At 44.9% G+C, this 141,567-nt stretch overlaps 5 protein-coding genes and 1 non-coding gene across 6 annotated transcripts; 2 read left to right on the top strand and 4 right to left on the bottom strand.

The window, feature by feature from the left end:
* Positions 1-25,889: 25,889 nt before the first annotated feature.
* On the top strand, positions 25,890-92,698 carry USP24 (ubiquitin specific peptidase 24). Its single transcript, XM_050900582.1, has 68 exons — positions 25,890-26,195; positions 39,263-39,428; positions 40,413-40,480; positions 42,485-42,628; positions 43,134-43,256; positions 44,150-44,185; positions 44,774-44,839; positions 46,283-46,348; positions 47,165-47,239; positions 48,027-48,185; positions 49,503-49,617; positions 50,151-50,254; positions 51,446-51,553; positions 52,051-52,146; positions 52,247-52,441; positions 52,644-52,658; positions 54,261-54,368; positions 55,041-55,190; positions 55,962-56,093; positions 56,621-56,732; positions 56,984-57,060; positions 57,959-58,099; positions 58,248-58,301; positions 58,497-58,612; positions 59,279-59,345; positions 59,515-59,625; positions 60,032-60,130; positions 60,208-60,378; positions 61,015-61,100; positions 61,249-61,342; positions 61,602-61,757; positions 64,156-64,253; positions 65,031-65,126; positions 65,282-65,510; positions 66,464-66,623; positions 66,928-67,083; positions 67,658-67,728; positions 68,494-68,654; positions 69,523-69,584; positions 69,940-70,131; positions 70,436-70,553; positions 71,889-72,033; positions 72,488-72,607; positions 72,862-72,987; positions 73,204-73,302; positions 73,514-73,596; positions 73,826-73,967; positions 74,381-74,500; positions 74,878-75,098; positions 75,540-75,664; positions 76,297-76,438; positions 76,792-76,942; positions 78,272-78,367; positions 79,018-79,121; positions 79,542-79,655; positions 80,426-80,522; positions 81,936-82,052; positions 82,732-82,824; positions 83,169-83,271; positions 84,119-84,240; positions 84,758-84,871; positions 85,144-85,209; positions 85,487-85,553; positions 87,659-87,737; positions 88,333-88,408; positions 89,524-89,610; positions 89,948-90,058; positions 90,223-92,698. The coding sequence occupies exons 1-68, from the start codon at positions 25,890-25,892 to the stop codon at positions 90,283-90,285; spliced, it is 7,842 nt and encodes a 2,613-aa protein (XP_050756539.1). The 3' UTR covers positions 90,286-92,698.
* Positions 92,699-95,534: 2,836 nt separating this feature from the next.
* Positions 95,535-99,636, bottom strand: PCSK9 (proprotein convertase subtilisin/kexin type 9). Its single transcript, XM_050901145.1, has 11 exons — positions 99,598-99,636; positions 99,329-99,452; positions 99,014-99,147; positions 98,243-98,384; positions 97,943-98,139; positions 97,606-97,789; positions 97,123-97,293; positions 96,709-96,857; positions 96,430-96,595; positions 95,990-96,171; positions 95,535-95,702 (listed from the first exon to the last, which is right to left on the bottom strand). The coding sequence occupies exons 1-11, from the start codon at positions 99,619-99,621 to the stop codon at positions 95,535-95,537; spliced, it is 1,641 nt and encodes a 546-aa protein (XP_050757102.1). The 5' UTR covers positions 99,622-99,636.
* A 2,236-nt stretch (positions 99,637-101,872) lies between these two features.
* Positions 101,873-101,943, bottom strand: TRNAG-CCC (transfer RNA glycine (anticodon CCC)). The gene has a single exon. It is a non-coding gene; the product is annotated as a tRNA-Gly (tRNA).
* A 2,291-nt stretch (positions 101,944-104,234) lies between these two features.
* Positions 104,235-107,365, bottom strand: BSND (barttin CLCNK type accessory subunit beta). Its single transcript, XM_050900505.1, has 4 exons — positions 107,189-107,365; positions 105,994-106,073; positions 105,327-105,569; positions 104,235-104,520 (listed from the first exon to the last, which is right to left on the bottom strand). The coding sequence occupies exons 1-4, from the start codon at positions 107,363-107,365 to the stop codon at positions 104,235-104,237; spliced, it is 786 nt and encodes a 261-aa protein (XP_050756462.1).
* Positions 107,366-108,938: 1,573 nt separating this feature from the next.
* Positions 108,939-113,212, bottom strand: TMEM61 (transmembrane protein 61). Its single transcript, XM_050901068.1, is given in 4 exon segments — positions 108,939-109,108; positions 109,111-109,280; positions 111,585-111,995; positions 113,100-113,212. Coding segments are annotated over 4 exon segments (807 nt in total). The 3' UTR covers positions 108,939-108,995.
* A 16,336-nt stretch (positions 113,213-129,548) lies between these two features.
* Positions 129,549-140,210, top strand: DHCR24 (24-dehydrocholesterol reductase). Its single transcript, XM_050900821.1, has 9 exons — positions 129,549-129,779; positions 131,092-131,247; positions 131,685-131,790; positions 132,064-132,182; positions 132,273-132,536; positions 133,330-133,473; positions 134,424-134,621; positions 135,374-135,552; positions 137,900-140,210. The coding sequence occupies exons 1-9, from the start codon at positions 129,549-129,551 to the stop codon at positions 138,051-138,053; spliced, it is 1,551 nt and encodes a 516-aa protein (XP_050756778.1). The 3' UTR covers positions 138,054-140,210.
* The last annotated feature ends 1,357 nt before the right edge of the window (positions 140,211-141,567 follow it).

Genomic DNA, 141,567 nt, shown 5'->3' with positions numbered 1-141,567 from the left:
AGGGGTGCAGAGTAGAGAACACCAGGCAAAAGTACTTCCATATGTATTCCCCAAATTCTCTGCCTGAAGGACTTGAGCAAGCCGGGATTTATACTGTGTTCCACTGACCCCGAAAAAACAACTTGAAACAGATTTAAAGAAGATGCACTGGAGCTCATTGCAATTGAAACGCTGGATACTTATTTGACAGCCTCCAGGAATCCTTCCAGGTCCACCCCTTCCTGTGAATCTGCTAAAGCTCCAGAAGATTATCAGAGTTAAGCTAATGTGCAGGATGCTGGGTTTGAGGAGACGGGTTGCCCCTGGTAAGAGTCATAAAAATTATCATCTCTTGTAACCAGTGCTCCAACTCAAAGACTGAGTCCTTGATCCCATTTAAGTCATAATCCTCTTATAGGAGCCAGAAAGCTGGACCACACCACTCCTGTATGATCCTGCTGGCTTCGATGGAATGCTGCATGACCAGAAGAGTATCCTGGCTTTTACTACTGGGGAAAGGTTTAACATATTTTTAGAAACAGTTAATTAACCCCATTCATCACATAAAAGGGGCAACTGTAAAGTGCACTTGGACACTTCCAGTCAGGACTTTTTCATTCTCTGTATGGCTTTGGGCAAGTCTTCTGACTTTACCACAACATAACATAAGACTAACAAAGGTGCTGAGAAAGACTTGAAAATTTTATTTTAGGGAATATAGTTCTCTTTTAATTAGACTTCTCCGTTTTAATTAGATTTCTCTGTTTCCCTGGAGACATCTTATAGAATGTCAAATGGCCAGTATTTGCTATGCACTACCTGCCTTTCTGTGGCAATGGATCTCCTTCTGCCAGTCCCGTGCATTTTCATTCATTCATCCAGCCTTCTGCTGTGCTAGGTGGAGTTCTCACTACGTTAGTGATGCTGTATAGAATTGAACAACACGTCTGCATAAATGATGAAGCTACACAATTCAGTGCCCTGACACTTTTACTCTATGTTATGATTTTGATCTGAGAAGCACCTTCAGCTTTGCCTCAACGACAAGAGACCGGTTTCTCTCCCACCGTCTAACTCGGTCAGTTAGTACTCTGAATGCATGCAGTGTAATCACAGGCCCCAGGGTGATGAGTTTATTGAGATCATTCTTCAGTATCCAGCTAGATCTTCAGAGAACTGTCTGCATTTTGATAAGACCACTGGGAGGAAGGATTTGCAATTGTATCACATACCATCACTCAGCTTGCTATGGTTAATTCTACAAGGACCATCATTAAAATGTCCAGTGAGCTGGCCTTCCATGGGATGCTCCTCACTGGGCTGGGCAGGGAGGATCTTGAAGAAATGAGACATGATATAAAGAGTTCCCCTTTTCCAAAGCTCAGATCTAGACGGCTTCTCATAATTTTCCATGCCAATTTGCATCTGGAACTTCATTTGCTTGTGGAATGGAGCAAGGCTATTACAGAAAGAGAGCTCTGTCTCCAGAAATAGTTTCTGGCTCAGGAGGATGACTGACCTTTGTTCTGAACAGGAATATGAACTCTGTTGCCTTGGGACACCTTTGAATCCTTGTCTCCTATGCTTTAGCCATTACTAGCCCTATGATTCCAGGACATGAATATAGGTTTATCCTAACAGCACTAATAACTTTCCTGGCTTGCCAAGCTTATTACAGAGTAATGCTTCTTTAATTCTTTACTTCCCAATCAAAAGGTCCAGACAGTGGATATGGGAATTGTAGCAGTGATTCTTAGACCTAATATATGTCCAGTACTAATTTTGCTAGAGTCTTCCTGAAATATGTATAGAAAATATATTGACCACTTAGGACCTTTTAGGAGCAGGGAAGCCCAGAATATCGTATCATTGAGCCATGGCCTGAGATCAGCCCTGCAACTTGATCATCAGTCTGAAATCTGGCAAATGCTGCGCACTTGCATGGAGATTACAGAATCTCTTAACTGCAAAGACTAAACCTGCCACATCTCCAGCTCACCTTGGTGCAGAACAGATGCAAACCAGGCAAAGCATGACAACCACATTTCTGTCAAATGAGTGAAAATACATGATATGGTGCTTATTCTGGCTATACAATTTATGCTTGGGCCAGAAGGACAAATAAGCTTTGAGCAGGGGACTGGGCAAGAATGCTCTTACAGTTCTGTGGTCCTCGGTCTGGCCATAAAGTGCTGTGGACACATGACGACTTATTAGACCTGAAATCTGCCAGGATGAAGTTACTTCTCCAGAAAAAGAAAAAAAAAAAAGCAAAAGAAATGCTGAAATGTTGACCCAGCTTAGAAAAGAGTGTAATTTGGGACCTGTTGAGCACTTCACTTTGTTTGGCTGTGACAGCACTGATCTGGTACCAGGTGCTCCAAACTGTAGCCTTACAAAGAAGATTTCTGGGGAATTCTTAATTCTAGCACATATCAATGTAGCGGTCAAATGTAGCAAAAATGTAAAATACATTTTGGTCCAGCTCCCAGAAACAAAAAAATCTCTACAGCTCCTCTGCAAAATGATGCTTGCAACCCTTACATACTGCTCCCAAGCCCAGAGAACTGCCTGTTTGCTGGGGACACCTGCATCACTTTCACTATTGTCTGCCAGCAAGAAGGCCCGACCTGCATCTGAACTCATTCCAGGGATATTTCAATAAATCTGCAGTTTCCCAGTAAGCCCAAAAATCCTTGGCTAGGACATCTCTGTCCTGTGCAAGCTAAACCAACTCTCCCATTTTTAATTTGGCATGGCTGGTCTTCCCTCAGTCTCTTAATTAAATGCAAGAGGAAAAAATAGAAGGTCTGACAAGACCCACCGAGTGGCCTCTATTTCTATGTGCTCATGTGGCTCCATTCTTGGAGGCTGACCCAGGGCAGAGCTCTGCTCTTCTACATGTATTTTCCAATGGAAGCATTTTTTTTTCCTTCTGTAGATTTATTCAGACTCCAAACTTCAAATTCATCAAAACTGTCACGGACCATTTGCAGGATGAGAAGACATTGTGGGTCCAATCAGCGTGGGTGTCACAAACAATTATCCGCTGCAGAATGATCCCAATTAGTAAACACCCTGCTAACAGGCCACCTCCCCAAGGATGCTGATTGCCTGTGACAGTGTTTTTTTCAGGATGTCTGCTGGAAACTACAACTCAAGCCTTTGTGGGCTGGCTTCTGGCAAATTCCTTGTTAACCCTACAAAAGAATCTACACATGAATAATTAAAAATAGATTGGAGTAGAAATTTAAAGTACATTTAGCTTTGTCACCCAAACCCTTTATAACAAGACCTACTTCTTATCTGGAATAAAATGGAAATTCTATTCCCTGTCTTGGCTTGTACAAGGCACTCTGTGTTTTGATGCTTTGCTCTAGGCTTTTGGAACTAAATAAAGATTTCAATATAAACACTCCTTTCCACTTTCTGCTTTCTTCTCTCCTTTTCTGTTGGTGCAAAACTCTTTAAGAGTTGCCTGAAGGATCAAGCTCAGTGAGTGTTTGAAACCTAGCTGCTGACTCCTTGCTTAAGGCATGCTGCCTTTTCTGCTGTATGCCGCTATCTAAAAGAACAGCCTTTAACAATCCCAGAGCTCTTTTTATGGAATGAAATCACAAAGACGGGAGCAAACAAAGATATAAAACTAAGTATTTTTTTAAAAAGTAACCTTTTGACCACCCAGTTCTCTCCTGAAATGGACTGGGGAGTGATCAGTCACTCCTCTTCACCCTGATCTACTATCAAATCAAAAGATAGCAAGCCCAAATCTGGTGTAACCCAGGAATAACGCCACTACAAGTAGTGGAGCTGCAGAGAGACTGAAGAGAGGAAGAACAGAACTTTGCTTTCCACCATGTGAACTCAGACCCTGCAGTTCACATAAGATGGGCCAGAGGACAACTAGCTGTAGCTAAAATTCAATACATGGTAGGTAATGCCATGAGTACAGAAGTTTGAAGCTGCAGTATAAGATCATGCTATGAACTACCAATTGCTTGGATCAGAAGATTTCAGCTGAATGGCTTTCACACTGAAAGCATTTCATATTAGCATTACTGCCTATAATGCAATGGTTATAGTCTGACCAGCTTTGTACATCCTTTGACTAGCCATCATTTTAAATGCTCTAATGGCTAAGTCACGGTTTCACACTGCTACCAGCAGATGCTTCAAAAGACTAAACTGCCAAATGCCGCATAAAGCAATATAAAAAGCCATACCTCAAGAAAAATGTACTGAAGAGTAACAGTAAGTTGCAATTTCCTCACTGGTGGCTATTGAGAAGGGCCCAGGCAGCATTTGACACAAACTGTGGAAATCAGATGAGGAAATCCTTCCTCCTCCAGTCCCAGAAGCAGCAAGCCAAGCGCAGTGATGCAGGATTGTTTCAGGTTTAGCCCTTCCATTCTCACAATGCTAACTGTGTTTTACAGTGTTGCGGATGATGCAGATGGAAACTCACCCGGAGCAGGGAGAACGATAAACAAAGCATTCCTATTCTCCAGCCAGGTGGTCAGAGCTTTATTGGATGCAAGTTGGATGGAGAAATACACTGTTGAGGCACACAGGTTCCTTCTTGAACTGGCCACCGTACGTAAATGACCTGCATGCATGCATCTCTCCAAGGATAGGAGCTCAGTATGGACTACGCATTAATGGTAAAGTCATCATAACTGGACTCCTTGGATCGTGAGTGGGCAGCTTTCTGAAAGAAAATCTCATATTGAGCCACAATTGGTTGGGCTAGACAATATTCACATCTACTACAGGGCAGAGTAATTCTTTCTTCTGTGGGACTGTTGGGTAAAATCTCATGACGTGCCTGTAGTGAAATCTTAGCCATAGTCCACAGAGTCCAATTATACAGAGGTAGGAAGACTGATTTGGTCATCAAGGCTGCCTCCCAGCCAGCAGTCTTGCTCCCAAGGAATGGGCTTTAGTGCCATACTCCATTTCCTTTCAAGTGTGCCAAGTCGTCCCATACCGCTCAGTAATACTCCCACACCTCTGTGATTTTGGCAGGCTCCTGTACAGCCCCTCTCCTTCTCCTCTGGCCTGGGGTAAGCAGACTCTCTTCTTTAATATGTGGGGGAAAGTAGATTCATTTAACTCATCCCTCTTACTTTCAGCTCTGATTTCAATCCAGTTGATTGGTAATTTCTTGGCAGTAAGTTCTACCCCAACTGTATCTTCAGCAGGGATAAACTGCCAAATCTTTATAGATGTCCATGGAGCTATGCTGCTTACCCCAGTTTACAGCCTGGCCCAATAACCTGACTTCAGTTACCTTGTTGTTAGTCTATCATCACACGCACCCAAGTATGCAAGCCCAAACTACACACTGCTCACTTTGCTGTCTTTCACATTAAAGCTTTCAGGGTTCCTCCTTCCTACAGAATTTTGCTTTCAGATGTTTCTCTCAGATAGAAAAACTTCTTTTCCTCCTCTAACGTTCCATCGCTTTCATTATTTTTATCCCAGCAAAATTACCAAACCTCCTGATTTCTGCCATGCTTCATGTACAAGGTACTCAGTAATGTTTGCAAAACATCGCACCTAACACTGTCATTAAAATGCTCTTTACTGCTTTGCTAATGCACAGGAGGAGCCCTCAGTAAAACAGATGAATCAAAAACTTTCATCAGTCACATTGGTCGAAAATCTGCATGATCAGAGCCACGTATAATTTGTCATTTCTACTAATCCACATGACTGAGTTCCTATCCAAGACAAGCCAAACAAATTTGGAGGGAGGGCAAGATCTTGTAAGACCCTGTATCAAATCCTCTACTAGGCTCCAACTGCAATATATCTAATACAATCCCTTTGTCCAATAATTTGCCTTTGCATGATTGAGGATGAAATTGCATAATTATTCCCTCCCTGCCTCTCCCCCAAGCACAATACCCTGTGGTTTGGAGCAATTTAAGACTTAGTTCAAGAATTTGTCTCACTTTTCTCCCATCCTGGTGGTCCACACTAAATCCCAACTCTTTCTCCTTTGCTTTCTTATTCCTTCCTTCCTGATCCACTATGGCCCCAGCATCCAGAGCTTCACCATTCTTTTTCTTCACCTTCAGACTGCAAAGTCATTGGGACAAAATGTGAGAGAAGATCTCCAATATGACCAACACAGTTTACACAAATCTTAACGGTGGTGCTATTGCTTTCCTATTCACCTCCCTCTTTCCAAAGGAGGTTAAGAAAGACTCCGAATTCCCGTCTCGGTTGAAGAGACTGTTCAGCCCTCTGTAAAACTGCAAGGGGTATGGACACTTGCGAATTTGGGAGAAAAAGCAGGCTGGCTTTCTCCCAGGGGAAGGACTTTGCACATCAAGCTGAAGACAGAGAATCTGGCCCTGCTTTAAAGAGGAGGGACATAGTTCTACTTCTAGCAGGGACACTGTGTGAGTAACTCCCTCTGAAGTCAAAGGATTTTGCCCTCAGATATCCAAGGGCAGAAACCAGGAGCCAGATTCAGACTTTGTGCCAGCTGATGGAACAAGCGCCTTCCAGCTGTAAAAAAATAGCTCGGAACACTGGGATAAAGCTGGAGCCACTGGAAGTGTCCTTGAAGCCACAAACAACAGATTTATGACCCAAAATTCGAACAGGAATTATCATTGCAACCACTGCTGATGCCAGGAGACATTCATTCCCTGCCTATCCACCCTGTTTGGCTCACAGATCCCAGTGGTCCTCCTCAGGACAGCCACACAATCTATGTGAAAGCACTTGGCTTCTACGGATGCCATGAATTTTCTGCGTTCCCTACTACGCACATTCGCCAAGTAAGTCTTGATTTAGCTACAGTAATCTCTGCTGCCTGTTCCCACAGAGAGAAATGTTTATTTTATAGGCTTTGATCTCAAATGGATGGTAATAAACGGCCTGCCTCTGCATCAGAACAAGGTCGCTGACCCAATCTGCTGCCCAGCAAACGTGTATAAATTCAGCCAACCCCAGAACTGCAGTACGAGCCAAGCCTGCCCCAGTCACCCTGGGCTGCCAAGCTGGCTGCCTTGTGTTGGTGTATTGCAGGCAGAGAAAGCCTGGCCTGTAAATGTGACTTGAGGGATGATGGGACATCAGGGAATTGCACCCTTGGAAGGGCAGCAGGCCCTAATTGCTTTCACCGCTGCAGATCCAATATAAGCTACACAACCAAAAGGGAGAGACTTCACAGCTTGGCCAGCAGGAGCTTCCTGAGCTATGAAGGAGCAACAGCACTTTGGCCTAAGAGGGAGGTAGCCCATACACATAGCTGCAGCGGCTCGAGGCACCTCTCCTTCACAGGGAAGGTGCACTGACTAGCTGACGCATGGTGGATCAGCTTGAGAAACGGGAAAGTTCTGGCAGAGCCTGCTTTCTGGCCACGATGCTTCCAGGCCAGAGGACTCAGATGAATGTTTGAGTTGGGCTTGAAGTGTTTTACCGCAAATGGCCACTTTGACACCACCACACACATGTATACTGTCAGGTTTTACAGTAGGGCTCATGGCACTTCCAGAGCCGACAGTTTCGCAAAGCCTCACATCGAGTTAGCCAGCAATTCAGCATGTGGTCACTGTGCGTTCTTCAGCCTCGGATCCCTGACCACACGATCCTGAGCCCATTGGGACTCTGGTGTGGGCCCACAGTCTCATTTCTGTCTACTAAGCCAGGACACAGGCAATGGAGTTTTCACCAGTTTTATGAGCCTACGCCAGGAGGGCAGACAACACCTCGCCCAGCATAAAGCCTGCCACTACCAAGGGAATCTGCCAGGATGATTTGAACCAGCAGAGAGAGCTTGTACTGGACCAGCATGCTCTCTTGTGTGGCTGCAGTGCTTTGGATCCAGTACTAACAGCCCTAAAGACAGTTTTATGGTATCATTGGGGTGAGGACTTTGCTTGAACTCCTTTGGTTTAAGCCTTGATTTAAGCTAATGCATAATTCATAATGGGATGATAACAGATGGCAACTTGTTAAGCCACAGGAACTCAATCAGTTCTGATCACATGACAACACCCTAAATAATTTAAATCATATCTTACTGCAAGAGCTGTTCTGCTGGGGCCCCGTGTTACAGAGAGACGCCAATGCCACACTGTGGGACTCATCTCACAAGGCAGTTGTTACCAAGTCCCCCTGTTTGCAAAGGGAGAAACTGAGGCACAAGAACGAGTGGCTTCCACGTGCTCGCTCCATGAAAGCAGATCGCTGGTGTCCTCCTGCTCCTCTGCACCAGATCCCAGCCATGAGGCCCTGGTCTCTCCTCTGTATGTTGTTCGTGTTTACAAAGATATTTGCAAGAGGTAAATTCAGACAAAAAGCATTACTTAAAAAAAGGAGTGTGGGGTGCCTGTCCTCCACAGCATGGTTGCTAACTCCAAGCAGACCCTTCAGAGAAGTTTATCACCAGACCAGACCTATTAGCAGGTATATGATCCAACCAGGATAAAGGGGTGATTCAATCCATAAGGAAATCCACTGAAATCAATGGATCTAAAAACTAGATTCAGATCCCAGCTTTCCACCGGCAAAAACCCACCCTTGCTCCTGGTTTACCCTGCTATACCAGAGAGGTTGCAGGGGCAGAGTGTATTCAGACCACTTCTGACTCCCAATTTTCATACTCTGCTCAGCAATGTAGTCAATCAAAGAGCCAGCGGGAAAAAAGAGACTTCATAGAAAAGGATTCAAAACTGGAGCAGTCCAAGCCATCATATCCTGAAATATTAAACCCAACTCTAGGACTCCTAATACTGGGTCAAAAAAGCCAGAGCTACGTGATGCAAAAATGATGATCCAAAAGAAATTCACAGATTTACCTTTTGCTGTTGGAGGCTCTACGTTAGATCAGGACTTTGCTGTCTCCCTGCAGCAAAAGTAAGAGGATAAAGCCATCTCATCTGCTCTGGATAATTCAACAAAAATGAAAGCACATCCACTCTTGCTACAGATCCAATTTGTTCTCTGGGTATGACATGGCAGTGAAATGTCAACCCCCATTCTCATGTCAGAATATCTCTTTCTTCTTCAATTACAGGAGGAAACTACCTTTCCAACACATGGCCTAAACCTCAGTGACATGAAGACCCTTCAGTGTCTCTACGAGAACCAGGAGGCCCTGCCAAACACCTCAGCCACTTCAGGAAGCAATGTGGGATGGAGGGGAGCAGGGAGTTTTCTCTTACAAGTTTCAGCACCTTCCTTTTCTTTCCATCAATTCCTAGGCTGCCACATGCACATGAAATCTGGGGCTCTCCAGGGAAGTTTCATTCCCAGTGAGTTGAAGCAGTCTTCTGAATGAGAATACTCTTTAGGAAAGAAATGTTCCAAGAATATTCCAACATGCTCTGGATTACAGAAATGCTTCTACCATCGCAGGGTACAAAGCACCACAAAGAATATAAAACTTTAATGAATTATTATTATCATCTCAGCATACTTATCTACCCCTTTGAGAAGACACACTGAGTTTGAGTCTTCTCTGGAATTGCAATCAATCATAACCAGCAGAGTTAGTCCCGGCTGAAGCACAGGTATTGGCTGCTAACCATAAGCATAATTAACACAGACTGCTGCCTCCCACCTCCTGACATAATACAAGGGAAGACTGCCTACACTACATTCATCCTTAAACATCACTGCCAGACCATTTTTACTCTCCACTTCTAAAATCACCATCTCCTTTTTTAAACACTTCAAATATAAAAGCGCTCATGAGCTGACCAGCTAAATTCTCCTACAGTAACTCTTGCGGGCACTTCATCTCCTGAACAGAAAGGAAACTGCCATCTAAAAATCCTTCCCCATCACAGAGGTGTTTGAAGCCCTGTTTGTTGGTCTAAGCACAATGCATGGAGTTCTTCAGCACACCAGTTCTCACCAAAGCAGAAGCGTGAACTTTCTCTCTGGTGCACTGTTAGCACTTGGCAAAGATGTCTGCAGAAATACCATTACACAAAACAAAGCCCTGTGGGTACAAGATGGACCAGATTCTCAGCTGGACTAAACTCTTTGAATTCAAGGCAGCTATGCCAAATGACATGAGCAGAGATACAGATCCGTGTTTCCTCTAAATCTGTGTGTTAGCAGTGAAAGACATAACAGTATGGTAACAACCCTGTCCTGATCTTCAGGCAAGGCTGCAAATCAGAACATACCTCATGCCATGGAGGATCCTAAAACAGAAGAGCTTTCCCTCCAAAATGGTAATCATCCCAAAGCTTCTCACAGGTGAAGCAGTTTTACATTCAGAACAAGGCCCTGCAAAATGTCTCTGTGTTGCCTGAGGCAGGGTCCATCACTTTGCTAAGTGACTCCAAAAGTCTCGAGAAGTTGCAGCCGGGGGCAGCCAGTACTGAATCAAGCCCCAGGGAAAACGCGAACCATGGGTTTAACCACAGAGAATCAGTCAAGAGTGATTTTGTCCATTTGAGTTTGGACCTAAGGAAGCCCTCTCTTTGTAAGAAGCAGAATCCATTTTTGCCACCATGAGTGAACAGTCCCCAGACAAGGCTCACAGTCTCTTCTCCATTCCCTCCTCCCCAAGGCTGCCTATATGACAGCCAGCACAGCCAAGCTGCTCGCCCTGGGGTGGGGTACCAAGAAGAACTTCTCACAGGCAGCGATGGACACTGCCTCTCTGCCTCACCTCAGCGCAGGCTCAGCGATCAGCCCTGAGAGGAGGCCCTTTTTACACACAAGTAATTCAGCTTGCCTTTCTCAGAAGGAAACCTGCAGGAACCCACATCACTCACATGCCCACCTGTTCAGGCTCCTTAAGGAATGCCTCTTTCCATCTGAAAAAGCAACCTGGCAACTTTTTTTTTTTTATTTCAAGCAAGTAATGACATGTCTGTCTTATTGCACAAACCATCAAGGCAGTAACTTCAAAAGCAATGAATCTTACACTTCACTCTTCTTACAGGGAATAGAATTATAGGACATTTTTTAACATGGGGAACTGGAGTGGTCTGAACCCAGACTGAACTTAATCTATCAAACAGGCCCAAACCCAAATCTCTACTCCGAGTGCTTCCAAACTTCAGGCCAGGTTGTGTCTGGCTTATGTCTCTTGGTCTCGAGCATGCCAAGTCCTGCAGCTCCATGCAGGTCCTTGACACGCTCCCAGCAAACTGGTGTATTGGCTACCTGCCTCTGGGGAGGAGAGACAGAACAAAACGCAAGATACTGCAACACTGTGACCTTGGGCGATAAAATTGCCCGAGGAAAACGAATAGCCGGGGTTGCAGGGAACAGCTCTAAAGAAACCAGCGGCAGAGCAAGGAGTGCCAAGGACAGCGAGCTTAGCAGAGGGTGGTGGAGGGAGGGAGGCTGAGGCTGGGAGTGCGGGATGATCAAGCTGAGACAACCCAGAGAGGGAAACGCGACCTGCCAGGCCGGGAGCGGGTCCATAGACTGTCCAACAGTGTCCCCTGGTGGCAGCAGCCACAGCCTGCCGCGGTGGCAGGGCTCCCGCCCGGTCACCCACGGCCAGCGTAAAATGCATGTCTCTTTATCTTCTAATTACATGAGTGACTAATGTAAGTGGATAAATAACAGTTGCTAAGTCATTTTGATCTTGCCTGTAGCTATAAGGTCAGGGTATGGTTTTGATCAAGCTGAAGCGTGAGAACTGCAAAACAAATTGGCTACATGAATGCACACGCTCCCGCTCTGGACTTCCCCGTGGCTACCTGCGGACTTGCCCAGGCTGGTCACCTACAGCCGGACCTGCGCAAGCTAATCACTCAGCAAGGAGGCTGCCACATGTACAACGTCTTTCGTGCAGCTGGCCCGCAGGAATCTGAGGCTGTCTTCAAAACATGGCTTGTTGCATTGGAAAAAAAAAAAAAAAAAAATCCTTTGGCTGTTTTTCCAGCTTTCCCTTTTCGTTTCCGTTTTAAAGAAAATTCTGGTTCAAAGGCCCGACTCAGAAAGGTGTAAATCACTATAAAAATACCAAGTGGAGATTTGGAGTGAACTCAGTTAGGCTTGGAGAGTGCCGTTCCCTCGAGCTAGCCCAGCCAGACAGTCCCAGCACAGAGCAGCTCACCACTAGCCGTGAGCTTGCAAGGCCACAGAAAGAAGTGAGGCTGGGCACTAAGGCAGGAACTTTCCACTTTTAGATGGCTGGTTTCTCACTGGCACGGGAGTAAGGAAGTCACCACACAGCCAGTAGACCACTGATTCACGTGAGCAGTCACCACATGGCGGACTCCCAAAGAAGATGTCACAAACCTCAGAAACCACAGAGGTGACACATAAACCCTCCTGAGAGGAGGCATGGAGAAGCAGAGTCAGGGAGGATCCAGCGAGATAGAAGTCATTTCTTTCCATGATGGCAAATCTGTGCTGAATTTTTTTCATGGAAAGGTTCCCCTTCCTGGCATCCCAACTCCTCCCACCATAATCTGACTTCTGGTGGTCCACAGGCCAAGACTGCCAGGTGTAGCCCATGGCTTGAGGAAACCCACGGGCTGCCAGATGAAAAGGCAAGCTCAAAATGTGGGCATGGGGCTTCTTTCCTGCTCACCAAACCCACATGCCAGACACGTCGTCACCCTAAGCAGTGCAGAGAAATCCCAGGGCTTTGGGGCTGTGGCTGACCCATGCTCCCCAGAATTACGGGGGCAGATGTCAGGCAAGCTCTGCTAGCCAGCATATGCTTTCCCACCTAACACTGTGTTTTAGCTGTCACAGGACAACAAGAGCTGGTCAGGTAACCAGCTCCATGTTAACCCAATGTATCGCTGCATCTACAGGCCCCTCCAGGATTCAGAAACCCAAATGAGGCACCTCAGCCCCGCCTCGTAAGCATTACGCATAAAAAATATATTTCTTGGAGTGGAAACCGGCAAAGGCAAGCAAGCAGAGACATCATTTGAATGCCCCTTCCTCTGAACACTGTGTGCCGTCAGGCTTCTTTACATCCGGAGCTCGGAATGCTCTTCAAGGGCAGGCACTCCCTGCTGTGGCATACTGTGGATCAGAAGTGATTTTTTCCTTTTAAAAGCATAAGAAAGAGTACCAGCCTGGCAGAGCACTGAGTGGGTGTCCTGTGCCCCAGGACAGCAGGTTCCTAAGACAGAGATGTCTCCTCAGGATCTTAGCAAAAGTGTGCTGAGAGCAGAGCCCAGAGCCTGCTGCTCCTGTCCGAGCGCATGAGGCTTTTTCACGTGGGTAACTCTGCCCCGCTCTACCCCTCTGCTTCCCAGTGAGAGTGCCCCAAGGCCTCCCTCAGCCTGCCCAAGCCTTCCCCAGCAGCTCGTGGTTTCAGGCAGTCTCTGGGAGGTGTGTATGATCTCCCCTACAATGCAGAAAACCCAGCTCTCCCACTCCCTGTGTAGGTGTTTAGATTTTGACTTTGCCTAGGGTTTGACTCATGATGTGGGCATAGCCCCCGGGGACTTCCTAGCTGTGGGGAGCCAGACAGTGACAGCGCAGAGCAGGCAGTACTGGGATGGTGTAGAAACAGAGCTACAGGCACACGCGGTGATTTGCAATCCACACAGGAGGTGCACAGTGAGGGGAGGTGACCCCTTGAGTAAGACAGGTAAGAGATGTGAGACATTTGGGATCACAGTATCTTTTTTTTTTTTTTTTTGAGAACTAGCTCTGTGGCTCCATGTGCATTTAGATGAAAGGGGAGATACCCATCAACTTGTGGAGCCCCAGGACACTCACTGTTCTGGGGCACTCTGACCCAAGCACTGCCTATTTCCATCTGCTGCTCCTTCAAGAGTACGCACAGTGAGTACATACACTTCCAAGTCACATTGGGTTTTCTGGATGACAACAATTATTTTGACAAAAGACAAAACAAAAGAACACAATCACTCTGAAAAACAGCTAACTTTTCCTAGCCCCCCCTGCCTTGCTGTAACATGAAATTTCAGCAATCCAAAAAGGAGATAGTGCAGATTAATGAGGTTCTCCAGGACGCAAAAAAGGTTGAGCACAATGTCAGACACTGCCAGTACAAAATAACCCACACAAGGGCAGGAACAAACACAACATGTAGCAGCAATGTGCCAATGTGAAACCATTACATCCCACTTGTTAAGATACCTGTATTGAGCAGTCCAGCGCTCAGCTTCACACTAAATCACTCAAGCAGCAGCCAGGGACAGGCTCTGAGCTAGCGTAACCCCAAAGGGCACTGCTGAGATCAAGTCAGAGATGTCTCTTTCAAGCACGTCTCTGTTCCCAGATTGCTCCCACGAACTCCATGACATCTGGAAGCGTAAATTCTCTGAAATGTTTATGTCATAATTATGATTTTCCAACATTACATAAAACTCTCATTTACAAGAAAAAACAGATGAAAGTCTTCCACCACGTGTTCAAGAATCAATCTAGCAGATTTCTGCAGTTTCTTACGTCGCTTTCCTGCATACAATGATAAAATCACTCGTAAGTTATTTTTCCCACAATTGATTTCATGCAGTGCTGAAGCTGCACACAAACCCTCCCGTGAGGTCCAGGAGGGGATGCTGGAATCACCTACAAAGTCGGTAACTCTGACTGAGTTTATAAATCATAGCACATACCCGATTCCCCCACAAGGCTCCAGCAATCATCCCTTGGCCACCCAGACACTCGGGAAGGGCAAGTTCCCCAACCCAGATCCAGAGCCCGCCTAGGACCAAGAGAGGGCAGTGTGTCCTGCAGATACAGCCAGCATGCCAGCAGCTCCCAGAGAAAGAAGCAAGAGTCTCATTTCCTCACTGCAACCACATCGCACTAGCCTTGTTTCTTAAGGCAATGAGGCTCTTGCTATCCATTTGGGGTGCATCTGTGTCTGTCTAATCCTACTTGAGTCCTTTGGTTAGCCCTAACCAAGCCAGACACTGAGGTGCAGGCCTCAAAGGTAGATCATTTCCCTCAGCGTCGTAAAAACTGGGAATCCGGCAGAAGAATCATGTTCCCACTGAGGACAGGCTGAGAAGCTTGCATGTTATTAATCATCAGCAAATCCACATGTGGAAAGGTAAAAGACAATCAGACACACTAGAAATCCAGCTATATTAATTTTGCTGTTCAAGAAACTGCATGCTTTAAAGAGTGAGGTAATTTGCACCTTACAGGAGAGGAATAATGAAAGCAAGTTGCCATATCTACTTTCGGAAGAATATTAGAAGTACAGAGACTAACTCCCGTGTGCCTGGGACTGGACTGCTCCAGGAAAAGAGCCATTTCGCCCTGCACACCAGGCTGAATCCGCTCCAGCCAGGAAGAGTAAAAGCAAGCGAACGCTGAGGCTGAATGCAGCCCAGGACAGAGCTGCGTGCATCTGCTGTGTAGAGGGAGGGGAAGACGGGAGAGGGGGCTGTGCAGCAGGAAAAGTGCCTCTCTTCACCCTGAAGATGGGAGATCATGCTGTAAAAGGCAGAGCTAATGGGGAAACAGTATGCTGCTTCTCCACTCCCACTCCCGCCTCCATAAATCCACCTCATCGTAAAGACAACGCTGAGGCTCAGAAGAAGTGGATTATTTTCAACTCTGCCACTAACCTCCTTTGCAGTCCTGGACAGATTCTCCCCTCCTGGTGGGGATTACTCGTAAATCAGAGCACAAGCTAGAGATGTAGGATCTCTCTGCACATTTATAAATAGCTCACCTACACATTTCACAGGAGGGCAAATGGCAGTAAGCAGCTTTAACAGCAGCCCCAGCAACGACAACGGCAGCAGCGAAAACACTACCACCTTTCTCCAATGTGTCCTTATTTCCAGCATCCATCACACTAATAGGGACAATTAAAACCTGGAAGAAGCCCCAGGACACTGACAATTAGTGATTGTAGGCCAGGCCTGAAACATAGTCAAGGATCAGTAGTTGGGAAACTGTGAAACAGGCTGGGCAAGTCATATGAACTGAGCACACGACTGGCACCTCTGCTCCCCGCCTCAGTCTCCCCACAAGCCTGGACCACATCTCACATGTTTTCCGCACCAGGCTGTGGCCCTTCTCCTGCCCACACACCAGGCACAGCTTTTAACTTGCCAAGCAGTTTTGCACAGATCAGTGTGGGAGAGAAGAGAGGTTTTAAGGCATAAATAAAACAAGCCCAACCTGGCCAGTGGAAGGAAAGTGATTCATCATTATTAAATCATGTTAGGATCAGCATACTGCGGTCAGGACTCCCAGTCTTAAGGATGTGTTGCAGATCTGGGCTGTGCCACTTGGCTGGACCCCATTAGGAGACAAACACCTAGGTAGCCACAGCCTTTACATGACCTAGTGCAGCAAACGTCCTCCACCCCGTAGCCCAGCCAAGGCCCCCCCTTGAGCGTACAGATGAAATGAGCTGGATTACTGATCGGTGGCACAACAGCAGGAACTGACTGCTCTGTAGGCTGTGAGACAGCATGGGTTTCTTACGCCGGAGTTTCTCCCCCAAATCCTACAAGTCAGGAAGGCTTTCCTAGGTCATCTGATAAGCACCACCTCCAGCAGAACTGGCTCAGATGCTGCTACTGGTCTTGCTTCCAACACTACTAGGAATTTAGCTGATTTTAAGCAAATAAGTTTTGAATTATTGTGTTATCTCTGCTTTTGCCCATTTGTCACTGTAAAAAAATGGTAAAGTACAGAAAGTGTTTTCATTCCTGCTGCGCACAGAGCACCTTTCTTTCCACTGAGGTCTCTAGCTTTGACAGAATCAACCTCAAATTAAACAAGATCCAGCCTGGGCAGCAGAGGGGGACTTTCTGCTGGAGGACAGGATTCATCACTGCTCAGTAACATTCGGATTTACAGACCAGTCAGAGCCCACAGCACCAGGTGCTGTACGGATGGAGTAAACAGCCCCTGCCCCATAGTTTTTTAAAAGCAGCAGCCAGACAAATGCAACAGGGAGAAGGAAGGGAAGAATTAACCACATCATTATACCTCCATGTAGTGTCTGATAGAAATTGCCATCTTGTAGTAAAGTGATTTCTACTATGATTATTTGAGGATTGAGGGGAACAAGAATTTATTTCATGCTTTAGAGAAAAAGTATGAACGTGCTTGTGAGAGCAGCGCACAGGCAGCAGATATTGCAGCATTCGTGGAGTGATGACGGCCTTGCACAACGTAATGCAGTATTAAAAACCAAGGGAAGTTCTTGCTGCAGTATGGTAACAGATCAAAGGCTGGGAGCACCCTAGGAGTGAAAGGAGTAGCCGATAAGAGGGTACAGTAACAGAGCTGATACATGGGTGTGACTCAGCCCCGAAGCACTTTGCTGGTGAAGATAGAGAGCCTTCAAATGAGTCACTGACAGATCAAATGCATTCTAAAAGGGACACACATAGCTGTGTGTGCCAGCAGGCAGATGAGGCAGGAGAAATCCGAGGCTTTAGGCTCTCACAGCCTTAAAGAACCTCTTGGTATTTCTGAAAACTTAAGCCTTGTGTTTGAACCAAAAGTAATCACATGCTTAAATGCAAAAATAATCACCTCCCCTGTAGTCCCACCTGCAGATCCCTATGCACAGCACCAAGGCCTTCCTCTGGCACACAACGGCTGCTGCCTCCCACCCAGAGCTGAGTTTCAGTTTCAGCTGCCCTTCAGTCTGCACTTGTCCTGGTTTCAGCTGGGACAGAGTTAACTTCTTAGTAGCTGATACAGTGCTGTGTTTTGGATTTAGTGTGAGAATTTTGTTGATAACACTCTGATGTTTTAGTTGTTGCTAAGTAGCGCTTATCTTAAGCCAAGGACTTTTCAGTTTCCCATGCTCTGCCAGCAAGCAGGTGTGCAAGAAGCTGGGAGGGAGCATGGCTGGGGCAGCTGACCCGAACTAGCCAAAGGGGTATTCCATACCACGGAACATCATGCCCAGTATATAAACAGGGGGGAGTTGGCCAGGAGGTGCAGATCGCTGCTCGGGCATCAGTCAGTGGGTGGTGAGCAACGGCATTGTGCATCACTTGTCTTTTCTTGGGTGTTTTTTTTTGTTGTTGTTGTTGTATCCCTTTTCATTACAATTATTATTATTATTAGTTAGTAGTGTATTTTATTTTTACTTCAGTTATTAAACTGTTCTTATCTCAACCCACGAGTTTTACTTTTTTTCCTTTCCTCCTCCCCACCCCACTGGGAGGGAGGAGGGGGAAGCGGCTGCGTGGTGCTTAGTTGCGGGCTGGGGTTAAACCACGACAGCACTTCATAACCTGCATGAAATGACAGAATCTGCCCAAATGAGAAATTGAGAAATCCTGTGCAAATACAACTGAAGCAATGGTAATGTTAAAGAAATTCAAAAAGGGAAAGAGGTTCTTCCATCACAGCCCCTCTGCCTAAATACCCCCAGATTTTTAGTCAGGATAGTGGTTTTCACCTCTCCCACCTCCAAACTCCTGCATGGGGCTGCTGGTGCCAAGCAGCTGCAGTGCTCTAGTACAAAACCTTGGCAGCAGGAACACGGATTTCAACATCACTGAGGGCAAACACAAGGTGGTGTTTTGATCAGGAGGTAGAGGTGCCTCTTAAGAGCAGGAGAGGAGTTGTGGACCAGTCTTTAATATAAACCAGTTTTTTGTGCTGATTTAAGCCCAGCACCACACAGCCCTGTGTTGCCGTGGAACAGAGTAAAATAAAAAATAAATGGCACCAGATCTGTAAAACGGTTTCCATTTGGTGATTATCTCCCTCAGCAGATTCCTTCCTACCTATTCTGTGTTTCACTAATTAGAGCTTAAAAAATCCTCCAGCTTCACAGACTTGTTTCTCAAGCTTCAATGCAGAATTTAGACAACGAGAAACTGAAGAAGCAGGTCTTGCTTTAAAGGTCAAAACCTAATTCAAAAGGAATCTGCACAGGGCAAAAAGCCAGCAAGGAGTTCCCTGTTGCTCTATCACATTGCACCACATTTCAGCCTACAACAGGGAAACGCCAACTGCTTTTGTTCCTGGATATCAGATACACACGCACTACAGAAAACAGCCTTCACCCTCAGAGTACTTCATGTTACTACAAGCGCTGTCGCCACACTGCACTGCCCTTAGCTAGACTGATGTAGTCTGTAAGTTGAGCACATCCCATCAGCGTCGGATTCACTGTACTGTTTCCTACCTGCCTAAACAGAGTCTCCATGCTGTTCCCCTCCACAGTCTCTTGCTTGTTTGCATTGAATTCATGCTCCTATTCACAACTCTACTGATGATAATAAGACTGCAGTCTGTAAATGTTGGATTGGTATCACAACAGCCATGACACTCAAACACAGAGTGTCGTACCACATCTCCCCTCCCTACAGCAGTGTGTTAACATCCGTGGCTCTGTATTGCAGGATCGGAGGGATCCCTGAGAAGGGATCAGCAAGCAAGGCTGGGACAATTTGAGGACAAAATAAAAGCACCCAAAGGCTGCCCTGTAAAACTGCATGGTGCCTCACAGACTTGTTCAGTGTAACAAGAACACCAGAAGTTTCCATTTCAGATCATTTTGCTTCTAAAATGTCACTGCACGAGTTTGTTCCTGCACAAACTGAGCTCTACAGTCTGCTATTACGTCAAGTTTCCTCAGCTAACTTGGCTGAAGGATAGAGTGAGCATTCAAGTGCCTGCCTCTGGGTGGGTCTCTCAGGGTGCTGCAGCAGCTTGACACTGAATATCCTGTTTGTATTGTTTCTCCCCTTCACCAGCAGCTCAGCTAGGGCCACTCCAGCATCAGAAATAATTCTGTCATTGCAGTTCATCCGATACTGAACTCACATGTCAACACGTCATTCATCTAAAATGACAGTAAAGAACTGTAACCAACATAGGGAGAGAAATGATCTTTAAAAGAAGTGATTTTACCTACAACCACACACATTAAAAATGGATTAGTCATAACTGCAGGTTTTTTCAGGGCTCTGTTCCAAATCTGATTCCATTCAATGGCTTCACTCTGCATTTCTCTATCTTAGTGCTTTCAGCTTGTTTTAAAGTTCAGCCTTAGCTTTCATTTTCCACAGCTTATGAAGCTTGTTTCAGGAAGAATGAACAACCTCCTTGCAATTGTTTCATTTTCCAGCCCAGAGCTGTGGAGATGTGTTGTGAGACCCATGAGATGGTCTGAGTTGAAGAGCTGAAAACAAACCCACACAGTGAAGCAGAGGGGGCAGATCTGCTCAGCCCCTGGAGTCAGCTGTTCTCTCCTTTCAGTCCTGTTTCCCTTAACATACTGTTCCACTCTTTTCACGCTCACGTCATGCTGCTTCCATTCAATGGAAACAGTATGAAACTTCATTTCTGTATTCAGGAGACCAGCGGGTACTCAGCTTCTGCTGCAGAAAAAAAGGTCATGGTTCAGCTCCCGTTCCCTTTGGACGCTAGAATAACGATGGGGACAGACTTGCTGGAGGAGATACATCAACACGACGAGATCTGTTCACCTTTCTTCTTTCCCTTTCAGCCCCACTACGGTTTGTAGCAGTTGTAAAAATTAATACATGTTGAGGAGCTAATGATACCCCTCCATCCCCGTGTAAGGCTTGTTAGATAGCCATCTTAAAAGCACCGTATTAGAGCTAAATATTGTAATTATGATTAGTAGTGTACATGAGTCCCAGCTTGAAACCAAGGTAAACTGCCTCTTTGCAAATCACTGCTGACAGCAGGCTTGCCTTGGCAGTCACCCCAGCACAAATCTCCTTTCTAGCTGGCCAAAAGCTGTGAAGGCAGCAAAAATTCCTAGCGTAGACAAAGTCTTAAAGTATATTGCATGAAGCTGTCAGCTGGTGCTCGTGAATAGACTCACACACTTCTTGTGTCTGCTAAAATCTTTGTTTTGTGTGAAGCTGCACAGCTACCTGAGGAGTCAAATGCATCTGTGCATCTACTTTGTTATCTGTCCATTGCAACTGTGCTTTTCAGGGGGTTTACATAGTTCTTCACTACACAAATGCTTTTAACCCCTCTGCTAAAGGCAACCAAACACCATTCATCAATATCTACCTATAAGAAATGTGGTTTTCAATAATTCAGGGGGATTTGCACTATCTGGTCCTCGAGGCACTTTCTTAAACCCCCCCTCTATTACGTTTAGCTATAAATAAAGCAGAAGCAGGAAACTGGAAGAGACTAGGTGGGACAAGGAATAAAAGGGAGGGAGGGAGGGAGGGAGGGAGGAAGGATAAAGTCATTCCAGAAAACCTAAATTAATTCTTTGCAATACTATACAAAAGCTGAGTTCTGCAATATCTCAGATAGATAGATACTCTTTCTTCAGGTAGTAAAAAGCTCCTTTGCCCCAACAGCCAGCTATACTAAAAAGCAAGAAGTGCCTTGCCCATCCAAACCATAAGATTAGGGAAACCTTTGTAAACATGTTCCTCTTGTCAGTGCTTGGTATGTTTAGGGGTACAGGGACAAGATATTTCTCACTAGCAAGTTACCTTCTCGTCTCTATTGGGTGATGAGATTTCCTGCAAGACAATACCATTTGTTTTGCTGCCTCTTCTGTTAATCTAATTCAAGCCTACCAAAAAGCCTGCAGCCTGTGGAGAGTCTTTCTGTTCACCTGGCAGATAGGACAGAAGCCTCTTATAATCCTGAGATCTGACTATATTAGGTGCCTAATCCCAAACCATTAACATCTGTGAGAAAAAGAGTGTTCTTCCCTTCCAAAGGAAGGAGCTGGGTTTCATACAGGCTCATACACACTCCTCATTCATGCAACAGCTGCAAAGGAATTTCTTCTAGCTACTGTAACTCCAGTTTTCATACAACTCCTTCTGTGCTTATGTACTCTGTAGTGGTGGAGCCCTGTAATTAAATTTTGTCCTCATTTCCCACATTTAGTCAATATTTATAAAAGATTTATGAACAGTAAGTTTTAGCTCATATTAAGCTTCTCTTGGTAAGATACTCCTATGGTACTTCTAACAAAATATGAGAAAGAAGCTCTTTTATCCCAAGTAAAACATACATGAAATGAAAGATTTGGTGGCAACATAATAAACTTTACATTCCCTTCTATCAAAGTCTCTAAGTATACATGTAACAATCGTGGCTGGGAAGGTACAACAAAGAGGGAAACCAAATCAGGGTGGCAAAGGATGTTTTCCAATTGCATTTGAGATTTTGGTTGGAATTCCCCAACAGCTGTAAACAACAAGGGAAACCTCCAAGTTCAACAAGCCAGAGTGTCACCTCTTAGTTTGGCTGCATGTGTATGTTCCACCAGAACAATACAGCCGTTTCTCTTTGAGGGAAAATGCTGCATTCGCTGTTTAAATAGTGAGAAAGCTGTAAACACAGGACTGGTTTTAAAACAGGCTGATGAAGAAAAGCATAAAAGCATTTTCAGTTAAAAAGACAAATTAACCGAACACTCCTACTGTAACATCTCTGCAGAAGTGATTGCAATTCTCCATCAAACTCTATTTTTAGGCTACCTGGCAACACCATTGTCAACCCAAAAAGCCAGGTTCGATGTCACAGTATGACCACTTACCAAAACAGTTGTTTCTGTTCCAAAATGTCTCTTTTCCATAACGTAGGGGTTCCTCATGTCCAGACATGCTTCAGGATACACATATGATGCATTCTGTAGAAAGTAACTACCTTCCATAAAGTAATGCGATCAAATAACTAGTAAACATGTGTCATATCAAACTGGCAACTACACAGGCACAAACTCCGAGTTATCTAAAGGCAGATCTTGAGGATATTTGCTCCCCCCTTCAATTTCTTGCTTTGCCTTGTCTCCTTGCACCTCCTGGTGCCCCGTAAGGAAAGACTCACTCACTGCTTTTCTTGTTCTCAGACAAGTTTGCCGTGCTTCTCCCTGCAACTTTTCTTGAAGTGACAATGCATGAAAAACATTTGCAAACTGGGACTTCCAGGCTGAATAACTTCGAGAAAAAGATGCACCCATTCCTTCACTAAGCTGCTGTGTACGATCTTGTCCTTTAAGCAGTCCCAAGAGAGATGCTGTCAGTGAAGTCTGTAAAAACTAATTTTAGGACCAGTACACCTCACTGTCAGTTATGTTGAGCTGCTGTGTCCAAGTGTTACCCTTACATATTGGTAAATTCAAATTCCCTTCAAACTTCCTTCAGGACAGCTGGGCTATGGAGCACAGGTAACTTAACAGTAAAGCATTCTCTTCTTTCTTAGTCACCTGGGATTACAATCAGTTCCTCCATTACTTTTGGTATGTTTTCATTAGCTAGCTCAGCGCAAATTTACAGGAGCAGTTCCTTGAAATAAACCTGAAAGCAATAATGACATCTAATAAAATATTACTTCCTCCTACAAACTCTTCTTCCATTAGTAGGGGAAAACAATGCCAACCAACTTCATCAGGCTGTGAGGATTAAACCGTTATTTGCAATACGCTTCAAAAATGAGAAACTGTAATTTAAATGTTGGTCACGTGAGTAAGCAGTGAATCAATATTCAGCATATTAATTGAATGCATTTGAAGTGCTGGAATTTTTCTGAAGCCTGCCAAGCTTGAGCCATAACAGATTCTTTTATAACTGGAGATCAGTGTGAATGAAAGACCTTCCTTAGATCCAGAAGCTGAAGTTCAGAGTCATATGCACATTACCTCCATTCCACTGAATGTCAGCCTACAGAAAAAAAAAAAAATCAGAGATGAATGAGCAAGATGAAGGAGGTGTGATTACCTTTTGGGTCAGTATATAAGGACTATGAGATCACTGGTGGCATACTGCAATCTAAAAATTAATCCGAAACTTTGCCACTCCAACAGACTGATCCATCAGTTTGTCTCTTTCTACAGACAAACTCAGGAGCAGAGACAGACACTGAGGTCTGAAAGTCCATGTAGGTTAGACACCTAAATATTGTTGGTGTTCCCTACACTTGAAAGTTTCCTTTACACTGAATGCAATTTGTATCTAAGACTTCAGACAGCTGTTTCTAGATTCCTAACCCCAGTGCTTTCAGTGATGTCAGCCACTGTTAACACAAAATAGCTTGCCAGAAAACACGAGCCTCCAAAGACAAATGTATATATGCAGATACCAGCACTGATCTTGACAAATCTTTTATCTGTTTCTTCCTTCCTCCTCTTCTCTGGACGTAGAAAAGACATCGTTAAAACGAGGTGATAAATTTTGCCTGGGAGATTGCCAGGAGATCCAGATCTACTGACTTTCGTGCAGTACCAGAGTTCACTAAGTGTGTTTAAGAAATACATACAACTTATTTTCTGCTTTGGGCACTAGCAATTGTCATGGTTTGACCCCAGCCAGCAACGAAGCACCACACAGCCGCTCATGCCTCACCCCTCCCAGTGGGATGGGGAGGAGGATCAGGAAAAAAAGTAAAACTCGTGGGTTGAGATAAGAACAGTTTAATAACTAAAGTAAAAATAAAATATTATTATAATAATAATATTATAATAATTGTAATGAAAAGGAATATAACAAAAAAAAGAGAAATAAAACCCAAGAAAAGACAAGTGATGCACAATGCCGTTGCTCACCACTCGCTGACTGATGCCTGAGCAGCAATCTGCCCCTCCCGGCCAACTCCCCCCTGTTTATATACTGGGCATGATGTTCCATGGTATGGAATACCCCTTCGGCTAGTTCGGGTCAGCTGTCCTGGCCATGCTCCCTCCCAGCTTCTTGTACACTTGCTTGCTGGCAGAGCATGGGAAACTGAAAAATCCTTGGCTTAAGATAAGCGCTGCTTAGCAACAACTAAAACATCAGTGTGTTATCAACATTGTTCTCACACTAAATCCAAAACCCAGCACTGTACCAGCTACTAAGAAGAAACTTAACTCTACCCCAGCTGAAACCAGGACACAATTTTTTTGAATTTTTTTGCTATCTGATTGCACTCTACTTCATTTGGTATGGATTTGCATCTCTGCTTGCTATATCATACGCTTAAAGAACACATTTCTACAGAGAAATAAGCTGGAACCTGCCAGCGACGGCAGCGCTCAGCCTGCGGTTACAGTAGCTGCTCAGTGTACTCCTGTGAACCACATCCTCACTCGGGGAGGCCCAAAACGCCGCCGCTCACCTCCTCCGTCCCAGGACTCGCTGTCCAGCTGCCACCCACAAGTGCAGGCAGGGCAGGAGCTTTCGGCAGGGGCCAGAACTTCGCTTCGCATTAAAACCGACCCTCATCACCTCAGAGAAGGCCACCTGCTCACCGCCTGCCCGACCCGCCCGCTCCCTGCCCACAGACGCCCACCGGGTGCGCCAGCCCCTGCCCGCTTTCCCGCCTTGCCCAGCCTCCCCTCGCCCCCCCACCCCCCCAGGGCCTGTCGTGTTTCGCTGTAAAAGCCCAGTCACCGCCCCGCAGGCCGTGCCCCTGCGGGACTTATTCACTAGTTAAGAACCGTAATTAAAGTAGGAACTACCGGCAGCGGGCAGAAGGCCGGCCGTGCAGCCTACGCCCGGCTCCCGCTAGGCGGGCTCCGCCGCACAGCACCGGCCCGGCCGCTGAGGCACAGCCAGGCCGCAGCGCGGCGCGGCCCGGCCCGACCCTCCGGCCGGGGTCCCGTTCCCCAGGCAACGCCGCTCCCCCTCACGTGACCCTCGCCGGCCACGCCCGCCCGCTCCCGTTGCTGTGGCGACGGCCTCTCCCTCGCATTCCTCCCTCCCCCCCCGCCCCGTCCCCTGCCAGTCCATTCATGCCCAGGCTGCACCTCCCTCCCCTCCCCGCTGCCTCCCCCCTCACGTGACGCGGGCTCGGCGTGCGCTCCCCAGCCGGGCTTCGGCGGCCGCTTCCGGGCTGAGGGCGGGGCGGAGGGGGCGCGTGTGTGAGGGCGCGAGCGAGGGCGCGCGCGGCGCGGCGGGGCGGGGGCGGCCGCCGCGGCGGCGGCTGAGGGGAGAGGCGCTCCCGTCAACATGGCGGCGCGCGGGGCGGGCAGCGCCTGAGCCCGGCGCCCCTCGGTTCGCGGCCCCCTCCTCTCCCCCGGCCCGGCCCGGCCCGGCGCGGCCATGGAGAGCGAGGAGGAGCAGCACATGACCACGCTGCTCTGCATGGGCTTCTCGGACGCGGCCGCCATCCGCAAGGCCCTGCGCCTGGCCAAGAACGACATCAACGAGGCTGTGGCGCTGCTCACCAACGAGCGGCCCGGCCTCCACTACGGCGGCTACGAGCCCATGGAGAGCGGGCAGGGCCCGCCGGGCGGGCACGGCTCCCCCGCCGGCGGGCAGGGCCCCCGCGGCGGCGACGGGGACGGCGGCGGCGGCGGAGGCGGCTTCGACCCGCCGCCCGCCTACCACGAAGTGGTGGAGACCGAGGTGAGCTGCGGCCTGCCCCGGGCGGGCTGCCCCCGGGCCGGCCTCCTGTCAGCGCCGGCTTCCCCGCGGGGCGAGTCGAAGCTCCCCGGGAGCCTCCCTGCTGCGGGGGTGCCGGCGGACAGGCGTCGCCCCGGGGAGTGGGTCCCGCGGGAGGGTGCCTCAGGGGAGCCCCCGCTCCCCGGTGTGTGTGGGGGGGTCGGCCCCGTCGCCCCACGGGCCGGGGCGGCGTGCCGGGGGCTTCTCTTCCGACCGCCCGACCGCCTCGCCGGCTTGCTGCCGTTCGGAGCCGGGGAGTGCGCGCCGTGGCTGTTCGTTGCGATCGCTGCAAGGTGAAGAGCACCCAGGCTTTTCCTTGGCATTCTAGGAATGTGTGGCTACCGTAGGATTTACCCACCCCCCCCACCCCCCCCTTCCTTTCTTGCATAATCCAAGTGACTAATGACTGTCTAATTTTTTTTAACTGTTTCTACAATGTGAAGGAAAGTGCAGTCTGGGTATTACTTCGCATACAGTTTTATTTGGGTAAGCTAAGCACAAATTCTGAATAGGAATGCAGTGAGTTCAGATATTTTCCAAACAAAGGCTTTAGCTCATAACTTAAATTATAGCTGTGTTCTAAAATGGACCTGAAGTAGAAGTGCTGGAGAATGCCAGCCTTTCCCAGTTCTCTCCTTCCTCCTTGTCTGCCTTTTTCTCTTCTCCCATCCTCTTCCAGAACTCTGAACTCCTCAGCCAGCAGATACACTCATGGTGCTTTCCCTGCTGCCTGGAACAGTCTTGTAGCACTTACCTGGAAAGCTGCCTCCTCCTCCAGGTCTTTTTTCCAAAACTCCCAGAGCGCTTGTATGAAAAGAGACAATTAGTAGTGCCCAGACTATGGAACCCATGGGGATGAGAACAGAAGAACAGCCCTGCTGTGCGGTACCAAAGGGCCACCTTGCGTAGTCTCTGTCTCAAGAAATGGTCAATAGCAGATGCCTAAGCACGTGAATAAAACCAGGGAAACTCACGTACCCTCCCAGGCTTCAGTGAACAGTGTCCTGAGGATTTCCTGTCCCAGAAGTGGTATCTTTTTGTGTACATGTGTGTCTGTATCTATAAATATATCTATATGAAGAATACACGCACATATCTTCTTGTACGTAGCTACGCTTGCACAGATCATCCATATCCATAGCCTTGGTATATTGAAGTCCAGTCTTGCAGAATAAAGATACGTGATCCTGTTCACTGAATTAACTGGGTTAAATCCTTAGCTCATATAAGCTGATGATGTATGCTTGTGGAGTAAGGTGATCTGTGGGACAGCATGTGTGCTGTGCAGAAGAGGAGTTGCTGTTTAACTTTACTGATTGAAGCAATGGGGAACTGGTTTCTAACCTTTGCTTTGAAGGGTTGGGAGTGAATGAGAGTTGTGCTTGTTTGCATTCAGATCTCTGTAGCCATCAAGAGAGTGGATTTTGCTATCGGATATAGTTATGGTTGGGACAATCTGGGTCGTCAGTGTGACGTTTCAAGAGAAGCTGTCAGTGTAAACTTCAGAGAAGCACTTTTTTCCCCTCCTGTTCCTATTACAAATGACACTTTGACAACTCTGACTGAGAGGACTTTTTCCCCCTATTATTTCAGCTTGTATGTCTGATCAAACTTACTTACACTTCACTTTCCTTTGCCACTCATGTTCTTGTCTGCTTTGACTTGTGTTCTTGTTAACCCACAGCAGGGAAACCAAAACATTTCAATATAGGCAAACGACTGCAAATCCACAAAGTAGGCATTTCAGAAGGATTGAAGTATCTTGCTACATGAAACTTTGTATAAATTCAGGCCTCAATTTAGTAGTTGGATTCATTTGCATATGAACATCTGTCAACTCCCGCACATGTATGCAAAACAGTATTTCTGTAATATAAGAGTTATACCTGCCAAAATCTTCAGACTTGGGATTGTTGCCTGTGCTTACTTGTCTAATATTGCAGTACAACCTAGCAGCTTTTGACATATATTTTATAAAAGGGGGGGAAAATACATACGAGCAGTTCTTGTTCTTTTTATTCTTCAAACGTAATCTAGAACAACATTTAATAAACTACAGCTATTATTTAGGTGGTTAATCGGTAAGTGGTTTTCCATTCAGCACAAGCTTATGGCATATGAAGCTGTACAGAAAGCCATTGCGCAAATAGCTATATTATTCATTGTAGTCATATACATTATGTTGAAACATATTATACCCCATGCTAGCTTGTGGTAATTCAGATGTTATTTCTGTTTTTCTTCCTCTCAGTATCATCTCTCTTTGCAGCAGCTCTTGGAGTGTGTATTCCTCCTTCTTATCATAATACCAGTTTTAACTTTTATTTAGTGGGGAGGTAGTGGTGTGTAAGATTTTTGATTTGATTTTTGGATTTTATATATCAGCAGTGTACATGAACATATAAATCAAAAGAGAACAATTATTAGAAATGTTCTCCTAAATAAAATTTTCCAGTCTAGTAATCTTCTTCATGAACAAAAGTTAGGATTAGATTTTTTTAATTTAAAAATAAGAAGAAAGCTTTAGTCATTCTCCAAGACGTGTGTGTAACAGATCTGTACTTTGTATTTACATTCTTTTTTTGGCTGAGTACAGTTTACCATGCGTATGAGTATAGATTTATGAATGATTAAACACTTTACATTTTCCCTAATCAGTAATGAATCCATTATGTTTGTATATGCTTATTTGTTTTCTATTACATAATGTTAGAATCTGTTCTGTTCAGTAAGCATGTTGATCAAAGAAAGGCCTGTCTGTTCGTTTTCTTTGAGAATAACACAGCAACCAGATACATATCATACTAGTAAAAACATGTCTTCTTCAGATAAGATAGTAAAACCAGTGTGAATCCTCTTTCAGTGGTCCAGACTGCTGGTCTTCAGGGGTGTCTGGAAGTGTTACAGAAGCCTGAATTTGGAATAACTGGCCCAGAAGCAAGACAGCTGCTATGAGCTGGCCTGACACGTGCTCTATGCTTTATATGTGAGACTTGAGATGAAGACATACATAAATTCATTTTTACGAGGGCTAAAGCTTCAGTTTCAGCAGGCTAATGTCTTCCAAAGAGCGTACAATTGATTCAGTTTTAAGTTAATAGCTGTGGTGTGCCTCTGGCGTTGATGCTGTTAGCATGACCATGCTTAACTCATTAAAAGAAAAAGGCCAGACAAACTTGGAAATACAAAGGGGGCTTCACATTTGTTTGTGCAGTCTTCCTGAAATATCAGGAAGTTCAGCTTTAGGTTTACAGTTGGTTTGAAGTTTTGCCCTGTGTAGTGCCAAACCACTTCGATAGGCTGAGATCACCTGCTTTTACAAGAGGTAACTTTGCCTGTTTGACATAACTTCTATGTTTATGTCTGTCGGCTGAAGTAAATCTGGGAAGTGCATTTTGGCAAGAATCTGGGATTTCTGTGTTTATTCCTTAGGCAACATCCAGATTTTTATGGTGTGATTCTTTGCTGAGTGGGGGGCGTGGAAGGATGGTGTAATCATCTTTTCATACGACTGACAGATAAGCTGTTTTATGAACTGCTGATAAATCCTTATAATTTAAGATAAGGTTGTAAATGAATGTGATGACAATGTCTGTCAGTGTGTCTGTGAATTGCCATGAGTGCCACAAGTGTTGACTTTCACGAGTTGGGGAGGAATGGGATGGAGAAGAGCAGGCCAAATGAACGTGGGGATTGTGACCAAAGAACCTAAAATTGCGATAAGGGGTAGGAACCCACTTACACTAAAAGTACTAACATATAACAACAGTTTGTGTAACCTGTACTAAAATAATCTTGATGTGCTTTTAAACAGCTTCTGAGAGTCATTACTATGACCTTTTGGGTAAATTGTGATGAACGGATTATATTACCTTCTAGCTATTCCTGTCTCCTTTAGCATGTGCTCTTTTGATTTTTTTTTTTTCAGTTGAACTGGATCAAAAGCTCATATACGCCAGATTTTGCTAGATAAGGTTTATAATAAAACTTGTCCAAGATTGCTTTTGAGGTACTGCTTGATTTCAAGAGAAGGGGGTTTTGTAAAGGAAACAGGCCAGCAACTGTAGTGAATAACAGTGCCAGGAACATTCTCACTAGTCATGCTGCAGAACTATTGTGTTCAAAACCCTGTCTCTCCTCATTATTAGAGCTCAGTACTGAAAGCAGTTCTGCCACAGAAGCACTGTGTCACGGTGGGTGTGTAACTTCTGTTTTAGCTTTGAGTGTGTAAAATGAGGATAATGGTGTGTGCTTTATTAGGAGTACCATGGACGTTAGGCTTGCCAAGTTCTTTGATCCTTGAATGGAAGGAGCTGTATTTATTTAAAGACCAAAAAGGTATTTAGCCTTCAAGCGAATGAGATGAATTTTACACTACCATTTTATAAATTTAAAGTCAGTCTTCTGTTTTGTAAGTAGTGTTGAGCTTTGCAAAAGTGAGTATTTCTGGCATTCTCATGTGGAAGTTTTACAGTGTGGCTTGTCTAGGAATTGGCCTTGTAAAACAATTAAGCAATCAAATAAAGCTCTGTGGTGGATTCTGGCATTGAGTCCTTGGCTGGATGCCATCAGAATGTCAAGTGGAATTAGTATTTTAGCACTCCTGGTTTTCGGCATCACTGTTTTCAAAAATTAGTCGCCCTGGTGTACAACCTCTATTTAGATTCTGGTTATGTTAATGCTTTCTTGGATTTTGAAAGAAAATACTCTGATTTCCATTCTTGATATAACACAGACTATTAGAGATGCTACATGAAGTTAGGGAAAATAGGGGTAATACTGAGAGGTGCAGTTGGTTAATTTTAAATGTAAGCTTCATTTCGAATAATTTGTAAAGTCATCATCCTGTAATGTGATAGAGTAATCTTCGGGTTGAGACTAGCACTTTATAATTACTGGTTCGTTAGTGAAGGTGATGCCTGTGGGGTCAGTGGAGGTAGGAGACAACTCTGTATAGCCAAATTCTCAGCTGGGCAGGAAGTGTCTTTGATATAATGTTCTCTGGAGGCATTTTCTGGTCATCTTCCCAGTTTACAGTGCTATTCTGTGGCAGCTGTTTAATAAGGAAGTGAAATACTGAGGAAGAATGAGAATAAAAACAAATTAGCCAGTGTTAGAAGTTAATTCCAGCAAATCATTTGGATTGCTTTTGGATTAAGGAACAGTAGCTCTTTGTGTGAGGAGGGCAAAGATGGAAAGGAAGTGCCTGTTTCTTTTGTAAGCTCTTATTTAAAAGAAAAAAAAAAACCTACATATTTGTGCTGCCGTAGAAATAGTCTTTGGTGTGTATGTTTCAGTTATGCTTCATGGGCTAAATTAAAAAAAGCCAATGTGCTCGATGTTTCTTGCCACTTGAGCTTCCTGCTCACTACTTTACAGCAGTTCTGACTTCTCTTGTTCTGATGCCTCTCGAGAGGCATTTAAAGATTTTTCATATTAATTAATCACAATTTTGTGATGATACGTTGTGGAACTTGAATTCGAACTCTGTCAGCTGCTTTGTCAGTTCTAGTTTGTCTCACTATACATCAGTATGCATCCATAGAACAGAAGTATAGATGAGTGTTTAGCAGTGTTATTGAATTAATTCTCCCTTCCAGAGCCTGACCTTTGGTCACTAAAATGTTATAATAAATACTTTATCTAGTGTTTCTGCAGCACTTCTCTATTAATGCCTGGTGTTTTGCCAAAGGCAAATAGAAGTGTTGACTTAAAATTAAGTACTGAAATGCTAAGCATTTGTGATTCATTGTTTTATTGTATTAAAGCACAATGTTTATCTGATACCACACAAAGTTATTTTGAGTTATTTGGAAATAAGCATGGGGTTTTGTGCTTATGAAAACTCGAGGGTTGGGAGGAATAATGGTATCGACTCAGAGTCTGGCTGTTTGCAGTTACACTAATGGAGTAAGTTTTTTAAATATATCCACAGACAATACTGAAAACACATGCAAGATAAGTGTGTTTTCTTTGGTTCCTTATGAATGGCATTCTTAACAGTGCTTTCCGTGACCTCTCGCTCGCCTACAACTAGTTATCAAACTTTAAAATACGTTGCCAAAAGTGGTTGTAATGAATGTCTGCCTCAGATTTCACTGAATACTATGGTAATAGTACTATAAAAGGGCAAAGATATTCCTTTTTATTTTTTTTTAAGTTCAATGGATCTTTTAATTCAAATATGATTTTCACAGAGACTCGATTATTTTGTTTTGCTGTAACGCTTAGTGCTGTGTTTATCTCTGAACAACTAGGCAAGTACATTGGGGAATATTGCTTAGTAACATCGCACCATCACCCTGGAAATCAGGGAGACCAGTACAAGCAGTGTTTTTAGAGAATCCTAGTTAATTTCTAGCTTTGCTGAATTTATTTTTGTTTTTATTTTTCAAATTAATATTGTGTTCTTATTCCCAGTCTTACACAGTTCTTGGTTGTGAGATGGGGGGGGGCGGGGCAGGAAGGGGGAGCCATGGGGTTTTTGTGGTTGATTTGTTATAATCCCTTACAACTACTAAGAAGGGTTTAGTCTAACCATGCATTCTTGATAGTGCACTTGTACTACTCTCAGTTAAGGTCAGTGTCCAAAACTTTCTGTGAGAACATTCACTAAATAAATCAGAATTTTCTTAGGACGTCTTTATGGTGAGGTGAGAGACCAAATCAGCTTCAGTTAGGTGGAGTCTGTAACATAGGATTTATTTTCCTTTAGTGATAGACTGGTATCATTCCTTTATATTAACATGATGAAATACTAATATTTTTTCATATGACAAGACTGCATTTGCTTGTGTAAAGTAGTGCATAGTAAAAATTTGAACTAAAGAACTTAATTTCTATGCAAAAAGAATAAAACAGAACTTCTATATATCTCCCCAACAAGCTTACTTTGTCTTAACGGAACGTAAATAACAAAAAGCATTCCCGTCTATTACTGGACTCAGAAATTTTGCATGCAGATATTTTCCTGTGGATGAAGATGCAAGGGCAAGATGCTATATCTGTTTAGGACTTAAAACAGTTAAAAACTGTTACTATAGTTTGCAAATAAATGTCTGTCAGTAAAACATTTAGGAAATCACAGTGGGTTTTCTTATTGCCAAATAAGAAACATAATGTGGAAATTCCATATATGACACCATTTTCTGAGGCTTACTAATATTGTCATATTCATAAAAGGATACCAAGCTTGCTCTTAGCAGTGTGGGTTGAATGAGTTTGATCTGATGGCAAGAACAGGCAACTGGGAAATACTCTTCAATTTTGTTCCCACATCTGCCACTTAACATGAGTTTAAAGAAGTTCTTTAAGCTTCTGGAGCACCAGTTTATAAAAAGCAAGTAGATTACAGGTATGAAAATGTAACAATTTTTTAAAACATTCAGTACCTCGTGCTTGGTATGTTCAACTGTAAGTGCAAGGTGGTAGCTTTGATTTATTTGAAAGCCTTTTAATTCTGAACCCTGTGATTCAGTTCTTGGTAACAGAGTATCCTCCTTTTAGGAGTTAATTGAAAGAAAAAAGAATTGACATCCAGGTGTGAAAGTAAAAGCTTCTTTAATCAGTAGTCTGGCAGATAGAGGGACTGTCGAGTCATGATTTTGCGATTCATAGCTTCTCCCACAAATTGATGGACATAATAGATCAGAGAGCAGAGAAATGCTCTGTTTTTATGGGTATTTGATGTATTTCTCTTACTTTGCATCCACCTGAGCATCTTGCAGTACTTTGCAAACACTAGTGAATGGTGCATCGGCATGCTGTGGCAGAGGGAAGTATCACTGGTGACACTTTACAGCTGGGGAGGCTGAAGCATTGAAAAATTGATTTCCTCGTTATTGCTTAGTATGTCTGTGATAAAAACTGAAAGGTGGACCTAGAATTTTTGGCTTCTAATTCTGGCTTTAAGCATTTTTTTTCATTACTGCTTTTCAGAGCAATAAAATTTCGTTCTGTTTCTAGGTACATAGTAACAAAATAGGGTTTCTTTTTTTTGTTAACAATACAGTGAAGCATCAAAAATATGTTTTCTTGGCTAGAAAATGGTGGTCATTTTGTGAAAATTGCTTATTAGAGAGGCATGAGGGTGAAGGGAACTGCTTGGTCTGCTGGTACCTTAGAAAGTCTGATCCTGTTGCTTGTTGAAAGAAACATGACTGGAGTTCTGTTTTGTAAGTTATACTAGATTCAAGAGCACATAATGTGACTTAGCTCTGGTGATAATAAATTCTGTTGGTAGCCTTCTATCAAAATCAAATTAACAAATTTAAATTATAATTTGATGGTAATTTCATTACTAGACTGCCAATTAGCATCAAAACACTTTCTTACACTCCTTGTTATTTTATGTAAAGTGACCGGTATGGTAAACATCAGTGGCTTTAGTTAAACAGTGTTTGACGAGTTAATTAGCCGAATGCTGCAGGAATATGTTTTGAAGCTTTGAACTGTGACCTTTTGGCAATTAAAGTTAATTGATATTTCACTTTTTGTGTGAGGGCTAATCTTTGTTCTGTGTTAGTCTTCCATGGAAGGTTTTATACTACAGACTTAAGCAATGCTTTATTGATCAGATATTTAACAATTTTTGTTTATTCAGCCTTGCAGACATTTCTGAGAGATGCCAAGTCCCCAGAGTGAGAATCTTGAATCAGTGCTTGAGACTGTTCTGTGAGGATGTTTCTCGTGGGAGCCTGTGTGTGTATGTTTGGACATAACTGCATTTTCACACCTTGAAAATAAGCCAAGAGAGTCAAGTAATGCTGTTAGAATAGGGCATCTTCAGGGCTTTTGTCTAATAAGAGATATATCAGAAGGCATGGAAAATGATGTTAAAGGTTTGCCAGCAAGAGTTTTTTGGTCTCAAGATTTCAGCTGCAGAATAGAGAATAGTCACAGGATGTGTGATGTGCACCATGATTTCCTATCTCACAAAACAGATGATTCTTACAGACTTTTAAACAGTTATCTTCGGATGACCTGTTGGCTGCCAGGAATACTTTCTGTGCTTTTTACTATTCTATTGGTGGAGAATATCTGTATAAATCCTTAACATGTAGGTGCCAGTCCACTATTAGACCTAATTCAACCAGAATTGCATAGTCCTGATTTAGGTCATCATCAACTAGCAGACACCATTCTTAAGTCATCTGTTTGAGGGGAGGGAGGGAGTTTCTATATATATATTTAAAAAAAAAAAAAGTATATAGTTCCCCCAAAAAAGAGACCCAGAACACCACTTTTTGGGAGGCTGACATGGCCTTGTGTACTATTGTCCTGGTTTCTGCTGGGATAGAGTTAATTTTCTTCCTAGCAGCTGGTACAGTGCTGTGTTTTGGATTTAGTGTGAGAATAATGTTGATAACACACTGATGTTTTTAGTTGTTGCTAAGTAGTGTTTATACTAAGTCAAGGACTTTTCAGCTTCTCATGCCCAGCCAGCAAGAAGGCTGGAGGGGCACAAGAAGCTGGGAGGGGACACAACCAGGACAGCTGACCCAAACGAGCTAAAGGAATATTCCATACCATATGACGTTATTCCCAGTATATAAACTGGGGGGAGTTGGTCGGGAGGGGCGGATCGCTGCTCGGGAACTGACTGGGCATCGGTCGGCAAGTGGTGAGCAATTGCATTGTGCATCACTTGTTTTGTATATTCTAACTCTTTTAGTATTATGATTGTCATTATTATCATTATTATTATTATTATTATTATCATTATTTTCCTTCCTTTCTGTCCTATTAAGCTGTCTTTATCTCAACCCACAAGGTGGGGGGGGGGTTTCCAATTCTCTCCCCCATCCCACTGGGTGGGGGGAGTGAGCGAGCGGCTGCATGGTGCTTAGTTGCCGGCTGGGGTTAAACCACAACAACTATTTACTTTCATGTATAGCATAGTCTTTCTTTAAATGCTTTTATTTCACCTGTGGACCCATGCCAGTAGAGTCTGTAGTGACAGTTCTTAGCTCCTCAGTTGCAAAGTGTTAATTGTGGCTACTTGTTCAGAGCCGTGTTGCATTTGTGAATGTCAACAGAGCAAGTAAGATCTTCAGCCTGTGTTGGTTGGTGAGCCAACATAAAATTCTGCAAGAGCTGAGCTGACATTGCACCTTGCTACAGCAGCTGCTAGCTGCTGTTGATAAATCCCTCACTTTAAAGAGCAGTACACAAATCAATTTAAAAGTTGGATGGTGAACAGTTTGGGGGTTTTCTTTTACAGAAGCACACTAATTATAAAAGAGCAGCAGTAAGTCTTTAAAGAGGCTGTTACTTATATTAGATATGTTGTAAGAAACAAGACTCAGTCTGCAGTAATATAAACTGAACATAGCAGCAATCTCCAAGAAATGCAGGGTATTAAATTTATTAAGGGTTTGAAGGGGAATTTGAGTTTTAAACTACCTGGGCATTTATTTGAGACTGTTGCAGGTTTCACAGTAGCTGTGAAGCTACTTGTATGTGGTATGTTCTAAAATTAATAAATAATTAACCTTGATACTTCCTGGGCAGGGTTTCAGTAGCAGAAAACTGACAAGCAAGAAGACTTCTTGTCTCTAATTAGTGGAATGTGCCAAAGATGTGCTCCTTCAGTGCAAATAGTTCGCATTGTTATTAGGTCAATATTCCCAGTACCGCACCCGTTGTTATTTCCTGTGTAAAAAACCCATCTTTTCACTACCATTGTTGGTAGACTCAATCCAGCGATAGGCCAGACATGTCCTTAGCGCAGTTTATGATAATGCCCTTATTTGTGGGAGCTGAATGTACAACGAAGAACATGTGTTATTTCACTCTTTCCTTATGAATTTCCATATTGCAGACACTGGCAATCACTTGTGTGGTAAGAGGTAAATAAAGAGCAACATTGCTTAAAATGCAGATGGGGAAGGAGAACAACAGGTGGAGTTTTTCAGCAACAGTTGAAGGTCTGTACTGCTATTAGACTGCACCTCTTAAACGATCCATTACTAACACTAGTTTTATTTAATGTGGACACTTTCCTCCAGGGAATGGGGCAACCGTAGCTCAGTTACTGTAAGTATTTGTTGAAATGTTGCTTTCCTTTGCTACAAGTCTAGGCTGAACTGAAATTGCTGAACACCTACCAGTTGGGTGTTTATATTATGCTTAGTCTACCTTTATTAGACTAATCATTGTATCCCGTACTGTTACTGTAAGGGCTTTCTTTATAACTGCACGTTTATTTTCTACAGGAAATGGTTTTGTGTTCTGGATGGGTGTCCTTTATAAAAGCTGTAAACTTAACTGTTGTTTGTTTAATCAATACAACAGGATATTTCCTAGAAAACTTTTGCTTTTAAATGCTTTCAGTGTCTTTTCATTTAGACCTTCGAACATCTCTTCTCCAAAACTTGAAGTATTGAAACAGGGCATGATTTGCTAGATGTGAATTACATTAGAATTCCATGCACAGTACTGGATCAGATGACTACAGTTTCAGAAGCTGATATTCAGGTCTGTTAAAGTACAACTTCCCATAATGACAAACTTAGTCCTAAATGTTTAGTAGCGGGTTGGGGAAAGGTGGCACCTTACCTCCCAAACTCTGACATGTTTTTTTTTTCTGAGCACTATTTTGTGTTCCATTCCTATAAATTTTACTGCTGCTGTCCAGAACCTGTTAGTAAGTCCAGCCACTGTGTGCTATTGTCACCTGCACCAGTGAACTTTAAAGGGTAAGCTCTATACAATTGCTGTTACCTTGGCTTAATATTTTTGAATCATTATGAAAGTGACTATGACACATTTACTTTTTAATAAACAGGCCTAATCCTGCAAATAGCAAGTGCAGTGAGAGAGCCAGAAGCATACTTCTCTGCATCCATTGATTTAATTCTTTGTATACCATGTCCTCCTGAGTTCAGTCTTTCTTTTGGTTTATTCCTTTCTATTTGTTCCGTTCACTTTCCTGACACTGTCTTTTTTTTTTACTCTTGAACATGTTTCCTGCTTGTCCTTCTTCCCTACATGTCCCTGGCTTCTCTCTCAGGGGGATCTTGTTACCATCACTGCACTTGTGTTTTCCTCTGGCTCTGACAGTTGCTCCTGGTTGCTGCCAGGTCTGATCCAGACATTGTGTCCTTCCTCCTGCTTGAGTTGTCTGCTCTTGTGAAGGCAGGGAAAGTTAGTCGATGTGAACTCTTTGACACATTGGGTAGCTAGCATCTATGTGAGGTTAAAAAATAAACAAAAGAAAATAAATGGATAACTTGTCTACTCTTTCATTTGGCGCTACTGAGGCAGTTACCTCATATGGCACTTAGCAAAGAACATGGGGCTAATTCTGTATTCTGCCTGTACACAGAAATAGCTGCTGTTTAGTGACACTAGCAAGGAAACCTGTAAAGCTTAGCTGCAGACATCTGCTTGCTTTTTCCCTGTTTGCCTTCCAGAACATTTTCCAGTAATTCATTTTGACTTCAAAAGGACAATTGTAGTTTCCTTGTTGGACAACTATGTTTGAGATCTAGATTTTTCTTTAGATAATTAGCTAGTAAAAAAAAAAAAACCACCAACCTGATGTACCGGGTTAGTGTCTTGTGTTTCTTAATGTGATGGGATGAGAGGGTGATGAAATTGGCCTCCCTTAGAATAAACTGTTCCATATTCTACAGCATTTGTTGAACAGAGGATTAATATGCAGATCTATGAAGATCAAGGTTTGTACTCTAGAGTCTCACAGGGACTGGAAGTACTTATCACTTGGTTCTACAATCTGATATGCTAAGGAACAAGATTTGCCACTTAAATAGGCAATTAGTTAGCAATTAGTTATGTAAACATAGTAATCATCACCTACAGGAAATACATAAAGGTATGTAATCCCTTCAATTCAAATTGAAATACTAAGTTCTACTTTGAAAAACACAAGCAGCCTCAGGGTTGTTGAGAATTTGACATGCTTGTTACAAGCACAGCCGCTTTTTCTGAAGCTACTAAATCCTTTAAAGTGTCTAGGAGAGAGAGAGATAAAAAGTGTTTCACTTGAACTTCCTTTTTATTCACAGAAAAATGATGAAAATGGGAATTGCTCTGGTGAAGGTATTGAGTTTCCAACAACGAACTTGTATGAACTGGAGAGCAGAGTTTTAACAGATCACTGGTCCATACCCTATAAGCGGGAGGAGTCTCTAGGCAAGTGCCTAATTGCATCCACCTACCTAGCAAGACTAGGTAAGTTCTCTTTCTACACATATGAAGATTATCTGTTCAAAGGATTTCATAGACAGTATGGTGGGCAGTTATGTCTTTTGTGTTAATCTTGCAGTTGTTTACTTAGCACCCTGCAGAATGATCACATCTCTGTGAAAGTGGTTAACAGTGAACTATTCTACCCAATGCTATAAAAAGAATGTCGGTCTCTTTTTTTTCTCTAAAGTAATTTGTTTACTTAAGCTTTTTTAAAAAGTGGGGCACATGTTTCTTTATGTTCTAATGATTGTAGGAATTACTGTTTTTTCAAAGCTGAATTACTGACTCTTTTTTTCATTGTGCTGGTTATTTTCCGTTCGTAAAAACAAGCTGTCATCTAAATCCATGCTGTACCACGCTTGTATAACTGGTTGTTTTTCCCTAGTGAAATGCTTATACTGCATTAGACCTGAATTTGACTTCTCTGTATTCAGTACTTTGGCTGGGGTTAAGAGTGTTATGGAGGCATCATGCCCAACAACTGGTATATAATGAGAGTGCAAGACAGTTTTTCCATCATGCCTGATGGCAGACTAAAGGGATGTTATAATCTGTTGGAAGAATGGAAGTTGTTCGGTGGTTCTGGTTTGCTTCTTTGTTTCTAACCTGTGTTAAAAGGCTGTACGTGAATTTGGTTTTGGGTGGAGGCTGTGAAGCATCAGCAGTGATCTGAAGTTAGTATGAATTGTAAACTTTGAAGGGAGAAATACTTATGGTGCTAATAATGCTTGAAGAAGTTGTAAAAGGTGGAACGTTGGGAAACTTCTTATTTCTAAAAAGCAAGTTCTCTTGACTCTCACTTTTTTGTGGCTGAAAAAGCATGCTAGTTATGAATGAACAGTAGCACATTTATTACTGCTGGATTTGGTTGATGTTCCCAAAAACTTGCAACGAGGTCCCTGATGTAATCTTAAAAAAATTTAAAAAAAAAAAATACTTTAAAAAAGCACTCTCCTTTTTGTAAAGGTCTTTCTGATTCTGATGAGAATTGCAAGCGCTTTATGGACAGATGCATGCCTGAAGCATTTAAAAAGGTAAGTAGGTACAGTAGACCAATTCAATGTTTCTTTGTGGTGTTCATGGCAGAAATAGTGTCTTGTCATCCAGGCTTCAGAAACTGTGGTAACTAGTGAGTGTGTTCTTAGATTAAAATCATACTCAGATTATTTTCCTAGATTAAAATCATACATAGACTTAAATTAAAATCATACAAAGTCCCAGTTCTGCAACTCTGGCCAATTCTGGCACGTACCTTGCTCTTTTTTTCTTTCCTTTCCTTTTTTTCCTTTCCTTTTTTTCCTTTCCTTTTTTTCCTTTCCTTTTTTTTCCTTTCCTTTTTTTCCTTTCCTTTTTTTTTTCCTTTTTTTTTTTTTCCTTTCCTTTTTTTTTTTCCTTTTTTTTTCCTTTCCTTTTTTTTTTTTTTTTTTTCCTTTCCTTTTTTTCCTTTCCTTTTTTTTCCTTTCCTTTTTTTCCTTTCCTTTTTTTTCCTTTCCTTTTTTTCCTTTCCTTTTTTTTCCTTTCCTTTTTTTCCTTTCCTTTTTTTTTTTTTTTTTTTTTTTTCCTTTCCTTTTTTTCCTTTCCTTTTTTTTTCCTTTCCTTTTTTTCCTTTCCTTTTTTTTCCTTTCCTTTTTTTTCCTTTCCTTTTTTTTTTCCTTTCCTTTTTTTTCCTTTCCTTTTTTTTCCTTTCCTTTTTTTCCTTTCCTTTTTTTCCTTTCCTTTTTTTTTTTTCCTTTCCTTTTTTTTTTTTTTCCTTTTTTTTCCTTTCCTTTTTTTCCTTTCCTTTCCGCGCTTCTTTTTTCCTTAAGTGAAGAGCTCTATAGTAATTAGTGGAGCCTAAAGACAGGTTTAAAGACCTTTGGATACAGCCATTAGTGGCAAGTTCAGAATCAGATTTTCTTTATTCTTTCTGCCCCTTCTTTGGAGGGTTGCTAAATTCTTACCTCTTTTCATGATCTGTTTAGAATTTGTCTTTCCCCTCAGTGCTTAATGCCTAATGTGCCTCTCTGGCTGTTCTTCTCTGGGTTGTAGTGAATTTTTTCTGCAAAGCTCCCCAAACCAATTTACTTCCCACTGTTCTATCCATTTTGGATACTGCCTAAATTTCTTGCCCAGTTTTTAGACCGTATGTATAAAAACATATATACACCTTTTAAAAAGTTACTCAGTCCTAATCTTAAAATACTGAGAATATAAGTATATTTCAGGAAGATAGAAATTTAAGGGAAAAATTCTTTTTCCATTTGGCTATTAGAGTAATAACCTTACATGTGATGCTTTTAAATCACTTGGGGTTTTTTGCATATTAAATAAACAGTATAGATTGCTCCTCCAGAAGGATAATCTGTAGAAATCCAAGTTCAGAATGTGCTGAATTACAATTTGCTGAAATATTTGCAAGAAACTCTATTAATGGTACAAAAAGTGATTGTATTTAAAGTATTAAGCTTTTTAACTGCTTATGTTCAGACACAGCTAGGAGAAATTAAATGAAGTTTGCAGATGGAAGCTTAATGTCCTTTATAAACAACCACATTAGATCGGATTTAAAGAACATGTTTTAGTAGGTGGGAGAGCAGCATTAAATACCTCTCCATGGTACATGTTCTTTTGTTTTCCAATAGAAACTGCTCAAAAAGTGTGAATTGGTAAATGGTTATTACAGCTGAATCAGTGCAGCTTTGTGGCACGCCTACTTGAAGATTTAATAGTTGTGTGTTCAATCTGCAAACAAATTAGTTTCATATTAGTTGTTCTTTGCAAAGGTTACGGTCTTTACCAGTGCGTGGAAATGGAAAACAGTTTGCTTTGACACATTTTGTTTTCTGTCATAAACTGTCATTTAAGGTGTTCTTGAATGAAATTACAAATCTAATTAACTCTTAAGCCATTAGTGCAGGAAGAACATCTGAAAAACACACCACACAGTGATTAGTACACTCTAAGGAAACATTTGCTCTGAAAACAGTCTCGGGGGTTGATAAATTTCTCCTGTTTTGTGATTGTGCTCAAACTTCAAAAAATTACTTCTTTTTTTTTAGCTGTTGACATCCAGTGCTGTTCACAAATGGGGAACTGAAATCCATGAAGGAATATACAACATGCTTATGCTGCTAGTGGACCTGGTTGCAGAAAGAGTAAAACAAGATCCTATTCCTGTGGGCCTGCTCGGTGTACTTACAATGGTATTTGACTCTCTGATGCAGTTTCTAGTATTTGGCATTTCATATTTATGCTGCTGATGCTTTTTCTAACTGTTTAAGTTGTAGTGTATTGTCTTACAATCTGCAGCCATTGCTTGCTGCAGATTTTTAACATCCAGTATGCAATTCATAAAGGGGTAAGCGCTGTTCAAAACTTCTGAAAACTAGCACTCTCAAAAAAAAAAAAATCACATCTGCTGTCACTTCACTGTTTATTTTTTAGAACTGGTACTTTGAGTTCATCTCCCCCTTTCACAGATATCTGGCTTACATGGGTATTGGATATTGTCTATACAGAATGGAAGCTTCAGAATGCTTTATACAGTGAGAACTGAGAGGCAGGAGCAGGGGTCTTCTGTTAAACTTTATTTTTTGCTAGATCTTTAACTGTTAACCAGGAGAATGCTCAGCTGAAAAAGTCAAATATTGTCAAGTTTTGAGACTGGCATAAGCCATGCTGTTCATTGCCATGGGCTTTTCTTTCAAGGCGTTTAACCCCGACAATGAATATCATTTCAAGAATCGAATGAAGGTATGCCAGAGAAACTGGGCAGAAGTCTTCGGGGAGGGGAATATGCATGCTGTCTCGCCCATATCCACTTTTCAGAAGGTGAGCGTGACCATGCCCTAAAACCTATTTTTAGGGTAGATGTGTTTGTTTCAGAAAAGATTGTTTGATTAGTAGGTATTTATAACACAAGAAAGCTTAAATGTGTCACCAAGAATTACAGCAAATAGATGTTCAGTATGTGTTGGTCTGTAGAAATGAATTTGTCCTCTCAAATCGTCCCAGTTCTCTGTTAGAGGCTGGATTTAGAAATTGGTGTACTTTCATGTCTAAAGTAGCCCAACAATCAGATGGGTAAATCTGTTATGGCTAAGGACTGACATCTCTTTGGCTGTTGAGTGTGAAATGACCAGGATAACTCAGTGTACAGTTCTAGGAGAGAATTCATGCTTTTCTGACAGCCAGGGACAGGATATCTTCAAGTCAGACACACTGGCAAGGAGACAGTTTTTGAGGTTTGCACGTCTTGTTGCAGTTATTCCAGATGGGTGGGTCTAAAAAAGCATCAGTGGGGTCTAAAAAAGCATCAGTGGAGTTGATCTCTCCTTCAGGAAACAAGTTTGTGGCCGTAGAAAGAAAATTCTACACCTGCTGCTTTGGGAAAGGTTCTTTAGTAATGTTCCGCACTGCTAATGTGCTATATAGTTGCTTGTGAGTCAGCAGCCACAGTGCGTATTGTTGCCACAGCACATGGTCAGTGATGTCAAGCGGAGTCCAAAAAAGGATGATGCTAATGAGAACCAACCAGAGCTCCAGCTACACGCTTAGTAAAGGAGCTGTTACAAACACAGTGCTGTTTTCTTTGAAATAATAGTGCATGCGTTTGAGGTGTGGGTTAATGGGCTGAATGTGTCTGTCCAAATCTCTGTTTCAGAAGACAAATGTTTAGCATTGATGTTGCAGCTACTAATTTGTTAATGTTTTAATTGTTCAAGGAACCTCATGGGTGGCTGGTGGATCTGGTAAACAGGGTAGGTAAATGTAAACCAAGCAGAATTGTTATTTGTCCCTTGAATTCATTGATCTTCAGAGATAATTTCTTCTCCCCCCCCCACTCGTTTTTCCACTCTTCACTTTTCTGACAACCACAAAAAAAATATTTTAAGATTTTAATCATGCCTACATATAGGGAAGGGGCCTTGCTAAATACATCTTGTTGAGTTGCTGCCTTCTCCCTTGAGCACCTTTACCCTGACATGATAGCTATGACTGGAGGAAGTTGAGACCTCAGCTTAGGCTTAGTGCTGTTTCCCAGTCAAACGTGCCAGGCCAGTCAGCTGTTGCTATATGTGGTCTAACTTTCTTCCCTATATTCATTTTTACCCAAGACAGAGTTTCTAGCTTGATATTTAAACTGGTACCAGGTATAATTGCGTTGCATTCCCCAGTGTGCCCCTGAATTCCCATGAAAACATAAAGCTTATGTTGAATGTGATGTTCCACGGTAAAGGATACTTGTTGGCATCCCAGGAACTGTCAATGGAGTATTTTCTATAGTAGCTTATTTAAAAGATAAAATACTGTAGTTCACTAACATAATACAGATTATTTTATTTCAGTTTGCAGAGTTGGGTGGATTTTCAGCAATTCAGTCCAAACTCAATTCAGAAGATATTGAACTTGGGGTAAGTTCATCTTCTGTCATGAGACTTCTGCCTTTCCATTACACACTTCATGTAGAACCAGTAGTGTCCCTTTTGGCAGTGCTCTTACCTTTGCTTTAGTACCAGAGCAACACTCCCACAGAGCCCTGGAGAAGTGCTGTCAGACTGGAGGTCAAATGAGGTTGTGCATAAGAAGAGCTTTTGAGACATCACAGAAAAGAGGAAGGGTTAGTGTACCTTTCTGGCTTCCAGTTAGACATCAATCAATCTAGTTTCAGTGTATATTCACCAGTATGTCCCTGGTTTTCTGTTTATTTCAGCTGTAGCTGCATTTAGCTACAAGTGAATTGACTTCTGTCATTTATTATAGAAATCATTGTTTAAGGAAAAAAAATCCTTAGGAAGACAGACACTGTCTAATCCTAAGCAACTTTTCAAGAGCTGTGTCTAAAAACTGACTGGTTCAAAAGTGCTAAACTATTTTTGGTGACAAAGCCCAACTTGTTTAGTTTTACCTTCCTAACAGATATTCAGGAGACTTCAGAATCTTTCAAGCTTTGAAGAACAAGGAGGCTAAGGGAAAACAATGTCATTTAGAATCTTGTCCCCCAGTATAAAATCAGTCTGCTTTCAGTGAAATGCCATTTGGAGAGAATTCAACTTCTTTTCTTGGGATGTTGATATTTGCTGCTTTATAAAGAGATAGGTTCATATGTGAGCATGACAGAAGAAGAAGAAAACTAGATTTAAATCCTGATCCTGCAATAGAAACTTTGACTTTGTTTAATGATTAATAACTGCTTGCTTAGGAAGGAAGTCTGGGTCAGTGTCACTTAATTTAGGCTTTTGATTGCAGTGGTGCACACTCAATTTCACAATTCTTGATCCAGTGTGAGAAGAAACCAATTTTGATATTATTTATTGGCAAACAAATGCCATTATACATTTAATTCCTCGATGATAGACATCACTTGAAAAGCATACATTGAAGAGATCTTGACGTGTATATGACACATTTACAAAAGCTTTCTCCCACTTAATGCTTTGGGAAAGAAATTTGCCGTATGGCTTTAACCTTAAGTCTTGCGTTCACACTTCCCATTGCTGTAGAGAGCAACCAAAATGTGATGTGTCCCTTTCCATCTGTTTACTTCTGTGACTGAAACGGGATCAGAGAAGACCGAAAAGAATGATGAGAGGACCAAGATTAGTGAAAACTGGGAAGGCATTTTTTATTTCAGGCACAAATACATAACACATACTGTATGCCATAGAGTAAATCTCTTTCCTGAACCATGTGTTGTTGTAAAGAACTTGCACACCAAAATCAATTTGTAGCAGATGACTGGAAATTATTGTATGAGATAATACTTATTCACCTTCATGTGCCTTTTAAGGTATAGATCACTAGCTCTGAAAAGATCTCTTACATGCGCACCTAAATCCTTGCTGTATTTCTTTCAGGCAATCTCTGCATTAGTTCAACCATTTGGAGTTTGTGCAGAATATCTTAACTCTTCTGTAGTACAGGTAAAATGCCTTTGTTATGAGTTATCGGAGGACTGAAAATTAGTTTACAACTGTGTTGGTTTGAAACTGGTGACTAATTTGAAAAGCCTTCAAAACTCACATTGCATAAAGTACAAGAACCGTTTTGAGCATCCTGAGGGTGATGCATAGAGGGCTCGGGCAATATTCCGATTCATTTCCTAAGCACAGTGATCTGTAGTCACCTATCTACATCCGCAACAGTGAGAAGCTTTGCCACTGCCATTAGTAAGCTTCATCAGTGTAAAGCATGTGGGAAAAGAATCTAGCCTGATGGATGGATTTTGGGTTTAGTTTAACTTTCTGGCTGAGATCAAGCACATAGATATGAGAGTTTACACTGGAAAAATTGTGGTACAGGAAAAAAAAAATCACCATGATGTATTTGTACATGCAAATGTACTCCAGGCTTCACACCTGCACTCACTAATAAAAACTGTCAATTTAATAAGTGAGTGAAAGTCTTTATTTGAAGAGGAGGTAGTTTAGAAGCCACTGGGAGTCAGAGAGGCACATGCATCTAATAACTGATGCATTTTGAAAGGTCGATCTGTCTGTCTGTCTTTTTTTGCAAATCTGTATTACGGTGGTCTGAAATGGCTGCTTACTCTAATTGCTGCTTTTTCTGGACATACCTAGCAGGATAGTTTTACGTGTCTTGTAGGTGTTGCTTTATGTCTAAGATAATTGTGAGCTTTCAGCTAAGTATTTCATTTTGCTGCAGCCAGATCTTCTGAGTAATGCAACTGATTTCAGGAAACATAAAATGATTGTCATGCCTTTTCTCACGTTCTTTAGCCCATGCTGGATCCAGTTATTCATAAAATGATTAAATATGTACAGAATGTAGAAGAGAAGGACTTGAAAGACAAGGTAATGTTTTATATATTAAATATTTAGGAAGAAGTTACTGTGTGTCTTGGAAATGCTGGCAATGTAGACTAGAACAATAGCTTTATTTTCACTGGCAAAAATACAACCTGTTCTGAATTCTGACTGAATGACATAGAACAAAATACGTTTACCCAATTCCATTCAATACCCTTTTCAGTAGATATCTGATGTTATGACCCTTTTCAAAATATTTTGCTGCTGTTGCTATCAAGTATGTTTTTGTTGGTCCCCTTCTGCAGCGTGCTGAATGCTCACTTCGACTGACTTGAAGATGCTTACTATATTGCAGTCTGTTAAATACTTATAACTTGTGTGCATATGACTGTTGCATTAGCTGTTTGCTTTTGAGAATTTGGTAATTGTTGATAAAATGTCCGTGTAACTTGTGACTACTTCTTGTATTACCCTGAATTTGGCATTCAGTTCTATTAAATTTTTGAGTGTTCACTTTTTACTTAGACTTAAATTGTTAATTGTAAACTGGAAAGTATGCATAGGTTGTGTAACTACAGAGGAGGAATTTAGTGTACCAAATCTGTAGCAAGAGAGTCCACTTTAACCACAGGTTTTGTTGTCTTAAAATTTCTAGCGTACAGGTAATACTTTCAGATGTACATGGTACTGCATTTCATAGATTAAACAGTCTGTATTGGGTCACGAAACCTACTCTTTGTGAATCATTGAAGTCTGAAACAGAATAGCAAAAATAGCAATGCTTCTATTTGTCCTTTTTTTGTGTGTGGTTTTTTTGTTTTGTTTTAAACAGAGACTAGTCAGTATCCCTGAGCTCTTGTCTGGTATCAAACTGCTGTGTATGCGCTTCCAACCTGATTTGGTAACTGCGGTAGATGACTTACGGCTGGACATTCTGTTGCGCATGTTAAAATCTCCTCACTTCAGTGCAAAAATGAATTCTCTCAAAGAAGTAGGTTTGGGTTTTTTGTGTGTGTGTGTGCACATGTCCGTGTGTGTGTAGGTGGGATGGATTGTTAATAAGCCATTGAAACCACAACGTTAAAAAAAGAGATGGCACAATATTTCCTGACAAATTATGTTGCCTTAGCAAAAGCTCAGTTTGTAATAAATATCAAAACAAGTTAATATGACAGGAGTTCTTTGTAATATTAGTAGCCACTGCAAGGACTGTGGCCTCCCAATTAGAAAACAACTAGACATAGTTTGAACCTTTTCTAAGAACTGCAATTTCAGATTGATTTATAAGCAATGGTCTATGCTATTCGTTGAATATTCACTCTGAGATAACCCTGATAATCAGAGCATCCTATGGGATATTCCTTTTCTCTCCTCCTCTCATTGAGAGAAAAGGGGAAAAAAAAAAACCCAAACGGGACTTAATCCTAGATTGGTGTCTCAGTCCGGTTATATCAGGTCATTACACTATGTAATTGTATTTTTTTTTTTTTTTTTTATTATGGTTGTACATGGACACTGTAGTAGCACCTAGGAGCTGGAGTTTATGGACCAGGGCTCTGTGCTAGAATCTTATAACTAAGTAGAAGAAAACAGTTTATTTTCGATGAGAGTTGTGGTTTAAGTATGGAGTTGTTCATTCATCTCTTCCTTCCAGAACTTGTACAATTCAAGTGTCCCAAAAAATGCATTTTTTTAGTATGCAGACACTGCATAGAGTCCTTCTTTTGTGCTTTTTGCTTCTTCATTTATGGGAAAATTGAGATGTTAAACCTCATTGCTGTTTGATTCTTAATCACAAATGCTGTGTATCCTTGGTGAAGTTATAAAAGTGCAGCTTTTGAAGGCTTTAGCAGAAATGTACTCTTCCTCCCTAGAGTGAGGAGCCTGTATCGGTTCTGTATTGGATAAAAATAGGACATTGATTTGAGTGTAACAAGCAGAAGCCTGAGATAACCTACTTCTGGTATATCTGTAGAAATATACCTGGCAGCACAGGCCAGCTTTTCTGTGTCAGACTGAGAATAAGAATCTACTGCATCAGAGGCTGATGACAAGGAGGTGTTTCTGGTTAGGAATTTGCATTTAAACAGCTTATTAAAAACCAAAACCAAACAAACAAAAAACAAAACATAAACCCAAAAAAACCCCAAAACCAAACAAACAAAAAAAACCCAGACACCACCTGTGCTCAAAATATTTCAGGATTCACACTTAAGCTTCATAGTAGGCCTTTTGAATAGATTTCATTGTGTGCATATATAATGCATGTGGGAATCATTGTTAGAATCTCACACTTTGCAATTTCTAGGTGACAAAATTAATAGAAGACAGCACTGTATCCAAGTCGGTGAAGAATGCAATAGATACAGACCGATTACTAAATTGGCTAGTAGAAAATTCTGTCCTGTCAATTGCTCTAGAAGGTAAGCACTTTCACAAAGACTTTTGGCATGTGCTTTGAATGTCTTAAATTTAAAAATTTCATCTGTCCCTTTCAATACATTTTAATGGAACACTATTAACAAGGGAGTTCAAGGTTTTTGTTGTCTTCAAAATAGAGTAAGGAAAACCCTGCAAATTCTGCTACTATCATTTAGTCCTCTATTTGACATCTGTGCAGATGTCTTCTGCTGTACCTGGGGTTTTTACTCTCAGTTTATCTTTGTATATCGTTAGCCTCTAGAAAAGAGAGAAAAGAGGGGTTTTTTTTCCAAGTAGTAATATCCTATAGATGTGAACTGCTATCCGATGTATGAAGTAAAACAAAATAAAAATGGAAAGAGCCCTGTTCTTTTTTTGGGGGGCTGATAGATTTGTCTGTAACAGTGAAGAAAGAATGTTCAAATGAAGATAGCTTTGTTCTTCTCCCTTTTAAAAGCACGTTTATTCTTATACATTTAATGTATCTAATACTGTTTTAAATGTATTAATTTGGTTGCCTTTCTTTGTTTCATAGGTAATATAGATCAAGCGCAATACTGTGATCGTATAAAGGGAATTATTGAACTGCTGGGCAGTAAATTATCTTTAGATGAGCTCACTAAAATTTGGAGAATTCAGGTAAGCAACCAAGACTAGGCAGGTGCTTTGAGACTGTCTTACAAAAGCAAAGATTCTAATGGTGGGATTTTTTTGTTTATAATATATGCATGTCTTTATTGCAAAGTGGAGGTGTTGAGATTTTAACAGTATAATTAATGCAAAGGCTTTCTTCTACTTCTTCCTTTACCATTTAAAATCAAGTGTTCTGGCAATTTCTTGTGACACAGCTGTTAAATCTTATGATGAAGTTCCGTTCTTTGCAACAAGTGTTAAGGGGCTGCAAAAATATTTGACTTGAAATAAGAGGTTGTCAGCCTGAAATAGGTGATAGAGTGTTCGTCTGGACCAAAGACCATGCCTAAGGATGTTAATTTTCATGGCTGGAGGTATACATTTGAATGCAGCTCACAGTGTGACTTTAAAAAGAGTGGGCTCAAACTGTATGAATTCCCGTTTAACTTCCTGTACATACATATAATTGACTGACAAGTCATCTTTTCACATTCACTTTATGTATATTCAACTTATTGCTGTGTAGAAAAGGTGGTTTGACTGCTTGATGCAAATGACATGTGGAAATTCTGACCAGAAACGTAATCTTCCGCTGCAGGAAATTCTTTTCTTCTCTGTCCAAATGTTGAAGTTTTAGACTAAACTCATTGGACGCTGTCAGATCCACAGTATGTGCGGGCATGGTAGCAAGTCTTGCATGCTTAGTAGAGCTGAAGTATGATTCTAGCTCGCTCACTTTCATTCTTTAATAAAGTGCAGTACTTCCTCCCCCCTTCTGGCTGTTGTTACCATGGTGCTCCCATCAGTGTGGGAGGAGATTTTGTGTTGCTCACTTTTGCGTAAAGCCTTAAAGAGTGTCAGAGACAGAGCACCCCACACATGAACATAACCAAGAAATAAAAATGGTGATGTTTATATTGCTGGCACCACACCTTACAGCGGTATGTGCCACTGCAGCATCTTGACGCTGCTGTAATAATGGCAGACTAACTTGTTCTTTTTTGCTTTAGAATTACTTCCAAAGACCTCTCTGCCAGTGAAATGAGGAGCAGAGACAGTTATTCTTACCTTGTGTTTCTAACATGTCAAAAGCTGTTATTCTTTCTCATTAGTATGAACAGTAGGATAATGCTTACATGAAGATTATCTCATTTGGGATAAAGACCTACCTTCTTGTGTTTTCCTTCCTCTTTTCAGTCGGGACAATCCTCCACTGTGATTGAAAACATACATACCATTATTGCTGCAGCTGCTGTGAAGTTTAGCTCTGATCAGCTCAATCATTTATTTGTTCTAATCCAAAAGGTAAGTTTTCACATGAATTTACATTCCTTAGGAAGAGAATTGATGAGCCATACTCGTGCATCCAGCCTACCAAAAGGCAAATGCCTTGAATACGTTTATATTTTCTATATAAATATACAAATACAAAATTGGCTATAAAAATAACACTTTTAATACTGATTTTTTTTTTTGTTAACCCAAAAGCTTGATCTGCTACTGTGTTGCTAATTGACTTAGATTTTAAGTACATTATATAGACAGTGCTAAGGTACTTAAAGTGAGATTTTATTATTATATTTAATCTCTTACAGTTTATATTCGAAAAAGAGTTGGGCAAATTAGTACTGTAACTCCCAGTAACAAAAATAAGAAAATATGCATGGTGGAAACATACTTGTTTGTATTTTTATTTTCCTGCAGTAAAACGATTGTAAATTATATTTTTGCATACACTTGAGACTTAACAGATTGACAGTGCTTGCTGCTTTAATAGTGAATGTTATTTCTTTGCTATACAGAGCTGGGAGACAGAGAGTGATAGAGTGCGGCAGAAGCTGTTGAGCCTGATAGGGCGCATTGGTCGAGAAGCGCGGGTGGAGACAACCACTGGAAAGGCATGTGAATGTTTTTTGTTTGTTTTTTTTCTTTATTAAACATAGGGTTGCTAGTCTCTGTACTTCCTAGGTCCTGACTATCTTGCACTTCTTCCTCTAGGTTCTGGAGGTACTTTGGGAGCTGGCTCATCTTCCAACATTACCATGTAGTCTTATTCAGCAGGCCTTGGAGGAACATCTGACAATCCTCAGTGATGCCTATGCAGTGAAAGAGGCAATCAAAAGAAGCTACATCATCAAATGCATAGAGGATATTAAGAGGGTTGGTTTATTATTTTATCTTTTCCAAAATGAAATGTTGTCTAGCATTGATGTTGCCATTTCTTTCAAGATGCACAAATTGCGTGTCCCATCTGTAAGTTCTTACCTTGAGGAGTCCACGAGAGGGGTAGGCTTTGTGTGAGCCACTTTGTTGACCACGAGACTCATAGTAAGTCTCTTGCCTTTGTTTTAAACAAATTTTCAGCACAAGGAGTGATCAGTTTATTGGAAACTACCAGGATGGGCCCAAGGTTAGAATTTGCAAATGGAACCACTATAAAGGTATGTCAGTATTTTAACTGTCCCTTTCATGTGAAAGCCTAGATTAGGTTTCTTTGAGTTAAGCATGTGTTCTGGCATGACCATTAAGTCTCAAAATGCAAATCAATATTTAAATCATAGTTGTTTTGTATTTTAATAAAATACTTAAACGCTTTTCATCTAACATAAAGAAGCCATTCCCGCAGCTGCCTGTGCTAAGATGTTTCCTGGCAGCAGCAGAGATGTGCATGGCTTAAAAGACTGCATATATTCTATCCTGCACTGTTCACATAGCAGGCAGTTTTTCTTGAGGTCTGCAGGAATGCTGCTGTCTTCCCCCCCGCCCCCCCAGTCTGAAGTATGCTGTAAATAAAGAAAAAGGCTTGTACTCTTTTCATTCATTTCTTTCATGATAAATTAGGTTTTGTCTGTGTTGCAGCATCTGTAGAGGATTTTAGTTGTTGAGGAGGCATAGTATGTTGCTTCTTGATATTGATCACACTTTTTTGTGTGTGTGTTTATGAATACAGATTTCAAACTTTGGGTTCTCAATGTCTGTAAAACAAGGTTTTTTCTTTTGGATCTTCTGTTGTGCTTTCCTATTCTTGCATTCTTTTTAATTACATTCTGGCAAGGGCCTTTACAGAAGTGCTGCAGTGGGAAACACTAACGGAAAGCTGTAATTGTAGGCTGGAGGGGATTGGGGTAACCATACAGTAGACTTCTAAAAATACATCATTTTATTTCCCTTCATTAGGGGAAAAGAAGACATAAACTGGGAGGGAATGTAATACTAAGGCAGCATTCTCAAATACATGAGGGAGTCTTCAGTAGAGAGCTCTCTGTTATGGGCAGGTTACTTTAATCTCTCTAAGTGTGTAGGCGGTATTGGTTGTTGTCAGTATTTAAAGCAGACATCACTTCTCTGAACAAGCAACCTCAGTACTGGTTTGTGTGGTCAAACTTTACAGAAAATGAAGCCTTCCAGAAAAGTGATGAGCAGTTCTAACAATGAGGTAGGAGGGTTATTCTTTGTAGGATCTCTTTCAAAATGCAGCTTAAGTATCCTTTGCTTCCTATCAGAGGGCTCCTTGCAGCACCAATCAGAAATTTCTTCTTGTCTCTTGAACCTGAAATACTGCTGATTAGTTTTTCTTCTATTATTCTTGCTTCAGCAATAAGTAACATCATTTGACTGGATTTGCCCTTTTATGCCCTAACAGGCCTGCTTCATCTCCCATAATTGAGGAAGGTGGTGGTTGTCATCTCTCCCTGGTGCAACTGAGTTCTTTTTGTCTACTTAATTTGCATGTTCTCTAGAAAGGAGGTGGTACTTTGGGCTTAATGATAAGGATAGCAAAATGGCATATGTGGGTGTCAAAGGACTTCTTGTAGAAAGTGAAGAAGGGCACCTTGAGTGTGTTTGGAAAGGGACCAGGAACAAGTAACTGAAGCCTTCAGAGCTAGTAGCTGTTGTTCTGGAACAGCAGCATTAATAGAAATTGTTAGGCTTCTAGGAGTCTTAAGAGGAAAGTTAATCTGTTGTTGAGCATGTACTCATGCGTAATTGTTTTTATCTTTCCTACTACTAGTCGTCCCAGCACAATAATCCTCAATTTGTGTGGGTGGTCCCAGCATTACGTCAGCTCCATGAAATCACACGTTCATTTATTAAGCAAACTTACCAAAAACAAGACAAGGTAAGAATATATGCTGAGATGATTTTTGAAGCCCTTGTTATGTCTGTGTGGCTCTGCTTCTGTAGAACATGGAAGTTTGAATTTAGAAGTGAGGAAAAAAAAACCAAACTAAAAAACACTTTGACAAGTACAGTTTAGTGATGTAGCATGAACAAACTGTTCAAGTAGAGATGCTGTGTTGTGTGCCGTCCATTTGTGTGCACATGTATATATATGTATAAATCTGTTTGCTGTGTCAGGACTAATTTATTTTATTCTCAGCTTTTTGTAGAATGGCATGTCTGTTAAGAAATGAACAATGGCTAATGTTTAGACCAACTGCTTTGTAATTCAATTGACATTGACTCTTGGAAACAGACTAAAATACCAGCAAGTCACATGCGTTATACAGTGGCTGAGTGGAGGTGTGGGACTTTGTTTGCAATCTGCAGCACGTGTATTTCAGCACATGCTGAAAACTCTAATGTCAGGGCGCTTTGGATGCTTGGAAGGAATACAGCTGACTCTGGTGAGGGGGGAATACTACTCCTTCCGATAAGAGACACGTGTCTGTAGAAGAGCAGACTGCTGCGTGCACGTGCCTGTTTATGTATTATCTTAAAAACCTCTTTTCTCAATGTTTGTTTGTTTGTGTGGTTTTTTGTTGGTTTTTTTTTTTTTTTTTTTGCCAAGAGCATTATTCAAGATTTAAAGAAAAACTTTGAAATAGTGAAGTTGGTGACAGGAAGCTTAATATCGTGCCACCGTTTGGCTGCATCTGTGGCAGGTCCAGGAGGGCTTGTTGGAGCAACATTAGTGGATGGCCGATACACTTACCGGGAGGTACTGAACCCTGAATTTCTTACTACCTCAGGTTTTTGAAAACATGATGTAGTGTATTGCTGGCCAAGTTGCATAAGATTAGGTGATGTTTCATTTTTTGAATTCACTGGTATTTATGTTCTCTCTGGTGAATAATTACACTAGTTTTTATTTATAGTTCTGACATGTATTAGGGCTTGTTGTAGCATTGTTGTTATATTATAGAGCAAGGGTGGGCAAACATAATCTGCAAGTTTCTTGGCAAAGTCTTTAACTGGTCAAGAGCTAGATCTCTCCAGCCCAGGACCTCCTGTCTCCAAGCTTGTGCAGCTTCCAGCTTCTCCAACAGCTTCAGTTCAACTGTCCTTGTAGAGACTGTACCTTTGAATTTGGTATGAAGCTCTTGAAACCTAAACAGATTTGCTGGTTAGGACTTGGAAGCCACACACAGAGATAGCTTGTAACAGTTTGTTGCTAAGGGTTTGATAATTATTTTTTGCACACTAGTTGTGATTTAGTAACTAGTGTCAAATAATATCAATATCAGGAAAGTAATACCAAATCCAAGGCGACTTGAATGTTCCTTTTCTAAAAAGGTAATCAAAAAGAAGTAATGTTAAAAATTGTGTAAAATAGAAATAAATCTCACTGCAGAAACAACTTCTGTTTTGCAGGCTTTGCAAAGTGTACTGTTATTTGACAACTAAGTTTACAAAAAATAAAAAGAATGCTCAGACTTCTTGTTTCAGAAAGAAAAGTCTTAAGCTTGAGTTTTTGTTTCCTCTTTCGCAGTATTTGGAGGCACATCTAAAATTTTTGGCATTTTTTCTGCAAGAAGCCACCCTTTATTTGGGCTGGAATCGTGCCAGGGAGATCTGGGAATGCCTTGTAACTGGCCAGGATGTTTGTGAGTTAGATCGAGAGGTAAGAAAAACTTGAAAAGTTGGTGTCTGTGGTTGCAGAGTGAATCTTAATGGATCATGAATAGCACATGTATTTGTTGAGACATGTGAAACATAAGTAGCAAACAAACTATTAATGCATTTATATGCTTTGAGTAAGCTAACGGAGCCACTGTTACATGTTCACTTATGACTAGGATGCTCTTTTAACATTAAATTTGACTGAAGGAGGAATGTTGGCCAGGAGATTAGTTGCAGGTTTATGGATGCTGGTTTGAAAAGGGGTACGTGCAAGTTTGCGGAGTCATGAGAGAGACATTCAGCATTATGTGGGTGAAAGATGACTATGAAGATGAAGTACCCTAATGTTGCGATACAGCCTGTATAATATGTGAGGTTACTAGGAGATTAGATTTTGAACCTCTTGCTGTAGATAAAACTTCTGTAAGATGAGTTACTGTAGTATCTGACATAGTTTGCCAATGCTGTACAAAACGAAAATATTTGCAATGACAATGGGGTAAAAATACATCTGCCTTTCATTCACAGATGTGCTTTGAGTGGTTTACAAAAGGACAGCATGATCTAGAGAGTGATGTACAGCAACAGCTCTTCAAAGAGAAAATTCTTAAACTGGAGTCATATGAAATTACTATGAATGGTAAGAAAATGGCTTTGGTCAACAGATTTATTTTTGAAATATGTACCAGAAATTTGCTTCCTAAGCCTTCAAATTAAATATCCAAACAGTTCTGTCAATCAATATAATAAAGCTGTCTTTTCTATCATTTTGAGTTTTAATAGTTGTAGAGGGAAAAGGTCATCTCCTGTATGTAGTATCTTCATGTTTCAAAAAAGCGTAGAAACTTAGCCTGACCTGAATAAAAAGCTTGCACCTTTTTTCACTTTCAGGTTTTAGTTTATTTAAGACTTTCTTTGAAAATGTGAACCTGTGTGACCATCGACTAAAAAGGCAAGGAACTCAATTGGTGAGTGTTCTGGCAAGTTCGTTCTTGTATACTACCTGTGGCATCTTGGGGATGGGAGGAGGTGAGACAAGGATTCTTTAGCATCTGTTTGACATGGTCGTGTTTGTATTAATATGCAGATCGTCCTTCTAGCATTAACATTGTTAAATTCTGAAGGTAAAAGTCCAGAATTACGACGGTTAGAATTCAGCAATTGGTAGCTGGAAGCTGGTATGTAGCTTCTAACACTTTGCAGGAGGAATGAGTGGACTACTCTTTTATTAATAATCATGAATTCTAGTGTGCATTTTTTGCTTCTCCCTAGCAGGGAAATATTCCTTTCTTTTTTTTAAATTTTTCTTCTTTACAAGAGATTCAGGCTTATCGTATTCAAATTCTAACCTACAATGATTTTTAACTCTATGATCCTTCAATGTTTTTGTTAAATTAATGGTTATATGTTAAGTAGTTTTCCGTAGGCATTTTAGATCTTAATCACAGAGAGTTAACTAACTTCAAATGCATAATTTTTTGCCAAATATTATAGTAGGTTTTGTGATGATCTATTATGTGGTTAGTTACCATGTTGACCTTTGTGAAACAAATTCCATTCACGATTAAATTTCTCTGTGCTTTTGAAGTTTTTAATTTTTCACTTGGCTTGACTGAGACTGTTCTTTGGAACTTGTTTATCCACCTGTAAACAAATTATTTTTTTCTAGTATAAATATACAAATCTGCAGCTATTGATTTCACTTTGCACTGTGCCAAAGCTTGGCAGTGTGTCGGAAAAGAAAATTTTTAAGATTCAGTCAAAAGATGCTTTTCCAGCAGATGGAAGACTGTTTTGTTCCTGTGGTTCAACTCACTATTGTGTAAGAAATCCAGTCATGTTTTACTGTTTTTCTTTCTTGTACAGAGTGTAGAAAAACTGGAATTAATAGGAATGGATTTCATTTGGAAGATTGCAATGGAGTCACCTGATGAAGAAATTGCCAATGAAGCTATTCAATTGATAATAAATTATAGCTATATTAATCTAACTCCTAGATTGAAAAAGGTAGGCATATATTTGTACGTGAAAGTGCTTTGACATTCATAGAGCCTTGATACTCTGCGTGTTAAAATGTGTAATTTGTTGGGTTCTGTCAGTTTATTAGTGATTCCCATGATTTTGGTTCTAATTCATTTGTACATTTTATCTTTAGGATTCAGTATCACTGCACAAGAAATTCATTGCTGATTGCTACACACGATTAGAGGTAAAGGACAAATTTTAATTGTTCTTGTACCTACATCCTTTTTCAGTTTTGTGTCTTAGAATTAGAATAATTGACTATGATAATTCTATTTAAAGAAAAAATTTCTTTCCACAAATATTTCTTGTCCTCTGAGCTCCTCCAGGACATACTAATTGTCCATGTAAACCAGCACTTATACTCTGCTTTGTATTCTAGGCAGCCAGCTCTGCACTCGGTGGTCCAACATTAACACATGCTGTTACAAGAGCTACAAAAATGCTTACAGCAACTGCTATGCCTACGGTAGCAACATCAGTTCAGTCTCCTTACCGGTAGGCCTGCTTTTAAAAGAATAAATATTACAGTAGACATTTGCTCCCAGCTGCTTCCCACAAGATTTTGAGTGCTAATTAAAATTCTCAGTATTGGTAGTTTTATATTCTGGTGGTTTCTCAATTGAATATTCCAATTACAATGCAATTTGAGTTCCAAAGAGACTTTGAAAAACCTGTGTTTTTAAAAAAAAAAAAAACAACAACAAAAAAACCCACCAAACAAAAAAACCTAACATCCCCCCTCTGACCCCCAAAACCAACGAACCAAAAAAAAAAAAGAAAAACCCCACAGACTATTACCAGCCTATTAGTCGTGTAATATTTCTGGGGCAGCGGGGTTTGGTTTTGGGTTTTTTTCAATTGGGAGAGAAGAGGATGGTTTTTCATCCTCTAGCTTAACTTACGCATACCTAAATGTGTGTAGCTTAAATATATATGAGCGCAGGGTGGGACCTTTAGAAACATGAAGCTTCTTCTGAAGCTGGCTACATCTCAAGCAGTATAATGCAAGCTTCTTGGCCTGTTTTCCCAGTTAATTTCAACTGAATTAACTCCAAGTTTAAGGAGTTATATTTGAAAGCAGCTAATTCATGGTAGTTACCCGTGGGCGTTGAAAATTAATCTCTGAGACAAGTTACTCTTGTTTTCAATGTTTATCTCTAGGTCAACTAAACTTGTAATAATTGAGAGACTGCTGCTGTTGGCAGAGCGTTATGTGATAACAATAGAGGTAAGATGTAATTTCTTACTAGGCAAGGCTAAGAACACAACTTCCAATATTATTAAAAATAGTAAAAGTTATTTAAACCTATGCGACTCTAGTAACTTTGTTACATACCATCATAGAAATGTCTTTGTTTTCAAGGGTGGTATTTACTGTCATCCTTTTCTTCCTGTAGGACCTTTACTCTGTTCCCCGAACTATTCTACCTCATGGTGCCTCTTTCCATGGACATCTTTTAACGCTTAATGTTACGTACGAGTCTACCAAAGATACCTTCACCATAGAGGTAAGTGTGCACAGGTTATGTGTGTCATGCAGTGTTGATCACGTAGCTACTCTTGGGTTTTTTTGATGCTTGGACTGAACAGAGTAAGCTGGTTTTAAAGACTCCGGTCCACTTGAAAACTCTATTTGAAAATGTTAAAAGTGTGTATAAGGCTACTGTAATGGAAGTGTCTGTAGACTAAATGTGTTTTGATCATCATTCCAGGGTGGGAAAAAGAAGTTAGTTGCTTACTGTCAGTGATGGAGCATTTCTACTGCTGTCCTACCCTGTCAGTCTCTTTTGTGGACAATACCTTTACCACCCTATGCAGAGGAGCAGAAAGACTTTAATGGAAGATTTTTCTTTATTTCTCGTGGCATTTTCTGCTTGAGCAGAGTTACTGAACCAGTGTCGTTTAATTTTACAGGCTCATAGCAATGAAACTGTAGGGAGCGTCAGGTGGAAGATAGCAAAGATGTTGAATTCGCCTCTGGATAATATACAGATATTTGCCAATGACAGCCTGGTATGTTAACTACAAAGAATTCTCATTCTTTATGAAATTGAGTCTCTTTTCCAGAACTAAATGATATTTTCTTGCAGCTAACCGTAAACAAAGATCAGAAACTACTCCACCAACTGGGCTTCTCTGATGAACAAGTCCTTACAGTAAAAACATCAGGAAGTGGGACTCCATCAGGGAGCTCTGCAGATTCCTCAACCGCTTCCAGCAACAGCGGCAGTGTATTTAGTTCATCCTATGCAATGGAACAGGTACAGCGTAATAGCCTGAAACCTTCCCTCAGATTTTTCCTGGAGGGGGGATAGTTGGGGGAGACACAGCTGAGGTGGAAGAGGTACAGTGAGATGAGACAGAAGGTGTTCACCTTAGCGTTGTATCCAGTCTTTAGTAGTCTGGTTTTGCTTTCAAACTGCAATTGAAACAAAGCATTTAAATACACAATTGCCTTATGCATGCAGATTGGACTTTATAATCTGTATTCTGTCACCTGTTGTAGCCCGCTTCATGTTTATTAATCCCTACAGGGTCTTTTAAACAAACAAGACCCATATGATTTAATTTTGAGATTGTATATTTGTTGGGGGGAGAGATTTCCAGATTTCCACTATTAATAAAGCTGCAGTATGAAAATAAACTAAGAAGCATCAACTAGTGTGTTCAGACCACTCCTGGTCTGCTTTGTATGTCAGCCCTAACTAACAGTTTACTTCAAAAATTGACTGTTAAAAGGGAAATAGGGTAATGTAAAAATTCAAGTGTTGTCTCAGTCTAGAGATTTCTACGGGCCAGGTTGGCATCTGGGTCAGTTGCTTCAGTGAAGAACTCTCTTAAATTACGTGCAACAGAGAGGGGAGAAAAAGACCTTTGTATTTCTGCTTAATTCTCAGGAGAAATCCCTCCCTGGAGTAGTCATGGCTCTCGTGTGTAATGTGTTTGATATGCTTTACCAGCTTGCCAATCTAGAGGAGCCAAGGTAGGCAAACTAAATGGTTATTAAATATTGAAGAAATGCTCGCACTGCAAAGTTTGAATAGCTACTTATTTCGCAGTGTGTAGGCATCCACCAGGCCACAGTGTGGCTGAGCCCTATTTTGCGCAAGTAACTTCTGATAACTTTTCAGGATAACACTGCGAGTGAGGAAACTTCTGCTCTTGATTCCCACTGACCCAGCTATTCAGGAGGCTCTTGATCAGCTTGATTCCCTGGGAAGGAAGGTATGGATTAAACAATACCTAATCTTGGTGAGCTTAACAAAAAGGATTTTACTACTAAGTTTCTTAAATTCCCTGTCAGATTATAATCTGTGAAAGGTTTGAAACTCTACTGCAAAATAATGCTCATGTTAAGCATTATTGACTTATTTCCAAGCAGCTGCAGGCAGGAGGGTTATTAAGGGACTATAGGAAATGTATTGCCAATTACAACAAAATGCAGTAGTCTCAAAATATTTCTTCTGTGGCTTTTTTGTCCTAGAAAACACTGCTATCAGAATCAAGTTCTCAGTCTTCAAAATCACCATCCTTGTCTTCAAAACACCAACATCAGCCCAGTGCTAGTTCAATACTAGAAAGTCTTTTCAGATCTTTTGCTCCAGGCATGTCCACCTTCAGAGTGCTCTACAATTTAGAGGTAAGAAAACAAAAAACGGTTTCTTTCAAAAACAAGGTAAGTAACAAAAAACTGTTACTTCTTTCTACTTGTGTTTCTGAGCGCTAAGGTTTAAGTAGTTCTAAGTTTCTTAGGCAGGAGTCCACCATGACAGGGTCATTATGCAAAATGCAAATGTCATGTCATAGTCTGCTTTTATGTATGTGATAAATTCTACACAGAACGAAAGGGGTAAAAAGTTCCCATTTAGAGACTTTACTGTGAAGCCAGGCCCCTCTTTTTGTGATTTGCAAGGTGGAAGGAGTATTCTGAAGGAAGTGGAGAGGAGCAAAGAAACATCAAAGTCCTTACTGTTTAGGTCAAATTCCTGCTTGAATCTCCAGAAACTCTGAATATGTGATTTTTAGTGTGTGTGTGTGTATATATATATATAAAAAAAAAAAAAAAGCTGGGCCCATTAAAAATTAATGGGAGCTGTTGTTTAGTTTGATTGGGTTTGCTTGATTCAATTTGAAAGAAAAAGAATGCTAACTTCCCTTCTGTATAAGTCTACCGTATTCTGTCTGTAGAGGCTAAGGAGGAATATTTTTGAGAAGTATTCAGCTGTGAAGAATTTTCACTATCCAAATGTGCAGGGCCTTTACCCAGAAGCTTCTGGCCTGTTTTAGCTGTGAATGTAAAGTGAGTGGAATACATACAATTTTTTTACCCCTAAGTATTCTCCTGAGTAAGTTCTTTAGCCAAAACACTGGATTGGACCCTGTAAAAAGGTTCTTTCCAAGTGTTCAGTGCATGGATTTTAAAGAGTATAAGAGAGTTCAGCTGGTGCTGTCGTTAGGACACTGTCATCTGCACACTCCAGGAAGCTGGACAGTTTCTAGTTCTACTCGCAGGTCCCACTGTTTATAAGGACCCATTACAGATACGGTTTGAACAACTTGAAGTTGGAAGACCGGTTGCCAGCAGCTTCAAAAACAGTGGACAAAGTTATTCTCTTTCATTCCCAGTGTGTGCCAAGATTACTGTAGGAGTTTTCTTGTAGTTGGGTTTCTGTAGTCTAATGTTAGCTCTTCGTCTTCCTACACTGTCGTCACACTGCAGCATTAGGATTCCCCCCTTTTTCTGTACAGCTGGAATGAAAGATATTTGATGATGTCTTTGAAATATGTTGACAAGTTCTACAACTGAAAGCAAATGGTTTAGCATATCACAGCAAGGGTATCTTGTTGAATGGCAGGTTATATTACAGTATGACGAGATAGTTATCTGCTGCTTCTATGCCAGAGAAAATAATAAAAACAAGTAATAAATTGCTTGCTTTTCTGGCAAGGGATGAGAAGTCATAAATTGGATTAGATGTGTAGATTATGTGAGTGGACTTGTTCCTCAAGTCCAGTCAAGCCAATTGGAAGATGATTTCTGTCAGGAAAAGGATGATGTGCTTTTTTATCCCCTCAACTGGTGATCTGTTGAAAATATGGGAACCAGTCTGAACTGCTTTCTGAAAAAATGTGCACCGGAAATTTGCAGAGCATGTGAAAGAGATGAAAATTAAATGTTGCTGATGTTCAGGGTTATATCATGCAGCGTTGTGATAAGATTTCATGCCTGGAACTCTGTAAACCATTCTTCTGACCTGTAACCTGGAAAAGATGTATTTTGTTTTCCCACATGCAGCATTGTTGGCTGTACATGCCAAAGAGACTTCTCAAGAAAGTAAATAACTTCTGGGGGTGTTCTAGGGTTTTGGGAGGGGCTGGGGTTTTTTTGTTTGTTTGGGGGGGTGTTTTGTTTTTTCTTTATGTAAAATGAAGTGAAATTGATTATAGATGTACGTGAGATCTGACCCACAGAGACTGCGGACTTCCTTATGGCCATGTTTCTGAGTGTAATGGCAATAATCTTCACAGAATGCAGACTTAAAACAGGAGGGATGATACAGTGGTGATGTTCATAAGGCCTGTAGAATTACCTGGACCATCTTTATTAAGACAAAAAAGACCAATAGCAATACGGTTATGTTTCAGAAGGCATGAATCAGTAAGCAAGCCATCTGTAGGGTGTTTTATGAGATACTATCAACTGAAAATCTAGAAAGGAGAAGGATTTGGGCTCTTAAGGAGCACCAACTAAGCCTGAAGACATTTCATGTGCTAGAGTATGTACTTTATCCTTTCCTTTAAAAAGTAAACTGCAATGAGAAAAAAATGCCCTTTGATACAGAATAAATATCTGTACTAGCCATAGCTGTCTTGAATATTTTTAATGTGATTTCTCTTTACTGACTACAGCTTCGCGTAAGTGTATTGTTAACTGCTTCATTTGTAGTGAATTTTTTTCTGTTACACTTTTAACCTTCAGCAGATAAAGAATACTAAGGGCGGGGGGTATGCATGCTTATTTTATTCATTTGTTTTAGGTACTGAGCTCCAAGCTGATGCCAACTGCAGATGATGAAATGGCAAGAAACTGTGCCAAGTCTTTCTGTGAAAACTTCCTCAGAGCAGGAGGTTTGAGGTTAGATTTCAAAATCTTGACTCAATTTATAACACTTCATTTAGTTAGCAGTTCTGCATGGTTTCTGATTTCCACACTGTAGCACACTAGTACACCTGTCAGCTGCTTTTTCAGAGAAAAAAAATCCACCCAAAGCGTTTTTTTCGTTATCCAGTGTCTGAAAAGCTACTGTAGCTACCATAGTAATGTAACAGAGTACCTGTTGTTAAACCCCAAAATAAAGTTAGGCACAGATAAGCTTGTGAAGTGTAGCTTTTACTAAGGTAGTTGATATTTGAATAGTTAGCACTTAAGTGTTTCAGTTCAAATTTGCAAGTGTGTACATTACACTATGTCCTGCCTAGATACCAGTAGACATTTTAAGCAGTCAAAGCACAGATTGTGCAGTGGGAACCAAATTAAATTTTACAGTCCCCAAAATTCAGACCCTTCAGGTAAGAGTTGAGGCACAGTGTGAGTGGTTTGGAAGACCTGGCAATACTGCTTGTGCTTGTGTCAGAGTTATCAAGTTTATGTTGCTCTTAGTAATTCTATCCACCCCACACCCCCCCGCCCCATAGATCCTGAAGCATTTTCCAGCAGGAACAGAAAGCTTCCATCTGTAGATGTAGGAGGGGAAAATGGGGATGTTAGTCTCCAAAAAAGCCAGTTTGGCAGTTTTAACTGGCACTCAGCTGACTGAATAGGAGGAGGGAAGGATAGAGAGAAATTAATTGCAGCTCTCTCCTAATGTAAAACATTTTTAAACGGAGTCTGTCTTATTGATTTGTTTTTAAGTTTGGTGGTGAATGTGATGCAGAGAGATTCCATCCCATCAGAAGTGGACTATGAAACAAGACAGGGAGTCTATTCCATCTGCCTGCAGCTTGCAAGGTATGTAATTGCCTTTCATTAGAGAAAGTGCTGCTTTCTTGGCTTTTAGAGTGCGGCTTGTAATATTTAAGATTAATTGGTACTTTGAGTTCTGTTTCATTCACTTGCTGTGAACATTCAAAAATAAGCCTGACGTTTTTACTCTGTGAATGTAGGTTCTTGCTTGTTGGCCAGACAATGCCTACCTTACTGGATGAGGATTTCATTAAAGATGGGGTAGAAGCATTGTCCTCACGCCCCTTCCGTAATGTCAGCCGACAAGCAAGTAGGCAGATGTCCATTTGTGGAACACCTGAGAAGTCATCCTACCGACAGCTCTCTGTGTCTGATAGATCCTCCATTAGGGTAGAAGAAATCATACCAGCAGCAAGAGTTGCCATACAAGTAAGGAAGTGTTTGATGATTTATGGTGATGTAGCGGTGTCGTCTCCAGTGACAGCTGTATAACTCCTGGATTGTTAATCAAAAGTCTACCTTTTATACAGGTTCTTGCCCAGGATCCATTTAAAAGCCACTGAAAATCCTGACCATCAGTCTTTTTCCCAATCTTGATCTGAATTTTAACATAGTCTCAGAAATTATTTTGGCAGTACAAAGGGAAGCAGTACCCCAAAAGTGCTTACCAGAAATAGATCTACACAGAAATCTTACTTGTGATTTATTTTCAGTCATGCTTAACTCTAAGATCTTATTCTGGTTAATTTTCTGTGAATAGAAAGGAGAAGGTTCCTGCTTGAACTTGTGGCTTATAGTCCATGTTTCTTTGAATTAAAAATTTTGGGCAAGTTTTTTGTTTTAAATAGCTCATTAAAAATTAAATTCACTTGATGGTACCCTGGGGAAAAAGGAAATGTTTATTTTCAATACTTTAAGAAAATGCTGTTTTCCCCTTTATAGGCATGTCAGTGTAATTAATCTGAGACTGTCTACTTACTAAAACAATCTAATCTGACAAGAACTCAACCCATTTGAAAGTTGAGTCCAGTTGAAAGAAACTTCATAGTTAATGTAACGGGTATGCTATGTTAGGTTCTTGGGCAGTGCTTCCCAAATGGATCAATATGATTGAAATCAGCATGCCTAACTCCAGATAGGTGAAAAGGGTATCTATCCTAGTGGAGAATTTAAAAACGAACTACTTCCTGTTAAGGGAGCAATACTAATCTCTCCTTGGGAACAAAAAGACTCCTGTATCCTTGAGCCCACTTAGAGAAGAGAGAGGAAAACAGATCCAAGTGTCAATTTGATGTGATCCAGAAGATACATTCCTCTTATCCGTATAATTAACAAAGGCTGTTGAATATCGCAGAAGTAACTGCTGTTTCTTGTTCCTTCAGACTATGGACGTGAATGATTTCACTTCCACAGTGGCTTGCTTCATGCGACTCTCTTGGGCTGCTGCTGCAGGACGACTGGACCTCGTGGGAAGCAGTCAGCCAATAAAAGAGAGCAACACTTTATTTCCTGCTGGGATTCGAAACAGACTTAGCAGCTCAGGTAGGTTAACTGTGTCTCTAAACCAATCTAAAGAAAGCGTTTGGTTTATTCTTAATTGAACACTTCCTAAGCTTGAAACTGAATTCATTGGAGTTGGACTCAATGATCCTCTCGGGTCCCTTCCAACTCAGGATATGATATGATATGATTGAATTACACAAATCTGAGCAAAATGCTGTAGATTCATGTGGCATTTGGAGACGTGGCATTTGGGGAAGTTTTCTAAATTGCAGGGAACTGACCAGAAGCTGAAAACATCTGAAAAATGTATTGGATTACAGCACTTGTTCATTTCTTAATGCAGGAAGTAATTGCAGTTCAGGAAGCGAAGGAGAGCCAACTGCACTGCATGCTGGTATCTGTGTGAGACAGCAGTCCGTATCCACCAAAGATGCTCTGATTGCTGGAGAAGCTTTGTCTCTCTTAGTAACCTGCCTTCAGCTACGCAGTCAGCAACTAGGTATGAAATAGAATTGGATTACTCACTCTTTGGAATATAAGTAAGGTGGGGGAAGGCTTTTAGAGACAGACAAGTACAAAAAAATCATGAGGAACTTCTAGCTTTGTAAGCTGAGACAGCTCAAGTTAAAAACACAAGATTTCATTAAAAAATACAGGGGTTTTTTTCCAGGACTGAAGAACAGGTGGCATGAAACAAGGCACATAGTGCTGTGCCTTAATGAAATGTTTTGGGAAAGTTGACTTAGTGCCAGTATATAAATATTTGCACTGGCTTTGAAGTATGTAATTCTGTAAGCGCTGCTGTTTGCATAGCTAGTGTTTAGTACTTGAACCTTTGTGTACAGGAAGCGTAAACATTGGTGGAGGTGGAAGGTGAAGGAAAATGCTGTTATAACGTGGTGCCAGTCTCTGGTGAAGGAAGGACATGGGGAAATATGCAAATAGCCATTACTGGTTTTCAGTGTTGACGGGGGGATGTCCTCTAGGTCCTATGGTATTTTAATGCAAGACTGTAACTGACTTATTTTAAATTATTATTTTAAAAAAGATAGCCTGGTACTCTTCTGTTCTAGGATCTTTTTATAATTTGCCTTGTGTTGCTGATTTCATCATTGACATACTGCTTGGATCACCAAGTGCTGAGGTGAGGGTCTTTCTCTGAAAACTTCTTAAATGTTATACTTCTGAAATGCGTACACTTTGATCATTTAATATGGTCTGAAGATAAAATTGTTCATTACAAATATTCCCACGGTTTTTTGTATTTGAATGAATAACTTCTGTATAATTGTTAGTAATTCCAGTATCTAGTGATGTGTTGATAGAAAATGCTGAAGTATTACATTCTTTAGGCTTGTTTAATCCATGAGGCGCGGAGGACTGCGCTGTGACTAGTCTAAAGAAAATACTCTCATTTTGGTGAGACAAATTCTGTAAAACTAGTACTTTAGGGAAAGTTCCAAGTAACTTTCATCTCAAAAGATTTGGGTAAGATTTAATGGACTCTTCTGAACGTTTGAAAAATTCTTCCAAATGTCAGAACCCTCCTAAAATTCATTCTTTCTGATTTAAGATTATTCTGGATATTCTAAAATCTAGAGATTTTCAAGTCACGCTTACTTCATTTCATTGCATCGTATATATTTTGCATGAAGTCATTGCATCTTTTCCCCCTTATCTGAATTTATAATCTGTGTTTAATAAAGCATCAGAGCTTTTAGCTCAGTGATGAAAGTGGATTGCTAAATCCCTGTAGATAGAGAAACTGGCTGGCGGGTGCAGAGCTCATAGTCTGGTTTACCCAAGCTTTTCAATGTCTGTTTTTTCTGTTAGGTTTCTAACAAAATAGAAGTGTATTTTTTTGCAACCTTTGAGCAACTGCTAGTGTTTGACAATGACACTGTTTCAGATTCGTCGTGTTGCCTGTGACCAGCTGTACACCCTTAGTCAGACAGACACATCAGCTCACCCAGATGTACAAAAGCCAAACCAGTTTCTCCTGAATGTTGTTCTTGGTGCCCAGCTCCCTCTTTGGTCACCAACCAGCATCATGAGAGGAATCAACCAGAGGTAAGTCAGATGCGTGTTTATTGAGGAAGCAAATCTATCACATTTTTAAATGAGTAGCGCTGTGGAAGCTCTGAGGCACAAGGGATTAAGACTTTGCAAGTCTGTCGAAAGTAGACATCCCTGTCACGCCCCAGATAGTTTTGGAAGTATGTAAATTGAAGGGAAATAAAGCTGAATTCTCAAGGTACAGCTCTTCCTCTGTGAACTCTTATAGTTCAGCTTGACTTCCCATTTGGGAGGTGGTGATGGCTAAATAGGCCTTTTCTTTCTAGGATGTGGTCATGGCAGTCAGAACCTGGCTGGAATCCTGCATGAGGCATAGAGGCGATGGGATGTATGACAGTAACATTGACTTTATTTGATAGTATTGCATAGATCCAGATCAGAAACCAATCCTGAAGGCTCCAGCTTTTTCAGTGATGTCTGGACCCATGACTTCACCTGGTTTCTTGTTGCTTAAGTTACCCATTACACCTGTAGGGACTTGTAGGTGTCAGTCCTGTTAACTTGTCCCTGACTGGCCAAAGGTTGTTGAATTTAACAGTAACTTTAAACAGCAATTTCTAGAGGAATCTGAATAGCGGAGTAACCGAGAAGTTAAAACATGTTGTTGTTTTATCGTTGTCTGATAATTAATTAAAATTGTTAGGAGGTGAAGGAAGAAAGCAGCATTAAATGTTATAACATTCAGAAGTAGCTATTGGGAAGGAATTTGTTTAAAAGCTGCGGCATGTGCATGCAGAAGCGTACCTAGATAGCTGTGCTATTTTGGATTAGATGGACAGAACACACAGGCCTTAAAGGCAACTGCTTAGAAAAAAGTTTCTGATTTTAAATTAAACCTTTCTTCTATTTGTACCTGTTTCAGACTTTTGTCCCAGTGTACAGAATATTTTGACCTGAGATGTCAGTTACTGGATGACCTCACATGTAAGTATGTACAGGCACACATGTCATTCTGATTGCAGCTTCCAAGCATGTCTTCCTTCTATAGACAAGATATAGAATTGCCTTCACAGAGGGGTTACTACACCATGAACTCTGTGTGACCTGCCAGTGTGCTGGCTGTCCTGTGTTAATGCCTGGCATGGACTGTTCTTGGTGTTCAGTAACAGCAAGGCAGCTCACTCCTTTTCAAAAGTGAACTGAGTTCCTTTGTGGAAGGTATACTTTGTACACATTGTGGGGGAAACTAGACCGTTACCAAACTGTTTGAAATTCTTTGTATTTATATTCTACATTTATAGAGCTGTTAATTTTTCTGGGTTTTCTTTTTCTCTTGCAGCATCAGAAATGGAACAGCTAAAGATAAGCCCAGCTGCCATGTTAGAAGATGAGATCACCTGGCTAGACAATTTTGAACCCAACCGCACAGCTGAGTGTGAGACCAGTGAAGCTGATAACATCCTGTTAGCAGGACACTTGAGGCTCATCAAGACTCTCCTTTCACTTTGTGGGGCAGAGAAGGAAATGGTTGGTAAGTATTACTTTTTACTCTAAAGTGACTAGACTAGTGTGAATTCTGCATAGTACTAACTGATGACTTGATCAGTAGACAGTACGTGTGAAGACATTATAATACATTGGCAGAAGTGATACAGAGCTATGAGGCATAATTTTGACAGTTCCTTTGTTGTACCTTTGACATTTGATAAAATATTTGGATATGTTTTTTTTGTCGATATGGTGCTATTAAGTGATTTTGCTGTTATGGAACACCTTTTGACATTTGCAGTGATAATCTAAGTATTTAACAGTAGATGTGGATTACTGTGTTACAGGTTCATCTTTGATTAAGCCATTGTTGGATGATTTCCTCTTCCGAGCATCCAGGATTATTCTGAATAGCCATTCTCCAGCAGGCAGCGCTGCAATCAGTCAGCAAGACTTTCATCCAAAGTAAAAACTGGGTTTTTTGTTTATGTTGGGTTTTGTCCTAGATCTCATGAATGCAAATGTCACATTGGGGCTACAGATACTAGGATTTAATAGCAATGTTGGAGCATTTCTCCAATTCTCTCCATTTCCTACATAAGTGTCCAAATACCATTTTTGTCAGTTTTTGTGTGACCCAAAATCTTTGCTTTTCTGTACTTCCAAAGTCTGTGCTTTGTTTGTTAGATCAATGATGAGCTGCAAGCACAACTGAGTGCTAATTTCAGTTGAGCCCAAAGAGTACTCCTTTAGCTTGTCATTGCTTGGGATGTTGGCTAAATTGGAGCATGAGCAGGAAATTAACTTTCCAAGCCCCTTGTAAATGAGAATCTCAAAAGTTCCACTATTTTCTTTTTCCCTTCAAAAGAACTGCGTTTTGTAAAAAGCTAATGCCAAGCAAGTCTCCTTGCACCTGAGAGAGCTGATAATAGCCCAGAATATATCAAATGGGGAAAAAAGAGTGGGCTTTCTCTTTCCTGTCACACCTGCCTTCTATTATTGCCATACAATATCTGAAGGGGTGGGTAAATTAGCTCGTGTGGAGTTTTGTGCTGCTGTAGCTGGATTGCTTACATTACAGTGACTTGTTGGTGTTAAAGTTGGATCAGGCATATCTGCACTGACTTTCCACAAACCCTAAAGAAGGTTCCAGTGGAGCATTTACAACCGCTGAACTGCATGGGACTTGCTACACCTTAGTGTTTTGCTCCAGCTTTGCTCCGCTGCAGTTCATCTCAAGCATGCTCTTTTGTTTGCTTAAAGTAAATAAAACCTTTTCTTTGGTTTTTAGAAGAAAGGGCTGGTGTGTTTGATCCACTGAAAAGAGCTAAGTAGAAGTGTTTTGTACTGGTCTAGCGCAGCTTAGGTCTAAGGTCATCTCTTGCACCCGGTCGAGCTCTTTCAAAGCTTGTCTCCCTGTAAATAAGTCATTATGTCTCTGTCAGTGTTACAGTGATAGAGAGTATCTGTCTGTCCTCAGATGTACAGCCAATTCTGTGTCTTCTTTTTAGGGCACCTACTTTTCCTTGCTACTGAATGTTAACAACAGGTGTCTCCATGTCAGTAAGGGAGGCTTATTTAAAGGAGTATTCCTGGTGCTGCTCTTCTGGTTCAGTTCTTCCCTGTTCCCGTTCCCCAAGAAAGAAAAAATAGCACTCTGCAGTCTCTCAGGGGTGTTTTATCATTTAAAGTGTTCCTTTTGAACATTAATTGTCACTTTTTCTGAGTAATATGGCTTTCTGGAATTAGAAATAATTGAGTTATCTACAAAATAGATCTCAAATGTGGTTTTCTTTTTAGGTGCAGTACAGCAGATAGCCGATTAGCTGCGTATGAAGTGTTAGTAATGCTGGCTGATAGCTCACCTTCCAATCTCCAGCTTATTACAAAAGAGCTGCTTTCTATGCATCACCAGTGTGACCCTGCACTTACCAAGGAGTTTGATGTAAGCAAGAAGCCTTTTTTGATTTGTATTAGCATGGTTTGGAGAACTATGTATGATCTAGTTAACTGCTCCGTTCATGCAATTTCCATGGTCTTCAATTTAAAATGACAAAAAACAGGTAAGAGTAAATGCAGACCCATTTGATCTTCCTCAGAAGCAAATACTCCAGTAAGTCTTTGTCAGTTATTATCTGGATGAGAAAGAAGTATTTCGTAAATATCACCAAGTTTATTTAGATACATTTTAGGCCATTTTTAACAGTTTTGTGCAAAGTGTTAAATATCTGAATGACCAAATACAGCACTCTTGTGATCTTTCAGAATTTATATTCCTGGTTTTCCATTAAGTTGCTCTTAACAGCTCATATAAAGGTGATTATAAAAGCTATAGGTTGTTGTTGGAGTCTTGCGCTTTTTATAACTTACTGGGACAAAAAATGTGTTTGTCATTCTAGTATCTTCCACCAGTGGATAGTCGCTCCATTTCAGGATTTGTGGGACTGAAGAATGGTGGTGCTACTTGTTATATGAATGCCGTCTTCCAGCAGCTATATATGCAGCCTGGTCTCCCAGAGGTAATTGGTTCAACATCCAGTAAAGTTCTCTTTTTGGAATTACTGTCACCTGAACTGCAAGTTCATCTTAGCGCCTTTTGTAAATGGATTGTTTAAAAAAGAGTAAAAATAAAACTGTGTATGTATGTGTGTGTGCATAAATATATACACACAATAAATATTTAAATTACAAGTTATTGTGCTGTGTGTCATGACAACTTACAGTAATAATTTTGCCAAGAACCAATTTAATAACGTTATTTGTTTCCTTCCAGGCCTTGCTTTCCATTGATGATGATACAGACAATCCAGATGACAGTGTGTTCTATCAAGTTCAATCTCTCTTTGGTCATTTGATGGAAAGCAAGCTACAGTATTATGTACCTGAGAACTTTTGGAAGGTATTAAGTCTTTTTGTTTAGAATATATAGCTTTCCTACTTAACAAGTAATCATTTATTCAGCCTTTTCTCATTGCAGAATTTCTAGAGGTAAAGTAAGTTCTACTTCAAAAAATCAAAACATGTAAAAATAACAAATTTCTTTTAAAAAATCACTTTCTTTACTGATATGTGTATGGAATAACCACCTTTTTATACATATTTATACTTCATATAGATTTTCAAGATGTGGAATAAGGAACTTTATGTTAGAGAGCAACAGGATGCTTATGAGTTCTTCACCAGTCTTATAGATCAAATGGATGAGTACCTCAAGGTAAAAACCTCAGTGATTTCTTTCCTTGTTTATATGCATTTCCTTGGTACCTTCTCTCTCTTTCTCCTTTGTTCTTCAGAAAAGAAGGCAGAGAGCCATTCAGCTTATTTTATAATCTACGTAGTATTCAGAAGTTTAAAATTCCTGTTGCTTTCTTGGTCTTTCACTCTGCAATATATCCAACTGATGTTTAACTTTACATCTCCAACAGAAAATAGGAAGAGACCAAATATTTAAGAATACTTTTCAAGGAATCTTCTCTGATCAGAAGATCTGCAAGGACTGTCCTCACAGGTAATGTTAAATTTAGTGCATTAGTTATCAAGTTATGTGCTCCCATAACTATTAAAATGTGTAGCTCAAAAGAGCACAAGAAGGTAGACACATTTGCCTTTGTGAGCATCACAGCTGTTGATAGCTATGGGGCAAATGCAATATTCTTTCCTAAGCATATGTCTTGTTAATGCAAGTTGGATAGGTTCTACTCTGTCAATGCCTTGACTATTTTTCTTCTTGAATTTAGGTATGAGCGCGAGGAAGCCTTCATGGCTCTCAACCTAGGTGTGACTTCATGTCAAAGTCTGGAAATATCATTGGACCAGTTTGTTAGAGGAGAAGTTCTGGAAGGAAGCAATGCATACTACTGTGAAAAGTGTAAAGAAAAGGTATTGGTTCTTAATGTATGTGAAAGAAGATTAAGTTGTAGCTTGATATCTTCTTAAGCATTACATGGTCATAGAAGCCATGCTTAGATACTGCTTACTCTTTCTACATTGAAGACATAATCAAAAGGTTAAATCCATGCAGATAGCACTCTTCGTTCCCTGTAACTCGTATTGTAGACTGAACATTTAGAGGGATGGTAAAATGTTCTGTAACATACCAGCCCACTGCACAAACTCTGTAATACCTGTAATAGTACCCTGTCTGTACATATTATAGTCATCCTATGGTCATCCTGCCTCCCACGGCTGTATTGTAAATCAGTTCGAGATGGCTGGAATTGTGCATCTGTAGAAGAATACTACAGAATGCTTGAGGTATATAGATAGAGGTGATATTCTTTTTTCTTTTTAAGAGAACTACAGTGAAGCGCACATGCATTAAGGTCCTACCTAGCCTGTTGGTGATTCACCTGATGAGATTTGGCTTTGATTGGGAGAGCGGACGTTCTATTAAATATGATGAACAAATAAGGGTAAGAAAACTTTTCTGTATGGTGCCTCCCCCCCGCTGCTTTGTGGAGAGGACTCTCATGCTTCCTATTCATTCCTCCTTCTTTTCCCCACATTTTGATACAGGGATTTTGAGTACATGGTACACTTACAACACGATCATGCTACAGAAAATAAGTATTTTTCCTTAGAGCTTTCCTTGTCTCCAACATTCTCGGAGTCCTTTCAGAAAGCAAGAGCAAAAACCTCTGTAAAGACACTTTATTTAACTTCTGTGTCATAAGAATAAAAAGTTGAAGTACCATGTTTTCCTTTGGTGTTCCCAATGTGGGAAGTTTTAATACAATTCTCATAAAATTACACTAATCTCTCGGTTAATCTGAAATATTTCTTCAAACAGTTTCCCTGGATGCTGAACATGGAACCTTACACTGTGTCAGGGATGGCTCGCCAGGACTCGTCCTCAGAAGTGGGGGACAATGGCAGAAATGCAGATCAAGGAGGCGGAGGCTCCCCAAGGAAGAAAGTTGCCCCTACAGAAAACTATGAGCTTGTTGGTGTGATTGTTCACAGTGGCCAGGCACACGCAGGGCACTACTACTCCTTTATAAAGGACAGGAGGTAATGGCCAAGAAGACTTGCATGGGGGGTTTGAGGGCGGTCTAAAGACTACTTGTTTTGGGAAGGTATAGTGAGCCCTTCAGAGCTCTATTGGAAGCACTCTTCCCTTTCTTCACACCCAACATTGTGAGTGTTAAGATGACAACACAATATTATGGGACACCATATTATAAAAGTCTCAGCAATTCTTATGTACCTTGTATTGCAGTTTGAGGGCTTCCTGTGACACTTATTTGCAGATGATGTACTTGTCATATTTTTAATCAAGCTTATTTTTTTAAAATGTAACTTTGACATTGACTGAACTAAGCTTTCTATTTGCTGTCAAAACAAATGTGAGTTCAGGGTTGTAATTTGTAGGGTATTCAGAGTGATTTGGTTTTTTACTAGACAATCAAGTAACTTTGTTTCTGTTGTGTTTTTATTCTGTTTTGATCACAGGGGATGTGGAAAAGGAAAGTGGTATAAATTTAATGACACCGTTGTTGAAGAATTTGATTTAACTGATGAAACCTTGGAATATGAATGTTTTGGTGGAGAGTATAGACCGAAAGTCTATGATCAATGTAAGCAGAAGTACAGATTGATTTACAGTAGCTTTATATTTCATACTAGTTCTGAGTAGAGGTAGAGCTCAGTCTACTTTGAGTTACTTGGTCTAATAATCCTTCTGAAGCAGTTTTTTCCTGAAGTCTTCTGTTTACTGAAGGACCTAACAGCTTGTATACAGCCTAATACTAATTGAACCATATTCACTGTTGTTCAGCACTTTGTAGACTTAGCAGCAGAGGAGATTCAAAAGTAAAATGGCACCTTGTTAAAATAGTTGGGGGGGGAACAAACCACAAAAAAGGCCTTATTTTAGGCTAGTGAAAATGACTGTGTATAGAACATGGTGTGGCATCATATAGTCAAACTTTTCAATGCTTTAAGGAATTAATTCCAAATACATTTCCACCAATATTCACTTGTTTCATAACTCTGATAATTGTCTTTTTTAAATAAATATGCTTTTTGCAAAAATATTTTAGAATTCAGGTTTTCATTATTCGCTAACATAGACTGATGTTTTGATCTGACAAATGACTTTATACTGCCACTGTGTATATTACTTGCACACCCAGTTTCACTTCACTATAGGAATGAAAAAGGTACTAAACCTTCAAAGGCTTTCATCGAATGCCTTTTCTCCCATCAGCTAACCCTTACCCTGATGTGCGTCGGCGCTACTGGAATGCCTATATGCTGTTTTACCAGAGAGTGTCTGATCAGAACTCTCCGGTCTTACCAAAGAAAAGTCGAGTGAGTGTTGTGCGTCAAGAAGCTGAGGACCTCTCATTGTAAGTTCCTCTTGCATCTGTAAAGGTTTCTCTTACGTTGCTATCTAGACCCTATCTCCAGAACTAAGAAATGAATAATTCCTGCTCAACAAAGGAGTATACTGACACTTCTGTTGTTTTGGTTTGGTTTTAAGCTGCTTAATGACTAGTCTTTTATTGCTTTTATAATTTCCTCTTCCATACCGCTGTCACTATTGCAGTAAGAAGTTCAAGCTGACTGACAGCCTCACGAAGTATTTAGACTGTCCTCTAAATTTGCCTTAAGATTATACTGGCTGTACTGGTATTTTAAACGTGAACTGTAGATTTGTCATAGGTTTTCATTATTCACCTTGAGCTTGTATATATTTCAGATCTGCTCCATCTTCACCAGAAATTTCACCCCAGTCATCACCTCGACCCCATAGGCCCAACAGTGACCGCCTCTCCATCTTGACTAAGCTGGTTCGAAAAGGAGAAAAAAAGGGACTTTTTGTAGAGAAAATGCCTGTGCGGATATATCAGGTAGAGCACTCTGAAAGTGACAATTAAATCCTACTCATATGAAATTTAGGCACATGGTAAGAGGAACACAGTAACTTTGAAGGTGGCCTTGAAGTAATTCCCTTCTTGAAAGCAAAGCTAGAAAATAATTCTGAATTCTGACATAAAGTTATTAGCAAGCTGTTCAGTGGTACATTATTGTAAGTTTTGCTATCCCTTCTCACAAAATTGACCCATCATTCTTTGCTTTGAAGAAAGTGCAAGCAAATTAGTCAAACATGAGATATGGCAGCAGTCAGCAGGCAAGCAGGGAGAGATAAGAGCAGAGAAGATGCTTCATTTGAAGTACACTTGAGGAGTAATGGAGACGATGGCAAATTACAGTCATCCTCGAGTTCTTGAGTTCACAAGAACGGAGAAAGGGGAGAAGGAAGAGAAACTAAAAGCAGCTTCAATTCTGTTCCTGTCTGTTAGCTTATGTAATACTGAATATGATCTCAAAGGGGAAAACACGGATGTTGAAGGCAACTTTGCAAGTCAGGACTGAAAATGGAGGTGTGATGGCATTGGCAGAGCAGTGAGAGAATGGTAGAACCTGGATGTCGGTTAGCTGTCATAAGAGGAAGGTCTCAGTCTGCAGGCCTGCAGCTCTGGTCCATGCAGGAGAGGGTACAATCTTGCATATATTTGGCCTCCTGAACACACACCATCCTGCTGATCTGCACATGTGCAAGAGAGCCTACATCACATACACAGTCAGAATAAACTGTGCAGGCTATGTATGGCCCTCCACATGGGCTGTATCAGGGCATCAGTAGTCACTTTAGGCATTCTTGTATCTGGGGTTGTATTATTACAATAAACAGAACTTGGATCAAATTTATTGAGTCTTTCAGCAAAATCTCATTTGAAAAAAGAGGGGCTTGGCGTTTAAGTACGTTATTGTGGCTGCAGCTTGTAATTATACCATGGCTCCTTGCTCTGTACATGTAAATTTGCTAAGCCAGCCTTTCGGGTTTGAAGGATGTTCTCTTGGCTTTTTTATTAAAAGTAAGCAAAAAATAGAACTTATCAGCAAATTCTTCCTTTTTCTTTTTCCTTAATGGCCAAATGATTAAGTCGCTCATCTGTTGTCTTGTGTTTTGTAATATCCTTGGAAGAAAATCATTGATTTTATACAAATCTTCTAAGTCTCCTGTATGTATTTTCCCCTTTGCTGAAGTAGTGATCAGAGCATGAACAGAATAGGTCTGACACTGCTTTTTAAACACCACACACATTTACATAAAAGATGCAATTTTAGTTAGAGAAATGTACTTTGACAACTTTTTTTTTTGCCTCCTTTTACAGATGGTGAGAGATGAAAACTTGAAATTTATGAAGAACAGAGATGTATACAGTAGTGACTACTTCAGTTTTGTTCTGTCATTAGCTTCACTGAATGCTGTAAGTACCTAGGTTTTAATCTTAGAGTATTTGGAATATGTTGGGTGGGAAGGGGCACAGAAGCTATGTGGGTCACAACCAGGAAAACTGGAAGAGAAGGGTTGACATGGTTTTGCTTTTCCAGCTGAGCAATTCGTTGTCTCCAATAATTTTTCACGCTGATAACATCTGTCTCAAAGCAGACTCCAGCCTCTTGTTCTAGTAGTGGGACAAACACCATTGTGCCATGGTAAAATTATGAAATAACACGCACCTTTTTTTAGTGATGCAAACTGAGCTCGAGAGGGACAGAAATTCCTCTCTATATGGAAGATCCACAAGTTGGTGTTAGTCACCTCAAAGTTGATAGACTTTCATTGGAAATACAGTTTACTAATTAAGTTTTTCTAAATGGAGTAATAAGCAAACCAGCATTTATTAAATTTATCAGATCCACAGATCTAGTGGGCCTTACAGCAAGTTTGTTCCTGTTTTAGCATATTTGTTAACTAGCATAGCTCTGGAGACTGTTTTTAGCACAGAAAAATGCTTTGTTTTATTTTTTCCAAATGAAGTAAATTACTTGAATAGAACATGTTGATGTGTTTAAGAGACAGCATATGTGCTGCAGGCATGCTTCTGCTCTGAAGTAAATTTGACGTTTCTTTCAGACTAAGGTGAAGCATCCTTATTATCCATGCATGGCAAAGGTGAGCTTACAGCTGGCAGTCCAATTCCTCTTCCAAACCTATCTCCGAACCAAGAAGAAACTCAGGTAAGGCCTTGTTCTGGGTGCTGTAACAACATATTCTGAGGTTTTCGTGCTTGTCGTACCTACAGCACCTTGAAATACTGCAGGTAGCATAGACATTCACAGGAGTAGCAATACATTTCTGCTTTGCATTGGAATCCCATCACAAAGAAATCTGAGAGAGGAAGGAACATCATGTATAACCTGATAGTTTGCTGCCTCTCCCAAATGTCCATTATTTCCGTTGGCCATGGAAAGGCTTTAATGGTTTTAAAGACAGCAAGTTGTTCCAAAATACTTCTCTAAGTGTTTTTGTCTTAAGCCATATAATGTAAGTTCCATTAAAGTAAAAATTCTTTCTATTTGGTAAACAAGAAACATGGCTTAGGTTTTGGAGGTGTTTTTTCTCTTTCATTACTGACAGTTGTACCTGTTTTGTTAAAGGGCTGATACAGAAGAATGGATTGCCACCATAGATGCACTGCTCTCCAAAAGCATTGATGCTTGTCAGTGGTTAGTTGAATATTTCGTCGGGCCAGAGGGCCGGGAGCTTGTCAAGTAAGTACTGGTAATTCTGTCGTAGGTGTTTTGTGTCTCATGTATGGATAAAGCTTCCTAATAACATGATCTGGCCTATACTGATGTATTCCCAAAGAGTTGACTGTGCACATTCTTTAAACAGACACTCTAGATAATCACTTAGGTTTTTATTTCTAGTATTTTCACTGATTGTGCAGCTTTCTGAGTAATTCTGAAAAACTAATAAAATAGCGCAGCGTACATGGAGGAGGATGCAGATGTTTAATTCGGTGGAGTGCCTTGGAATGTGTTTATGTCTAGTCACTCCTGTAAGTGGTGGGAAAAGAGAACATGGTGAAAGTGTTTGGGGTAAGGTGAGTTAAATACTTACCTGACAAAGATCACAGATAAACTGGAAAGAATTTTTCTCGCCAAGCTCAAGATCAGCTCATAGGTGTTTTGAAAAGACCTAAGACAAATTACTGGAGATCTGACACACCACTTACAGAGGTGTGTCAATGTAAAGAAAATTTTATCGTTGAAGTTGCATTGAAAGACAGGATCCTTTGATAGCTTTTAGTTTTGTATTTATTCATTCAAGTAACAAAAAAGCTGAAGTAATATCATAGGCCTTACTAGTGACGAGCAGGAGTGCAGGAAAATAAGTTAAAGCTTATCCACAGAAGCACAATACAAGAAGTATCTGGACTGTTATCCTTTTTAAAATAATAACCACCACACTTAATCATAGTAACCGTGTGTACACGTTGATTCCAGTTCTCTTTGCAGCTTCGCCTTTTATCTTCCAGGACTTTCCTCCTGGAATGCAGTGTGAGAGAGGTGCGAGTTGCTGTAGCCACTATTCTTGAAAAAACCCTCGACAGTGCCTTGCTTTATCAGGAGAAGGTTAGTGTCACCTCATCTCACCAATGATTCTGTTGGTTGTCTCTACCTAATGCCTCTTGCTGTGTTTGCAGACAATGCTGTGTGATTTGTAAATGACAAGGTGAAAGGCTCTCTTCTTGATCATGCTTGTAGCTCTTCATTTCTTGAATAGGTTAATGCTTGTCTGTTCCTATCGTAGAAGGTAACCTGCTGCTGTAATTCTCAGAATTTAAGTTCAAAGTATTACTTATAAACAATTCTGCCTTATTTCAGTTTGTCTTATAAACTGGTATCACGTATTCTTTTAATAGTTTGGAAACAGTGTTTTCTTAAGATTTATTACCTTTTACTGATTCCAGAAATCAGCTTAGTTTTTAACTGATTCTCCTTCCTCACTCACTCAGGAGCCTATAGCTGGAGTAACTGAGTTATCTTGTTCCAGAGAGAGACCATAAGTATGGTTATTGTTAAAGGTTTAATTTTCTATTAGAAAATCTTGGCAAGGAAGTTTGGGAAGTGCAGCTTTGTTACGTTTTGCTGATCTTAATATTCTAGGAAAACCCAGCAGGAAATTTGTGAAAAGGAGTCATTTGTAGAATGTTTGAGATTTACCTGTTTACCCATTTCCCTTGGGATACCTGAACCAAATCATTTGTATAAAGAGAACTTAGACAGAAGTGTTATCTGTGTTCTGACATGTTCCTGTAGGTTGTCAGTGGGGGCTTGGACACTTTTAAATGTCCAAGTCTTGCATGGATGGAAGGCACTACTGTTGTATAGGCTTCTGTTAAGGAAAGTTTGTCGTATTTAGAGCTTTCAGGAAAGATTGCTATGAGATCCTACAAGCTGAATACAGTAGTAGGGAGATGAACATTTACAATATAGTTTGATAATTTTTGGTTACTTCCTCTTGGCTGTTAGTTGCTCTCTGTTAACTGAGATGTAATAAATTATATACCAGTCTGTATACCCTTAGCGTGCTTTGATGCAAACTAAACACTAACATTGCTTTTTGCATAGTTGAGTGTGATAGTACACTAACATGAGACCTTGAGTGACAGTTTACTTCTAATCTGGTTTGGTTTGGATTACTGTAATGAGTGGAACATTTGAACATCAGTTCAGTCTGAGGAGTAATTTGAATTGCTTTTAAAATATTGCAAACTTATGTAACTGCTGAGTTCCACCTCTTTGAGCAAGTTACCTAGATGCCAATGCTTTCATTACTTTCCTGTTTAATATATGCAGCATTCATTCAGAAGAGCTAAAAATGGGAAGGCTGCAATCCTATGTTAGCTACTGATATTCATCACAGCAAGTGTATCTGACCACATATGATTTTGTTAACCATACCTTAACTCTGATACGTGAAACACTTCTGTTTTTTTAAGCAGTAGACAACTCTTTACATTCAAATTAATAATTTTTTCACAGTTAAAAAGTCTACATCAATTATTGGAGGTGCTACTTGCTCTACTGGATAAAGATGTACCTGAAAACTGTAAAAACTGTGCTCAGTACTTTTTGCTATTCAATAACTTTGTACAGAAGGTAAGAAACTATTGTTTTTCCATACTATTTTCATTTTAAAGGACAATAGTAAAGCATCTGGTCATCCATATTCATAGAAGGTTTAAGCAGCACAGTGAAACTCTTTCAGAACCTTTATTTCTTCAAGAGTATTCTTTTTTTTTTTCTTTTTTTGGAAAGTAAATTACTTTGAACACTGGATTAGGATAAAATCACACAAAAATATACCAGCAAAATATACCAATTGAAGATGTCATTTCCAGAGTCTGAATTTTGAGTTTCTGTTTTGGGGGAGTGTTCTTGGCTGGTCTTAAAAGAAGAAAAAGAAAAAAAAAAAAAAAAAAAGAGGAAAAAAAAAAAAGGCATTCAGGATTTTTGTCCTGTAGGAAGCAGAATAACTGACTGGACTGGACTGTTCACCCCAGTATGGTTTCTCTCTATTCCACTATTCTTTTTTTTTTTTTTTTTTTTTTAATATGACGCTTATTTTGCATATGCTGATTCTGGTCTGGTTTACATAATGAACTCCATCTAATGAGACAGCTTTGTAGAGGTGTACCTTATTGATCTGGCTGACGATTTATTTATTTTTTTTTAGAGTGGAAAATGCAGTGTTTAGCCTATGCATTTTACTTTTGTACCCTAGAGTGCTAATTCTTTACCTGCACAGGAATGTAACTTTTCATTTTTGTCTAAACAGCAGGGTATAAGGGCTAGCAGTCTTCTTCTCAGACACTCTGCTTTGAGGCACATGATCAACTTTCTCCTTGGCCCCACCCGTCAGAGTAATCAGGTAAAATTTATGTAGCATGTGTTGTGCTCTAGTTTGTCCATCCCCATGTTTTTTATGATGCTTAAATTATGGATAAATACTTTTCATGTGGTAGGATAGACTAATCCTTGGATTATTCTGTAAACTTCATGCAAGTCTTAGTCTACCTATGTGTAGTTAGCATGGAAGTAGCTGTTTTGGCAGAAGTGAGCGTCATGGTTTTGATAATAACAAAATTTTCACTGTCTTCAAAGTATTAGAACATGGTGGTGGACTGTTAAGGACATTGCTTTGTTGTGACTTAACAGAAGTTGACTCAATCAACCAATCAAAAGTTAATTAAATCTCTCCTTTGGCTCAAGCAGAATCGCAGGTGGAGTTCAGCACAAGCACGTGAGTTTGGATATCTTCACAATACTGTAGCACTACTTGTTTTGCACTCTGACGTCTCCTCACAAAGAAATGTTGGTAAGAATTGCGGTTTTTGCCTTTTGGTGACTTTGCATTTCAGTTACTTTGACTGGGAGTAACTTAATATCAGTGAGGAAAATACAATAACTTTGAATTTAAGGCAGTAATGGTTAGCATACGTTTGATTACTTTTTATATTGCTATAAATGTACCGAGAGGCTGTGGCAAACAGTATTACAGGCACTTGGTGGTGGTGGGGAGGGAATCTTGATATCAACAGTATTGTGTCATTGTTGGCTGGAACAGACTCACAGCCCAACAGGCTGTATTTTGCTTAGATTTGTTATGCCTTTTGCTAATCTTGAAGGGGAGTATTTAAACTGAGCTACTGAATAACAAGCAATGAAATACTCTCCTAGATATTTCTTGCAAGAGGCAGAAATATCTAAATAAAGATAATAAAGGAATAAGTTGAGATCTTCAGTTTCCTGAAGAAGGAATTTAAAATTTTCTTTTTAAAAGAATAATTTGATTTCTGTCTAGGGTTAAAAGTTTCTGGAGTTGGAGGCGGTCAAAAATCATAAAGTAAAAGAAGAATGATAAACGTTCTGAATATGATGAGTGTGCAACAGTGATTGGGAGTGAAACTAAAGCTCAAAGTACTGATAGTAAATATGAACGTTTTGCTTTGACCTTCTTGCAGTTCGTTTGCCTATGTTGTCACTAAAGTAAATGACACTTCAGTGCGCAAGAGATTGTTACTTGGAGTGGTACCATACAAGCTATAAACTAGTTGAGATGAATGTCATTATAGATTACATGGTGCCAAACAAGCAGCAGTGTCTTCAAGGTGTGTAGAACAAACTAATTTATTAGTGGATTGTTTTTGTATTTGCTATTATAGCTCCTGGTCTCTTTAAGCAGCGTCCACCTCTAAGCATCACCGCTTCAGGTCCGCTTTTGACGCTTCATGAAGAAGTGGAAGCCTTGTTATTCCTGTCTGAGGGAAAGCCCTACTTAATGGAGGTATCTGTTCTAAATTCTGCCCTGCTTGAACCTAAAAGCTGGTCTGATGTGATTTCTTTGAAGTATCCTTACATGAAAAACACTGAATATTAAAAAGCAGCCAGCTGGGGAGTATGTGGTTATTATTTTGAGCCTAAACAAGAAGGCACCTTTGGCTGCTTCTTGACTCCTTCGTATTTTAGTATATCCCTAAACTTAGGGGTCTGGTTTGAGAGTTTACGAAGTTAGCAAAGGCAGCGGAACACATTTTGCAAGTGCCTATGCAGTCAGTTACTATGTCAGCTGGAGGTGCTAACTTGAATTGCTCTGACTTAATGGATCATGGTTGACCAGACCTTTGGAGGTGGGCAGCAGGAGCGGAATGGAGTGCTGTGAGGGCAGGGGTTCAACGCACTGAGCCATGCAGGTGCTGGGAGAAAAAGCCGCATCCTTCCTGGAAAAGACTAACATTCTGTTACAAACTTACTTAAAAATAATTGTATGGCTGTATCTGAAATTGTTTGTGCTTTTCCATTAGGTGATGTATGCGTTACGAGAGCTAACTGGATCTCTGTCGGTTCTCATTGAGATGGTGGTGTACTGCTGCTTTTGTAATGAGCACTTTTCCTTTACTGTGCTACACTTCATCAAGGTAGGGAGAAAATAAAGATAAGCTTTTTGCGTAAGTGTTTCTTCTAGGATTTCGTCATACTGTGTGTTGTGGGTTATAATGGCACTGGGATCTGCAGAACAATTAGTACAGTTTGTTGGATTTTTGAGGGGTGGTGTTGGTGGGTTTGGGGTTTTTTTTAGGCTTTTACTGTTTAAAACAACAAATTTGCAAAAAATCTGTAAAGCTGTCTTGTAATTCTTTGCGTCATTAACGTATTTTACTGTCTAAGTAACTATATTTCTTACATGCAGACTCAGCTGGAAACCGCTCCACCTCATGAACTGAAAAACATATTCCAGTTACTCCATGAGATACTGGTAGGTGAAGGGTAAAGACTTGTACAGGGTAGATTTTGTATCGATGCATAATGAAAAAAGTCAGGACTGCATGGGTAATTTCAATATCCACGTATCTTTTAATCCTTCAGTTTGGAGTTTTTATTACTTTTTAAATTGCTGTCTTGATAATCCAGTGATATATGAAACTTCACAAGTCTTATTTGTTTTTCATGTTGAGGTGGTTAAAACCATTCCATAGAATAGATACAGGTATCACACACCACTTACTTACATTGATCTTTTTCTTTCCCAACAGGTTATTGAAGACCCATTACAAGTAGAGCGCATCAAATTTGCCTTTGAAACTGAAAACGGATTAATAGGCAAGTAAGGCAGTGGGTGAACACTCCTGTCTGCTACTGACCCTTATGTTGATGATGGTTCATATCATCTCCTAGTTTCTAATCCTTCTAAACTGTTTTAGTTCTCAGGGAAAACAACTCGACACATTTGATTTAGCCACCACCACCCCAAAAAAGCTCTAAGAAAATCCAAAATAAGCATTAGAATATTATAGTAACGGCAAACTGGAAAAGAATTTAACTGGGAAAAATGAATTATCTCCAATAACAGCAGTCAGTGAACCCAGAGAAGAGTGGTACTTACGTACTTAAAAAGTGACGTTAAGGAACCTTAACCAAGAGCTTGGCAAGAGAGCTAACTTTTTTAAAGCAGAAGCAAATCAGGGTGTATATATAATGCGGGGGGGGGGGGGAAGTACCTTGGACTAACATAACAAAGTAGCTCTATGAATCCTGTAGCCTTAAAAATTAATTTTTATTTCCTATGTATCAAGAAATTGCCAATCTTTTTGTTTTGTCAGCATCCTAATTACCATAAAAAGAAACTGGTTCAGCACGGAAGGATGCTGATACTACTAACTGCAGGATAGCCTCATAATCTGACAAGTGGCTCCCATTTGTTGCTGCTCATACAAAGCGTTGTCTTTCCATTTGATACAGAAACTTTATTGAAGTGAAGTTACTAAAGCATTCAAAAGGAACTGAAAAGTCCCAAAGTGATGAGAGCTTACTTCGTATGAATCAGGAGAGGAGACTGTGTGTGCGAAAGAAGAGTGGGGGTAGCCACATGATGCTCAAAGAGCACCTCTGATGAGTTAGGGCAGCTTGAGCATCTCTTTCATAGCTGTTCAGATGAGGAGCTGCTTCAGACTGTGGCTTTCACCTTAAGTTATTTTGGATTCTGTTTTAGTGAGAAGGAATATTTAGCTTTGTTCTTTATTTCTCTCTTATACTTCAGTGCTCTTCTGCTTAGTAGTTTCCATGTATGACTGATAGAAGATAATATGCAGCAGTGTAAGAAAATAGCTAAGTGGTTATTTTATTTCTGGGTAAATTGGTCCCACTTGGACCAATTCTGTTCTATAACTTGGGCAATACGTGACCTTATTTCCTCTGCAGAGGAGACGTGCAATTATTCAATTGGATTTTTATGTTGAAGGCGTCAAGAACTGCTGTGAGTTTTGGGAGTGAAAGTTGTAGTTTTACCTTGGAGTTTCCTTGCAACAGCACTGAACAGCGTGCAGTCTCACTGCACATGGACCGTGACCTATCCGTCACATTGGCTAGTCTTACTGCAAGAAAGGAAATCAGCAAACAAGAGTTTTCTGTGGTCCTCAATAGGGTGTTTGTGCATAATTTGTAGTGCACCAGTGCTGTAATTTTAATCATCTGCTGTGCTTCAACAGTAGAAAAACTGGCAATTTGCAGTTCCCTAGCAATTATTTGCCAACTTTAGAGGTTTCGCTACAGTGTTCTTCGCTGACTGCTATGGACAGAGCAATTTTTGAGTAGCAAATCTGATTGTGGCAGCTCCATGGAAATCTTTGTGCTTCTCCTCAGTCAAAGAATTTTGTTAAAAGATGGGGGAATTCACGGTATAGAAAACTTCCTGGTAGGAATGGCCTGGGGTTTTCCCCAGGTCTCCCACAGAAGAGTTTCATGGCTGTTGAATTCTGCTATGCTTGTTTGTGTGAAGAAGCTTTAAGCATTCTTCTAGCTTTGCAAATTTTGATCCAGGTGGAAGCTGGTGATCTGGTCCCTTTATGGGGGTTTCAAACAATTTTTTTCCTTCAGATAGATGTAACCATAGCGATTATCTAATATAGAATGGCTTATAGGGGAAGAATAACTGCATTAGGAGAGGACTGTTTAAAATTCAGGTACCGCATTTGAAAGAATTACTGCATTTTCACTTTGATCTATTTTTAATCCAATAGAGTTGTGGAAGTACTCGAAACTGCCAGCAATACAGCAGTGTGTTTTACACAAATACTCGTGCTAACATCTGTAGAAATAACTTTTACCACCCAAGTTAAAATTTGACCTTCATCTTTGTTATGTTTTCAGACTGGCTGGTACACAGAAATCTGAATTGTGGTTTTTAATCCACGTATTTCTCCCCACAGCCTTGATGCACCACAGCAACCATGTGGACAGCAGCCGTTGTTACCAGTGTGTCAAGTTCCTCGTTACTTTGGCTCAGAAGTGAGTAATACGGGTTTCAGAGTTTAACCTCATCCCTACCTTAGGCCCCTCTGTGACTATTTAGGCTGCTACTCTTTCTACTTCTGATCAGCTTTATTTTTTGTTACTGTGATACAAGTGGTGCTCAAAGGTCTTGATAGTACATATGTCAGTATGAAGTGAAATCTTTACTGATTAGTACCTGAGATGGATTTCTCATATAACAGTTGATAACTGCTGTTTATAAAGGCAAAGGTCAGCTACATTCTGTAGAGCAGGAGCCTAGCGTTAACACCAAGACAAACTTAAGGAAACTGTCCCAGATTTTTTAAATACTGTGATTCCTAAATTCTCTTTGTTTAGAACTTGGCATATGTCCCAATAAAGCGTAGTTCTGAAATACGTGAATCTGTGTAGTAGACTACTTCAAGTAAACGTAACTAGGCATTATTGCTCTTGCTAATTCAGTTAATAACAGGGCTGTACAGTTTAAGTCAGAGTTTGCAGTGATAACAGTGCATACAGAATGCAGCAAAGAGAGAGAAGTCTTTGAAGTAGTTTTAAGTTTGCCAGAATGCCTTGTTTGTGACTAATGAATATAATTTCAATTTCCAAGGTGCCCTACTGCGAAAGATTATTTCAAGGAGAATTCCCACCACTGGAGCTGGGCCGTGCAGTGGCTACAGAAAAAGGTAATTTGGCTGTAACTTTACCAAGAAACTGTCACTTTGTTTACAATGAGAATTATGAAATCTCCATCCTCTATATGGCTCTCTGAGATGACTCTAAAGACAAAATACAAGCTACTTCATTTTTTACAAGGACAGATTGGATGCAGCTAAATCTGAGGCATGCAAGAACTTCAGTAGGCCCCCACGTGTTTCAGGCATAGATGCGTGTACAGTGAATAAAACCAAGTGTGGATAGTCATAATGATTATTCCTTGCCATGTGGGAAGCTTTCAGTGCCACTGTATTCATGTTAGAAGATTTCACTTTTTTAAAAAAAGCAGTTTTCCTTTGCCTGTGTGTTGATGCGAGAGAATGCATAAATGAGTGGATTCCTTACAGAATCATTGCAGCTTTGCACAAAACATAGCTGTTGACAGATACAGCTTTTTCCTCCCACACTGTGTAGTTTTTGTTCTTCCCTCTAAACTTAATGTAGGTTGGCCAACGCATCTTTAATAAGTACCCAAGGACACTTTGGAAACTTAAAGCGCAGCAGAATTGGCCCAGGTTTGCCTACAGTTAAGCAGGGCCATGCTTGGTCTCCCAGCACTGCGTGTACAACATGATAGTATCCCAGCTCCAGGCTGCCTTTCTGTCCTGACGGCTGCTGCCAGGCAGATGCCAGATGCGTGAACTAGTACTGTACTGAACACTGGAAGCAGAGTCAGTGTGATGCTTGGAGTGCAGCTGGCACAACTTGTTGCCACTCTTCTCTTGAAACACAGCAAACCGGCAGGTCTGGATAGTCCTGCTGTACCCATTTTTACTTTGTACTGGCTCAAGTAAACCCCAAATCCACCACTTTTCGGCTGGCATCCAGTAACTTGCACGCATGTACAGTTACCAAATAAAGGGAGTTGGTTGCTAGTTTTCAGCTGAGGGGCAATAGCCTCTCTGACTGTTCTGGCTGCATTAAAACTGCATGCTTGTCTGTGCCGTAGATCTTCAGCTCATTGCCAAAGGATTCAGGAAGCTTGTTCCAGACTTGTTAGTTCACCTACCATCACAAGTGGATGAGGCTTTACACATGTAAAACTCATATGGCAATTTTATGGCTTTCTTGGCTTTTTATGCAGATGTCTGAACATTATTGGGCTCCACAGAGTAACGTATCCAATGAAACATCAACTGCAAAAACCTTCCAGCGCACTATTTCAGCACAGGTATGTGTCAGTCTTGGGAGACGATGTTAAACTTGTTTTATTTCCTTTTTTGCTTTTCAGTTAGCATCTTTGGTTTTGGCAGCTTTGGCATATTCCAGTGCATTTAAGACCATTCTTCTTTTAGAAGCCCAGACCCTGTGGTTGTTCCTGAAAAAACTAACCCTTGAACTATATTAGTCAATACCTCACAATTACCTGTGGTGACTCAGCTATCTCACTACAGCAGCTATATTGTTTCAGGATCAACTTTAAAAAAAAAAAAAAAAAAAAAAAAAAGATTGTGAAATGAAGGTATCACCATGGCCCCTGACACTCTCTTGGTCTGTTTCCAACTCAGGACACGCTGGCCTATGCCACAGCCTTGCTGAACGAGAAAGATCAGTCTGGAAGCAGTAACGGGTCAGAAAGTAGTCCAGCCAACGAGAACGGAGAGAGGCATCTGCAGCAGGTAACAAAGAAATAAGGGCACGTTTATCTTCTGTTGCGTTGCTCTGTTAGCTTGTTCCTGGGGCTCGGGTCAGAACCATCACTGAATGTAGACACAATAATTGTGCACTTTACAAAAGTAATGTGCCGTATCTTTCTCTCCTCATCCCTTGTGTGTATTGAAAGGGCTCAGAGTCTCCTATGATGATTGGTGAGCCTAAAAGCGACCTCGATGATGTTGACCCATAACGGATACCGATGAACACAAGAACAGATCAGCTCAAACATTTAATGCCTGGTACCTCCTGAAACTGGAGTCCCGTTGCTTATGCTGTTAGAAGAGTCTGGAAGAGAAGTGGCTTTATAGGATCGGAGGCGATGCTGGAGAAGGCTGTTTCCCTGAAAGCTAAAAGCATTTTTTGGCCACGAAGGCTTCAGATCAATAAATGCTCTAGAAAACTGCGTCTTCACCTGCAGTAGCTCATGACAGTCCAGACACCGAAAACAGTTTGTCAAGAAGATTTTATCAAATACACAAACGCTAGTGGTTGAATTTTTATGTGAACATTAAATGAGTGAATGTAAAACTGTTGCTTTTCTGTGATGCTGCAAAAAAATTCTTTTGGTTTTTATACAGGAAAAAAAAAAAACAGGCTGCCCTTATGTATGGAGGGCAAATTTTTAATCTTTCTGATAATATTGAATAGGAATATTCAAATTTCTGTAAAGATGTGTGATGACTTACATTTCATTGTAAAATATTAGTTAAAGAATGGGTTTACATAAGGACTTCTGTATTTAATATGTCTCCCTGCTAATTTGTAAAGCTCTTTATGAGAAGGATCAGCAAGATTGCTCTGTAAGGAGAGCGATTCGTTACAGAATGGTTTGGTCAATGAGCTCTGGAATGGGTCATCTTTTCTGGTACCCTTCCAAAAACCACAGACAACTGGGAAGGGCAATAAAAGAAAAGCTTTGTTCTCTAGTTATGCAAGTGTTCATTATTACAGGATGTTGCTGGATTTAAAAAAAAAAAAAAAGTTAATGAGTAGTTTAAAAGAAAAAAAGCACTTTAAGATGGAATTCTGTTGCAGTTTTACTCATTAAATTTTTTTAACCTTTGGAGACATATTGAATAAAATGTAGTCTCAATCATGTGATCTGCAATCACTTGCTTATGCTTTGAAATTACTGAGAAAGTTGGTATTGGTTGTATATGATGAATAATTCCTTGAGTGAGTTAGGGACACTGTTGTGCAGATTTTATAGCAGTTTTAACACGGGGAAAGAATGATTTGGCTTTGTTTGTATTTTCACTTGACCAGGTAACGTTTAAAATATCACAGCTCTTTTGATTTGCTCGTAAACAACTGGAAACCAGTTGGGATGATTTGAGCACAGTTTTGTTTTCCATGTCAAGTGCAGTTCAGTGATTTCCGGCTCTGGATACTAGCTTCTTTTGTGCCAACCAACTCTTCATCTTTTGTACATTTTGCGTTTGTCACATGTTCTGCACTGCTTTTTGCCTTTATTTATGGATTCTGCCTTACTTTTAAAAAAAAATTATATAAACAAACATGCACAGAAATGGGGGACATCTTAAGGAGTGCCTGGGTACCTCCAGAATAGATAAATTTGCCAAGTTAAAGGCACAACCAGCCAAAAAGTGCCTTTTTTTTCTTTTTACATACTGTTGCCGAAACAAGAAGCAGCAGACAGCTTTTCACTGTTGTGCACTAATATTGAAATTAACCAGTCATTTCACTGTTGGAAGTAAACATCTGATCTGATCTGATTTCAGCTGTACAGCTTTGTAACTTATTGCGGGTTAAGAGAGCCGTTGTCGTGAATTGCGCGTGCAAAGAAGTAAGGGTGACGTTGTAGTGAATCTCTCACTTTCTTTTCCAAACAATGTCTTCATAGACACATGGCAGAGTTAGCATTTTATAAATGTTTCTGATAATGTGCTGGGACATTTTAAATGTGATGTTTTAAATTAATTTTGAATAAACCATTTCTTACGGATACCCCTTCTTTCTTCCCCCATCCCTAATACTTTGTTAATGGGTCATAAATCATCACAAGAAGTCAGTACACAGCGGTGATGGTGATGGAAGAAGCTGGTAATGTTCCTATGGCTTGGCACCACTTGTCACTTCAGGTTCCTGTTATTTCCTATGGAAACGACGTCCTCGATTACCGCAGGCCCAGAGAAGCATTGATAAGAGAATTGCATCAGGATGGCTCATCACCACTGTATACTTGAAACCAATACAAACTTTTTCATGGTTCTGCTCATGCTTGTACAAAGTCAGTGGTTATAATTTGCAATAAGATGATACTTGGTCAATTATTTTTGTTTCCAGCTGCTGTCATTTGAACCTGCTGAAGATTATTTTTTGGAAAATAGAGTTCAACAAAACTAGTTTTTGTGTAAATTGTGATGCATTTCTATGTTGTAATTTTTACTGCCAATCTTTTTGGATGAAAATGTTTTTATACAGCTTACAAAATGTTCAGTGAGGAGCAGCCGCAACCTGCCTGTGAGCATTCGGGGAGATACTGTCCAATTAATACATAGACATTTGGCACTGGAAAAATAGGCAGTCTTGATGAACAGTCTTGGGATTCCTGGTCAATGGAATAAAGTTATTCCTTTCACAGAAAACTAGTGTAATCTTTAGACTGCGCATACACTGCTACGCTGTTTTCTTGTTGATCCTCTTACCTTGAAACTTCTTAGGCCAGTCCTGCAGATGATAAGCTCTGAGAGGTTACCCTGATTGCTATTTTGGCAAATCGAAGCAGCTGAACGGCCCCCGGAGCTGCGCCACTGTATATGCCATGGCATGTTCTGATGCGCTGTCAGATTTGTATCTGTGTGCAGTTTCTTCTGACCTTCTTAGCGGAATGATTTACTCTGGCTACACTTGCAGTCATGGATTAGACAGGATTTTGTGTGTCAGATAGCAAGATTTGCAGGCGATCTGGACTTGAATTAATACTGCCTTTTCTGTTGGTGCGAGGTGCAGAAAGCTGGACGCGCAGCAGTGCCACGGTGCTGGTATTCCCCTGCTCACCTCTCTCCTGCCTTCGTAAGCAGCACTAGGAGCTACAGCCAGGGCTGCCATCCCGGCTCTGCCTTCCTGGCAGGTGCCTTTGTCCTCTGCTCTAAGGACAAAGACTTTTACATTTCAAGCATGACCCAGCCTGTGCTCTCCACTGGCAGTGCCAATCCTGGGAGCACGGACTGGGTATTGCAAACGGTGTGCTGACGGGACCGGCCGCAGCATACCTGGGATCAACACTGCTTTCTCCTGAATGAGAGAGGCTTTTCTGCCTACCCACGTACAAGATACTAAGCAAGGGCTAATCTTCTTTGAATAGTTTCCTTCCACCAGGCTTATCCATGCTTGAACTAAGCCATGAAAGCTATATCTGGCTTATTGTGCATGGAACGTGCTCACACCTTCTGCTGGGAGCCGGCGGGGGAGCAGGCAGCAGGATCTTCCCCTCTCGCGGGGAAGTCAGCAGAGGTGAAATATCTGATGCATGTTTTCAGAGGTTACAGCCTAGTAAGTCTGCTGAAAAATTACCAGCTGCGTCAGAGCTCTTCAGGAGCATTGAGGCTAACATCCCTTTTTCTTTTCCCCCTCTTTGTGCAAAATTCCGATTATAGCCGATAAAATTATGGGCTGTAATTATATGCATGTTGTGTGATTACATGTTTAGATTAGGGGTTGGGTTTTTGCCATCCTTGGGTAACAAGTTAGAAATAGTTAAAGCCTTTCAAAGTGGTGCTTCCTACCGGGTCTCTGTCTTCTCTTGCCAATTAAAGCTGGAGTAATGGATCTGTAAGGGGCTTTTTAACACGGGAAAAACACCCAACCCAGAATAGCCGAAGTTTGACAGATTAACCTGGTGCTTGTGGTATCAAGCTTTATTTTTTTCATCTGTCCTCAGGTAACACAACACAAATCATATACTGTAATACCAGGAGCCTGCTAATCAACCGAAAAAAAGCAAGACCCTGCTTTGGTGGCTTCTGGTACTTCTCAGCCTTTCTCTGCTGCTGTGCATCTCTGAGCATCTATGCTTTGTCGTCTTTCTGGGGCTTCAACGCATACCGAGTGAAGCCCAGTGTTACTAGCAACAGCAACAAAAAGCACAAGGGCACGTTCCCCAAAGCTGGATGAGGGTTTGTTTCCGTAACTGGAAGCTCTTGTCCTACACCACTGTTTTAAAAACAAACTCCTGTTCTTGGATGTGCGTGGGACAACAAGACTCAGCCCCTGGTCTCTGCGCCGGTCCCAGAGCTGAGGCCAGCTGTGGGCAAGGGGAGGGTGCCCACGCTGTCTGCACTGACCTCTGAGGATGCCAGCAGTCGTCCAGGGGCACCTCCTGCCAGAGGCAGGGATCAGAGCCCGAGGTGGCGGCCTGTGGCTGCTTCACTAACGAAGCAGAGCTCGTTTGGGGGAGCAGCATCCCTGCCGGATGGGTGCCAGCTCCCCCTTCCAGACTGGTTCCCCGTGGGGATGTACGTGAAGCCAGACAATGGATCGTATCTACTGAGCACTGGTCTATGAATTTTATTTTAAAAAGACATTTATAAAATGTTTATTTATAAAATTCTAAATAAATATTTAAGGTACAAATGTAAAAACCAAGGTACTATGAAAGCTTTTTCTTCTTCTTTTTTTTTTTTTCTTTTTAAAAAGGAATTACAGCCGGTTCTATGTGTCTTGGGAAGACCTGAAAGGGAAACTGTTAAAGCAATGCATAACACCAGCAGATCATTAACTTTGACTTAACAACAAAAAAAAAAACCACTAACAAAGCAGTAGCTGACTGTAGCAATGCAGATTAAAATCTAATTAAACAAGCAGACTGTTTAAACTACAGCCCTTACACTTAACTAAAAAGTAAAGTCTCCTAGATAGATGAGTAGGCAATTATAAAACTGCCCAAAAATGGTTAACCTATGATTTTCCAGGTGCTAAGCAGCATTAGCTGACATCTAATGAGCAACTAACCAGGAAAGAAAGGAGCAATCCTTGCCACAGTATTTTTTTTTTAAAAGGTGGTGGGTTTGTCATATGCTGGGTGACAACACAAACAAACAAACAGCCTCGAGGCAGTGCATACGGTCAGGGTATTGATAGAAAGACCCACTGCATGACAGGGAAAGGATGCCGGGATGACTCCTGTGATGGGGCAGGGCTCCGGCTGCGCGGGGGCTGCTTGGAGAGCTCTTGCAGAGCCCCCTGGGTCTCGGCCCCACTGTGTGCGAGAGGGTGACGAGCTTGTACCCCACCATCACGGCAGCCCAAGCGCCGAGGTCATCGGCAGCCACGTGTCAGAGCGTGGACTGTGCTGGGAGCGGCAGCTCAGCCCCGGGACGGTACCAAGCCGGTGACGCAGCGGTCCAGCAAAGCACCCATCCCTGCTCTGCCGGGCACGCCAAGCCGGGGCAGCCGCGTCTCCGGCTCAGCCCGTCCCTACTGCCGGCTCCGGCAGCAAATGGCGATGACCGCAGCCGTGCTGCTGCCAGGGACGCTGGCTGCCACGCAGGTATCGTCCACGGCGTAGGCTCCCATGGTGCCGGGGCTCTGGGAATGGGCGTTGCAGCCCGTCAGCGTCCAGCCATCATCACAGGACACCGTCACCTAATGGGGGAGAACAGGTCATCCTCCACGGGTCAGCAAAGGGGCAGGGGTCTGCCTGTCCCAATGGTCCCCGGGCTCAGGGTGATGTGGCAGTGTCACACTGAGCCGCTGGACCCCAGCTGAGGGGGTGGTCCCATTACAGGTGGGCAACTGGGGACACCAGTGAAGGCTGGGGTTGGGGTGGCCACAATGAGATGCCGAAGCCAACCCGACCCCCCATCAGGGTGGCAGAGGGACAAGCAGAGGCGAGGATAACACCACGGCGGAGGAGCATGCACTGTCCCTACCTTCTCCACAGAGCCCGAGGACGTGTGCTCCTTTACCCGGCACTCAAGGCTGGCGGCAGGGCAGCACAAGGCGTGCACCATCACCTCCGTCCTGCCGGCGCAGTGGCTGGGCCCGCTCCCCGGCCCTGGGACGGGCCTGCCGCCATCACCCAGCACCACGGTGGGGGAGTGGAAACTGCACCCTGCCGAGGGGAGAGGGGCTGTCGGCGTGGGGTGGCCGCGGCAGCATCCCAGTGCACGCGCAGGCGCTAATGGATGTCCCCGCTGAGCCCTGAGCCTTCCCTGCCTCCATGCACACAGCACAAATCCCCCCTTCCCTGGCACCCCAGCACTCACACCCACCCTTTTACCCCCAGGGTCCCAGAGTTTTTCTGGAGCAAACACCCTCGGCCATCAGGGTGTTGGCTCAAGGGTCTGTAACCCGCCGTGTCAGGCGTTACCGGTCAGCACGTGGTCCCGTGGGGAGCAGCCGGCCCCCTCAGCCACCGGGGAGCTGGCGTTGATCTGGCACTCGGCCCTGGGCCATGTGCAGCACCTGGCGATGGCGTAGACGCCCTGGCCCCGAAAAGCGTTGTGGGCCACACACTGCTTCTGCCCGTCCTTGTCCTGCGGCCGGAGCAGCACGGCATCACCGGGGGTACTCGGGGGCCTGGGGACACCCCTCCGAGGCCAGCGGGCACCCCAGGGGCGGTACTTCTGTCTCCGCACGCTCTGCTCACCTCCATGTGCTCCCCCAGCCGCCTGCCGCTGCGGGAGAAGCTGGAGCAGCTGAGCATCTCCTCGGTGCCAGCGCAGCGAGCCACAGCCGTGGCGTGCCGGGTGAGCCCCGAGCGCGCCGACCACACCGAGCGGCAGTACAGCTGCTCGTCTGTAACGGAGCAGATGGTGTCAGCGGCGGGGTGGGCACTCACAGCAGCACCCAGAGCCCACGGCACGGACGGGCTGCCAACGGAGGGCTGGCAGGTCTTCCCCCTACCCTCTGCGTGCAAACAGCCACGCTCAGGCTCAGCCATCCCCGGCACAGCTGGGGTAGGAACATGCCTTGCCAACGCACCGTGCTTTCACCCAGGCACTTCTTTACCCAGTAAGCGCAGAGCTGTGCCAGGCACCCAGCAGGCAACTGAGGTCTTTACCTGCGCCCAGCCGGGCAGGCAGCCCGGCCACGCTGTTGGGCGTCTGGAGCCGCTGCTCCTCAGGGAACCATGCCATGTCCATGACATTCTTGGTGGCGAAGTGCAGGAGGCGCTGCCGGAGCTCGGCGAGGCTCAGCTGGGGCTCAGCGCTGAGCAGCATGGCGGCGATGCCTGCCGAGAGCCCAGGGGGCCGCGGTGAAAACCGGTGGCCACGCAGCCGCCTACACCCGACTCCCCTGAGCAATGCAACTCCAGCGAGAGACAAGAGGAATCACTGCAGCCCATCATCCACACGCACGGGATGTGGGAGCTCTGTGCAGGCTGCAGCACCCAAATGAGCTAAACATGCCAAAACCGTGGCACCATGGCACACAAAAATATCCCCAGCGCAGGCAGCCCTGATGCCCTGCGCCTGCAGGGACACGTGCCCAGCACCAGCAAGTGAAGGGCCAGCCCTGCCTGCCACCCCGGAGCCCAGCTCGCCTGCCACGTGCGCGGCCGCCTGCGACGTCCCGCTCTGCGCCGTGAAGCACGTGCTGCAGTCGCTGGAGGCGCCAATGATGTCGTCCCCCGGGGCGAACAGGTCCACGCAGCGGCCAAAGTTGGTGCCCAGGGTGCCGATGGAGGCGGGTTGGTCCTCACTGTTGGTGGCGCCGACTGTGATGACCTGCCGGGGCAGTGACGGAGCGGGATGTGGGCGAGATGGGATGCACAGCCCCAGCCCATTTGGCTCACTTGGTGCTGGAGCAGATGAGCCTGGGGAGGTGGCAGCGTGTCCCCACGTGTCCCCATGCCTCAGGGAACCCCCCCCAGCCCGTACCTCTGGCTCAGACGCTGGTGAGTACAGGCAGGCATCATCCTTGTAGTTACCGGCAGCCGTGACCATCACCACCCCCATCTGCGCCATCCGCCGACAGCCAGCGTTCAGCACGCGGCTGTAGGCACCGGCGAAGGGCAGCAGCACCACCAGCGGCGCGTAGGGCTGAGCCTCCAGCGTCGCCTTGATAAATTCCAGGCCTGGGAGGGACAAGACGAGGGACAGGAAACTATCACAGGATGGGGACGAGGGAAGGGGCTCTGGGAGGGAGCGGGCTCCTCTCCGGGGCATGGGGTGACTCACCGATGAGGGTCCCGCTGACGGTGCCCTTCCCCTGGCAGTTCAGCACACGGAGGCTGCGGATGTTGGCGCCCGTGGCCACGCCGGCATCGCGCCCGCTCAGCACCCCGGCCATGTGGGTCCCGTGGCTGTCGCACTTGCTGGCCTGGCACAGGCGCCACGGTTTTATGCCCCAGCCCATTGCGTCGAAGCGGGTTTACAACGCCGCAGCGTCCTCCCCATCCCACCCCACCCCTTGTGCTTTGCACCAGCTAAATCCCGCAGTAGAATAAATCTTTAAAAATATTTTGGGGTGGGGGGAAGGTAAAAAAATCATCCTGCGCGGAAGGAGAAAAGCTGGCAGAAAGGATGGGGGATGCAGCCAGCCTTTCCTGGGGCTGTGCTAGCACTGGGCTTCCCTATGCACAGAGCAATGCGAGCCATGCAAGGCAGTGCTAGCACGCACTGCAGGGTGCAGGCAGCCTTCGCAGCCCCGGGTGTGGGGTCGACCTCTATTCCCTCTTGCAATGACATCTTGACACACACCCATGCCCCCCAGCCTGCTTTCCCCAGAAAGGAGCCCTGCCCCGCTCAGCCACAGCCCCAAATAGACCACGTTGAGGGTCCCAGCATCCGCCAGGACCACAGCTCCTGCTGCTGCGTGTCCTGCCTGACATTTTGCTGCGAGCCAAGTGTCCCTCTTGTCCTGGGAAGCCCCACAAGCCTGGCCAGGGTTCTGGGGGGTGCAGGGGGATGCTCTTGCCAGGCTGCAGCGTGCAGCACCTCAGGGCTCACCTGCCTGTGGAAGCGGGTGCCGTCCTCCTCGGGGACGCTCTCAAAGTCGGTCACAAGCACCCTGCCCTCGATCTCCCGATGGGTGCTCTGCACGCTGGTGTCCAGCAGGTAAATCTCCACCAGGTCACCTTTATCTACCAGGGACACAGCCGGCGGCAAAGGCAACCACCGCCATGGTCAGCCCCAAAATGCAGCTCCAGACCCACAGCACCATGGGGCAGGGGGATATCCCGTCCCTCGAGATCAGGAGAGGGGATGGGATCACTGACCCTTCCCCAAACCCCTGTGGTCCTCCCCCCATATCCCAGCGCTTACTGGGAGGGCTGTAGGCGCCAGAGCTGGGCTGCGGCGGCACGATCCTGCCCAGGTTCCAGGGGATACTCTGGGCAAAGACGTAGGCGTCCTCCTCGACGTACTCCACGTGCGGCAGCTTCAGCGCCTGCGGGGAGGAGGCACAGCACCCGGCGTGGTGGCAGAGCTCCTGTTCCCCCCGAGGCTGGGGCTGCCACCCCCACCAGTGCCCACCGCTGCTCCTGCCCTCGCCGCGACCCGCCGCCCTCGGACCCGTCGCCCGCTCCCCATACCGTGTCCAGGACATCACTGCTCATCTTCACCAGGAAGGCGGGCAGGAGGTGGAAGACGTGCAGCAGCTTGGTCAGGTATCCCCGCCGAGCCGCCCGGGCCTGCAGCCGCCGCGCCGTCGCTCGCACCTCGGCCTCGCCGCCGCCCGCCCGCAGCACCACCACGTAGCGCCCGGGCAGCCGCCACGACGCCTGCGGGGACGCAAGCGCCGGCCTTGGGTTTGGGGGAGACACACACACGCGTGGCCGCCCCGGCCGCCCCCACCACCCCACGCTCCTCACCTTGGCGGCTCGATGGAAAGCAGCGGGTCCCGAGGGGGCGGCCCCGACGGCGGCTGCCTCCTCCTCGGCCTCCCCCAGCGCCAGCACCAGCTCCTCCGCCAGCTCCGCCGCCGCCCGAGCCAGCACCAGCGCCAGCACCAACGCCAGCACCCGCGGGGCCATGCCCGCCCGGACCCCCGACGGGGAGCGCGGAGATGCTCGGAGCCGCCGAAGCCCCTCAGCACGGTGCAACCCGGAGCGCGGAGCCTCTGCGCGCCCGCGGAGCCGCGCAGCCGGTGCGCACCCGCGGCTGCGGCTTTGCCCGGCGCGGCGGGGCGGGGGATCACGCCACCGCCGCCGGCCCCATCGGCCCACCCGGGCGGGTTAACCATTAACGGGGCCGGGGCCGCGGCCGGGAAAGGGCGCGGGTGGGGGAGCGGGGCGGGGGCGTGGGTCGGCAGCCGCGCGGGGAAGCGGCACGTCGCGGGGCGGCGGGGCGAGGAGGGGAGCGGGCAGCGCTGCCCGCACCGGCCGCCGCTCACCGGTGGGCTCGGAATTCCCCCAAGAGTCCCCCGTGCGCCGCTGGGAGCTCTGGCAAGCAAAACGCAGACGCTCAAGGACTATTTTCGGCAGGGGCTGAAAGCTTTTATGTGCCTCTTGCTGCCTTACTTCAGAGATAAATTTCCATGAAAGCCTCTAATCCTGTTTAGGCATTTTTTACAGAGTCGTCACACATCGCAAATATGATTTTTCCGGGATACAGCCGGTGCTTTCCCGTGGCTCTCACCGCTGCTTTCCACCTCTCCCCTCCCGCAGCGCCGGGCTCCCACACTGCCCCGACACCCCCGGTGACCTTCGGCAAACCCCTTCCCTGATCCCTGCTTTTGAGGGAAATCGGGATTTATTTTTACAGGCTATTTAAAAGCTCCTCAGAGCTCACAGGTTTTGTGTGGATGTATATGTTTTATAATGATGTGTATGGTTTATATGGATGCATATGTTTTATATGGATGTATATGTTTTATATGGACTTACACATTTTATTTTTAATGAGACCTCGAGTGGCTGCCTGTACTCTGGTTTGGGTAACCGGGGGGGACACCGGACCCCACTTGCCTCCCACTCTCTGCCACAGCGAGCTGACATCGCCAGGGTTGGCATCCACCAGGCTCCTCATGGGGACAAGTCTCGCTCCTGATTTTTGGTTCAGCTTAACCAGGTGCCGCTAAGTCGTCCTGCAACACGGAGCTGATGCTTCGGGACACCTTCAGGGCAGCCGAGCACTGGGGGACCCCGTTTCGAGGGGGACAGTCTCCCTCTCCCTGCAGAGTCCCTCGCTTCCTTTTTGCACGGGGGACAAGCTGTGTCCGAGGAAGGATGGAGAGAGGCCCGCAGAGGAGGGGGTGGTGAAGGCCCCCCCCGAGCCCCACCTGTACCCCCACATGCTGAGCAACCCTGGGGAGGTCTTGGCATGAATACCTGGCCCCAACGCCTGTGCAGGGAGTGTGAGAGATGCCCAGCCCCGGAGCGCTCTGGAAGGAGTGGATATCTACAGAAAGATTATTTTTTTTCATGAAAAAATATTCAGAAATAGCCAAAAACTTGCACCTTGTAGAGAAGAGATCCATTTCCCGTCCTGTCACTCAGGGGAGCTTCTAGCAGCAATTCCTGCTGCTGGTGAGAGCAGCAGTACCCTCCGGCTCTGTCTGTGTAAGGGGGGGGTGGGGGGGGCCTGTTTAGAGGGGAGGAAGGAGAGAGCAGAGAAGGCAACAGAGAGACCCCAACAAGGGGGGAAAGGGCCCCTAAATCCCCTGCTGCCCTCCAGCCCCGGGGGGGTGCTGGCAGAGAGCAGGGCGATGCTAGGCCGGGGATCCCCCCCGCATCCCGCCGTGGCTGCAGCAGCGGCAGGCCTCGGGGCAAAAAAAAAGGCTTTTTCACCCCAGATTTTTGAGGCAGCTCTGTGAAACTTGATTATTTAGAAGCCACGGAGCCTCAAATAGTGGCACAGCACCTATCCTGCACCAGCCGGGAATCGAACCCGGGTCGCAAGAATGGGAATCTTGCATGATACCACTACACCACTGGTGCGCTGGTGCTGCTGTTCCCCGCGCGCCGCCAAGGCCACGCGGCGTGACACCTCCGCACCCCCCCCATCCCGCGTGGGCTGCGTGGGCAGCAGCGCGACCCCGCTCCTCCTCCCCGATCAGCTCCCTGCGGCGGGGACGGTCCCAGCCGCATGTGGCCGGGACGTGGGCGTCCCACAGACGCGGGGTTCCTGCGGGTGGGGTGAAACGCGTGGGGGAGCGGCCGGGTGCTGCGCCCCCCTCCCCTCCGAGAAGCCGAGCGGGGCGGCCGGGGCCTGGGGCTTTGCGGAGCCCTTAATTTCATGCAGGAATGTCCCGTTTCTCACAATGTTTAACCTCAGCCGGCGTGGGGGAGCTGAACCCTTTGGCTCCGGCAGCCTCCGTGCCCGGGGTCCTCCTGCCTGTGGGCACGGCAAGGATGCTTCGCTGAGGGATGCGGGGACCCAAATCCGGCTGCACAAAGGGCTCCTGGGGAAGGGAGAGGCTCCAGTCCCCGTCTCAGCCCTCTCCTCTGTCCCTGCCCAAGGAAAATGCTTTTGAAAATTAAGTTTCTTTTGCCAAAAGCAGTACTGAGTCCCAGGACACGAGATGGGCAAAAGCTTTCGGGTCTCTACAAGACTCCTACGCTCAATACGAGCCAGCGACACAGAGTGGCATCCTGCGCCGGGCACCCTCTGGAATTCAGTGAGACGTGGCCCTGTCCGAACGGCGTCCCCGCAGCCACCACGCTCCCCGCCACCGGGAAGGACAGGCAGGAGTCGAGCAAGTGTAAACAGTTGGGTAATGCTTCCTCTTGGACGGCCGCTCGCAATCCTGCCGGCAATATTTAGCAAACACCGGCATCTTCGTTCCCCACCCTCCTGACGGCACCGTTGGCCATAAACACCCTGAGTGTGCAGGGCGCTGCCTGCCCTTTTCCCCTTGCTGCTGCAGTGACGCGAAGGTGAGCAAGGGGTGCAGTAACACCAGGAAGGGTGTCACAGGGGCATGAAGCCCCCAGGTAGAGCCATTTCTTGCACCCCACTGGATTGCACCAGCAAAGCACTCCCTGGGCGGCAGGGGAGCACGGGGAGCATCGTTTCCAGGGTTCCCATGCTCCATCCCCCTTGGGTGCCAGAGGACAGCTTTCCCTCCGCTTTTCGGCTTCTCAGCCCACACAAATTTGCTGAAGAGCCACTCTGCCAGCAGATCCACGCTCCCAAGCTTCCTGGGGCCATGCCAGTCACAAGCAGCATCCAGCCCAGCTTTCCCAAAACAGGGTGAGGGACTCTCAGCATCCCCATACTGTTGGATCCGCTGATGCTTTGATCCAAACCCAGCTGCCCCGGGGAGGCTCAGCCACGCAGATCCCCACGGCCCCAAGCAGAAGGGCAGGCGGAGGTCGCAGCTCCTGCCGGCGCTGCCATCTCTGCGTGTTGCAAACAGGCTGCGGAAAGCCGCTGCGTTGCCCCTGTCGTGGTGACAAACCAGGCTTAGCTCCATCAATGTGACTTGAAATGAATGCTTATTATTCAGAGGGAGTTTGGGGACGGCGGGCGCCGGCATGCAAAGGCACCCGCAGCACCGCGGCTGTTGACACCAACCCAGCAGAGAGAGAAAATGTTGCCCAAAGCCACTGCCTTGAGCAGCCCTCGGGAAGCCACAGCCATCACTGGGGTTTCGGCTCAGCTGAGTCCTCCTCCCTTTGCCCCCTCCAGCTCTGGAAGCTGGTCCTCATGCAGGAGATGGGGAACAGCACAGTCTGTCTCCCCCATCACCCCTCTCCCAACCTGGAGACATGAAGGCTGCCTGCTGCAGGAGTCTCAGGATCTAATTTTAATTCCAGAGGGGCTTTGGTAAGTGGGAGAAAGGCTTTGCAGACATCTCTGCCTCGTAAAGCCTACCTGGGGTGAATACATCTTTACCTACCTAAATGCTGATCCTGTTTCAAGCAGCAAAGCTAATCTTTTCCCTTCCTAAGCACATTATTTAGCCCGGATCCTGCCCAGCCCAGCATTCGCGCTTATCTGCGCCCACCCAAAGGGGTCCGGCGAGGGGGACCTTGTCCCCTCTGCTGCAGAAATTCAGGAGGTGGTGGTGCTCCCCTCAGGTTTTGTGGGACGGCAGCCTCCCGTGCGGCTGGGTGGGCGCAAGGGGCGCAGCATAGCACGGGGGACAGGCAGGAGCCTGGGGGCTCCTCCGCGCTGCAGGCGCTGCGCTTTCGGGGGCCAGCCCCAGCGCCTTTCTTCCAGACTGTGATGTTTGCGTCCCCTCTATGAGATGAGTCCATGCCAAGTGGCCATTCTCTCCAGGAAATCAGTTTTCAGGCTCAAAAAGGCGGTCGCTATCCTCAAGCAGAGCATCCGGCCCCTCTTGGAGCCCGTAATAGAGGTCATCCTCCTCCCCAGCACCTTTGCGAGGGGAGCCGGGGTGCTCTCCCCCCGCCGGGGAGCTGGTCAAGGTGCAGCCAGAGCCGGCGGCGGATGGCGGGGTCCGGTCCCGTGGTGCGGGGCTGCCGGGCACAGAGCCCTCCAGCGACGGCGTGTCCATGTCCTCCAGGAGGGATGCCAGGGGCGCGTCCCCCGGGGCTGGCCGGGGGGGGCTGCGGGAACAGGGAGGGCTGATGGGCGGCGAGCAGCGCGGGGGTTACACTAAACACAGCTGGGAGGAGCTGGGATTTCCCCTAGAGCTGGTGGCTGCTGGCCCCGGCGCTGGGTTGGCATTGCTCAGCCAGCGTCCCAGCATCACCAGTCCCCTTGGTGGGTGACTGGGGCACCCTGAGTGGGCCCTATCTCAGCCCCCAGTGCCTGCCTTTATGGGAACAACGTGCCTGCCAGGTTCCCTCTCCTGCCCATGGGATGAAGTAGCGGCTGCCCTCGCACGCTGTGCCTGCTTTCCAGGGAGAAAGCAGAGTGCCCCGTCCCAGCTGTAGCTGCATTTTGGCAGAGGGGGTGCCCGAGTCCCACGCCCCGAGGCTGTGTGGTGACCCCCATCGCCTGCAAAGCGCTTTTGGGACCTCCCAAACCAATGCATGGGCATCATAGGTGACATCTGGTTTGAGGGACACGTACTGAGCGTCTCGTTTCTGTCAAAGTCTGACCAGGAACTTGGGATTTATCCTGGTGAGGCACGTTGTTTATATTTATAAAATGAAATAGAAGCAAAATGCAAATTACAGCCAAAGGCAATCCAGATTTCCTCCTAGTAAATAATTTGGTACTGAGACTCCCCATCGGCTGAGACACCATCCAGACTCCAGCGGGGCTGGGGGGCTGGGGGATCAGTGCTGTGCGAGCAGCAAAGACCCCTCTGCCTCCTCTCCCACCTCCCACACCGGGCATCTGCCCCCCACCCTGGTTTCACCCTGCATCCCGCCGGTGCCACCCCAACCCCACGGGCATCACGTACCAGCTGCCTGCCGCCGTTTCCAGCCGAGGCGCCAGCTTTCGGGGGGGTTCTCCAGCACCCCCCAGCTCCCAGTGGACCTCTGCTTTCGCCTGCACCGCCAGTTGGGAGCAGCTGCGGGGTCTGGGCTGGGCTGTGGGTGGGAGCGGGTCCGAGCCCACCACCTGCCTCTGGATCTGCTCGTAGGACGGCAGGCTTTTCTCATAGGTGCTGGTGGCCTCTTGGTTGGGGCAGGGTGCCTGCAAGCTGGGGGCGAAGGAGAAACAGGGTGCTGAGCAGGACCTGGACCCCCACGGAGCCAGGAGATGCTCAGGGTCATGCACGCAGGACTCCATCAGGTGCTTTAGAGGCCACTGAGGCCACATCACTGCCCACGCCAGCAGCAGAGCCAGGGGGTCCTTGCCAGGGGGATGTCCGCAAGAACGCAGCTGGATGCTTTGCACCCTCCAACATTGCTCCGGGTCCGGCCCCGGGGGGGGGCTCAGCCAGCCCTTGCTTCCCCCACCCCGGCCCCTGCTTGTCATTTTTTGCTGCAATAGGTGTAGTTGTCCCCGGTGCCAGTGTGCTCAGACACTGCCCTTGTCCCCGGGGGCATGCAGATAACCGTGTGTACAGATGAAAACACCCACCAAAAGGAAAATGGCCGCTGGGGCCGGGCGCTGGGACCTACCGGGTGTCCCTCTCCGGCAGCACGATGGGTTTGTGGTCCAGGAACCGCTCGGCCTCGAGGTCCGCAGGGATGAACGTTACCTGGGGGGAAAAGAAATGCAGAGCCCGGGGGACAGCTCTGGGCATCGCAGGGACCCTCGGTCCTCGTTAGTGGTAAAATGGCTGGGGTGTTCCTTCAGCTGGGGTTTTGGTCTTTTCCCAGCACATTTGGATGTCTTGCTTGGAAATGGGTTTTTGGGGGGAAATCAATAACAGGTTGAATGAACCCCGCACACCCCGCTCTCAGCACCGTGTCCCCAGTGGGATCATGTGCGTCCCCGAGCCCAGGGGGGTCCCAGGGCCCATGTGGGAGGTCAGTAGCCAGGGACAACACCGAGGGTGCCCCGTCCTTGAGCCCCGAGAGCAGTGACAAAGCCACGTCTCCCTCCTCGCTGGGGCTGAGCTCGGCTTTGGGGGGAGCTGGGGTCAGCTTCACCCCAGTCCCAGGGGACCCAGCCAGTCTCAGGGCTCCCAGCTGGTCCTGCATCCTGGGGTCCCACGCACTGCCCCACATTTTGGGGTGCAGCCAAGCTGGCAACAGCCTATCCTGCAGTGCCCAGATCAGCACCACAGCCGCCCTCTCCTTGGAAAAAAGCCTTTTCTGCCAGCTCCATTTCCCGGGGCAGGGACGCATGGCCGCCCTGTTGCGCCGGCGGTGCCCTCTGCCAAGGAGACCGGCAGGTGAGGGCTCTACTCGGGGGGGCCGGGCCTCTCCAGACCTCCATGGCCATGACAGCCCCTTCTTTGAAGTCCTGGGAGCCCACCAAGCCCCCGCGAGTGCAGGGAAGGGGCTGTTTTGGGGAGAGTTGCAAGGGAGAGGTGAACACGAGCTGATTTCCTTGGGCTTATTCCCCGCTGCCTGCTTGACAGCAAAGCCCCAGGCTCGGGGAGGTGCAGGGGCACAGGGGGACGAGGGAGCGGGGCCGCATCCTTCAGGCATCAGCGGGGAGGTGTAGCAGGGCACGAGCCTCCCAAACCAACACTTCCCCCTCCAGATTGCCCCAGCCAGCTTTGCCCCGGGATCTGCCGCTACCCCACCCCACGGATGGGGAAACTGAGGCACAGCCCAAGGCTACACGTCCACAGCAGCCGAAGCCCCCCAAACCCAGCTGAGCCCTCGAGCCCCCCGAGGCACGTGGCGGCGGGACGGACCCTACCTTCGGGTAGCACTGGCACATGCTCCAGGTGATGCCCACAGCTATGAGCAGGACGCCCAGGGCGCAGAAGGTGATGTAGATCTGGGGCTTTTCCACGCTCATGATGAACATCCCCGTCATCACCAGGAAGAAACCCAGCATGATGAACCCGTAACGAAAGGTCTTCTCCTCGGCCATGGGCGCCGGGTGGGAGAGGCAGGGGAGGAGAGATGCTGGGAAGCCCTTTTACCTGCGGCTGCTGCCCGCTGAGCACACCTCCAGGGTAAGGCAAGGAGTGGTTTCTTTCTCTGGAGGCTGCCAGGGGCTGAGGATCAGCTGCACGTTGAGCCTGGTCCTGCCCAGGGCTGAGCCAGCCAGTTTTTAATGGGTTTGTAATGAATGCAAACACCGACCCGCCGTTCACACTCCACTGAAGCCGCCCGGCACGTGTCCGGGTAACCTTCCCTGCAGGCACACGCGGCCGGACCCCACGCCAGAGGAAGGGTTGGGGAGGGAGAGGGGGGCACAGCGGCAGAGATGAGGACCCAGAGAGCGGCTGGTCCCGACGGGACTTTCCCAGCCCTGGGGGCTGGAGCTGGACTCGGCTGTAAATCGGAGCTGGCAGAGCCCCAAATAAGAGGGATGCCAAGGCGCAGCATGTTTTCAAGGGCTGCGGGGCTGCAGCAGGGAAGGAGGGAGCACTCTGGGGTCTTTTTGGAGGCCGGTGTATTGGGAATATCCCTCACCTCTCTCCGGCTGGGTGCTGGGGAACCACCAGTGGGGCTGCCTCAGTGGGGCAGCAACTGGGCTGCGAAGTGGGGGCTAAAGCCGGGGAAGGATGGAGCGGGGTTGGTTCCCCCAGGGGGAGTGAGGACAGAGCGTCCGTGCGCCCTGTGTTTGCTTAAGATGGAGCTGGGGTGTTAAAAGGTGTCCCCTTCCCACCGCACATCCGACAGCCAGACAGTAGCAGTGGCTTTAATTAGCTTTCGTTTTGTTCCCTTGCTTGCCTGCCCATGTGGAAGCACGTATACCTGGCTTATGAAAAATAATCTATTATATTTTAAACAATATGTTCTATTTGGCTGTGGCTCCGCAGCCACTCCGCAGCCCTGCAGGTCCGCAGGGGGCCTGGGGCAGCCCGTTATTTCGGTGGGATGGAGCAACCAGCAGCAGCCCCCAATGCAGCTGGCCTTTCCTCTGGGAAAGGCTGCAAACCCGTCCGTGGCGGGCAGGGAGGGGGTTGTGCCGCTCAGGGTGTCTTTTTATAGGATGCTGCCTGAAATGCCAAGTGCACTTGGATGCCCCGAACGCACGCACGAGCCACTGAACATCTCTAAACCAAATGAAGTGAGGCGTGGGAAGTCAGTATGCGGGGAAAGCAAGGTGGAAGGGACGGATATACGGCTGGAAGGGGCATTGAAAAGGCAGAGGAACGAATGGGGCGGCACAGAGCTGGTTTTTCTCTGACCAGATTCCTCGTTCTTTGCTGCAGTTTTTATTATACAGCTCTTGCTTTGAGTGGGCAGCCCCTGGCTTGATACGAGCTCCCCAGGGTGGGTCAGAGCAGGGAATGCAAAGCATCTGCAACCAGCAGTGGTTTTATTAAAAATACGAAGGCTTTCAAACATGCCAGTTACCCCCGACGCTCCGAACACATCGCCCACAGGACCCGCAATCCCGACAGCCCCGGACTGATCGCTCGGAAAGCCAGACGGACCCTTTCCCCTCCTCGCCCACCCTCCTCTCACCCCAGCAAAGGAAGGGGCTCGGTTTAAAGCTGAGGGACTGGGCAGCCACCCGCAGAGTCCCAGCCCGTGCCGCCGCCAGCTCAGACGCCACGGACGCTGATGTTTTCGTAGCTGGGGGGAGGCGTTGCCTGTGGCTCCCCAGGGTGCTGCGTCTCCAGCCAGGAGGGGCTGGGGCGGAACAAGGCGCTGTCGAGGAGCTGCGTCGGCGGCCGCCCTGCCAGCTCTCGTCCTCCTCCAGGTAGCGGTACAGGGGCGGCGTGAGCTCCTCCTTCCTCCCCGGGGCATGGACGTAGGCTGGGGCGCCGTGGGCAGGTCTGCAGGTCAGGGCTTCTTCGTAGGTGGGGATGGCGCTGGCATCCCAGGCGCTGCAAGGGAAGAAGAAGAAACCCAGCAGCGTACCCTGTCAACTGGAGCATCCCAGCACTCAACAACTGGAGCACCCCAGCACTTGTCAACTGGAGCATCCCTGTGCCCCGTCAACTGGAGCATCCCTGTGCCCCGTCAACCAGAGCCAGCCCAGTGCCCCATCAACCAGAGCATCCCAGTGCCCTGACAACCGGAGCATCCCAGCACACCATCAACCCCAACGGCTGGAACATCCCTGAGCATGATGGACACGTGTGTGCTGGGGACGGCACATGGGCAGGTTTTGCATGCCCGGGGTCAAGGGAAGACCGTGCCAGCCGCTTCCTGGCACCAGGAGGGTGGGGAGCCATGCAGGAGGAAGGGCACCATCCATCAGACCTTGTGACAAGGCAACGTCGCCCAGTTCCCACTGAGTTTATTAACCCCTCGCCCAAGAAGAGGAAGGGCAGCCTGGCAAGGCAGCCTCGAAGAGCCGCCACCTCCGGCATTAAGGTGTGAATGACCACAAAGCAGCAGAGGTGCTGGCTCTCGAGACATCTGCCCCCCGTCCTGCCCCGCACTGCTTCCCACAGGCAGGAGAGCATCCTCATCATCTGCCTAACCCCAAAGTCACCCCCCAAAGCACAGAGGCTGCCGGCAGCCGAGTGAGCACTTTGGCACAAGCAACCGGGCAAGAGCCAGGCATCCCGGCTCAGTGCGGTCACACCCCACCCTCGTGCCCGCCGGAGCCCTCCATGCACCGGCCAAGCCTGGTGCCACTTCCAGCAGCGCTTTGCTGAGCAAACACAGCTTGTGTACAGGGAAAACCTCTGCCCAACCTTTGCCCTGCGTGTGGTCCTGCTCGGCACCCTGCGAAACGGTGCAGCCCCAAAGACGGGGAGGCTTTGAAAGCAACCCACCGTCCGCTTGCTTTTGCAGATGAAAAGCCAGCGCAGCGTGCTCGGGGAGGCTGCGGGCATCGGAGGGGCACAGCTGGTCCAAAGGCAAAGCTGCAATGCTCCACAGGGATGCCTCCATCCCAAACTTGGCAGCCCCCTGTCCCAGACCTACCGCCCCGGGCATCCGTGCCGTGGCTTTTGCCAAACAGCCTCAGCTTGCAAAGGGATGCTGCCTTGGAAATGCGGAGAGGAGGATTTCTCTCAGCGCAGGATGCTTTGCTGCGCGAATGCCAGCGCAGCTGGGGCTGGAGGAGCTGCCGCAGTGCCAGGGCGCTGCCTTCCCATCCGGCGTGGGAGCTGGGAGCTCAGGGAAGGGGACATTCCCCGTGGGGGGCACAGCAAAGCCCTCCATGGGAGGAGGAAACCCCCCCAGACTACCCAGACGGCTCACGATCTCACCCCCAGATATTCAGATGGGCACTGAAACCCCTGGAGAACCAGGAACGTGCCTCCCGCTCCGACTGCATTTTTATGGTTTTATGTTCTTACGAGTTTCTTTTAGTGCTGCTTTTCCCCAGAGCCCGATTTATGCTGGAGCCAAGATCTTTGCTGTGACCCCATAAAACAGCACTGGGAAGGGCCGGCTGGCTCAGCTTCCACAGCAGTCTGGAAATAAACCCTCTTGATCAAAAAACTTTTAAATCAAGAAGTGGGAATAAATCTCAGGCTCACACAGGAAGAGTCTGGGGACTCAACAAGCAGCAGTGGTGTTCGGGGCAGGGCGAGGGGTCTTTCCACACCCCAAAACGGGCTTTGTAGAAGGACCCTCTGCCTACACTCCCATCTCAATGCCAATCCGAGGATTATTTTCCTTCTTTTTTTCTTTTAACTCCCTTTTAACATAGATTTTGCTTCCATTAAAGATGGCATAACCCCCCTCCTCTTTACAGAGCACTGCAGACCTGGGGCACTGGGGCAGGTTTCAACAGCTGGAGGTCTGGATGACCCCTCCAACCCCCAAACCCAAACCTTCTGCCAGAAAACCAACGTAGTCTTCTGCTTGGTGGCTCTGCTAAGGAGATGTCCGCCTCGGCCGGTGATGGCCCCGCAGGGCAAGGAGAGCCATCTGCAGCTGAGCCGGCCGTGGGAGCAGCCAGCGTGGGCACGGAGAGTGCCTGCAGGGAGGGGAGGGTGCGGGGGCTCGGGCGAGGGCTGACACTAATGAGCAAGAGCATCTGCTCAGGGAGCAGGAGGAGAGCACAGAACGGGGTCTGAGCAGCGCAGCAGTGCGGCGGTGTTACTGCTCATCTGAGCTCGCCAGCAAGCAAGCCTGAGAGCAGGCTTAGGTACACAGCCATGCCGGGACAGTCAAACCCACCCCTGACCCGCAGGGACCCCAAACTCACCCGCAGATGTGGCACCCACCTGCAGTTCCACTTCTCCAGAGGCTCCGCGGCGAAGTACTGCAGGTCCCTGGGGAAATGGTACTGGTAGCGGCGGGAGACCACCCTGGCGTTGGCTTTCACGGACCAGAGGAGCCCGAAGAGGAGGAGGATGCCGCCGATGCCGCAGCAGAAGAAGCTGATGGAGCGGAGCAGGGCGCTGGAGGAAGAGCTGGGAACCGCCTCGGCTTCCCGGGGAGGCAGGAGGCGAGCCCCGCTGCCAGCCGGGGAGCCCACATCCCCGTCGCTCCACCAGGCAAAGCACAGCGTCCCCGTCACCAGCAGCACGGCCCCGGTGATGGTCATGCCGTAGCGGAAAGAGGCAGCTGCCATCCTTTGGAAGGAGGTTTTAGGAGGGGAGAAGAGCGAGACAAGGCATGAGAGAGCCCACGTCCTGCAAGACAAGAAAGGGACTGGGTTTGAGTGGGACGAGGTCATGGAAGACCTGCCAGAGGAGAAAACTGCTGAGCTAGGACCTCTCTGGGGGTGCACACTCTTTAGCTACCTATTATTGACCATCAGAAGGGGCATTTCCACCATCTCAGATGGGCAAAGCAAAGTCAGCCGCCAGTTTGGACCCATAAACTTCCCAACAGCCTCGTAAAAACATCCTCATTTTCAAGAAACAGCGCAGTGCTCCCATGGAGGCAGGATGGAAACCCCAGCCAGGGGAGCTACGGAGGCGGCTCCGGGGACTCGCATAGCTCTTTGGGTTTTGTTCCAGACTTCCTCCCAAGCTCGGAGGAACGCCAGCTGGGTTTCTGATCAAAGCAAGGCTTATAGAAGAGGTTAGGGAGAGGGACATAAATTTAAGATGTCATCACTTCCAAATGATCAGTGCGCATGTTTTCTCCTCTGAAACTGGAGGTAAATCAGTCCCGCTGTGACAGTAGGTGTCTGGCGTCACTGCTCGAAAGCCCGCAGCCCAGGGGATTCGGGGCTGCGCTGCCTCTCGCTTTCTCAGGGAAAAGAGCCAAGTACCACCTCTGAAAGTCACAGAGCTGCTATTTCAGGGGGAAAAAAAACCCTCAGATGCTGGCAACACAGGGGACCTCAGCTAGGGATGGCTCCTGAGACACCGAGTGAGCGGGGACCCCAATGAGCTCTCCCGTCACTGATGGAGCCCGCAATAGCTGCGCTCCCTGCCCCGAGCAAGCTCAGGGCAAGGATGGGAGCAGGAATCCATCCGTATCTCCGTTAAAAGTCAGGAATGTGCTGGATGCAAGCTAAACCCTCGAGAGGCTATGACCTACTGCTGAAGTAGGTGTTCCTGCTATGGTGGTCAGCGGGGCTGAGGCAACAGACCACTGAGATCTGTGAGGCTTTTACTGACCCAGCTGTGATGTCCCATTTTGAGACACTCCAGAAGCGGAGACGGGCTTCAGTTTATTTTGAAGGTGGGGTAAATATCCTGATGCTGGAAGAGTCTGCTGAATCTTCATCCAAATGAGCTTTGGCACACAAAATCTTGCTCCCCTGGGTCAGCTCCAGCGCACACCTTCTCAGCTCCCCAGCACGCTCGATCCCGCAGGTGTTATCATCACCTTCACTGTCCCTATCAGGGTGGTTGGGGGTTGGTTTGACAACCAAAGAGATGAGGCAGTGCCACATATGCCTGCTGGATGACACTTCTCAGCTAAACGACACACGCTGAGAGCAACTGTCCTTCCCCAGCGCAGGAAAATGTGGGGAGGTGGAGCTGGTTTCTGATCTCTGGGGCTCTCGCTCCCCTTTGCTTTCTCCAGCAAACAACAAGCATCTGCTCTCTGGGCTTGGGGATCCCCAGCCCCCAACTAACCAAACAGCACCAGCAACCGAGGAGGCAGAGATCCCACCACGTCCCCTCTGGCCTCGCTCACTGCCCAGCAAGAAGATGCAGGTTCAGCTCCCACTTCTTGATGGACAAAAAGCTTTGGACCATGTGGGAATTAAGCACCAGCACCCCCTTACAGATTCAGTCTTGGGTGACTCCTCTGCGAGGGCTTCTCGTGGTGGCAGTGCCAGTGGAGAGCCTGCATGCCGGGGGACAGCCAGGATGGAGATGGGGTTCAAGCGCAGAGGTGGATGGAGAGCTGGGTGACCCACGCTCAGCCCCCACCTCTGCCTTCATCACTTTGCCTGTATGTCAGTAAAATGAAGATAATCTGGTGGCTTTGGTCTCCATTCCTCCAGGCAGGGCTCTCCTCCTACAGCGGGGACTCGAACTGTACCCTGAGATCTGGAAGGGCCAAGCCAGAGCTAAGGAGGGAGCAGAAGCCCAGCACAGACCCAGTGTGATCAAGGGCGGGTGGAATTACATTATTTCAAGTCATTATTTATCAGATGGGCCCACTAAATGGAAAGCCAAATTACTTTGTAGTGAAAGAAACACCATCTGATCTAATCTACATTTAATGAAGAAATCCGATGAGAAGTGGGATTTAGGAAACCTGCAGGAAGGCTGCAGGACTGGGAGCCCCGATAACACGCTCCAGCTCTCATCCCGCGGTCACGAGCCCGAATCGCCGCCCGGGCTTGGCGGTGGCCGGTGGTCCCCACCAGCAGCCGCAGTCACCCGCCGGGAAGGAGGTGGTGTTTCTGGGCTGAGAGGAGGTAAAGCTTCCCCCCATAATGAGGGGACATGTTTAGATGCTCCCTCCTGAATGGCGGGGGCTTGGCTGAGCCGAGACGGAGAAGAGACTGTTAAGGACTGGTTAGAGATGCTATTAGGGATCATCGTCCTCCAACTCACCACTGAATGTGAGCAGGACACAGCAGACAAGCTGGGCTCACGCTGCCTTGCAGCAGTAGATGCTCAGGAGAGCGCAAGGACCCTACTGATTCGTGAATCCAGCTCCTTTTGAGAGCATCGCATTTTCCTGGAAAATTTGCAGCCAATATTATTTGGAAAAAAAAACCCACAACCCAAAAACCCCTACAGCAAAGCTCTCGATCCAACTGCGTGGAAATGACAGGTCACTCCAAACTGAAAGCCTGGATTGAAACAGCACCAAGAGTTGAAATGCTCAGCTCCTGCAGTCAACGCTCTCCTCGTTTTGGGGTCAGCCTGGTGAGGTTTGGGAGATGCTGTGATTCCCCTGGTGAGGTTTGGGAGATGCTGCGATTCCCCTGCCTGGGCACAGGGAATTTTGCAGCCCCTGCCGCTGCGCACATCTGGGAGCGGTGGCAGCGAGGGGGAGGCGGACGTGGAGAGAAAGCGGAGAGCCTCTGGGAGGTGACGGATTGACAGCTCGAGAGAATAAACTCTTCTCTCTTGACAAAACCAGCGCAGCACAGGGAGCAACGCTAAAAGCTCCTCCAGCCTACCCAGCACGTGCTCCCACAGCGCGTGTGCGGGGGCAGCTCCTCCGCACTGGGTGACATTGCCATCGCACCATCCCCTTGCCAAAACCCCTCTCGGGCTGACACAGCTCTCCTGAGCCTCTTTAAAAGACCTACGATGTTTTTCTCAGTGCACCAACCGCTGGAAGACGAGGCCGAAGGAGCAGGGGCGGGAAGCGAGGTGTGATGCTGGGGCAGGACCCGAGTCCCTGCTGCCCGAGCCTGCTCCCGGCTCCGCTCCCGCGGCACTCAGCATCCCGCACATCAGGTCTCCCGGTGAACATTTCCAGCACAGGTTTCCACGGAGGGGCTGCCCCTCCGAAGGCGGCAACTGCCGGCTCCCAAACACCCATCTCCACCTGCCGAGCCACCCGGACATTTTGTTCTGCCCCGTCTCCTCCTCTGACCTGCTCTGAAATAGTCTTTCCGGGGAAAGAGATCTGCACGTTGCATGGACAAACAAATACGAATGTTAATAGTTTACATAGTTCCAGTAAGATGCTGAGAATAGCATCCCCCATATAAAGTTATGCAGATGGTGATTCATAGGGTCTACTAAGCATTACTCAGAAAAACACTCTTTTCCAGCAACACAAGAAACGAAAAGAGTTTTGAATCTCTCCCACCGCCATCTCTCCCATCGCCACCACCTCCGCACCCCGTCCCTCCACAGCACTTACAGCCTGTCCTTCCACCGGCCGGGCTGGAGACCTTTAACCGTGCGCAGACGTGCCAAGAGGAACGCCGGGGAGAGACGCGCCGAAGTGTGAGCGTGTCATTAGGGAGATTCCTTCCTGCCTTTATCTGAATTTGCTATTACTATTATTGTTATTATTATTATGACTTAGGGCTTTGGTACCCATCCAAACCATAGTAATAACGATGCTTTTGAAAGAGCATCCGACAAGCCCTGGTGCCGTCAGCCTCCCAAACGCAGGTTCAGATGGAGGGGAGCCCTCGCGGAGCGAAGCACATGGATCCCCCACAGCCCCCGTGCCCCCCGCCGCTTCGGCCGCCCCGACGGCGGCGATGCCCGAACCCGACGTCCCCTCTAAAGAAGTGCCTGTCACCCCCGGGGGGACCCGTCCCCGCCGCGGCCGGTGCCCCCGCCGCCTCTCCCCTCTGGCAAAGCGACCAGCCGCGGGGGGTGGCCGTGTCCCTTTCTCACACCCCCCCCGGACCCTCCGCCGTACTCACCCGCCGCCGCCAGCCCCGCTCCGGCCGACCGGCGGCTCCGGCGGAGCCCGACCCGCGGGGCGGGCGGGGCCGCGGCCGGGCGGGGCCGGGGGCGGGCGGTGGCGGCGGGGCGGGCGGGGCGCGGCGCTGCCGGGCGCCCATCGGTCCCCTCCCGGCCCGGCGGGGCGGCGGTCGCGGGTCGCTCCCGTCTCCTCGGGACGCCGCTCCGGTCCCGTCCCGTCGGGAGAGAGGTTCGGGCTGCAGAGCCCATGAGAGGTACCCTGTGGCTGGGACACCTCTACCCTGTGGACACCATTACCCCACGGGTGGGACACCACTGCTCTGTGGACAGCCCTACCCCACGGGTGGGACACCGCTGCCCGGTGGACACCACTACCCCATGGCTAGGACACCACTGTCCTATGGGTGGGACAGCCACGCTGCAGCACAGGGGGATCTCTGCCACAAGTTTGCTTTGTGACCACTTTAGTTCTCGTCACCTCTCCATCAAATGCCAATATTGCCCCTTTCCCCCGTTCCAGCTGGATCTTTTTACCCTGCAGCACTCATGAGGATACCTGGATATTAAACAAGCTGAGGGTGCTCTGCTCTGAGGTGCAGGGTGGTCTGTATGACTGGCACCCAGATTCGTGCACACTTCCTCATCACACAAGTGGAGGCAGAATTTATTCTCAGCTGTCCTGCCACGCTGTGCTATTGCTGTGCACCCTCACGGATCCATTGCGTTGCTCTTGAGCTACAGCTGAGCATCGCTGACAGACAAAGCCGTTTTTATGGACACATCTGCACCATAGCTAAAGCCTGAGCTGCTGTTCCTGCGCTGCTCGCAGCTCCTCACCTTGCTGGCTCAAAAACAGCTCAGGGTTTATCTGCACAGGCTGCAGGGACTGATGCAAAGCCCCGTCATGGAATTAATATCTGCTTCATATATGCTTAGTAGCCACTCAGCCGAGCTGGAAATGTGTGGGTGTACAGCCCCTTTTACCTGCAGACACTGTGGAGTTTTACCAATGGTAAACTGAGGCACAAGGAGGGCTGGTTCACATGGGGCTGGCCCTGCAGCAGGTTGGGTCTCCGTCGCAGAGGAGAATGGAGCAGGGCTCCCCAAAGCCAGCACCCCAGCGTGGCCTCACCCCCTGGGCTGGGATGCAGCAGGGTCCTTGAACCCCAGGGTGCAAATCCCCAACAACAAATCCCACCCCTCCTCCAAACACTGTGGTCATCGCTCCTTGGCAAGACAGGGTTTGGCCCCGGGGATCCCAGGAGTAAACATCTGGATTCCTCTACGGCAGAGACGCCGTTGCTGAGCACTCACATTACCATCCGTGAGTGACACGGGCACTGCGAATCACCAGTTCCCCTGTTAAAGGACAATGAGACATCTTCTTCGCTCATTACCTGCTCGGATATTATATTTAACAGAAATTTGATTGTCAAATGGCTTCTGAAGCACTTCAAGGCGGCGTTAGCGCACGGCTCTGTGTGCTCTTCCTAGCACAGGACTGCAGAGAGAGAGGTGGCTCCGTGCCAACGCGTTGCTCTGGCCCTTTGGTCCTCCAGCCCCATAACCATCTTCTGGCTTCCCCAGAGAGCTGGCCTACAGCCAGCCACAAACCCACAACCAACATTGTGCAACAGGGCAGAAGCTGTAAGGCCTGAGTGTGCCCATCACAGAAGAGTGCCAGCACCTCTGTCTGCTTAGCAGCACCTTGGCCAAAGTTCATTTTCCCTCTCTGAGAACTTTGCTGCTGGTGGACAAGGTGCTGCGACACATCACGGGGCACAGGCAAAGGGCTTCTCCAGAATAAAGACAGAATATCTGTGCAAAACATGTAAAACATCCCCTGCACGGTGAAACCGCAGTGGAGAAAACAAGAAGATATAAAAGACAGTTACAGCCCCTGCAAGAACAGGAACAAAGGAGGAACGGAGAGATTGTTCCAGTAATTGCCTCCCCCAGGTAAGGATGCTGTGCCTGAGCAATGCTGCTGGCACGGAAAAGTGCTGCTTTTTGATTCACCGTTCACCACATTGTGCTGCTGCAGCGAATCACGTGTAAAATAGTGTATTTCAGTGTATAATCAGGCTAAATAAGTTAGCTTTTTCAATACTCTGTGTGTGTGTGCGCGTGTGTGCGCACATGCACGCGCTTTCTGCCCCATCACGACAAGGTGGTTGATACCAGAGCACCAACTCAAGAGTGAATTTGGGTGCACCAGGGCACCAAGTCCAGAGCAGAGGAGCCCAGGCTCCCTGCCAGGGCCCTCATACCTGGGACGGGAGTGTCGACACCCTGGGCCAGGTTGCAGGTCTCCACCGGTGATTTGGCACCCGGGCCACTCTCCCCGTGCCCAGCTACCCCCCGGCAAGCCCCGCTCAGCAGGGTGCTGCCACCCATGACGGAGCCACTAAAGAGGCACTGGTGAGGCTTTAGGGGACACGTCTCTGCAGGCATAAGGTGCCCACGTTGTCTAGATCCATAGGGAAGCCATTCCCAAGGGGCTGGCACACCTCGTGTTTTCCCTTAGCGTGGGCCATCGGGCACAGCAGAGGCGGGTGCAGCCTGCCAAGCTGATAAGGGGCTGCAGCACGCAGCCATGAGGATGTGCAGATGGGAAGGAGTTCCTGCACCCGGCACACGTAAAGCAAGGGAGAAACCTCCTGCTGTTTATCTTTGCCTTAATTTGCATCTTCTTAAAATGCCCAATCAATCAGTTCCGTTAGTCGATATACTGGCTCAGGCACTCCTACCTAATCCAGTCAGTAAATCTAGGCATTGAAAATATTTGTCCTACATCTTCAAATGATGCGATATTCACCAGTGTCCTCAGGCTTATTTGGGGTTGAATCTGCAGCTGGCCATAGACCTCTCTTTGGTGGTTCAATATATGGTGGTTATATGGTGCCCATATAACTGTATGGGCAGCTGGAGGGTTTGGGACTCCTCATTCTTGCTCTCCAGCAGGAAAAGCTTAGCATTTGGATGTGAAAGGTGATCATCCCCATGACCACAAAGTGGTGTTTGTTTGTTTTAGCCATGTTCACCAAGAAGCACTCTTTCCGTGGACAGCTCTGGTTTTGCCCTGAGACTTTATTGACTCCCGAAGCCCATTTTGTACATAATGTATCTTATTATTTAGTTCCAACGGCTTTTACTGGATTTGAATTATAACGGAAGAGCAAGAGGTGTATAAACTACAGCTCGATCACTGGTTTAATATCAGTTTCTGAAGTGGTTTCTGCACTAGCTATGTCCATCATCTAGCAAGCCTCTGGGCCCAAAACCTCTGAGTGTTTTAAAGCGTACGTGTGCGCTAACCTGACCGTAACGGTTTCCTAACCAGCAGTGTGTAAAGCTGCACCACGCTGAGGAACGTGGCTGTGGTGGGAAGCCCTGGAAAGGGAGAAGTACTGATACCCTCATCCACAGAGAGCTTTACAGGCGAGCAATGATCTCAGATTCCTTCTGCTCTTCATTTGGGAGCTGCGTTAGTACAGGAGCACCAGGCCACCTCCCACTGAGGCTGTTGTGTAGATAAATGGGTGTCGTGGTTTAACCCCAGCCAGCAACTCAGCACCACGCAGCCGCTTCCCCCTTCCCCCTCCCAGTGGGGTGAGGAGGAGGAAAGAGGGGAAAAAAAAAAGTAAAACTCGTGGGTTGAGATAAGAACAGTTTAATAACTAAAGTAAAATATAATACTAACAATAGTAATAATGAAATATAATAATAATAATAGTAATGAAAAGGAATATAACAAAAAAGGAGGGGGAGGAAGGGAAAAAAAACCAAACAAACAAAACCACCAGTGATGCACAATGCAATTGCTCACCACCCGCTGACCGATGCCCAGTTAGTTCCCGAGCCACGATCCGCGCCGCCCGGCCAACTCCCCCCTGTTTATATACTGGGCATGACGTTCCATGGTATGGAATACCCCTTTGGCTAGTTCGGGTCAGCTGTCCTGGCCATGCTCCCTCCCAGCTTCTTGCACACCTGCTTGCTGGCAGAGCATGGGAAACTGAAAAGTCCTTGGCTTAAGATAAGCGCTACTTAGCAACAACTAAAACATCAGCGTGTTATCAACATCATTCTCACACTAAATCCAAAACCCAGCGCTGTACCAGCTACTAAAAAGAAAGTTAACTCTGTCCCAGCCGAAACCAGGACAATGGGCATGATAAAGCTGTGGGTTTCCTGTAAGGGAAATTTCTGTGTTGCAAATGGGGACAGTAAGAGCTTTGCAGGAGATTTCCACCAAAATCTGCAAAGGATTTGAAATTTGCCTAAAAAGGGGTGAGGGAAGGAAAGAGTTAAATCCTGATGCCTCTGCTCAATCTTTAGTCAGGCAAAACTTTTTTTGAGCTCCTGGAGATTTTTGCCGCAGGGAGGCCCCACGTGCTCCGCGCGCGTTTCAGATCTGAGCTTCTTTCTCTGGGAAGAGGCACAACCGTTGTGCTGACACGTGCGTAACCCACCACCCAGCACGTTTTACACGCTGCAGATGTTGCGGCTCTGCTAGAGCACGAGCTGCCATTTGGCTCGCAGCGAAGAAACATTGATTTTTCAGCCCTGTAGGCTCCTCAGTCAAGCTTGATGCCGGCCGTGAGTGCATCTATCACACCTGAGCAGAGAGAGCTATCGAAGATCTGCACTGGCTGCTGAAACACGGCAGCAGTCAGCTTTACTCCACACATTGAATATCTGAGGCTGAAGCTCCTGTGTATCCTTGATTCCAAATGCTGACGTTCAAAAAAGTAGCAAGCACTTATAATCAAAAACTGGCTGAATTTTCTTTCCAGCGAACTCAGCGTTACACGCGGGATGAACTACAGCTACCCTGACATCCCCGAGACCCAGCGCAGTCTTCACGCCTCCGCGACACTCAGCTGTTACAGTGGTCTCCAGGGAGTAGGGAATGGGCTTTTTTTTTTTTCCCCCAGCACAGAAAATCAAAAAAGAAGCTGACAAGCAGCATTAATTATGAGTTTTAGAAAAAGGATGGCACAGCCGTCTAGCTCTTCTGGTTGCCTTCACGTGTAGAGCCACAAGGAAGCCTTTGGGGTCCAACACACACCCGTCCCAGAGTCTCCACAGCTGGTTTCCTTTCCCAGTGCCCCCTGGATTATCTCGCTGCCTGGCTTGGCATTGGGCTGCCCACAAGCACTCGCTTACATCGGTGCGCTGTGCTGGGAGGTTGCTGAGGGATATTATGCTGCCAGCAAACCTTGCAAAACTTTTGTTGGAAGCGTGACAGCCTGAGGACATACGCAAGGTATGGCTGAAAGGAGAGGGAGCACCTTTTATTAGTCCGAGGGATATATAGCTGGGAAAAAACCAAACACACTTTCAGGCACAAAAGTCCTTTTGCAGGTCAGAGTATTTGGGGCAGCATCTGGTGTCTGAGGGTTATAGGTGGTGGGAAAGGTGCTGTGTTACTTACACCAGCTTAGGAGGTAGGTGTTGTTTAGCTTGGTTCTCTTTTCTTCACGCCACGTGGTCGGCGTTTCAAGCAGCAAATGTCACTCTCTTCCTTCCAGCAGCAGTGATGTTGCTCTGGCTGTACTGCTGTGCCCAAAAGCTTGTCTGCTTTCTTCAAAGCTTGTCTGCAACGTCGTCTGTTGACCTAGTAAAAGCTGTTATTTCTGCCTGCACACCTTGCCTCGCTTTTAACCTGGAACATTTACATCTTCTTACTCGAGTTTCTAGGTAACTGGAGACAATTTTGAAATTCTGCAAAAAATGACAGGAGGTGAGTTTGGGAAATAAAGGGCTGCAACTTCTCCGTAATGGCATTAAAAGTGTCAGAGCCAGGCTGACTGAGGATATCAACACTCGTCTCCAGTGAAGCCAAGGGCAGTGCCGTGGCTCCCTCAACGGTAAATTTGGCTCGCGCTGCAGTTAGCTCTGTAGTTTGAGGCTCTGTGGAGACCCCACTCCCAACATGTTCTCCTGATTTACTCCTGAACGAAACAGCAGTAGCAGAAGATTTCTCCTATGGAGGTGTAGAAGCAGGTTGCTCCTATCTCTTCCCTCGATGTGTCACAGAAAAACAGACCCTGTACCAGCCTGGGAGAAAGAGAAGAATGTGAACGTGAGTAACAGATGTTTATAAAGATGCACGTGAAGAAACAGATGGAAGACGTTGCCTAAATTACTTACCTTCAGACTGAAAAAAAGGTCTCTATCTCCCATACCCAGGTGACTTACCATCAGCATCTCAGACTGTGGCAGGACCTCAGAGAAAGCACCCGTAAGTAGCTTCCGTGAGACAGAGACCTGCCATCCCTGATGGAGAACATAGGCTTCCCTGCTCGACCTCCCTGTGAAGTCATCCGGGACCCAGGGAGTTAAATCTTTCTCCCCAGAATGTATCCTGTCCTTTGCTTAGCTAGGTAGCTACTCTGGCTACTCATCTTATTTGAAAGAGCGTAGTTTCACTTCCCCGGAGGTGTAAATATTCCTGTGCCAGAAAACTGTCAACTCTTGTTGGCGGGCGACTCCTTGCCTCGCAGAGGGATGAAACTCTCCTCCCTCGGTGATTCACTGTGCCCCTTCCAGCATGAGGGAGAGCTCATCCCAGCCCTATAATCTGCATTAGTCGGGATGTGAACGGACACCTCAGTGCAATAAAAGTTCCGAGCTTATTACAGGCTTTTGGCTGATACTAGAGATAATGGTAATTAACCGCTCTGGGATGACAATGGTTTATTGCTGGCTGATCTCCCGATGCTTTTCTTAAGCATTTTGTAAAAAAGTGGGCCTCGCCGAGGATGGAGAGGGCAGAAGGAGACAGAAAGCAGCTGTGTGAGTCTCCAGCTCAGCACGCGAGGCTTGAGGAGCACACCTAGGTTTTAACGGGAGCTGGAGACCGGATCTGTGCGTTTACCCATTCTCAGCTCTGCTTTGGGAGTCACAGGATTTCTGCGCGTGGGTGTAGAAAGGCCACTGCTCCCCATCGGCACAGTTTTGCAGCCGTCACATTTCTGCGCTTGCTAGAGGTACGAAAAAATTGGTTTTTTGATTGTGTCAGGAGGTACTGGAATTGCTGTCTCGTTTTACTAGGTATTGCTATGATCAAGTCTGCCAAACTGAATTTTACAGAATCTCTAGTATTAAAGAAGACTGAGCAATCACACCCTCGTCACCTTCCCGTGCAGACGCCTTTGCCAATCACTTATTATTTGCAGGGGTGAGGACCAGTCTATTTATTCAGTCCTCAGTCTGGAATTGTTCTGCATCTCCACGAGATGATCCACACGCGGGAGCACGTCTTGTCGCTCGCGACAGAAAGGGGCAGGAACCTCTTCTCAAAGCCTCCAGCTTCCTTCTGCTCAGCTCCATACACGTGGGAGTCGCTTCCCAACGTGGATTGCCACCAAGGCGCATCTGCCGTCGAAAGGAGGCGAGCACCTCGGAGGGAAGTAAAATGGTTTAACAGATGCCGGCAATCAGCTTTTGACCTGATTTTGTACTGAGTTTTCTAGCGAAAAAAGGGCATTTGCAGTCTATCAGCATAGCACTGAACCATGCTAAATACGCCTCCATTTATCTTCAATAAGACTAATACAGTTCCTTATTATTGGAACAATGGTATATTTTTGTCACCCTTAATTATTAACTTATCTGGCTGCGATTGCTTCGCTTATGAAAAGGATATGCTAGGTAACTATTATAGCTATACAGCTCTTATATAACCAACATTTTCAACTTTTTTTTCAGCCGTTCTTTTCCTTTTTTTTTGCTTTGCTCACAGCTTTTCTATTTCTCTTTGGCATAGGTAAGTAAACCCAAAGGGCTAAATCCTACAGTTACACTGATGTTTTTGGAGCACGGCCTGGAGTTTTATCAGTTTACGTCATCTGGGAGCGGGCCCATGAAATTTTTAAAACGTTGAAATAAATGAAAGCAGACAGGTGACGGAGTGACACCACCAGACAGAGAGAATGGCGACGGCCAAGGCAGCGCAAGTCTTAGCTTTATTTGGAGGAATAGGGCCCACAAGTACATCTGGTACCGGGAGGCTAAACACACAGGCAGATTTGCTGGGAGCTGAAAACAGGAGAAAAATGTGGCCTGTACAGAAAAATAACTTTCAGTGTTCTCCTCCGGTGACATTGGCAAGCCTTCACCGTCACGTTAGCCCCGAATGTTTTTTGCGTGTTCCCAGAGCATTTGCCACTCCAGGCAAGAGGAGGCCAGAGGCAAGTGATGGGAGAAGGTATCCTGGAAACATTCAACACCAGCCGTAGTTCACTACTGCCTTCACGACAAAGTTCACCCTGGGCATCTTGGAGGCCACTGGTACAGGTGTCCATGATATCATGAGTCTGAAATAATATATTTATTGCCTTTCAGTGACTGCAGCTCCTTTCTGATGCCCAGCACAGTCAGCGTCTCCAGGATCTCAACGACGGAAGGAGACGGGGGACCACCACCGCTTCTCCAACTGCTGCCCCACCTCACTCTCAGCCTCATGCCCAGCGGGGCCATGAAGCCAACTGATGGTTGCCCATGAGCTCGCTCTCCTCCACTGCTCACCCACGAGGAGCGCGGCCTCCCTCAGTTTGTAGTTTCAGTGCTGGAACCCCAGGTCCTTCAGTAACCAGCTCATCATGCCTGCTACCTTGCCACAGCCGTTTCATTTTTGCTGCTGAGGACACTGGCCCCAGTGACAATGAAGGGAGGGCTGAATTCCTTTCCCAGCCCGGCTCTCTGTTTTGACAAGTGATTCTTTTTATAAATCCCAGACAGTGCGTCTTTTCACAGGCAGTTGTAAAGCTGGATTTAATATACGTCAGAGAGAATACACGAAAGCTCTCGCACGTTCTGCGGCACGGGGGTTTTTTTCGGCGGCTCTGCGAACGTGCTGACCGGCAGCTGACCTTGCCTCCTGACGCAGTGCACGGCCACCGAAGGATGGGCCCCATTCTGCCATCGTTCATATTCCACATTTCACTCCACGCCCTACATCTGCTTCCTCCCAAGACGATGACTGGGGTCCCACCAGCCGTCTACAACAACTCATTGCTGGAGGAGTGGGGCCACACAACACGGCCAGTATGCAAGCACGTAGGGTACAGCCCAGGCATCCTCGGTTCCTTGTCCTGCCTTGCAGCACCAGAGTTATTCCTTCTCTTGGTGAAGCCCTTCCCAGCACAAACAGGGTGACCGCAGCCTTGAGAGGACAAGGGGAAGGCAAGGAAGAAAGAGCAAAGTCACCCTCAGGACTAGGTGTGCTGAGCAGGCTGGGCTACAGCCACCTCAGGACCCTTCCCCATCACAGATGTTAAACAAGTCCTTCCGCATTAGATTAGGTCCACCTACACCTAAAATAGCCTAATCACCCTGAAGATTAAGGGTGAAGGTCTAAGCCTTCAGATGGTGTTTCGCTTTCCCTGAGAGCTACCTGGCAGTTTCTAAAGTAACTATAATCCCATTGTCTCTTTTCGATCGATTTTCCAACAGCCACCACAGCTACAGCTGCTGTACTAAACCCTCCGCTCTCCTCCTCCTCAAGTCGTCATGCATCTCTACTCCCTCACATGAAATATTTGTGAAACCTGAGAAGCGGGTCCTGGATAACAGATATTCTATTGATAAATACCTTTCAAAAAACACCATTGGGAAGCTGGGCAATTGAGTGACATGAGGTAAACCACATTCTTCCCACACACCCTCTAAAGAGAAGCTTTTCTAAGGCACAGCATGCAGGTTTGATGAATCAAACATCAGTAGAAATGCCTCTGCCGTCTTTTGAAATCTCCGGGGCCTCACAAATGTGCATCCAGGTGGAGAAAGGTCACACGGAGCCACTCCAGTTCCTAAGTCCCTGCTCTTCAGACAGGTAGGACCACCACACCAGCTATTTTCCATTTGGGTTTACACTATCAAAAGGGTTTCGCAGTGTTTGGCCCACCCTTCCCCATATCCCTTGGAAACGTACCCCAATCCCAGCACGTGGCTGTCAGGTGTTAGGTGGGGTACGTGCTTCTCCTGCCCGGTACAGCCCTGCTTTGCCTCAGAAAGGCACAGAGCACTCGCCAGACCAGGCTGGCTTTAAATCTTCCTGTACCACAAAGCGACTTTTTTCTTTCAGAGGTAATATGTAAGTATGTGTCATCCCTCTGGAATATTCTGCCGGTTTGTTCTGATATCATCTGGCTATAAAACAGCTGATAATGTTCCCCTGTATTTTTTTTCCTTAAAGCCCTCAAGCTGAAATTTGACATTTTTCTTCAATCACTGGATGTACGAAAGCTCTCAAGATTCGTTCAGCCCGTATCCCGACCAACGCGTGCCAACCCGCCCGTGTCACGCAGAAAGCCCCGCTCCAGCCTACGTCCCCCAACAGGCTTTTCCTTCAAGGCGACCGAATACGCTTTGGTTTCCTCAGCAGAGGGAGCTTCTCGCACAGCGCTTTGAACACCACCTCCCTCTGAAACCGCGGCCCATTTCTGACAGTACCAGCTCTGTGCCAAACCTACCTGCGCGAAAGCTGAAGGTAGGGGATTAGGGTTAAAGATACTCCTACCCCTACTAACCGTAGGCTGGTTTGTTTATTGAATTACGAAGGCTTGCAGCCTTCCGCAAATTCTTGACTAGTTTTCATAACTATTACTGTTAAAATGCCCGTCCTTTTGACGTCCTGCTAGCACTCTAACAGCAGCTCTGTGGCAGTCAGTACCAGGGCTATGAGAGCTTGCGTGAAACAAAGGGCTTTCTAACGCTTTTCAACGCCTTTCTTTGGTTCCACGGAACGCCTCGTGGTACTTTTCTTAGGGAAACCGAAGTTTTCAGCCTACTTTTGTCTGCAGCTCAAATGCTCTGTACATTATTGTCATGTCCCTTTTAGCTGTCTCCTTAGACAAACAGCTGCGTCTTTTCATTCTTTCTTTGTCCAAAAGCCTTTGCATAGTTATTACTAAGTCCTGCTTGGTAATGAACAGTCTTGCACAGTATCGGCAGGGCGATCCGTGATGAGCTCTCACCAAGGAGATGGGTAGCTCCGGCACGGTCAACGAGAGGCCCCTGCTCTGCTCCCTGCACCCCACTTACTTACACGCACATGTGTGGGGTGAACTCCACCAGAGAGCTGATCCAGGCAGAAAAAGAATTGATTTAAGAAACAGTTCAATTCTGCAGTCAGATCAGTTCCCCAACCTGTTTTACTGAGTGACAGCAGAAGCATTTGTACGGCACAGCGTGCCCAGAACAGCGTGAGTGGGCGGATGGGATGGCAGGAGAGGGAGGGAGGAGAGGAAGGGAAGAGGACTGCTTTTTTAAGAAGCACTAACAGCTTAAACACACTTAAAATGATAATTTAATTGAAGAGACCAGGGATTTTAGTCTCATCAAAGATACCAAGGGAACTTTAGCTTTTCAAACCAGATTTGTAGATGATGTTTTCCTAAGCCTACAGAGATTGTTGGATGATGTTTTGCTCACACCTAAAATAAATGAAATTGAAAAATGTCAGCATTTAAAACATCTGTCTCCCCTTCCCTCATCCCCTTCTGATTCTTGTATTTTCTAGGCTTGGCATCGCTAGGTACACAGGCAATTTCACCATAATCTTAATGGTGATTCACTCCTCTCTTTTAAAGCACGGTTTCACATCGCAATCTTTGAGCTCACCTACCCCCTTCTTGCTGCCTAGGCCCCTACAAAAACAAGAGCAGAACATGGAAAACATTATAAACACTTTTAATGGGTCTTCATAAAAACAATTTTAAAACAGTATTTACACTGAAGGTATAAATATCCCCTTATGAATAAATGATGCTGTTATCCAATAAGCCCTGCACCTGATCACACTCAGATCAAGAATAATTATTTAGCTCCTTCAGAGAGGTTAAAATAACCTCTCTTAGGGCACGGGAAACTTCTTTTCCATGCATAATTTCAGTCAGCAGACAAATTGGTAAATAAAAGCAGATAACATCAACTCGGATGTTAAGAAGGAAAAGAGCTAGTGGGCAGACTAGGCACAAGTGCAACGAATATAATTTGGCCGTGAATAAATTTAGGCTGGAAATCTGGAGACCATTTCCAAATATCAGAGCCGTGAAGTTTCAGACCAGTCTTTCGATAAAAGCAGTGGGACAAAAAATGAACAGGGTTCAAAACAAAGCCTACGAGTTGTCTGAAGAAGACTACAAGGCGTGGCTGCCTGCCATAGCTGAGCTCTGAACCTTGACGCAGCAATCCCTCCCAGTCTGGTGCTCCCAAGTACCTCCTGTGGCAGCTAAAGGCAGAGGTATTTGTCCTGCTGACAAAGAGGAAGAGGCACCATCTGACACGTTAGTGTGCTACATCACTGTGGTAGCGTCCTCACAAAAACGCCTTGACACCAAGGTTCCTCTCTGAACCCAGCGGTGCTGCGGCAGCGTCTCTCTGCCACTCCGGGGTCCCTGACAGCACTGCGCCGCGTCAGCATCTCCTGGGGCGGTCACTGCCTGCAGGGCACCTCTGCCACTGTCCTCTCAAACAGCACACCTCTCGAGAGACGTAAGATTTTAGCTTAAAAAAAGGCCTCATCTTCCTCACAGACTTTATGTATCTTCCCTTCCGCTGTTCCATCGTGGAGAGGAATTTTCTGCCAGGGTTTTAGAGAGCAAGCTGTGTTTTTGAGGGGGGTATCTCCTTCTTCCTTCTAGAAAGTGAACGGAGTGGCACTTTTGACTTTCAGTGGGAGACACCTGCACTGCCAGGTTCACTGGTACCTAAAACACCATGAGGGCGCCCAAGAGAGGCGTGCAAAGGTGTTTTGCTCCTGCCCCCCAACCCAGAGGCACCAGGATTGAGCCCCTTGCCCGAAGGACACTGGCCACCACAGCACCTCCACCACAGAGCTGCAATGGGCCTGTCCCCAGCCCCATACCCGCCTCAGCCCTGACTGAGGGGACGTCCTCTGCCTCAGGCCCTGTCCCCTGCCCCACACCCCGCCTCAGCCCCGACTGAGGGGACGTCCTCTGCCTCAGGCCCTGTCCCCTGCCCCACACCCCGCCTCAGGCCCTGTCCCCCGCCTCATGACCCGTCCCCAGCCCTGGCCGGGGGTCTGACCCTGCCCCGGGCCCCCTACCAGCCCCGGCCGGGGCTCCCCCCGGCCCCTCGCTGCCCCATGGGGCGGGGTGCAGCCCACGGCGGGGGCAGCGGGCCGGGAGGGGGCCGGCGGCCGCGGCGATGAGGGGAGAGCGGGGCCCGTCGCGCGCAGCCAATCGGCGGCCTCAGCGCCTGGTCCGATCTCCCCGGAGCTCTCTCATTGGCCGCTCCCCTCCCCTCGCCTCACGGCGGAGGCCGGCGGCGACCAATGGGGCGCGGGCGCGTGGGGGTGAGGGGCGGGGCCGGGCGGCGAGGGCGCGAGCGGCGGGCGCGGCATGGCGGGCTCCCGGCAACGGTGAGGGAGCGCGGGTGCGGGCGGCGGTCGCCATGTCGCCGGTGTGGTCGCTGGGCGCGGGGCTGCTGCTGCTGCTGCTGTGGGTGCGGCACCGGGGGCTGGAGGCCGTGCTGGTGCACCACCGCTGGGTCTTCGTCTGCCTCTTCCTCCTGCCGCTCTCCATCCTCTTCGACGTCTACTACCAGCTGCGCGCCTGGGCCGTCTGGCGCCTCCACAGCGCCCCGCGGCTGCACGCCCAGCGCGTCCGCCACATCCAAGCGCAGGTGAGGCCCGGCCGGACCCCCGCATCCCCACCCCGGGCCCGGGGACGGCTCGGCGGAAGGAGAGCTTGTCCCCCGTCCCGCTCCTTGCCAGCCTGCGCCCCCGCTGCGGTGCACACCGGTGCTGCCCGGGACCGGGCGGCCAGGCGCTCCACCTCATCCTCCCCACCCCCCCCCCGGAGCCGGGGCAAAATCCAGCCTTGAATCCGGTTGCAGCAGCCGGAGCCGGAAAAAGCAAACAAATAAAAGCCAGCGGGTGTTTCTGCCCCTGTGGGGTTTTTTTCTCCGCCTGAAACTCCTCTCGAAGTTGCGGCGTCAACTGCTGGCAAGTCCAGATGCGGCTGTCGGCTGCTGCCATTATAACATCCTCAGAGATGCGCTGTGAGTCTCTCTGTACGCTCGCACGGCTTAGGCATGTACGTGTGTGCACGTGTGTAACATGAAAATGTTGGTCTTTGAACGGTTGGCTTAATAGCGTGTTTTAATACCACTTACATCCAGCTTCTCGGCATTGTTAGTTCCAAGAGATGATTGAAGGGGAGCTGAAACTTTTCTTCCACCCAGAAATGCAGATGTCTTTAATGTTTCTGTGCTCTCTAGTATTTATGGTAATTCTATCATGTCTACTTCTGTTTTCTTCCTTGACTCTCATGTTCATTGCAGATACAGATGGATATTAATGTGCACGGAGTTACTCTTTGAGGGTTTGGGGTTGGGGTTTTCATCGCCAGCTGTAGTAGCAGCTGAGCTTTGAAGAAAATGCTACAATTGATGTTTGTTCTCCAAATGTTAACCACTGTGGCTTTGCAAAATTCGTGAATTGTGTATGGCTTACACATTTTCCTTCTCAACTTTTCTCTCTTTGCCCATTCATTTTCAGGCTCAGACCATTTTTTGGTGTGTTTAGGAGGAGGCATTGTTTCATTAACCTTCATGGAACTGACATTATTCATGATAGTGATAATACCTCCCTTCGAGTACAGGTTTTCCTGTGGATTTTTAAAACTTTCATTCTAGTTTTCTGAATCCCCTCTCCAAAAAAACCCCAAAGCTGCTGGGTATTAGAAATGCTTCCTCTACATAACTAGACCCCTCTGGTGGTATTTTATTTAGAAGTTCAGAGGTCTGCAGAGAGACTTCTAAAGCATTGCTACTCAACATAGAGACATCCAGGCTTTGTTACTTGAAGGTAACATGCATGTAGATGAGAACATTTCTGAACGCTTTTTCACAGCAGGGGAAAAATGTTTCTGATATACATTATTGATGACGCATGTATGCTTTACAGCGTCAGTTCAGCTGTTACCTCTTGCAGGTTCGGGAATGGAAGAACGAAGGCAGCAAAAGATACATGTGCACTGGCCGGCCTGGCTGGTTGACTGTATCACTTCGTGTTGGGAAGTATAAGAAGATTCATAAGAACATCATGATCAACTTAATGGATGTTCTGGAAGTGGACAGTGAAAGACAGGTAACAAATTCATCACAAAGCTTTCATAGTAATGAAGTTTACAGCTTTTTTTACTGTATTTGTAGCTGAAGAGGAGATTAGATTCCATAAAAGCCAAAGGATTTTTGTAGCAGTAGACCCACCAAATTTCAGGTTTTACCATGTGTGCTTGGATCATTCTATCCAAAAAAACAGCATATGGAATTGCTTAGCTTTTATGTGCTGAAGTCTAAAAGACCAGATTGATTTATGGTTTTGGGGACTGAGCAACAAGATGTTGAGGCAGAGGAGGAATCACTAAACAGTTTCAACTATTTTTAGTAGTGCTCTTTGGAAAGTAAGTCTCTGCATTCTGGTAACAGATGGAAGTACAATCCAGTTAGCCATATTTTGTCATCGTTAATGCTGAACACTTAATTTATGTTTGGTGGGGGGAATTGGGTTTTTTTGCTTTTTAGGTTGTTCGTGTGGAACCTTTGGTGACCATGGGCCAGTTGACTGCACACCTGAATCCCATGGGCTGGACTATTCCTGTGGTACCAGAGCTTGATGATCTTACAGTTGGTAAGGGTCGTTGTGATGACAAGAGACTCATTGATTTTGTTGCATTTTCATTAGCTTTTTATGCAGTAACATGTTGCAGTATTTTAAAGGTTCTGGAAATACTCAGTTGAACCTTGTGTTCTGTTGTGGAAGTGTAAGCACTTCCTCTTTTTTTTTTTTTTTTAAATAGTCTTAAAAGTCATGCCCAGAGCTTAAAAGTGGGGTTTTGTTCTCATAAACCACCTTCATTTTGGAGTGTGTTTCATTTGATTTGTTATGTGCTTTCTTGATAAGGTGGCCTGATCATGGGAACTGGCATTGAGTCTTCATCCCATATCTATGGACTTTTTCAACACACCTGTGTGGCCTATGAACTTGTTCTTGCTGATGGAAGCCTTGTGAGATGTTCACCAGTAAGACAAAATGTTATTTTGCTATCATTTACAATGTCATTGACAGTTACCGGTATGGATATATGATTTAGTATGACATACTTTTTGCAGACTGAAAATTCAGACCTATTTTATGCAGTGCCTTGGTCTTGTGGTACTCTGGGTTTCCTGGTTGCAGCAGAAATAAAAATGATTCCTGCCAAGAAATATGTCAAAATACATTATGAGCCTGTGAGAGGACTGCAGAAGATTTGTGAAAAGTTTACTGAAGAATCTAAGAAAAAGGAGAATAGTTTTGTGGAAGGACTTGTGTATTCTTTGGAAGAAGCAGTCATCATGACAGGAGTCTTGACTGATGAAGCTGAGCAAAGCAAGGTAACTAAAGGGAAGTTACTCACAAAGAAAAAAAATACCCCCAAAGTTTAACTGAAGCTGTACTATATGCCCATATAAAACCAGAGTCATTGTAAGATTGGAACAATCTCTTAACACGGGATTAAAAGTTAGATCTGTCCATCAGAATATTTTAAATTACAGCTCTTTCCTACTACAACAGAGTCTGTACTCTAAATCTCTTCAATTGATAAGAAGTGACCCACTAATTTCATTATTCTAGCAAGTAATTTAGTCTACAGCCTTTTCATGGCACTACCTAAGGAGGAAGAGAAGTATCTTGTCTCATATACAGAACAATGCTGTTTTAAACTGCAGTTATTGAGAGTAACTCTTTTCCCAGCAAGCTTTTAATACAGTTAATGTTGGTAAAACACATCAGGGACATTTACAGGAGGGACATGCTAACTGTTCACTGCAACCCTCAACCTGGGTGTTTCTCCTCTGCCATAATGAGACTTTGGATTAATGATGGGTTGACAGTATTTTAGGAATCCAGTTCTGTCACATTCATGGTCTCTTAATTAGCTTGTAACAGGCAAGCCTTAGCAAGCCTTATTTAAATTAAACCTTAATGGCAAGAAAGGTAAGAAGGAGCCATGCATGTGGAGAAATGAAGGCTCCCTAGATCTCTTGTGACAGTCTCACTCAAACTGTCACAGCAGGTATAACATTGATTCTTCACAGTAAAGGAATTTGGGGACTTAATGTTGTCTAGTAAGGTGTAACTGTTATCTGTGTTGGTGCTTGCTAATGAATGTATGTTTTCTTGTAGATAAACAGAATTGGCAACTACTACAAGCCATGGTTCTTTAAGCATGTGGAAAAGTATTTGAAAGCTGACAGGACTGGAATAGAATACATTCCCTCAAGACATTATTACCATAGACATACACGCAGTATCTTCTGGGAGCTCCAAGTAAGACCAGTTCCAAAATTAAAATAACATCTGCAGGAAGGTGCTGTGCCCTTTCCCAGTGTAGGTACAATGTACCTTCTTCCCCTTGGCAACACTTCTGTCTTTCATGGCAGAAAAAAAGAGTGAAGATGATGGCAAATTTAAAAGTCCTTCATTTGGGCAAAACAAATCCAAACGCATTTCTTTATATATAAGGCGTTATAGCCTCCTAATTTCTGTTTTAGTGCTTTTCTGAGTTTAGACCTTAAGTACATACTTCAGTGTTAAGCTTTTATAGCTACTAAGTGATTTCTAAAGGCAGACAGTGGAAAAAACACAAATGTGAAATTATGGCTGAAAATTTGCCCTGCCTAAACTCAGAATAGTAATTATACAGTAAGGTCATTACTTTCAATTTTGTAAATGTATTTGTTGTGGTGTGCATTTATGTAAAACTTTATTTGGCATTCTGAAAGATTCCCGTTGTTACATTTTGAATCTCTGGAGTGAGATACCGGATCCTTTCAGCTCCCGGAGAAGTTGGCTGTGCAGGAAGTACTTAAAATTTTACAATTTTAAAATTCTTTTAAGACCTGATCTTGTGTGTATTTATTCTTGCAAGAGTTCTGTAAGTTTAGGTTCTTCTGTGCTCCTTCCTTAGCTGTTTTAAAATAATAGCCTACTGTTCTCTGAACTTCATTCTCTGAAAGTATTTGGGGCTGAGTATGTTGTGATTCATATGACTGAAAATCAGTCGTTGTAACTAGAGGAGGCTCAGGGCAGGGCTGTGTAGCTAAGTTCAGTCCAGGCCTCTCTTACTTGTTCATATTTGTATTACAGTAGTTTAGCAAAAGTATCAGCAGTTAAATTTATTGAAAATCTGGCTTAGTATTGCTCTGAGGATTCTGAAGTATTGTATTTTGGTTCATTTACACATTCTTAAGTCAAACTTTTTCCTTTCCTCTTTAAAGGATATCATTCCTTTTGGCAATAACCCCATTTTCCGTTACCTGTTTGGCTGGATGGTTCCTCCAAAAATCTCTTTGTTAAAACTCACCCAAGGAGAAGCTATTCGAAAGCTGTACGAGCAACACCATGTTGTACAGGACATGTTGGTGCCAATGAAGAGCCTTGAGAAATCTATCCAAACCTTCCATGCTGACCTTAATGTAAGATCACGTGTTTTTAAAATGCAGTGAATCTTGGACTGTGTGCAATAAGAACTGTGACTGTTATCGCGAGACATAATAGTCTGCATGTGTAAAAGTTCATTATCGTATCCTGGGAAGTACTGTGCTTTGCGAGTCTGTGATGCAAGGCTGCAGAAGAAATCAACACAGCTTTCTGAAAAAAGAATAAAAACATGAGATTCAAATTTTAGTAGAAGGCAAACATTTCTGAAAGATTTCATCACTTAGTAAAACTTGAACTGATTTTTCTTTCACTTGAAATCACTGGTGGTCTCAGTAAACCCCAACTGTGGGGATTAATTTCCCTTTCTTGCTTTTATATCTGAATTTATTTTAGTTAGTATAAGAAGTACAAACTTGGCAATTTCAGTTTTGCACTGACCTGGAAAAGAAAACTCTTCATTCTCTTTTTACTCAGAATGTGTATTCAGTGGTTGCTTTGAGATCAGGGATATTTTTTTTTTTTCATTTCACATATTTAAGGGGGAGGAGATGTAATTCTAGGAGGACATTGCACGTATTCTGAGCATCTCAATCTGTTTGTGTTACGGTCATTAGAAAGTGGAGCTAAGAACCATAGCAAGAGAACTGGAAAGGAGGAGCTGTGTAAGTTTCGATCCCAAATTGGGAAGAAGTCCTCTTAACTCTTCATTTTGTCACCTTTGCTAGGAGATAGCTTAAAGGATTGTTTTGTTAAAAATAAGTGATAAAGTGTGTTCTTACCTCTGCAGGTGTACCCTCTTTGGTTATGTCCTTTCATACTGCCCAATAATCCTGGTATGGTCCACCCAAAAGGGGATGAAGCAGAACTCTACGTGGATATAGGAGCTTATGGAGAGCCCAAAAGGAAACAATTTGAAGCCAGGGCTTCAATGAGGCAAATGGAGAAGTTTGTAAGAAGTGTGCATGGGTAAGGATTCCACTCCTTAGAATAGTAATAATGCCATATGATTTACACCCATGTGGTTTAATCAGTTATTTAATCCTACAGCACTTTAATATTGCAATAATTTAACCACAATAATTGAAAACAAATTTTAATGACTAATTTTGATGTTATGATTTTTAAATATGATTTTACTCTCATTATTTGATCGCAAAACCAAACAGACGAGCGCACTGGCTGAAGTTTTTGCAGTGTATTTGGGAGCTGGGTAGCTTCAGGTCGCCTGTACATCCTTTCAGCTCCAGGCTGCTCTAGGAGTAGAGTCTCTGCTAAAACAAAATACATCCACACAACCAGGTGCAGAAAGACCTTGGCAGGTCTGTGCTGGCTGTACATAAACCAGTTGCTGTCCAGAAGCGGTGTTAGCGTGGGTCGGTGACCGCTCTCAGCAAGGCTGGCTAGCCCAGCCCTCAGGAAGGCAGCCGCCGAGCTTGCATACTGAGGCTGACTTGTTTCAGGCTGGTTCAGAGCAGGGGCAGAGCAAGTGCTGTTTTGGCCACAGTTGGCCGCAGTCCCTTCAGGAATCCCACAGGCTGTTAAAGTTTGGACAGCTTCCCTGCCTGCCCTTGGGACTGTTCTGCTCCCTGCAGTCCTTGCAGCGTCATGCTGCAGCTCTGCCCCGTCCTTGCGCTGGTGTGTCCTCGCGCGGGGAGGCCAGCCTTGGCTCTCCCCTGCAGTCCCTGTGCGATGGCAGGAGTCTTTTCCCCCCTCACAACTTGGACTTCCATAGCTTCCTCTTCCCTGCGCCGATTGTTACTACATAGGACTGCAGTAGGCGTGAGAGATGTGCCCACCATCTGTCACAGACTCATGCCAGCCTAATTTGCTGTAGTAGTGTCAGTGGAGAAGCAGTTACAGGCTTGTTTCTCAGGAACAAATAACAACTACACCATTTTTTACACCATCAGTATAATTTATCCACATTTCTATTTTGACCTACTTCTCAGTCTAACAGTGATTATATCCCATGTGGCTGAGTAACGATGGTGAGTCTGCTTCGAGATGATTTGGAGAGTGTAAATGACTTTTAGCTGCAATAAGTGATCTGCCAGAGAACAAAGCAACCGAAAGTTAATTTTAAGCTTTTTTTAATTAACTTGAAATTAAGCTTTTAATTTAAAGCTCTTTACTAACAAAGTTTTGTCTCTTCTGTACCTGTCACTGGGAAATGAACAATGGATAAATGCTTAATCTTACAGTTTCGTAATCACACAGAACAATAGAGCTTTTATGTAACAGTTTGTGTTTTACTGCTGTACTCTGATGCTAGCTGCGTTTTAGAGCGCACAGTATGAAAGTAAGGAAGTGTCCACAGCTAAATAAGGATTTCATTTATTTTTGTAAATGGACCTTTGTTACACTGTGCTTTGTTTACACTACAAATTTATCTTCTCAGCCTGGTCTGATTTGGCAGGCTTTTGCTTTCCCAGTTATATTCTCAATGTCCAGTTCAAAGAAACCTTAAAAAGGCAGAGAACATATTGCTACCTCTGCCTTGAATGCATTTTGTAACGCAGGCTAATACAAGGCACCATGACTGTACCTCCATGGATCATAAGAAAGCATGCAGAAAAAATACATCTTTTTTTTTTTTTGAAGCTGGAATTAAAAGGTTTTGAATGGGAGAAAAAGGAAAGCAGGCTTTCAAAAGCAGTTAGAAAAGTATTTGTCAGTTAGAAAAGTATTTGTCAGGGAGAATTTAGGTGATGTGTCGTTTTCGGTGCAAGGGGCCAGACTCTTGATTTGAGAGAACTTTTGAAGTTCTCTCTAGACTTGTGTTTCTGTGAACACAAGTTGTTAGAATACAAGTTGTCAGAAGATTTGGCTGCACATGGTTAGGATGTCTAAACATGAACCACTGTTTTATACACCTTTTGTAGTCCTCCTCCTTTTCTCTTTGTAGTAGCAAAACTAATGAAAGTATCAATACATTGATAGCTAAAGAAGTGTTCTGAACCATATTTTAAAAGCAACAGTTATTTCAATTGCTTTCTTTTCCCATCTTCCCCTTCACCAAAATGACTGTAGCTGTATTCTGCTGTTTTGACCATTACATGTTATTTCCTCTTGGAAAAGAGATCATGGTAATGTTAAATCTGCAAAATATAATTGGCTGAGTGTCCCAGTGTAATGCATGTGAGCAATTATATTTGCTTGTTTTTAAAAAGCATTTTTGATGGGTTTTTTTGTTGAATATTTGCTATTCATAGCTTGCCCTGATTTTTTTTTTTTTTAATATTCTATTTCAAATCTTGTGGCACAATTAATATTGAATCTCTGTCTTTTTTTTTTTTTTCCCTCCCCTCTCCAGTTTCCAGATGCTGTACGCAGATTGCTATATGACCCGTGAGGAGTTCTGGGATATGTTTGATGGTTCGTTATACCACAAGCTGAGGGAGCAAATGAATTGCAAGGATGCCTTTCCAGAAGTGTATGACAAAATCTGCAAAGCTGCGAGGCACTGAGCCTGGATGATGTAATCAAGCAATCAGGGAAAGATGAATTTACCTATAGCTAGTCAGTATATCCTTTAAAAAAAAAAAGCTTTATTGCTCTCCAAATAAGCTTATTCTTGTTGATGTTTAAAGGTATAAATTCCTGCTTTATAAATTTATGTTTAGTATTTCTTCGTATGTTTTAAAACCAATTTTCCAAATACAAAGTGATTGTTTTTAAGAAATCTTAAGTGCTAGCTTTTATCTAATGTAGTGACATAGGTGAACTCACCTATTTCCAAGCATAAGAAAAATAATCGGACAGGATGAAGATACTGGAGTTATACCAGCCGTATACTGTAGCTATATTTAACATTACTTTTGAAAATGGTAGGGAGGGCTCAGAAATAGGTGCCAAAGCTGAACGCATTGTCAAATTAATCATGATGTTAAAAACATTTGCCTCCAGTCGGTAACCTGTAGGACAGCTTAGCGATGGTACCATAATCTTCCGGCTGTACAGCGCTGCATGATGTGGTGTGGTACTATACTGCTTGGGTTATACCGTACCATAATCTCAGCAGAGCAGTTAAACTCCCTAACAGTGGCTTCAGTTTCAAAACTGAGCATTGAGGTGTGAAGAAAAGGCTTTTTACTTGTGCCTATCATCAGATCTGAACTGATTTTGATTATAAAGTGTAAGCGGATGTAGGTTTTAGGTACTTTGTAATTGGCTAACAGTGCATTGGTTTTTTGCCCCAGAATATAAATGTTCTGGCTTCGTAGACTACTGAAAAAATTGCTGCTATTTCATGTAGCCAAGTTTTCATTTCAGTTTTTACTCATTGTGGGTCAGTTTATTTGGATTTTTTTGGTTTTGTTTTTGGGGGTTTTTTTGCGGGGTTTTGGTTGTTGCTTAATTTTAGTGCCTTATAAATACTCAGTTGGAGGAAGACGTGGGTTATTTCAGACCGTTCTCTCCTGGCCGGTAGGAAAAGGAAGTCAAGGCTTTATTTATACGAGGTTTGTTAGAGCAAGTGGCTGTGGATAAGAAGAACTCTTGTTGTGAATCCTGATACACACAGGCTTTGGTTCTGACTCGAGTGACATTTTTGCTTTTCGTTTTAGCGGGATTAGATTGATAGGCTTTGTAAAAGGACTGTTTCAGTCACCTGGAGAGGACGTCAACAGCAAGTACTGTTCAGTTCCCCTCCTGCTGCTCGCTGGTGAAAATGGCAGAGTCACGCACTTCATACAGTCAGGCGTAGAAGTGTGGAAATGTTTTGACGCTGTAGCCAGAAACACGGTTCCAAACCAAGCCCGTGTCTTGTCCAAGCGGTTCTTTAAATTGTTACTTGACACCTTACTGAGCTTGAGGGAAAAGAAAGTAGTTTTCTTGAGCCTTGCGTAGGGGGTAACACGAAGAACTTTTTCAACAGTTACCAGTGGGAGGCGTTGTAATTTTTATATGAGTGCTAAACCAATGATTTTATTTATTGATAGATGGATGTTTATGGTCCAGATGAAACCAATGATAAAGCAGTAACAAGAATAAGCTTGGCCTGTTACTCAGTGATGCACGCTGGGCAAATTGTGTGCAAATAAGGTACCCCTTAAAATCCCGCGCAGGGGACTGGGAGCAGGGGCAGCCTGCCAAGGGGGAGACACAGCCAATGCAGAGCACCTACAGGGCTGCCCACGGCACGGAGCCGGGCAGGAGGTGAAGCTGCGTCAGTGATCCGGGAGCGTCTGCTACGCTGTTCCAGGCTTCGGGGTACACAGGAAGGCTAACGCTGATTCTCAGGGTGTACCCTGCCTTCCTGCCCCTGTGAGGGAAGCGGCACCAGAGCCATTTCCTTGTCCCTGGGGCAAAGCTACGATTTAGCCCAGTGCTTGGAAGATAACCTGCACGGGGCAAGAATGGGTTTGGTTAGCTTTTAACGGGCGATGTTAAAACAGCTAGAGGATGTGCAAATACTTTTACTTAGGCTGTGTTTCTCTCACTTCTATACTGATGATCTTTAGGTATGCACTGTGTTTGTTTTTTCACTCCTTAATTTATTGGCAAACTTTGTATGACGTGATTGGGTACTGTAGCTGTATCAGTCACACACATACACATGCATAATTGCTGTTGCTCTTAATTTTTGATTGTACGGGCTGTTTAAAATAAAGATCTAGCCAGCGTACTGTACAAAGTGGTGTCTTTTAATGAACGCTTACTTTTCAACAGTTGTGTTCATCATTTCTCGTGCTTGTTGCGTTGTTACAGAAGGTCAGCGATTACTGAGAAAAGCTGCTGTCTGGGTAGGAGACCAGAGGCATTGCGAGGCTGTTGAGAGATAAGGACCCTAGTGCTGCAAACAGCTTTGAAGGAATATCTTTGAAGTCTATAAGTCTACTCTTATCTCTGGCCCAAGACACACCTGTGGAAAACAAACACCTTACAGCTGAGCCTTAACCCTTCAGTTATGCCCCACTAATTCCACATAGCCTCATGATGCTGATTATCCTGATCTTTTTTTTCCCCACCTCATTCTTTCCCTGTGACATGTTGTCCAAGGAAGACAAAACCCCATTTTGGATTTAGGTGCTACAGCCGCTGACATGGATAGCTACTTCCTTCTTCTCACTTCACACTAATAAATCTAATCCTGGTTTGAATGAGCAGCCACAGAAGCAAGGATGAGGATTCAGTGCGCTCTTCAGCCTGAGGGGTTTCACATCCACATCTTCTGTTTCCTTGAAAAATGCTTTCGCAGCAGCTCTGTAGGCTTAGTCGGAGGTATTCCTGCCTCTCCCTTGGTCACAGCTGGTGCATCCTCTTCCAATGCTCTCTTCCCAGAGAGAAGCTCCTGGGCTTTCTCCTGAAATCCAGGCTGCCAAATGCCTCAGCCCCGCTGAAACAGCAGTTCAGGTGCCAAAGCCCTGCGTTCCTTCAGTCACATTTCTGTGTTGGCCCTGACTTACGCTGCATTTCACAATCCTCTTCTGGTTACCCCACCGGTATTTCTGCAGTTCCCCGCTCACCCACATCACTGCCCAGGCATTTCTCTTGAGACACCTCCTTCCTCCTTTGCTTGCCTCTCTAGAACAATAATCAGTATTTCCTTAAATCACTGCAGTTTTACCTGTGTTCAATTATCTCCTCCACCGAAGGATAATTGCAGATTAATTAGCATACTTAATCAGCCACAACTAACATGTAATTACACCTAGATTTAATTATTCCAGTCTGGTCTAAACACTAGTACGAGACTTTGTAAAGGTTAACTCTAAGTGAACCAGCGTACTCACAGTACTTTTGTATGGCCATCCTTTGTCACCACTGTCACAGCTCCATTTCACTTTCTCCCTTGCCTCTAGGTTTTAATATCCTCCAAAATTTGGAATGATGACACTAAGTTCCCCCTCATTCCCTCCAGCTGCTTATAAACGTTTGCACTGTTAATTCAAGCGAAGCTGTACGTTACAGCTGGCGATGAAGATCCTTGGGCACAGCTACTTTAAAGATGGCACAGGACAGGTACGTAGGCGGTTGCCG

This window comes from Gymnogyps californianus, chromosome 8 (genome assembly GCF_018139145.2).
Source record: "Gymnogyps californianus isolate 813 chromosome 8, ASM1813914v2, whole genome shotgun sequence".
Lineage (NCBI taxonomy): Eukaryota > Metazoa > Chordata > Aves > Accipitriformes > Cathartidae > Gymnogyps > Gymnogyps californianus.
This window is presented reverse-complemented; position numbering and strand designations above follow the sequence as displayed.

What these genes read in the sequence shown, in the direction of transcription:
- USP24 (XM_050900582.1), top strand. Translation starts at nt 25,890, where the DNA reads ATGGAGAGCGAGGAGGAGCAGCACATGACCACGCTGCTCTGCATGGGC. An exon ending in AGTTACTCCATGAGATACTG is followed by an intron (nt 85,210 to 85,486) that starts GTAGGTGAAGGG and finishes CTTTCCCAACAG; the next exon opens with GTTATTGAAGACCCATTACA. An exon ending in AACTGAAAACGGATTAATAG is followed by an intron (nt 85,554 to 87,658) that starts GCAAGTAAGGCA and finishes TTCTCCCCACAG; the next exon opens with CCTTGATGCACCACAGCAAC.
- DHCR24 (XM_050900821.1), top strand. Translation starts at nt 129,549, where the DNA reads ATGTCGCCGGTGTGGTCGCTGGGCGCGGGGCTGCTGCTGCTGCTGCTG. An exon ending in TCCGCCACATCCAAGCGCAG is followed by an intron (nt 129,780 to 131,091) that starts GTGAGGCCCGGC and finishes TACCTCTTGCAG; the next exon opens with GTTCGGGAATGGAAGAACGA. An exon ending in AAGTGGACAGTGAAAGACAG is followed by an intron (nt 131,248 to 131,684) that starts GTAACAAATTCA and finishes TTTGCTTTTTAG; the next exon opens with GTTGTTCGTGTGGAACCTTT.
- PCSK9 (XM_050901145.1), bottom strand. Translation starts at nt 99,621, where the DNA reads ATGAGCAGTGATGTCCTGGACACG. An exon ending in CGTCAGCGGGACCCTCATCG is followed by an intron (nt 98,140 to 98,242) that starts GTGAGTCACCCC and finishes TGTCCCTCCCAG; the next exon opens with GCCTGGAATTTATCAAGGCG. An exon ending in ACGGGACCACGTGCTGACCG is followed by an intron (nt 96,172 to 96,429) that starts GTAACGCCTGAC and finishes TCCCCTCGGCAG; the next exon opens with GGTGCAGTTTCCACTCCCCC.
- BSND (XM_050900505.1), bottom strand. Translation starts at nt 107,365, where the DNA reads ATGGCCGAGGAGAAGACCTTTCGTTACGGGTTCATCATGCTGGGTTTC. An exon ending in TGTGCCAGTGCTACCCGAAG is followed by an intron (nt 106,074 to 107,188) that starts GTAGGGTCCGTC and finishes TTTTCCCCCCAG; the next exon opens with GTAACGTTCATCCCTGCGGA. An exon ending in CTGCCGGAGAGGGACACCCG is followed by an intron (nt 105,570 to 105,993) that starts GTAGGTCCCAGC and finishes CTTCGCCCCCAG; the next exon opens with CTTGCAGGCACCCTGCCCCA.